Raw genomic sequence first — 144,179 nt, forward strand, 5'->3', positions numbered from 1 at the left:
AGATTATAATCTTTGCAATTGGTGAAAATGTAATCTTTAATCCCGTTTGTGACACTGTGGAGGCCTAAAATACGGGAACCAATCAGAAATGGATTCAAATTGTCTTGACTCTCAGTATAAAGGGACTCTAGAAAATCCCACATACCCATCATCAATACGAGGGACTTTCGGGAAAAACACCCACGTGAAACTACTCGACGGTGAAACTACCAAACCACGTATCCCGGTTTGCGACGTCGCAGACTTCCTGTCATACTTTATTTTTTAAATGAAAAACTACTTAACATCCAATCTTGAAAATTTCTGTGATTTTTCCTCTTTGTGCGGAGAAAATTCCGTGAAAATTTCAAGGAATGATATTGATTTGGTCTCCTTCAAAAAAATAAAATGTGAGCATAGATTTTTAAACACCGCAAACGAGATACGTGGTTTGGTAGTTTCACCCTCGTACTGCAGTCCTAAGGAAAAACGCCGTATGAACCCTCGTCAGTTGCCGAATTACCTTTGATCAAATACGAATTACCTGCACGGACGGAGAAAAACTTCGTGTGTGGGACCCGAAGTTGAGGTCATATGGATCTCTGAAGTTTTCGGATCACGTATCTAAAAACTTCAGGTCCAGCTGCCGAAGTTCGGGTCAGACAGCAAGGCACTCGTATGACCGAGTACTTCGATGTGTGACCCGACCCTTCGTATACGTCGAAGTACTTCAAATGTCTGACCCGAACTTCGGCAGCTGGACCTGAAGTTTTTAGATACGTGATCCGAAAACTTCAGAGATCCATATAACCTCAACTTCGGGTCCCACGCACGAAATTTTTTTCTCCGTGTGGGAAACTCGCAAATATTTTCCGTTCAATTTTGTCAGAGAGCTTTCTTCGTAGATATGCATATCGTCTTGAAAAACATGTCAATGAAGAGGCCGTAAACCTCTTAGATAGTACAATATTAGTGAAAAGATTGAAAAGGTGAGAGACCTTTGAACTCCCATCAAGATTTACTTTGTAAGTAGACTATAAGGTATGAATGAGAATGTAAATGGAGGGCGAAAGGAAGAATGTGAAACAGTTAAACTAAAAACCTTCATGTTTATAATACCTCTAAAAGAGAAGGCAGAGAATTTAACAATTCCTGTTTTTTTGGATACTCATCGTCGTATTATCTAACGTTACCCTGTAAATTTAGTGTAATTCGTTTAGTTTTAAACCATGTAGATAGATACAAGGAAATACTTGTAGTGGTTACGATGTATTAAAATACAATTCCTTCATAAAGAAAAAAAAACTTTCTTCGTAATTAGATCGAAATTATCTGAAAATATTCATAACTTTCCTAAAAAATAAACATTTTAATGTGGGAAATTTGGCAACTCTCAAATGTGCATACAGCGTTTTTCCTTAGCACGGCAAAGTACTTCATGGATCGTACTTAAAGAGTGTGCGTTCTGTGTGTACAATCATGTGAAAACCCACCGGCTCATGGAAGAACTTAAGAGCAACAACGACTTGATGCAACCATTCGTCCTCGATGGATGCCCATATTGCATATACGAAACATTGAAGGCGCGCCGACTTTCAGAGATTGAGCATTCACGTGCACACCGGATTGAGCCACCTCAAACCACGGAACATTTTATACACTGGAAAAAAAATCGCTTGGAGCTAGAGTCCAGACTCTAAAAAACATTGAGAAGAAAAAATACCCTTGTTCGAGAGGATTTTTCCATGAATCAAAAGGAAATCCGCCTAAATCAAGAGGCTCGGCTCTTCGATTCAAGGAAAAATCGGATTGAATCAGGAGTATTTTTTCTTGTCAATGTTATTTGGACTGCATTATTTGGACCTACAAATTCTGGCTCAACTGGAAAAACACTTATGTGCACAGGGAAACTAATGGCACATACGTCGTTTTCAAACCGGGCTAGAATTTATAGTTCCAAATTGCAAAATGTAGTCCATTTAGAGTCTGGACTCTAGATCCAAGCGACTTTTTTTTCCAGTTTAGTCTTTCCTTAAAACGGCTTATTTTTTTAATTTTTTTTTTTTTACGAAATTATTACTTCATTTTGAGAACATTTATATTTTTAAAACGTGGCAAATATTTGTAAAACCTTTTCCAAGCGACATTAATCTCAATGAGCCGCAGTTGTGCCGACAGAAACTGCAAAAATGAATAAAACAGGAAAAAAACCAAGAAGCACGCAATCTTTAGTTTTAACCCATTTGTACATCGATCTTTTAGAGTCAAATGCGAGGGTTTGGTTGTGCATACACCTCGCAGTAGCACAATAAAAGCACAAAATGTAAAAGAAAAAATTAAGGTGCTTTGGAAATCATTAAATTTGACACGGAACCACCGATATATAAAGCACACATTTTATTATTATTCTCCTTTGATAAATTGATACATATTTTTTCCTCATCAACTTAAATGAGAATATGCAATGCAGAGTGTGCAAACATTTCAAAATCATGTGTTAAAAAACGCTGACTGTATGCGAATATAAATATTAAATCCTAACAGAGCGGAGCGGCGTGCTGCCAGCGCGAGAGGCTCACTAGCGCCTACAAACCTAAGTGGATACTTCACGCATTGCACAATGCTTGAAGTATCCACTTAGGTTTGTAGGCGCCAATGCGCGCTTCGCGCTGGCCGCCCGCCCGCCGTGCGGCGTCGCCGGAGGCAACTATTTCACAACAGAGGTGATGCACACTATTATACGAAATTGAACGTATTAAGAATGACAGGCATCCTTTAAAAGTACAGATCTTTCCTCGCAAAATATAAATCAAGATACTTATCGTACACAGGAAACATCTAAGAGCCTTTAGCTGAGGCAAATATAGAGGTTTATCCGGTTCAGGTATACCAAGGTGGGAATTTCTTGAAAGATAATTAAGTCCTGTTACACCCAAGAGGTGTAGAGAGTTTTAGTGAATTTTGTCTCATGAAATGGAGGCTCCCCCATTTTTACCAAAACTCTAAACTATATATTATTCTCCGTTGGACCAAACAGACAAAACAAAAAAACAAGCAAACCCTCATTCTTCAAAGATATTATACATTTTCATCCAAAAACGTCGTGAGCAATGATCGTTTGTATTTACATGTGGGCCAATTAACTTTGGGTCTCAATTGGCACGTGGACCAAAACTCCCGTGCCGAAAAAACGCGTGGACGTAAATTACTGGAAAAAACAGGTGCGCGGACAAAAAATCGTTGACGAAATGTCCTGTAACCGAGATGGATGCCGTCATGCAGCTCTTCGTTGGTTATTAACTCATGAGCCCTGTCCACAACGCTCTCGTGCCATGCCCAAGGCTCATATATCCCGCATTCAGTTGGCACTTAGCTTGCCGCTTTTCCAATTTTTCAAAAGGAATCACGCCCACTGACCACATTGTTTCTTATCCAGCTTCCTAGAGCACAACCCATATTTATCACCTGCACCTAGTTCTGTTCGATAGAATTACGTCCAATTCAAGCTACTCTTTTTTGCCTATGTTAGAAGCATTTCGACGATGTCAGTTGGCAATCACACAACTCGATTTGCGACGTCGCAGGCTTCCTATCATACTTTATTTTTTAAACGGAAAACTACTCAACGGCAATTCTTTAAAACTGCCGTGATTTTTCTTCTCTGTGCGGAGAAAATTCTACATTATCTTCAAGGAATGATGTCAATTAGTTCTCCTTTAAAAAAATAACACAGAGGCGGAGATTTTCAGACACCGTAAAGGAGTTATGGATTGCCGACTTAGGGCCGTTTGTAAGATCTTTTGTCAACCTCTGGTCACCAAACCAGTGGTCAGACTCTGACCAGCAGTCAATCTGCAAATCAGCCTAACTACCGGTTTACGAGAAAGAACAAAGGCTGACCGGGACTTGACCTGAAGAAAATTGGACGTCATACACACCTACCTCTGGTCAAGCTCTGGTCAGCTCCAAACCACCACTTTGACAAGCACCGAACCAGAGGTCTTACAATCGGCCCTTACACCGTCGATTTTTCCTGGATCCCAGAGAAATTCACCTTGAGCCAAGATAAAAAGAAAAGGAAAAAGAACCCATCTTGACGGCACATTGAGAATCATCATGCTTGAGCGAAGCAACTTGTTCTCGTAGCGTGATTTACCAGGGCAGGAGTTGCAGGATAAATCAACGACTCATTCGGCAACACAGGCACCTGCTCTTGTCTTCGGGTGCTCCTTCGTTGCTCTACGTTGATTGATGGCCCATCGATTCGGTTTGGGTTTTTCACCATTCACCATTCGCCGTTCACCATTCAACCCCGCGCGTGCTCGTAATTAGAAGACATGCAAAAAGTACCCACTCCTGGTAACAAATACGGCCAGCCAGGCTTCGGTAATGCTAATGAGAGCCCCTTCCGTTTTTTACCCGTTTTCGTCGAGCGCCGAGCGTTCCGCGATTAGCTATGCCCCAGTGTGCGTTGCCCACCAGTGGCGTGGCGTGCTTTACGATACATCGATCGATCTGCCATTTAAACCTATGGAAAAAGATCGATATACAGGGTGTTCGCAAGAAACGCCTTCATAATCGATTCTTTGCCGTAGCTTCAAATGGGGAAATATCGATAATCGATCATTCGAGCCTCGCCACTGATGCCCACCAAGAACCAGTAAATGGCCTCGGACCAAACGACCTGTCGATAGTAACGTCAATTGCTACGAGGCTCAACTTGTGCATTATCCATAGCTTCATTCTACAATGGTGCGTGCGAATACGGCCAGTGGCGAGGCGTGAATGATCGATTATCGATATTTCTCCATTTGAAGCTATAGTAAAGAATCGATTATGAAAGTGTTCGTTACGAACATCCTGTCTATCGATCCTTTTCCATGGGTTTAAATGGCAAATTGATCGATATATCGGAAAGCAAACCAAGCCACTGATACGGCCCATGTCGAGGTCCTTCCCTTACCTGTAAGTAGTCTAGCACCAGGGCCGGACTGACCCGGGTGGTAAGGTTGCGATCGCCACCCGGGCCTCGTAGTGTACGGGCCCTTGTACTGTACTGGGCCTAGGATTTTGTTCTTTCTCAGCTTTTCCAACTCGAATCCTAAAATTTTTGATTAAGGTTGTATGGATCGCATTTAGCAAAAAGGTACCAGCGTGATTACAGTGGTGTAAAAATGTTGCTTCCTCATAATTATCTAAAAAATCTCCCAGAATAGCAAATAGTTTTTTCTCCCTACCAAGAAATAGTTGATTTTAAAGGAAAATAATTGTACAAATTTGAACACCGTCCATATATTAAGTATTTTTAAAAGAAAAGAAGATGAAGCACCATTTAGAGAACGCACTGTAACCGCGCTGGTCCCTTTTTGCTGGATGCGATCCATAAGTTCTTCCGTTTTGAAGCAAACGATACGTCGAGCCACTATCGAATGCGATCCATTCTAAATGGGCGAGCGAAGGATGACAACGTTGACGAGATTTATAGAGCTGCTTTATCAACGAGCGCATTTCCACGGTAGGTATAGCGTGCAGCGTCGGAGCGTAAAACGGATCGACAGCATAGAAGACCGCCACGGTTAGGCAGGACGGCGAGGGGCGGGAGGTGGAAGGGGAGGGCTAAAAAATAAAGATAAAAATAAATGAAAAAATAAGAATGTAGTATGGTAATTGAAGTATTAATGCTCCGGGACAAACAAATTATCAGAGACCGCGCCGAAGCTGCAGCGGACGGCCCGCGGGGTTTCGCGGGAGGAGCACCCACCGAGGGGGGGCGGGGGACCGGGGGGAGGGGGGAGAAGATGCAAAATGATTGAGATTAAACGCGGGGAGAAGCTGAAGCGTGGGAGGGATTCGACCCCCTCGTCGCTTAATGTGGCGAGGGGGCCGTTGAGGGGGGTAGCAAGGAGAGGGAGGGGGGGGTCTGGGTCTTCAGGCTAGATCTGCAGATTCGCAGATGTGCCAAGTTGTCAGATTTCGTGCGATGCTTCAACTTCACGAACGCACTTTTCCATGCGGTATAGTGCCGTGCTAAGGAAGAACGCCGTAAGAACATTCGAGGATTGCCAAATTTCCTTCGATAAGATGTTCATTTTGTAGGAAAGTTATGAATATTTGTCCTTGAAATTTTCAGGAACTTTAGGTGAAATTGCGAGAAAAATTATCTTACAAATTGGAAGGGAAATATTCCTAAGTTTGCCGGGAAATTCGTGTTTTCTCAAAGGAAATTTGGCAACGCCTGAAGGTTTATACGGCGTTTTTCCTATGAAAGAGCATGGACACGTCGTTGGTAATTTTGTAGGTTAGGTCATGGAGCCACTAGGGTCCAAAAAGGTAGCCAACTCAAATGAACTTAGATTATCCATCAAAAAATCTTACTTAAGATTACAATTGGAAGTAATACTGCCAAACGGAGCTATGTGTATTAAGCCATGAGCCCTGAGACCCATAAGAACACATGCATACAAAGGCTCACGTCATAATGCACATAGTTCCGTTTGACAGAAATACGTCCAATTGTAACGACCCGGTGTTTGCAGAGCACGGATTTGACTTGGTTTTCGCATTTTACTCATTTTTGCGGAAGGACGCTCAGTTTTGAACATTCTCGGCCATCTTGGTTTGATATTGGAATCTGAGGATTGGCAGCGGCATGTTTTTAGTGTTTTTCATGTTAGAAAATCGGCTGCCGGAAAATCTAAGGAAAAAACGCCGTATGAACCTTCAGGCATTGCCAAATTTCCTCCAATAACAACCGAATTCCCTGAGGAAGTTGTGCCCTGGTAAAAATTGGCGATAGGAGCTGCGTTTCAAAATACCATAGGAGTTCTTTTAGCCGACTGACGAAGGCGATAGAAAATCATATAGCTGGCTGTAGAAAGTGGAAAAAATCATACTGCCGGGCTACACGAAGCGATAAAAAATTATACAGCCGGGCTGTAGTTCCTATCGCCGGGCTTTACACTTTATTGCCTGGCTGTTGCTTTTTCTCCATCGGCTATAAAAGGCTATAAGAAATTGTGTAGAAATTCGTGTGCTTTGTAAATCCTTAAGTTTGTACGGAATCACCTTAATATTTACAAAACGCACATTATATTTTCCTTTACCACATATTTTTTTCATCAATTAAAATGAGAATAATCCATACAGAGTGTGCAAACATTTCAAAGTCATGAGTTGAAAAACGCTGCCTCCACGAGATTAAATATTAGAGCCTAACACCAAGCGGAGCGGCGGCGCACTGGCGCCTACAAACCTAACAGGGATACTTCACGCATTGCGCAATGCGTGAAGCATCCCTGTTAGGTTTGTAGGCGCCAATGCGCGTTTTACGCTGGCTGCCCGCCCGCCGCACCGAAGCGTACCACGGCGCTTGAAGCAACTATTTCACACCAGAGGTATTGCACAGTATCATACGAAATTGAAGGCGCTCCAACATATTAGGAATGGCAGGCATCCTTCAAGAGTACGGAGCTTTCCTCGCAAAATAAATCAAGATACTACGGCCCAAAAAGAGAGCAGTATTCCAAAAACTCACTAAGTCCTAGCATCCGTAATTAGTAACGTTTAGCATACACTTTATCGCCACGCTGTTGCTTACTCGCCATCGGCTATAAAAGGCTATATAAATTGTGTTGCCAGCTATAGAAGCTATTGGAAATCTTACAGCCGGCTGTAGGTCTATGGTATTTTGGAACACAGATTCTACTGCCAATTTTTACCAGGGTGAATATTTGTTTCCAAAATGTTCACACAATTTTTTGCACAATTTAATCTAAAATATCTGCAAGTTTCAAGGAAAAATATGCAAAAATTTCGTCAAAGATAAACATTTTATCGAAGGAAATTTGGCAACTCTCGAATATTCATACGGCGTTTTTCCTTAGCACGGCAGTATAGTCCCTAAGAGCTCCATATTTCGGCATGTTCATACTCTCCCCATTTTTATACTCTGGTTATTGTTAGGGGATCCTCAGCTTCGGCGCGATGCATTTTGGGTACGATCGATGCCTTTCAAATTTTAACCGTTGATTGATTTATTTCGGGAACGTCAAAAGTTTAGCTTATAGATCGATAATTAAAGAATGTTCATGCTGGACATCATTTTCAAACATTTTGGAAAAAAAAGTCAATAGTCTGTCGCCAATTTACGATATCGACATTGATACATTGAAACCGGTTGAAATATTTGAGAAGTACTTTTAACTCTATTTTAGGAATACGGGAGATAATTTTCGGCACGAACATTCCCCAATGATTGATCAAGAGACTTGAACCTCGATTTTTCCAAAATAATTTCCCTACTGGTTAGAATTTGGGAAGACATCGCTCGTACCCAGAATGCATTGCGCTAAAGTTGAGGATGCACCTTAAAACCAAAAAATTCGAGAGATTAAATGAGGGGCTTAGAGGACGAGGTGCATAGGTGCAGTTTTTTTTAAAAAATTTAGATATTAATTATTCCAAGTGAAGTTAGTCTTAATGCATATCCTGTGAAAAATTCGCTCACAAATTCAAATGTTTAAGCATCAATAAGTCACTTTGAACTTTCTTTCCACCATAAGGATCCGTGTAATTTCGAAACTTCAAACACGTATTTTCCGAAATGGCAAAAACTGCACTTGTGCGCTTTGTCCTCCAAGCCCCTCGAATCTCACGGGAAATGGAACGTTTACTTGAGAAACAAAGTATAAGATAAACGTTGGTAAACAGCCCCACGAAGCAATATTGTATCAATCTCACCTCAATGTATCTATAATCTAGACAATTTTGAGTGGAAACTTCAAAACAACGTTAAGATTATGCTACGTATGAGATAAATGATCTCATGGGGTATTGTACCAATAATGGAGGTAGAATTTGGTACAAATCAGTGCTAGTATTTATTTCCGGCTTGAGTGTTTATCTTGAATGTGTTGAAATTACTTGCAAGACCTTTGTCTGACCAACATGAAATACTGATCTCACAGTGGTACAGTGGTAGAGATCTCGTTCAAAAATATCTTGGAAATATCGCCTGATATGACGTCATTAAAATAACTATCTGATGACATTATCGACATTTCTAAGTCAAAATGCTGACGACATAAGTTGCTATAGTGATAAGTGAATTAAGCATGTCGTTTGTCGTCATATTAAGACGAAATACATAAAAATGAGCGTGGTCTTGAAGACAAGCATCATGAAGTTGATAATATTGATATGCAAGTCCAGATATGTCTATTTTTGCGACGCATAAGACAACCAATAGGAAACCTCTGTTGATATATGTCATCAGAGTTAAAAAGGAGAACCTTTTCCGAGTCCAAACTTGGATAACCCTTTGTTGCACGGTGGTATACATGTCATACCACTTCGGTTTTTAATTTTTACAGCGCTGCCAATGTGATGAGCGGGCTCAACTACTGAATCATTGGGTCCAATATACCTTTAGTTATCATTGCTAAATGGTATGACCATTCATTTTTACAAAGTGACATGGCTACAGCGTATTGTATGTCATGAAAACCCGGTATTTTAGGTTATGTCGGATCCGCATTGTTTTTCTTCGAGTCGTGTGTGAAAAATAGGTGTTATTTTTTAGATAAATGTGATTCTCTAATCTGACTAGCCGTAATTTACTAGGTGCATTGCAGTTTTTACTTGATTTTTCATTTTGGTCGATTTTCTGAGCTGAAATAAAGTGGTATGACAGTTATACCACCGCACACACAGCATTTTGTAGAAAAATCAATTTTCTGTGCATTCTCGAGGAAATTTTTCTTCCCGTTTCAAGTTTTGATCCCACTGTCACTCGAGAACCGACAATTCCTTGTCCTAAGCGTATTTCTCGGGTGAAGGGCGAAGCTACTACCTCTCAAATTCAGTCGCCATCTTGGATTTGGGGCACCCTCTTTGACCGGGGTTTTTTTTTATGACTGCATGCTTGAAATGTGCGACTAAAGTGATACAAGAATTGAAATCTAACTTGTCTAATCACATAAAATCCAAAAAATGCTCCCTCCTACCTTTCAAAATTGGCAGCCATCTTGGATTTAGGGTACCCCCTTTGAAAAGGAGGCCTTTGTGACTTCATATATGAAATTCACAACAATAATTTTATCAGAATTGATATCTGATATTGATATCAGATGCCTGATCACGTAAGAATTTAAAAAATACACCCCCCTGCCTTTCAAATTTGACCGCCATCTTGGCTTTTGGGACACCCTCTTTGACCGTGGGGGGGGGGGGGTTGGTGGGGGTGTTATGACTTTATATATGATGTGGGTGACCAAAGTGACATTGGAATGGATACCTAACTTGCCTAATCACTTATAATTTCAAAAAATGCACCCTCCTGCCTTTTAAATTTGGCCGCCATCTTGGATTTAGGGCACCCCCTTTGAGCAGGAGGCCTTTATGACTTTACATATAAAATTTACGAAAAAAGGTACATCAGAATTGATATTTCAAGTGTCTGATCAAGTAAAAATTTAAAAAATACACCTTGCTGTCTTTCAAATTTGGCCGCCATCTTGGATTTGGGGCACTGTCGTTGACTGGAGGGCTTTTATGACTTCACATATGAAATTGACGATCAAATTTACATCAGAATTGATACCTCACTTGCCCAATAACGTAAAATTTTTAAAAAAATGCACCATCCTGCCTTTCAAATTTAGTCGCCATCTTTGATTTGGGGCTTTTTCGTTGACCGGGGGGCTATTATGACTTCTTATATGAAATTTTGAATCCTTATATGAAATTTTGGACCAAAATTTCATAAGAATTGATATCTCACTTGCCTAATCACGTAAAAATTTACAAAATGCCCCCTCCTGCCTTTCAAAGTCAGACATCTTGAATTCGGGGCAGTATCTTTGACTTTGGAGGGGGGGGGGCTGTTTTGACTTCATACATTAAATCTACTACCAAAATGACCCAGAAAATGATACCGCACATGCCACTCTTTATTGACCACAAATATTCTTTAGTTTTTTCCTCCCCCCCCTCCCACAAAAAAATAATTTTCCCCTAGAACTTCAAATATGCACCCCCTTTCTTGTTCTTCCTTTCCCCCATTCCTTCCACCCTAATTCTGTGTAGTCGCAAAGGTTTTGGATGTTGACCTTTTTCATATTCATTTAAAACAAATTTTGCTTGTGTTTGAAATTTAAATTTTGACTTTTTTTTATTTATTTATTTTCATCTTGACTGCCGTTCTCCGCTCGCTGGACCCCCCCCCCCCCACCCCCCACCCCACCTATACTTGACCCAGAAATGATATATGTGATAATCGATATCACTAAAATTAGAAAGTTGAAATCATACATACATACAAATGTACTCTATGTATTAAAATCCAATGTGGTCAGCAAAGTGGTATCACAATTATACCACCGCACAATGAGAAACCTGGAAGGTGAGTGTGCGGTGGTATGACAGTTCTACCACTTTTCCTACCCCTACAGTATTTTAGAGAAGGGATGAAAAAAATTTTTGAAGCGTTTTTTGTGCTTATCTTTATCATTAAAATTTAACCATAACATTTTTTTTAAAAAAAATGAAAAAAAAATTTCCGTGCAACAAAGGGATAAACGGACACAATTTCTGAGTCTGGATAGAGATGTCATAAGTGACGTATGAGCATGCCTCTTTCTTACCAAATAAAAACGAAAGACATATCGATGGTGATACTGCATGAATGTGTACCTCGCTTTGCAGCATTGTAGACTTCCTGCCGCACTTCATTTTTTACGTAGAAAACTAATCAACTTCATTTCTTTAAAAATTCCCCGATTTTGCTGCTCTGTGTAAAAAATATTCTGTGAAATTTCAAGCCATGATGTTAATTCGATCTATCCTCTCGAAAAAAATGAATAAGAGCGGAGATTTTGAGACACTGCAACCGAGATACGCACTTTTGCAGCTTTACCGTCGATGTGTTTGGAGTCCATGCGTCAAAGAGAAAAAAAGGCATGTGATCAATTTATTTTGGTTTAGGATGCTTTACATGGTCATATGGCCATGAAATTTTTGGTTTTCGTGTGCACGTACGTCGTAAAGCTTACCAAAAAACTTAGAAATGATGATCAGTTTTGGTGAAGTAAGCCATTGTGTCTTTGCATATACCTGGACGTGTTTGATTGAATCATCCATCTTCGGTAAAATTTTGAATCAAGTTGGGAGATTTTCGTAACGTAAATGAAAACAGAATATTTCATTTTTTGAAAAAAAACAAATTATAATTCTTTACATCATTTTTTAAATGTACAATTAAGGACATAAAAGGGTGCAAATCAGTTAAAAGAGAATAAATAAACTAAACAAAAATATACAGAGAGGAATTTACAAATAAATTAAGAAAATAATACAGACAAAAGAGCAAAGAAACGAAAAACATGGTTGAAAAATTACAAGAGTAAAAATAATAATTTTACATTCGCATATCGAGCGAAAATCGATAGCTTCAACATTTACTGCATGGTTGTGAACTAGAACAATGGATTCTCCTGTTTTTTAATTGATTTTTTACGCTTTGGTGGACAAAATGTATTCAAAATCATCGCAAAATCGTTGAATACTTTTTTTAAACAAAAAATCTCAAAGAAATCAACATTTACGAAATTTTATTCTCACATTGTTTATTCAATTTAAAATGAACGTAAGACTAAATAGGAAAATAAAACGCAAAGTAAACGCATCTACTGAAAGGAAAGTATTAATAGAGTCCCATTGATTATAACGTTTGGTTGATAGTCCTTTGATCAAAATTGAGCCTTGCGAAAGAAAACAAGGAAAATATCATCATAAAAAATGATGTAAAAATGATAATAATAAAGAACAAAAAATGTCTGATTAGATCTTCAAATTATATAATATGTTGATAACAAAAGCTTCAGAAAAATTGAGTGACGAGAACAAAAACTGATTGAGATCCAAAAATACACAATATTACGAAAATTACGAAAGTTACAGACTCTTAAGACCAAAATTTTCCAATGGAAGAAAGAGAGAGAGAAGGGGTAAAGAGAGACAGGATTATTTAATTCTCTCTAGATGCTAATGCTTTTCTTATAACTTAGAGAAGAAGTAAATGATGGACTGATGCAGAGATATGCTTACCACAGAAAAAAGAAGGATCATAATATTGGAAAAATAACTGAAGGAGAATGATGCCATGTTAGATATATGAAAATGGCAAGATTAAAGTCCACCTGCGTTAATATTTGTATGAGAGCTAAAAAAAATAAGTTGACGGAACATTATCAACTCATACTGATCATTAACCTTTTGAGTTTCAGCTGATTTTTAAAAATCGCAGAAAATTATCAAGGATAATTAGCTACAGTTCCATTTCACCAGATACATAGGCTGGAAACGGATATGACGTAAGAAAGTTGGTGTGAAATGATAGGATCAGAGCCACCGTCAATGAATATTTGACTATAGTAAACTTACATGATTGTTCTTACATTGATCTTAAAGTAGGAAATGAAGAAAGAAAGTCTCCTCTTTTCCACCCGAAACTTCTTTTTTGTAAACAAAGATTAGTTACACAGTTCTGATATCTCTCTCTGTTATTGTTTCATTAGCTTTTTATACGTGCGCTGTAGCTTTGAGGTATTTAGAATTCTACGATTCAATTTGAAACTTCTTTTTAAAAACACTGTGTTGGGCATCAGCGTAAGATATCACTAAGCAATTCTATCATTTGAGTTGATAAAATCCGTAAATACTTAAATCCGGCCGATAAATCGGTGACTGTTAAAAAATATTACAATTTTAGCCATAAAAATGTGACACAATCAGGAAAGTTTTATTGCGACAGACTTTTACCACCCATTTTAGCCAGTATACACTGCACGGAGAAAAATTTTCTGTTGGATTAATGAAGATTCCAACTAATAATTTCCAGACGAGAATTCTAGTTGCGTCAACAGGAAAGCTCCTTGTTTCAAACGGAATTGTTGTTATTTTAAAGAGACGCCCTATCACATTGAAGACATTATCAGTAGACTCAAACAGGATTCTCGTGCAGAAATTATTATCTGGAACATGTTTCCCACAATCAGTGACTTTGGCAGTAACATATAAACGCGTAATTTGCTATTACCTACGTATCGTAGTATCAGTTCAAGTTAATAAGATGTTAATGATGGACGTTAAAAGGGGGAACTTAAATTGAAGATTAATGAGAGAGTGGAGAAAACGAACATGCAATGAAAGAAAATGAGTAAATGCTACGTACATATGGCAAATGAATACAAAAAGTTAGACGATGCCACTAAAATTGAGATTACAAATCTAGTATAGAAAAAGGAATGTAACGGAATTTTCATTACATGCTGTATGATTGATTTTCTCTCCCTCTCTCTCTCTCTCTCCCTATTTTCTTGAATGACAGTCATCGCTGAGATTTTCCTGATTTTTGTTAGTACATTGTCCAAAATTAAGTATTGGTTATTTTTAACGAAAATCTTGAATGATGGGATCACCTCATTTTTGACATTGGGTTTTAAGTTGAACTGCTGCTGATTAACTTGGTTAGGGACGTTGTTTATCGGTTTCAATGAAGAACAAGTAGTGATGATATTATTGTGTACAATAATATGAAACCATAGTGAATATAATACGCAATGAAGACAATTCTAGTTAGAACGGAAAATTAATTTTGATCAGGAGGCAGGGGTGCGGGATAGTCTTCTGGAATTAGAGGTTATGGATAAAAATACAAGAGGGTAAGAGAGATTGTAAATGATTACACGACTATTGCAAATATTGAGCTTCTACGTGAGTACAACACTGATAGGTTACGAAAACTAAATTTTTACAAAGAAAGAAAGGGATGAAAGGGATCTGCATAGTTTAACAAGAATAGTAGATTTGAAAAAAAGAAGGAGAAAAAAAAAAAAAAACTTCCGAAAGGAAGCATGGACTTCCGAGACTATGAAGTAAAGGATAGAATAAGACGCGTGCACTTCAAGTCATTTTTTTTAGAAAAAATGCAGAATTTTTGACGAGAATAAATTTCCACAGCTATTTGAATGATGAGTTAGACATTGTTTTCAATTTAAAGTAATAGTTATACTGTGTGAGCATCCTCGCTATAACTTATCTCCTTTTTCTATATTCTGAATTATTTCCTCAACGCCACTAAAGTGATGGAATCTATCTGAGTTGGCCTTTTGGATCTGACTCATATATGTAATTGTTCATAGGCATTTTGAGGAGATGAGTAGGTATTAGGTGTAATCAAGCGGACTCATTTATATGTAAATTAATGCTCATAAACATCAATATTATGACACTTACAATTCTCTAGTAGTCAAAAATGAACGACTTAAGAAAGGATCTTTTAACACAAGAGGAAAAGTGAAAGAATAGATGGGATAGTATTCATAATTTCATAAGTTTAGCAGAAACATCTACGAAACATTCAAGCCTCTACTGAAACAGCGGGTTCATGAGAAGATGCACGATTTAAACGGTTCAGAAAATAATTTTTCGAGGAAAGCAGCATTAACAGTTACTTGAGGAACAATTAATGATTAGCAACTGTAAAAACATGTATAAATTTAAATACCGTTAATGGAAACTAAAAACTCTCTGAACATGCCAGAACTAAAAAGGCACCTAATTTCCAACACACCAATGGAGGAAGAATTTACGGACCTTACTCTGAAAATCTCGAGGAAAACATCAAAAAGAAAATAAAACACAAAGGAGGGACGTTTTACCGACTTAAAACAATAAAACAACTGATGATCAGTCGCCAAATACTAGATAAATTGTGGAAACAAGAAAACAGAATTAGGTACGAAAATATCAACCAGCAAATGTTTAGTTCTCCGGCATTTTGAAGAAAAAGAAATTACTATCACAAGTAATGCCAGACAACAAACACTTTTATCTACTTATAAACTCAAAACGTCGGTATTTTTTCCGCCGTCTTTCGTGCCAGAAAAATAAAACATAATTTACTCTGCAATAATTACACATAAATGTAATGTTTTTTTGAATATTTACGGTATTGGCTGCAGTATGAAAATTCAATCAGCTAAAAAATTTAGTGTAACAAAAATATATCATTAAGAATGATGAATGAACCGAGTTCAGCCTATCACAATGAGTTATTTGTACTGTTAACCAAAAGCTGGCCCATGACAAAAGAAATCTATCGTTAATAACTCGAGATTCGAAATCTCGAAAGCTCAGTTATTTCTTGACTTGTTCATTGGCATGGATATCAGCCGGAATATCCAAATACTGAGTACAGTTCAACAATGTAGCTGGTTTGACCAAACACTTGTTGCGAGCAACGATGCCATTAGTTTTGACCCCTTCCATATTAAAATACGACCTCTCTCGCTATTTCCCCCTCCCTCTTGGAGCATAATACTCATCCTACATTGGCTTAGCCTTAGTTAAAGCGACCGCCATCTTAATAACATATCACCGGTATCATATTTTAACATTTTCCTTTTCTTTTTAGGCACAAAGAGTTTCGAATTTGTAAAATAGATAATTAATTTCTTAGAAAAATAAATTTCAACTTTTAACACTTTTTAAAACAAAACCGATGAGACGATTTACTATTTTGGGAGCAGAAATATTAAACATTATTGTAAAGAGCAGAAAACATCCTCCACTAGGTGGTTTTGTATTGTTGCAAGGAGATTGACCCCTTGATACGATTAAACATTTGTTTTCTCTCCCAGATTAGTAAAAATCGGCTCACTGAGCAATGACCTATCCAGCTGATACCATACTTTTTTGAAAATCAAGGGTAACAATTACTGTTGATTTATATTTATAACTAGATACATGTTTTAAGAGTAGAAGTTTATAGTTAAAGGACGTCAAATTTGCGCCTAAAATGAGAGAAGTCAGTAAAAAAATATAAAAGTACCTAATTTTGCATCAATCAAACGAAATAATTGAAAAGAAACAACCTTTCGACCAACAAAGAAAGAAAATTTGACTAAAAGAAAGCATCTGTAACTTACATCCACTAAAAAATTATTGTTTTCCTTTTTTATGAGATATTTCATATTTTGAGCAGAGGAGTAATACAAATGTTTACATTGAGCAATTGAGAACATACATAAGCAACAGTTAATCTAAAGGTGGATACTTTAGGATTAATGTGTGATAATATGAAGAAGTTGATCAAATAGAGGCTACTCTAACAAAAGATGAAATGTTGAGTAAGGACCTTTACAGCGTGTATGAGTTTATCGTACCCCACGTCTACAATACATTCAAAACAAACCGACAGGACACATAATCATGAAACAACACAGCTCCTCTCATTAATCACGTATGAGCTGTATTTTGGGAGTATTATTTGAAAAAACATATCTGCTTTGTTAATTTTAAATTAGAACTGAGAAAGAAGAAGGAGACGAACGGATAGGAACGATTTCCGAAGGTCAAAGGTACAATTTAACGATTCTCAGAAATATTGAAGTTGCCAGGAAATCGTCAGAGGAGAGGAAATGCAGCAGCCACGTCAATTTTGCGATATTCGATACTTCGCTATTCGATGGTACTCATGTGAACACTCAGATTCTACTTTGAGAATTTAAATTGATTACTTTCCCAATGGTCAAGCATTGATGAATTTATAACTTATCGTAAACAAGAAATTTTCCTTGAGAAAAGGATTTGGACGTTGGCAAATATAAGGCATTAAACCAAGGGAGAAAATCAACTGGGGTTTTTACGCTACAATCATCGAAAATGGAATATATTGAGAACGACGCAGCCACAAGAGAAAAAAGCGAGGACCATTTGGACTACATAATCCAATTTGGAGCTACAATACCTGGCTCATTTTAAAAACAGCATACGTGTCATTAGTTTCCCTACACAGATAGGTGCTTTTACGTAAGAGCCGGCTTAGCTCCTTACTGCGAGAAGTCCATTATTTTACTTATCCCGAAAACAGAACGCCGTGTGAGCCTTCCGACGTTACCATATTCCCTGTGATAAATACCAATTTCCTGGAATTTTTTTACAATCTTTCCCTTCCAATTTTGCAAATATTTTAATTCGCAATCCGATAGGTCTAAATATTTCAAAGAAAAATACTCTCGACTCTCTTGAAAAATAAATAATTTATTGCAGAAAATCTGGCAACGTCTGGATGTTGACGCGGTTTTTTTTTGTTAGCACGGCTGTGGTGTGTTATTATAACACTGACACAGTTTCGGAATCAGCGCGGGGGTAGAGCGGAGGGCGGGCGGGGAAGGCGGGTGCGCGGTGTGGGTGGAGGCGACAAGTGTTTAAGATCGATAAAGACGCGACGCGGCGCTGCACCGCGCGGGCAAGGTCAAACTGCATTCGACGCGCCAGTGCAGAGTGCAGTCAGTGCAGCGTGCACGCCAATAAAGATCGGGGGCTTTTGTTGCGGATTTTCCCACATTCATTCTGCTGCGCCTGATTTTCCTTCCATGAATGTTGCCAACAGAATTCATCAGTTTGCTATGGATCAGTTGGACTACATTTTGCAATTTGGAACTATGAATTCTAGCCCGGCTTAAAAACAACGTATGTGCCATTAGTTTCCCTATGCACACAAGTGTTATTCCAGAGGAGCCAGAATTTAAAGTTCCAAATTGCAAACTGCAGTCCAGTTTACGCTCTTTCTACAAATGAGCGGCCCAAGTAGCAACAATTTAACGGAAACATTTAAATGCTTTTAAGCTGAGTTCATTTTATGCTAAACATTGAGTCTAATGCAGGAGCAAAATTTTAAGATCTCACCTAGGTTCTTCTTCATTTAACTCTGTTCGGTTCAAAAGCAAACGGACACAGTTTCGTTTTTATATTTGGGGAGAAAACTCTTGAAAAAATATATAATGAGTAGAATGTGTCGCTGTAAATTTACATGACTTTCAGGGGAAATTTTCCTGCAAAATCGGTTATTAACAGAATATGAGCCTAACAGTTTAGTGTACTGAAAATATAGGTCTAAAAAGGCAAAAGTTAGTAGGTGCTTTAATTATAGAGGTCGGGACCTACATCATGACAATTTTGAATTAAAATATATATTGTATAAAATACAAAAATATTTTTAGATAAAATAATTTGAAGTTCTCTGTCAATCTCCGGATTGTATTATAATTAAACGTAGGTATGTTCATTAAAGTCAAAAGATTTGTCTTTAAAATCTATCATAACTAGTTAAAAAACATAAATTATTCAACTAGCTAACAGTGCCAATAATAATAAGATTAACAGAAACATTTAACCACGATAAAAAGTGAAACAAGAAGAAACGCAAGTGATAATTTCAAAATATTTCACATAAAACTTGAACAGAAGAGGTACCTAGACTGAGCGAAATATATTTTCTTGTTAAACTTAACAAACGTAACGGCAAAGTATCAAAGGACCTATTTCATTGGGGAGCGTTTTTACTTGAACATTGAAATTTCAACATTGAATGTTAAAACGGATACGCAAAGGACAGAGAATAAGCAGACCATATCTTTTACTAGTCATTTTAAAAAATTTTTTTAAAAAAAATTTCCGAATTAAATTAACTACATTCAACATCAACTGACCAGCAGTTTTATAGGAAAACAAATGGCACAGGAAAACAACTATCATGTATAGTATGTACAAAGACGACCTAAATCTCCTTTACTAGGCGAGAAATTTTGAGAGATGGCGGCGCTAATGATGAAGCTAGATCATGCGTCCAAAAGCAAATCGAGCGGCCAAAAAATAGTACATAAGTATCCAAAAATTCGAATTTTGGGGGAAAATTGATTATTTATGAGAATTGTTTCATTTACTTTAAAGTACATTTCGAAAAACAAAAAAATGACAGAATAATAAATTAATCCATCCATATTACCGAGGATTAATATACCAATAGGCTTAATACACCAAAGGTATGAGGTGATAAAATTGTATCGGTTATTGGACAACTTCTTGGGATAAGTAATGTAAGCGAAAGACCACTTAATTTTTCAACTTTTTTGCATTTTAATATTTATTTGCGTTAATTTTACTCCGTATGCAGTCACAGAATGTGCAAAAAAAAAAAAAAAACAATAAGAGCTTGTTTTCACTCTGTAATTGTGGAAGCTTGAGAAGGTACTTTAAAAGTAATGCATGCTTTGCATTGTTGCGCCGTTTCATGCCCTGATAATGTCTCGCCAGTAAAAAGAAAGACGGAAGAACGCGCTGAAGACAAGTGAAAAGGATGCATGAATGTATAATCTTTGGTTTTGGGAGTGGAATAGCGGCAAGGGGCGATGGGCTCGGGAGAAGCCGGTGGACTGGTGGCTTAGTCCAGATCCCTGGCACTCACGTCCATGGGCGAATGCGCTGGCTGGGAGGCTCCGCTTTGACCGGGGGACAGAGGAAGGTCCTCGATGGGCGTCGAGTCTTGGCCGCCGGTTTCCACCCTCATATGCGTCCGCATGTGTCGCGTGATCATATCCCGACGACACGCGGCGTAGGGGCACTGCGGACACTTGTAGGGCTTCTCCCCGGTGTGAGTCCTTTGGTGGGTCGACAGGTGGTCCGACCTGGAGAACACTTGCCCGCAAACCTTGCACGTGTACGGTTTGACGCCGGTGTGGAGCCGCATATGCCTCGTCAGCATGTCGCTCCGGGCGAAGGACCGCTTGCAAACTTCGCAGAGATAAGCTTTGGCACTAGAATCACTTTGTTTGGCGCTCTTGTGGCGGGACGCCATGTGTTTGGCGAGGCGGTCGTGGAGGCTGAACATCTGGCCGCAGATGGGGCAGACGTAGGCCACGTCCGAGCCGGGCGGCATCTCCTCGACGACCGGCGAGACCTCCAGGTTGTACCTGTAGGCCACCGACTCCTTCGTCGTCGGCGACGCCACGTCGCCCTTGACCACAGGAACTGAGACGGTGCCTCTGGGAGGCATGAACCCTAGCGGGAGCATCTGGAAGGGCTGCAGCGGGAGGTGGTCGCCGTAGGGGGTGAGCATCGAGTCCGAGCTGGTGCTGCTCCCGACCCGCTCCCGGCTCCCCTTCATCGACAGGTCCAGCGGCGAGTCTTGCGGCGAGGACTGCTCCGACTCCAGGGAGCCGCCCTTCCCGGAGCTTCCGCGCTGGAGGTTGAGCGGGTGCGGAACGGACAGCGGTCGCCCGTGCTGCCGGAGGACGGTCCCGCGCTCTTGAGCATTCTTGTCGAACCTCTCGGTCTTGGCCTCGAACCAGAGGGGCAGGTCCGAGTCCGAGTGACTTCTTCTTCGGAAATAGTCGGGCAGGTACTTGGAGTGTAGATAATGTTCGAAACTATACACGGGGGCGGGGGTGGGGGCGAGGGCGGGGACGGCCGAGTTCGGCATGAGCGGGGACATGGGGGCGGTGACTGGGTGGTGGGGGTGTAGCCAGAGGCCGGCGGCGCAGTGGCTGCAGGAGCAACCGCGATACCTCGGCTGGGAGCTGAGATGGTGCCTCTCCTCCGTGGTGAGATCCGCCAGGCTCTTGATCTGGAGCCGCGGCGGGGGCGGGGTTCCGACGTCCACGTCATCCTCTACACTACTGTCTTTAATCCTAAGGGGGCTGAAGCTGATCTTGGGCGAGTCGGTGTTGGAGCTGTGCGGGGACTTGTTGGAGGAGGAGCCGGGGCTGAAGACGTCTTCTTCCTCCTCGGAGATGGTGCTGTGGTAGCGCTCCCGGTCGGCGGCGTCGAATCTGAACACGTGTGGCGCCATGTCCCCTCGACCTCCGCTCAACATGACGTCATCCTCCCGCTTGACCTTCACCTCGGCTTCCTCGTTGTTGTTGTTGTGATGCGCGACGTTGTTGTTGAGCAAGGGCGCTGCCACCTGGGTCGTCAGCTTGTCGACCACCTGGCTCAGTCTTTTCCGTTTCCGTTGTTTGTTGTGGCGGCCGTAGTTGTTGTTGTTGTTGTTAAAGACGGCATGGTGTAGCGGGGCGGTGGACGGCTCGATTTCGGCCATCGTCATCAACATGGTGCGAAGCCCCGGGCGGGCCTCGCAGTGGCGCTTGTCTCCTTGTCGGCCGCGACCAAACGCATGGCGCGGCTAAACCCGTGGCTCAGCCACAACGCACCTCATTTTCGAAATCGAAGCTCGCATCCAAAGCCCAGATATGTCCAAACAGCGATCGTAAAGTCGGATCAGGTTGGCGTCTGCTCTACCTGCAACAGAAACACACACAAAATTAATTACTCCATCCTCGCTGAATCAAAGTCACAGCTTAATCAATGATATTTCAACCAACTTTTACATGAAGCTCCATTGGCCGATATGAAAAATGATAAGGTCTTCGCATTGCAATCATGCCAAGATCTTGCAAATTCTACATTAATTATTTATCAACTGCGTAAGTCTATACATGAAATTTACGAATGACACTCTTTTTCGCTGTGCACATAGAAACTGTTTGGAATTTTCAGATTTTTCTTGCGGGATGAAGAAGTTCACACAATCTTGGCATTATTTTAATGCTAGCAATTCTCAATTGCAAAATGCAATTTATAAATGAACGGTTACAAGTATGTTTTGCGTGACATTAAAGAGGCTATTTAAACATCTGAAGAGGTACCGAGGCAAGCACATGCCGTGCCAGACGAACCCGACTATCAATTTCAGTGTGATTGCACGTTTAATAAATGACATAACATGGAAAAAAATCGTTGGACTGTTGTTTCGCACAAAGCGTTTCTCCATCAACACAGGTAAACACCAAGTATATTGAACTCTGCACGCGCGCAACATCGATGCCAGATAGTGCTGAAAAATCAGCGTTATTCCCATTAAATCCCATGTGATTTATTCTACCTGGCAACGGTGGCGCACAAGAGGAGAAAATCTACTATTAGATAAGCGGAAACATTTTGCGGACGGTGATCACTCTCGCGGTCCCGTAACAAATGAAGACGTCCGAAAAACACAGCTAATCTCGGAAGAGCAATTAGTATTGCATATTTGTTGGGTTGATAGCGAGACACGACTCCTAAGTCATAACAGCGAGCGATTGATTACAACAATTTTGAATGCATAAGGGACGGTAGTGGGTCTGGGAGTTATGTTCGCCCATCAAAGAAAAAACCTAAGTGAGCAAGACCGTTTCATACTCCGCTGACACATTCCAGGTGGCATTACTGCGTTATGGTAGCAGTTACAAGATTTATTTTGAGCCTGCCTCACTAACCTGTTCCGCCTTGATAAATGCCCGAGTGTTATGGTACAAATGAGCGCGATATTTAACAAACAACGAGTCAGGTACAGAGTTTTGTGTTCTTGTGTTCTCAACTTGTTAATGGCCGCGAGTAAAAATTTATAAGCGTGCTGAATAGCGGTCAATATAGCGACCTGCACCTAGGCGCTGCGCGGAGCGGACGACTGGATGTGTTTACGCTAAAAGGAACTATGTTGCACGTAAACGCTAGGCACATAGTTTCTTTTGGCATAAATGCGGACGACTAGCCGAGCAAATACGTTCGCGGCTCTCAGGACATGAGTCCGGCATGCCGCTCGTATATATCGTCGTCATCAATTCCTTTCCTTGGATCGCTCTTTACATACAGACTCCTCATTAATTTCTAATCATTTCTTGCCCTCATCTTTGTTGGATACCTCGGCAGAACATCAGCCTTTTACACGCTTTCCACGCCACGTCTCAAAACATAGAGTCAAACGAAACGGAAAACTCTGATTCCACACTTCAGGCCGCGCTGCAACGTACCCCGTACCCGATTCAACCCTAAACCGGCCGGAGAGGGATGCAAAAGAGGTTAGTAACGCCAATCGACCTACCCACTTTGTTTCTTCGATGAAGACTGTTTTTTTCCTGTGTATATCAAAATCGAAACTCATTCGGAATATGATTGAAAAAAATTCCTTTTGGTCCGGATGGGAAAATATGAGAGCATAATTTCCGAAAACATGAAGCATTTTCGTCATTTTAGCACGAAGCATTTTTCACCGGACCTCTATTAGGGCGTTCAAAAAGTGCAACCGATTTTTATAACGCTGCGTCGCTGTTCGGAATCAGTGAATGCAACTCGTTACTCATGTTTGCATTATCAAAACCTCCTCTTTTTAAGCGGTGCATTGAGCTCCGAGGATTTTATTAGTTCGATATTAAAAATAGAATTTTATCGTTTGATCTACACCTTGTATAAGGCTGGTTAAATTGCGCAGCCAACGCAGTGTTTTTTCACAGATGACTCTTAAATTTTTTAAAGACAATAATAATTTCTACCGATTGACGATCGCGCAACTGGGACTGTCAAACATGGGTGCCCCGTTTGAGTCAGGCCAGATGAAAATTATGCATAAACCTGTGCGGGGGGGGGGGGGGGGAGGAGGCGTGGGTGGTAGACGTCGCGCCGCGCCGCGTTGACTGCACCACCTTGCTGCAAAAACGGCCCATAGTTGCCAACTCATGAGAGAATCATTCGAAATTAACGATAATTCCCCGATTGCTCGGTCCTGTTCGTCGGTAGGAAAACCAACTTCGAGTCGGCAAAAATTTGGCAATGTTAGCGTCGAGGCGTCATTCTTTCGCACGGGAGCATTAGGAACTTGCACTAGTTAGCTGGAGGCGCGGCGCCGCCGAACCGGAATGCATTGGAAGATAATCAATAGTAAGTTGGGCCGGTTCGATAGATCGATGCACCGGCCTTGCACTCAGCACCTAGCAATGTGTCGAAGCACGGGTTGAGACGTCGCGTCGAAAACGTTGCGAACGGAATCAATTAGTCGGGACACCTTGTTGCAGAGATTAGCCCTGTCATATCCACATGCAAATAAGTGTCAACATGTTAGGTTGCCATGCAGCCGCCTTTGTGGGAAGGGGGAGGGGGGGGTGGTGCAGCCCCACCCGATGCAACTGCACACAACTGAGTGGGCGTCCGGAAGTGGGGCGCGGGGGGCGTCTGACGCCCATCCACCCATCCCTCATTCCCTCACCCGCGTCGTCTATTACGCCTACATTCGGAGACAAGATCGTAAGGATGCTGGTCCTGCCGTTCTGAGAAAAAACGCCCTATGATCATTCAGGCCTTGCAAAATGTCCTTCGGTTAAACACAAATTTGATAAAGAATTTCTGATCATTTTTCGACTGATTTTTCAGACAATTCAGTTTAAAATTTCATTAAAAATATCTGAAAATTTCAATGTGAAATATGCATTACTTTCCGAAGAAATATACATTTTATCAGAGGAAATTTGGCAACTCTCGAACGTTCATACGGCGTTCTTCCTTAGCACGGCAGAGTTGAACATCTCACTGCATGATCCGCGGGAGAGATGGCGACAGGTTCAGGCTTTCCGGCGCATAGACAGGGACAATTTATTTTGCATCATCGGTTCTCATCGTGTGGAACTTACATTCATAGATTAGGATCGGTTTTAATATCAACCGTGCTCACTGTGTCAAGAATTTTTTAGGAAAGCGAGACTCAGTCTGACGAATTAATCGACTCGGCAAATTGATTTATTTATCTCAATTAGCCACGTAGCACAGTGCGATGCAAATAAAATTGTGCTTTAACGCGACAGGATTGCAATCTTTTACCATGGGGTGGTAATATATTCATATTATTTGGTCAATAAATGCCGATTCCAAACAATCAATTAGATGAGTTACATGTATCAGATATACAGGCAATTTGCAATGCAAAGAAAATTGCAACTCATTTCAATTTTATTGCAATAAATTTTCATAAGAGATGTCCGCTCGATTAGTAGATCGGCAACATACACAACACTCCGATGCGGTGCCAATAACTTTACCATGTAATTGCAATTTATTGCAGTCTATGCTACTTGGGTAGAGAAGACGTATTGTGACAGGGCAACTGCGGTGAACCTTGAAAAATTGAATAATTTTTCGTGGCTTGAACTCAATGTAGCTAAAACGAGAAAATCAGTCACAAAAGCATACGTCATTGGAAAACAGATTCAAAGTAACCTTCTCCTCTCAGAAAAAACTCGGGTCGTGGAAGCATTACTCACTCGGCTATGTAGACATACCGTCTGCGTGCCGGGCTCAGAGGCCGAAAGTTCCGAGCATAGCACCCGGAGCAATTGAAGTTACGGCTCCAGCACCCGAAAGTTTTGGCCTCTGAGCCCGTAACTTTTTTTTCAGCACGAACATGCGATGATTTTGAAAAAGATTGGTCAATAATGATCGATTATATTGATCGATAACGAGAGAAATCCGGCGGCATGGACTGTAGCGCGGCACTGACAAGATGAGATAATCTTGAGCGTGGGTGCAACTTCTTTGCTCTACGTGCGCAGTCCGATGTGGGAGTCGGGTTGTAGGTGTGAAACAAGGTGAGCAAACATATATGGGGATTGAACGCATGGTAAGAAAAGAGCATAGAAAAAAAGAAAACATGAACACTTATCTAGCTGACAACTCACACCTGCTCCTAGCCCTCATGTATTCGCTTTGCTTCACCTGACTTTGAACTTGGAATACTTCCCGCGGTTAATTCAGCTTGCAAATGCTCAGGAATTTATGAGAAATACAACTGGACAAAGCTCAGCGATAAGAAATTTAAAAAAAAGGTTTGAAATTGCACACCCTGAATAATTGAGCATTGGATATTCGATCCCGATTGGGGGGCTTGAAGGAAAAGGCGCATAAGTGCAGTTTTTGAAGAAGTTGAGATATTAATGATTTCAAGTAAAACTAGTCTTAATGAGTCTCATTCCGTGAGAAATTTGCTCCCAAATCCAATTTTTAAGCATTAAAAAGTCAGTTTGTACTTTCTTTCCGCCATAAGGGCTCCATGCAATTTTGAAACTTTAAACAGGTATTTCTCGAAAAATCAAAAACTGCATTTATGCGCCTTGTTCTCCAAGCCCGATCGATTCTTTACCATGCCCTCAAATGGGGAAATATCGATAGTCGATAATCGATCATTCACGCCTCGCCAATGACCTACGAGTGTTTCTCGAGAGCAACCTATATAAATTGGTGGTGGTCCAAACAACGCTCACAATTTGAGCCTTGGGATTTTAATAAATGGTAGGGCAGTTTTTCTCGTGTGATCGTGATCACTTATTTGGACGTATTTATGCTAAAAGGAACTTTGTCTCGCGCAAACCCTATGCACATAGTTCCTTTTTGCATAAATACGTCCATTTGTTCGTCCATGTTGTGGACTTGGAGCAGGCAACGGGTAGGAGAGACAGCGCTGCGTTTCGGAAATGGTAGCAGCGAGCCGCCCGCTAAGTTTGGTGCACTGCGGATTGCCGATTACCCGTCTCGAAGGAGTTGATCGCACCGAGTCCTTCGGCTTGACCCACATCCCCACCCCCGCAATTTGATCATGTCCTTGTAGTAGCGTTGCCAGCTACGCGGAGAGAGATGTGTTTTGTTACATTGAAAGCATGTTAACTCCTATGGACGTATTTATTAAACTGAACTGTGTGCATTAAGGCATGAGCCCTGAGACCCATAAGAATACGAGCATAACAGTGAAACTACGAGACCACGTAACTCGGTTCGCGACGTTTTAGACTTCCCGGCATACTTTATTTTTTTCATGGAATACTCAACGTTATTTACTCAATTACACACGTTATTTACTACAACGTTAATTTTTGAAAACGTTCCGTGAATTTTCTTCTCAATGCGAAGAAAACTCCGTGGAAACCTCAATAAGGAATAAAATCGATTTATTCTCAGTCATAAAGAAAAAAAGGGAGCGGAGATTTTTAAACACCGCAAACGAGTTACGATGTCTGGTAGTTACACTGTCGATGTGGATGTCAATATCGTTATAATCTACTTTTAAAATACGTAAACTTAAAAATAATAAAACCTATAAAATATTTTTAAATCTCGTTCATTTAATTTTCATTTCAATGATAGTCAATAGTGTTAAATGTGATTAACTATCTTTTATGATAAATCAAACTATCAGTTGAGCTTTGGAGAAAACAAGGTGTTACATTTCAAATTAAACTCCTCCGCGATCTTACTTTGTTCTTTACCTCCAAAATGAGAAACGAGCCCTCGACTCTGGAGAGCTCAATTTTCAACGGGACCTCATTACAAGCACCGAGGGCAAAAAGTCAATACTATGATTTTGCGGCACGAGACACGGTGCGGCAGTAGCGCGAACAACGGAAAAAACTCCTTGCGAGGCTGGAAATTCTCTTTCCGATTGTAAATACGGTGCCGGCGCGGCGTAAGAGCGAAACATTTTAGCTTGAGTGCTCTTAGGCAAAAATCATCCGCGGCCGCCGAGTGATGATACGAATAAATATTTGATGCTATAACTGCTCACGAGACCGTTTCCCGACGAGTCCTGAGCTTGGGAAGAATGCCTGTTTTCTGGGGCTCATCGAATAATGGGTATGTTCGCTTTTCACATCCACCGATTCATTTCAGCAATGTGGCTTTACATATTTTCGGTGTCGATGACCCGGTTTGTCACGGGACCTGACAATAAATCAATTTACCGCCACCTCCCGTCTCTGTTTTGTTATGATCCGGGCATTCGCATCTCCTGACACCCCCCCCCCCCCCCCTCCTTCGCCACCCAGTTCGGCCCATACGCAAATCGGTGCAGCTTATCATCGGTGGTGCGTGACGTGAAATTTAGTCAAAAAGACTACGTGCATTTTATTACGGAGTTTTGAGGGAATTAATACATTTAGTTTTTTTTTTTTTTTTTTTAGCAAAAAGCACTTAAGGGCTGTCAAAGTCCGTTGTTTCCCTGACGAAGGGATGTGATTTAACTCTCAGGTTGCACACTCGAATAAAAAAATTATGTCTCTTTACAGAATGACTACTAATATGGGGTGATCTAAAAGTCCCACACCACCGGCGATGGCTTCACCCCTGTAACTTTTGTACCAATTGAGTTAGAGACATGAAATTTTGTGAGTGCACTTAAGTTAAAGAAAACGACTTTTGGGAATCCTCGAATTTTTCTAGGGACAACTCTAAAATGGGGGCGAGAACCAGAGGGTTTAAGGGGTGCTGCGGGAACTTTCGAGCACCCTGTATAAAAAGTAAGAGAAATAGGTGATAAAAATAGTGTAAAATTTGACTTCACCCCTGTAACTTTTGAACAAATTGAGTTAGACATCTGAAATGTTGTGAATGCACTCAAGTTAAAGAGAACGACATTTAAGAATCCTCGAAATCTTCCAGGGACCACTCTAAATGGGGGCGAGAATCAGAGGGTTTAAGGGGTGATGCGGGACTTTCGGAGCACCCTGTGTGAAAAGTAAGAGAAAATAGGTGATAAAAAATAGTGTAAAATTTGATTAAAGGACACTGGCAGTGGTTTGGATGGCCGAGTGCGGGGTACCCGACGCCATTACGTGAGTCGGCGTAATTTATAAACCGCGGGAGTGCAGCGGCGCGGCGGACCCCAGAGGGCGGTCTCCGTCCTCCCGAGGGGGCGGGGGGCGGGGGGCGTTGAGGCGGTGGTAATGAAGTAAAACGTAACGCATTAATCCTTAAAATAATTTGACGGAATCGCTCTTTAATTACTTCACTAATTGTAACAGTGGACGCTGGATTCCAGGCATCGCACTTGAACGCACCCAGTTGCCGAATCGGGCCGCCAGCCTCAGGTTTTTCCAAGGTTGCGGCGGATTTTTGAGAAACAATCGACAATTTCGGTGCAGACGCATACTGGCAAACGTATGAACCCCGAATCGTGAGCAACGTAGCCAGCGTCACGTTAATTCATTTCTCCTTGAACGATTGACTTTCCAGGACCTCTTCCTCGTTTTATTTTTACGATTTTTCACTTTAGAATGTGTCGTAAGAAAATTAAAAAACTTAGGTCGTGGATTCCTTTTGGGGACATGGAAAATCGGATTTTACATTGAATTAGCGCAGGAGAGAGCATTAGATCATTAGAACTAAGCACCAACTTTTGCGGAACTCGTGAGCCGTGGTCATGTGACAAGAGCGTTGTGGACAGGGCTCATGACTGAGTTAGAAACCGCGTAACTCCTAGGGATCGCTCCCGTCGTCGCCGCTGACGTCACTGGCGCTTTATAATTCCCATTCATTCTTACGGCCCTCACACAACGAGCACACTCCTCCTTCTCCACCAGTGGCGTGGCGTGAATGATCGATTATCGAGATTTCTCCATTTGAAGCTAAGGTAAAGAATCGATTATTAAGGTGTTCGCTGCGAATACTCTGGTTTTCGATCCTTTTCCATCGGTTTGAATGACAGATCTATCGATATATCGCAAAGCACGCCACGATTCCCCACCCGTCTCTGGTTTCGCGTTCAGCAGAAATATGTCCGATTTAAAATTATCAAAGTTAAGATTCGTAAAATCAAAAATACATAAAACATGAGAATGACATAAATAAGTAAGCAAAAAAAAAAAAAAAAAAAAAAGGATTCAAATTAAATAAAAGCGAGCTGGCGCACAATGGATCGAGTCAATTAAAGAGGTCGGACATGTAATTTTAGACTGAAAACTGCAAATTTTGATATTTATTTCGTTACATTTTAAATTGCAAGGAGTGCTTTTGAACGAAAATTTGACGAGGAAACCATTGAAGCCACTTTTAAAACCTCAAAAATTTGTATAAACGGAGTTACTCGCGTTTGAAGTTTCCAAATTTTGTCCGACCTCTCCTATAGACTCGATCCACTGTGTGGCGGTCGTCCCTTTCTCGAGCACAGTATGTTGATATTTCCATAAGCGGAATATCTAACCTCAAATCTAATCCGGGGATAATTTGCGGAGTGCGTCGGAAATATCCACGCGAAAAGACGGCGAGATGGCTACGGTGCTGGGATGCAGAGCGCACGGTGCCCAATCCTACAGATAAATCACGCTAATAACACCGTATGCAAAGCTTATTTAATTATCTTCATAAATTTCAAGCGGAGTCGCGCCTGGCGGGAGGGGTGCGGGTAGTTTTTTTGCCCTCCGTGCGAGCGTGATATTCGCCCGGTGGCGAATCAGGAGTCCCAGCGTCTCTCCTCACCTCCCGCAACATATTGCCCTCCTAAGGAAGAACGCCCTATAAGCCTCCAGATGTTGCCGAATTTCTGCAATAAAATATGAATTTTTAGGGAAACCTGTCAATATTTTTCCTCGAATTCTTCACGGAAACTTATTCGCAATCGAATCTAAATTCGTCGTTTCCTGGGTGAAGGAACTTAACTCCACTCCAAGGTTTTTTTTTTATTTATTTATTTTTTAAATTCCAGTATTATTTTATTGTTTATATACAAGTAGGAACAAAGTAGGACAGTAGTTTGCCCAAAGGCCTATTGTTACATATTAAGATTATAGAGATCCTATTTACAGTTTTGTTAGCAACCCCTTTAGTTCTCACATGAAAAATAATTAGCGCAGCTTAAAAATAGTTAGTGTCTTGAGGTCCTCAATCTCTACTTATCCGCTCCAAGGTTGTAAAATTGACTCAACCACTTCAATATTTTACAGTAATATATCGCTGTAATTTTTGTACAAAATGTTTCTGCTTTCAGTATGGGATCCGAAGGAAAATCAGTGAAATTATCAGCTGAATCGAAAGATTCTCCTGGTAATAATGCAATTTGTGAGAGGAAATTTGGCAACACTGATATGTAATTACGTTCCTCTGTAAAGGAAACGACGAATTATCTTTGAGCATTTCAAAAGAAATATTCATAACTCCCGAACAATTAATTAACACAATTTGGCACACTGGAATGTTCATACGTCGTTTTTCTTCGGATTGGACGGGGATGGCGCGACGGGTCCTTGCGCGGTTTTGCCTTTGCGAGTGCTTGGCGTGGTATGGGGTCAACGCGAGCGAGCGCAAAAAATGAGAAAAAATTAAAAGCTCCTTTGAAGAGGAGCGGGGTTAAATTATCCGGCTCCAAGCTCCCGCGGTAGCCGCGCTACTGGAGGAGGAAATTTCAAGTTCAAACAATTCAGTCTGCTTTCTTCTTCTTATTCTAATTATTTTCAAATCCTCCGCTCCTTCCACTCGTAGGAAAAATGCGGCTTAGTTAATTGCGCTGCACGTGACCTGGGATCATAGCCCCTCGGGGCCGTTCATTAAATACGTAACGCTCTACGAAACGTACTGTCTGAAATCATGTATTATAACGGTCTAGACTTACGTTACGGGTGCATGACACGGAAGAGAGTGTCCAAGGTCGCGGTGTGTGACGCTTGATGCTGCGTTTTCGTCAAATGTATTGTTCTTAAGTGCTTTGATTACAATTTCAACGACCCCATTTTTCAGTATAATTAGATTTTGTTTTATTCCCTTCTTCATACTTGCCACTATTCATTTGTTTCACGAATGAAAAAAGCAGAAAGTAAGGAAAAACTTAAGTTTAACAGTGATTTCTTCCTGCGAGTGGGAGGGGGCCAAAAATAAAGGTAAAGTAATTTTTTGAGGAGGGAGGGCAAAAAATCCAATGTGTAGGGTTTAGCGAAGGTTTATCGTTATCAGTGCCCCCCTACTCTTATTTATTCCCCGTCCTATCCAGCCTTTCGTAGGGATGAATACACTGAAATATAATCAACAGTTTTTAAAACTGTAGTTCTCGCTTATTTTTGTCAATCAATGGCAGGTTGATTCTATGATAAACTCGAAAAATCCGTTAATCAGGCTGTTATGTAAAATTTTCTTAGTTGAATGAATTCTAGCCTTCGCTCCACCTCAACGATTGCCAATAAAAGTTGAGCCCATCAGCAAGCACACTCCTGTTGATTGAAAAATAACAGGAAACTCTAAATCCATTAGATGCAAACGTACATTTTTTTTTTCATTTTTCATTTTTTATTGAATAGTTCAAATCAACGGAGGGCAAAGGGGGTGTCGGACAAATCAGTGCAGAAAATGAAATTCGCTAATGACATTTGCGATGATCCCCATGACAGGAGTTCTCAGAATCTTAAAAACCGCCTATAATCAAGTATAGTTCACATCCGTGTCAAAAAGTGAAGAGTGGAGGAGAAAAAAAGAAATAGAAAAAATCCCGTAAATTCGATGGAGCGACAACTTTTTGTCTCCTGCGTGCTTTTTCCGTAACGCGTTGATGGCATTCCTCTCTCACCTTCCTCCTCCTCCCAATAATTCTCGCGACTTCAATTAATGGAGAGTTACGTCATGCCATCATCGCGCGCTCAGACGAGGAAAACTCGTCCCAACTTCGTACCTTTCTATTTTTTCACGACTGCGGGGTGGGGGGAGAGAGGGGGGGGGAGGAGAGAGAGAGAGATGATGAGAGGATAAAAATTGCACTTTTACTTTCGTACATTTTTTCACGAATCCAATGGGTAGACCATTCCGGGCCTCAAACTGCGCAAAGCATTTTTTTCTAATGGACTCTTTTACTTAAAAAGACAAAGGATTGAGCAAAAACTTGTGAACTTTCATTATGATTTCTTGCAACACTTTCAGTACCCACTTAATGAAATCTCATTTCTCCGAAATCGCTGCTAAGCGAAAGGGCATGACTTCCATTCCTATACCGCGGTGTTGGGTTCCAACTCGCTATCGCTAAATTCAACTGGTACGGTAACTCTTAACTCTGAAGTGCAAACTGCGTAATAACGCTGAAGTACAAACTGCGTAATAACGCTGAAGTACAAACTGCGTAATAACGCTGAAGTACAAACTGCGTAATAACGCTGAAGTACAAACTGCGTAATAACGCTGAAGTACAAACTGCGTAATAACGCTGAAGTACAAACTGCGTGATAACGCTGAAGTACAAACTGCGTGATAACGCTGAAGTAAAATCTACGTGATATTGCTAGAAAGTAAGAAAACTCGATTTCGCCCTACGTCTAGAACTAAAATTGTACCAATACAATTGGTCATACAAAAAACATAAAAACTTATAAAAAAGAGTGAATGGAAAACGTGCTCCGAATGATAACTCGTGAAACGAAGTTTTAATTATATGTATGGAACATCTTTCCAATATGATGATATCGTCAAATCATATTGAATTCAAACCAAGAAAAAGTTTAATACTTCCAAACGAGTGCATATTTTTCCTTTGATTGTGGCGCGTTCCTTTCTCTCCTTGCTCAATGTTGATCTTCATTTCTTTGCTTTCTAGCCAAAATCTAGTAATATTTTCTTTGTCTAAAGTTTTCTTGTAGACCGCCCCAAGCGTCGTTTCAATGATGAGCGTTTGACGCAATTCCAAGGTTGCAAAAGTAGCTCAAACAATACGATTGTCATAAATGCAGTTCGTACGTGCAACGTGCGATTCTCGTCCAAAATTCTCCTGATTTTTGTGTATAAACAGAGAGACGTTGGTGAAATTTTACTTAAAAATATTCAATGTTCACCTAATAAAAATAAAATTTCCGAATGAAGATTTTGCAACGTTGGAATTTAATGGAGAGGCTTGGAGGACAAGGGGTATAAGTGCAAGTTTTGCTATTTCGAGAATTAAGTGTTTAAATGTTCAAATTCCTGGAGCTTATGGCGGGAAAGAGGAGTTTCGAAACGAAAGATCTATTGGCTATCAAAATGGAGATATTCGGAGATATTATTATATATTATTTTTTTATTTATAACGATTAATACATCAATCAATTTTTTCAAAAACTGCACTAGTATATGCCTTGCCTCTGGGTCCCTCAATTATGTCTCCTCATTGGGAAACATGTCCACTAAAGAGGACATTTTAAAACTGAGGGTGGGCGGGTTTGGGGGGGTGGGGGGGTGGGGGGCAGTTGGGGGGGGGGGGAATGGGTATTGAAATCCGAAACTCGATTAATTGTTCTGCAATAATAGAGCATATAAAATCGTATTTTTGAGGGGCTTCCAAGTATGAGGCATCGTTTCATCGCATTTTTATTCTTCGTTTCTTCGGCATTTTGAGCGTGCGAACGGGACGCATTGATAGAGGTATTAGGAGCTGGACACTGGACGTGGAGGGCCAATCCAAATCGCCGTCCATCACCAGAATCGTTCTCGATGGGATTTTAACAGCGGATCTTGGAATATTTTTGGAGCGGAATGCGCGCAGGACCGGAGGAGGAGCCGGCGGATTTTATGCGGCTACTCTGCTATCTAGATCCGTCGAGCGAGGAATCGAACCCAAAACCCGAGAGGATACACGCCTTTCCAAAAAACCCCGCATATAAATACTACTGATAGCGGGCTGGCCTTTGGTCTACAAAATTGCAGCGTTAACAACAACAATAAAATATTTTACGAGATTATAATCACCGGCTGCTGCCGGCGGCCGTTACACTGAATCGTTTCGCACGACATGCGTAAGTATCGAGCAAACAACCAACCGAAAAAATCAAAAATGTTGGCCCGCCAAAAAATGGAGTGAAAAAAGCTCTCCGCGAGACGTTGCCAGTTGTACGCAGAGTGTAGAAGATGCCTTCATTGAGGCCTGGATACGCGCTCAAATTTCCATCAATTTCTGATCAAAGGGATGTCTGGGTAGCGCACCATCCACCATAACATTTTTGGGGTCCTGCTACAAATTTGACCGCCATTTTTTGTCTCATTTTGATCGGAAAATTGACGGACATATTGCGCGGTTGTATCCAGGCTTTTAAATAGCAGACAAGAAAAGAAATGCCTTTTAGAGGTAAATGCTTTGTGGACAGTGCGGCGGATTCCGTCTGATAAACTACGAATTCTGTGGAAAATAATGAGTGCCTCTCTATATTTTAGAGAATTAACTTCACCAATTATATCTCATGTGCACTGTGTACAAATATTTCAAGGAAAATATTTAAGAGTGTATACTAAACACAAGATGTTCCGTTCGACAACTAATTCGCAACATTCAAAGGATACATACTTCGTATTTCTATAGCACGGTTAGCGCACTGGAACAGTATCTCGTGGCCAAATGACTTAAAGTGGTGTAGCATGCAAACATGGAGGTAGGAAAAATTCAATCCCCAAAACTGCACAGTTGGACATTTTTTTATATTCTTATTTACGTCCAAAATGAGATTTTCCTTTGGAATTTGGACGCACTTTAAAATTGTGAGTCACATTTTGGACATGGGAGAGACTTGACAGTGTTCTTCTCAGCCCATTTTATGATGCTTAAAAATAAGTTTTCTTTTTCTTTATCTTAAAAAAAGGCTCCTTATCAACGATCGCCAATCAAGTTGTGTTATCGACGGTGCCAAATCGAAGGAGTTTTAAAACCGGTTTAAATCCAATTATTGGGTGGATTAGATTTGAATATAAATGGTTCGTTTCAACGTTTAAACTACCGACTTTTTTCATTTCCTGTCGTTTCGCTTCTTTCTTTCGCTCATTACGTTTCCTTCGCTGTTTCTGTTATATTTCTTCTTTTTTTGCTGTGGGAGGGAATGCCTGATGCCGCAGTCCCGCAAGTGGCGCCGAAAGTCTCTTCGAATCTGCGTCCTTATCCACGAACCAACATCCTACGAACCGAACCCACCATTAATCCAAGAGGTGGACATGCAATTGAAATAATTAAAATCTTGATGCAAAGTTCTTAGAACGATCAATTTCATCCGTAGGGGCATTGGCGCACGAGTGTGAACCAGTAACAATGGCTGCAATCGGACAAACTCTGGAAACTTTTGTTAGGCTTTTATATTTTCGAAAAAATAACAATCAAGCAGTGAACTCCAACACAATGTGTTGATAAGGCGCGTCATTAACTCGCACATATCAACCCCTTTAGTTTTCATTTACAGAGATTTCAAAATAGGCAAACAGCATAAAAAGAGAATTCACGATCCAACACTGCGAGGTCAAAGACGCACCTTGACGAGACCGTGTATTGTGAAAGTAGAAAGCTATTCGATCGAATTTAAGTTTTTTGATCTGCCTCAAGCAAAATCTTATCAGATTCTTGAAGAAAAGTGCTACGGAATAATTTAAGCGAAGAAAGGAAAAATTCTGTCGAACTCCTAGAAGATAAAGTCGATTTAAAGGTATTTTGGGGCTAAAATACCCAAATCACCGGTAGTAAAAATCCCGTTATATTATTGAAAAGAAATTGACTCGATATAAATGCAATTGCATTAAATACGTCTTGATTTTGTTATTTTAAACGTCTTTCCATGCAAAGAAGTTCAACCATGTCGTTGCTTTATTCATTCATGAATTGAAAGTAAGCAATCTACATCCCGAAAATCTACTGATTTGCCGTAAAAAATTGCAGAAACTTGATATACCAGGTCGATGCACCCACTCGTTGAATTTACCAACCAATTTTGTGAGTGCAAATGTGTAAGAATCAATATGCTATAGTCATTTTGGGTGCATTTATTTTTCATGAAACAATAATAATTTCAATCCCGAAAAACCATCAATTTTCCGTATAAAATCGAAAAAATCAAAATATGTCAACTCCCCGACGTGAAAATTAGATTCTACGTATGTAAAATGTAAATACTTATGTATCGATATGCTGAACAGAACTATGTGTGGACAGTCAGAAGCCCGCGGCAACATTAATTCAACAGAAAAACTGTAAAAATTAGATAGGATTTTAGCCGCTTTGCCCGCCTCTCCTCGCTACTTACAACAAACCGTTCTTATACTCATCTCAAAATTTTTCTCAGAGCTTTGGGTTATTATCAGCTTCCATTTAAACTCCGGTTCGATGGCCGAATCGGCTGCCAAAAAAGCAAGCCACTGTTGAGGGGTTCTATGAGAAATTCGTGATATTATCGGCTCTCAGGAAATCACCCCATGGCTAAAATTGGTGGTATAAATGTTTAAGTGCTTAAAATAATCGTATTCAAGAAACTAAGGAATTAAACTATGGAGTCAATTTCTTTTTAATAATATAACGAATTTACTACCGGTGATTTAGCTATTATAGCCCCAGAATACTTTTAAAGCGCCTTTGCGTTCCAGAATCTCGACGGAATTTTTTTTTTTTTTTTTTTTTTGCTTAAACGATTCAAGAAACATTGTAGTTAAAAATATAAAGATTTTTCGATTTGGACGTATGAAAAATGTTTAACTCGTTCAGGCACACCGTGTATTGTATGGAGTACTGCTGTTATTCGACCGTTGTCTTCAGGTCAAAATTCTTACAAAGAAGCCCCTTGCAAGAGGCAAATTTTTTGTAATTTCTCCCAGTTTTTTCAGCGTTAGGTATATAAATGAATTGTTTGTCAAATTTTGAGGTCAATTATATTTAATTGTAATTTATACTTTCTTTTTTTCCCCTTCATTTTATTTTTCGTATCGAGGAGTCGAGGTTTTGTTGATTTCTTCGGATTTCGATTACTGTAACTTCTCTTCTATTCGGCCGATTTTTATGAATGAGGTCTCTTTTTATTTGTGTTTTAACGGAGAGTAAGGAAAAAATTGCTAAATACATGCGAAACAATTTTTTTTGAAAATTGGATGAATCCTAGCGTGACGGTGAAATGGTTAATGAAGCGTGAGTAATTGGGGTACGGGTATCGGCCGCGTTGGGACCCAAGGCCCATTGTTCTTCGTGACGCCGACGCAGTGATCAGGAGCGTGGGGACGAGAGGGCTTAGTGGACTCCTGTATGAGCCACGTTTAGCAAATGGTCTAATGAGTCTCGAGGCTCATCACAGATTGCACTTACCACTATCCTGGTGGCCCCGGCTATCAGAGCAAGGAGTACCAACTTTTGAAAAGGATAACAGTGTTGTGGAGATATGTCAAAGCAACGTTGTGAACAAAACGGAGTGAGTGAAATTCTCATTCAAGGAGTGCCGAACTGGTCAGCCATCCTCGAATCAGTTCGCTTGCTTCCGCTTATATATGCATATTTTAAATCAGCGCGCCCCATTCTAAGGTTTTTTTAAAAAAAACCAAGAAACGTAGACTCTTGGTATTCATTACACATAAACTAGCGAGCCCCAGAATGAGAAACAAATTTTAATCATTATTATTGACGGATTAGTAAACTTTTTACACGCTTTGGAAAATCTCAGAAGTTCGCGGTAGTCACTTTTCGGTAAGGAACTAGGGGACTCGGTTATTGTATCGAGGGGGGGGGTCGAAACGATCGCAAAGGCGGTTTATATACGTATACGCGCCAATAAGAGGTTTTAGAGTGGTTCAATTGGTTTTTTCATGAAATTTACTTCTAAGAATACCCCTCGGAATTATGTTTCTGATGAAATAGCATCGAAATTTGAAATTTTAGCCAAAACTTTCATGTCCGCCCTATTCTATTGGCGATCCATACGAGCGTATAGTGGAGCTTCTCCGCTTGTTTTCGCCTGATTATGTTCTCTTCATCTGCGAATCCTCCGTCATGTCTGAATGTTGGTGATACTAACCGACAGACTGCGAACTGATTATTGAAATTCACAGACAAAGCGATAGACAAAGAAGACATAAGGAGTAATCAGCGATCCTATTGGTTGAAATGGATGGTTCTTATAGACTAAGGGAGAAAATGATGGACTAACTAAAAGGTCTCTCGTGGGTTGCCGTGTGTTAGTCTATTACCTACCTCCTTTGTCCATCGAAACCACCCGCTTACACCAATAGGATCCCTCCATATCCTTTTTGTCTTCTTTGACTATAGCTTTGTCTACCAATTTCAACAATCAGCCCATTGGAGCCGAAATTACTCGAGGCTCTAACATGTCTGCGTTAATTTTTACATTCGACGGGGCACTCTAGATACCGAGGAGTTTCCAGGTCGGGCACTTTGGTGTGTGGCAAGTTGCCGCGCTGATGGGCGTCGTGGATCATAAATTTGGGCGGTTCTCTCTCCGCGTAAGAGTCCGTAAATTCGCGACCGAGTCTTTAACGCACTCTCTTATCTATTTTATCACCGGTATTACATGTACCTACTTTACGCCGACACGTGCATATATTCACAGTGACCCGTCAGAGCGCGCTCTGGCGGCGGTGGCGGCGGTAGCGGGGGGGCTCTGGCGGGGGCGGGGCGAGGGGAGAAAGTTGGAGTCATTAAAAACGGCGGAAAAAATGGAATAGTAACGGAAACGTGCTCTTAGCACGCATTTCCTAGCTCCGAGTGCTCTGTGAAAAAAACGCTCAAACGCTCTTGTCGTAAAACTAAAAAGAATCGAAGACAAATTGACACTCGTCACTGGCGGCAAACGACATTGCTTCTTTTTCCTTTCGGGTGTATCTCTCGAACGATTTCCGATACACTACCCGGCATTTTGAGTGGAATTCGACGCAATTCAGGAATGGATAATTTGCAAGTGACTGAAATTTTTTAAATTCCACGCTTGAAATAAAAATGCTAAAGAAATTTAGCACGATGATATCCTTGGTTTGTAAATTGAACAACTATTGGAGGGAATATAATAGAATAACCTAATCTGCCAAAATACATGTGTTTATAGGATTAATACTCTGTAGTTACCTATCTCACTAATAAAGAAAAAAAAAAACATGTGTTTAAATGGAAAATGCCGCTAGATGACGTCACAAGGCGGCAAATTTTCTCACTTTTAAATCTACTTTTCTCCAATTTCCCATTTCAGAAAAAAATTATGAACAATACAGCGAGCTCAGCCTATGAAGCACTTTCAGATGAAGCAATACAATTTTAGTGCGTAAATTCTCCATTCTACGAAAAAACGGATCTTCGCTGTTAGGCGGTATGGTCCAGCGGTCTGATTATTGAAACTGATAGACAAAGCGATAGACATAGAGCAATCCCATTGGTTGAAATCGGTGGTTGTTAGAGCCTAAGGGGAAAATGATAGACTAACTATAGGGTCTTACGTGGGTTGCCGTTATTTTTTTACTACTTTTCTCCTTTGCCCATTGCAACCACCCGCTTCCACCGACAGGGTGGCTTTATTTCTCTTTTGTCCTTTTTGTCTATAGCTTTGTCCATCAATTTCAATAATCAGGCCGCATATTGACCGATGAAACTATTAAAATTCCGGCTACTTCTAATTTTCCACGACAAATTACAATGAACTGCAGGCAATCTTGTCTTTGACAAAACCTACGGCTGCTGTGATACAAACCTATAAATCGACGCTGACACTCTGATTTGACCATTTAAAACCATCAAAACACTAAATGTTCCGCTTTCATTTGAATACATTAGTAATTCTCTGGATGATGAAGCTCGAAACGTTGCAACTTCCTTCCTATTCCACTGAAAAATTACGTATCGCTACACGAAACAGGCTCACTTTGCATAATCTACAAAATGTCTTGGGCTAACAATGAGCTGTTCATCATCAAGTCAGCCAGGATTCCGAGGGCGCTTAAATTAAGCCCTTATCTGGGCCAAAATCTCAGGATCTTAAATAACGCCCAGAACCACCATCACCGTGTCCGATTCCGCATATTTCATTCTCAGAGTGTTGATATTTTAAATTTCATTATTCATTTACTTTCAAATTTTTGGGATGAAATTAGAAGTCGTATAAATTAATTGCGTAAAGAGCAATTTAAAAAAAACAATAAGCTGACTTGTGGTGCAACTAACCAGATCGCCCGAGGCAAGAGGAAAGAAAAAGTTTCCGTTTGATACCACCGCACTGGGGAAAAACAACACGTGTTCCTTCGAATGTGGTAAACTTTGTAACGGTAAAATATTAAGTTCTGCACAAGAAAGAGAAACACACTAAAAGTATGGCCGTAGTACTGTGAGTAGGATGGTAGGAGAGCGCTGGGTCTACCCTATATTGCGGGGGGAAATCAATGCCGAAAATTAGCGTTCGAGTAAAAAAGTTGACTCTAATAACTAATGATTAGTATTAGAAATTAGAGAAGTTAGCATTAGGGTTAATGAGAAGCATTAGAGTAAAAAAATAAGCTCTAATGAGAATGATTAGAGTTCAATTTTTTAATCTAAGTCTAAGAGGCCTTTTATAAAGTACGTGACGCTACAGGGGAGGGGAGGGCCGAGGAGAGCTTTACTTCATTTTGTTTGTTTTTACGTGTTTAATGATATTACGAGGGAGAGAGGGTCGAAAAATCCGATTGAATTTTTTTGCGGATCGAAAAATCTGATAAAATTTTGTTGCGGATGGATTGCTGCTGATTGTTTGTTTGTTATAAAATCTTTCGAAGAAACTGATTCACGCTTCAAAAATTTTGGGAACCAACTCATGAACGACTATTTAACTAATATCGCCCCCGGATCAAATGAAACATTCATTACACGAGTGGCGTCATTTTTATTCATGCCATTTCACCAATATTGATTGAAAACTTTTAAACCTTGTCGAGGAGTTTATTTCCAGACTTTTCGCTGTGCAAACTGCAGTTTTCCTCATAAAACTAAAACTAAAAAAAAAAAAAAAAAAAAAAAAAAGAACTTGCTTGGTGCTTGAATTTATGCCTTGGCTAAATACACATTTCTCTGTAAAATTTGCATTCCTTAGGGATAAAGTCGGCAACTTCTGAATGTACATACGGCTTTTGCTGCTCTGTCATGGTAAGGATTTACGTCGTATAAGCCTTCGGAAGTTGCCAAATTTCCTTTGATAAAATATGAATTTCCAGGAAATTCTATAAATATTTTTCGTCGCATTTTTTATAAGATTAAAATCGCGATCAGATCTAAATTATGCGAATACTTCACGGGAAAAAATTAATTTTCCTCGATCTCAAAAATAAACACTTTAATCGAAAAAATTTGGCAACTCTCGAACGTTCATACGGCGTTTTTCCTTAGCACGGCAGATATTTCGAGTGTGGAGCGGCGACAATGGACGCCACGAGCTTCATCTTCCGGAACGAGTTTTTAAGCGAGCGTGAATCCGACTCGCGCCGTTAATCGCCCTCGCCCCCGCCCCGACAGCGACGCGCGGGACGAAACTGGTTTGCCCACGGAAGGGGTGCGCGGCCGAAAAAAAAACCCAACAACAAAAATAAATAAATAAAGGCATGATTAAGGCTGAAGATGGCACGCGAGGACGCGAAATAATTCTGACTCTCGTTAGGGGGTGTGTGGACTTGTAGAGGGATGCGCGCGTGTTGGGGGTGTGCAGATCAATTGAAGATGCGCGTGACGGGGGTTGGTCGGTCGTGGGTGCCGACTCGGCGAGGGGTCCGCAACCGGTTTCGCGCGGGCGTGTTCACGTGAGGGTGTCCAGGTCCATCGCACCACTTGACCATCGTAATGCACGCCGCTCAACCCTTTCGAGGAATTCGCATGCAAATCGCGCTCTCAGTTAATTCCCTCCCTCGACGGAGGGCGGTGCGCGAATGAATAATATCAATTTCGGGGGATGAAATCGAGGCGTGTGCGACTCTCTGAGTGGGCGCACGCGTCAAGGGCGCGCGTCGGGATTTTTTCGGTCGCGATGGAGCTTCGCGAAATTTTTGACGAGGCAGGCGTGGATTTTTCCGCGGCGGTCTGACCGCATTCTTCAAAGCTACGATTCTTCCGCCGGAGATTCGGACACTAAAATGACGGGTCCATACGCAGTTGTTTTTGCCGGGAAAAATGTGCGACGCGTCGGTGGATTTCAGAGGAGACTTGATGTTGATGAAATTGATGAGTTCACTGGGGTCTCGGTTTATTTGAACTTTTTATAATAAATTTAAAAATTAAATCAAGTATTCACGTATGCATTAAATCAGAGGAAAGGGGCAATAGATAAACTGGCAGTTAAAACCATCCACGGTATGTTTTCTTCTTGTAAAGCTTACTTAAAATATGCTTTACACGATGAAAAGTTAATAAAATTCACTCCTTTTGAAAATATATATATTTTCATGTTAGAAACTTTGTTACCAATTAATAAGTGACACCAGTTGAATGTCGGAAATAACGCAATTTGAAACTTTGTAGGAAATTAATTTATATGTACATTGAATGTAATGATGACGCAATCTTTCATAGCGGGAAACTTCTCTGAAGAAAATTGTTCCTGACGACCTGGTAATATGGGACTTTCTCCAGGTTTTAAGATACGTTTATGACCAGATGAAGCTACAATACAGTTCTTATAGATAATTTTCGAGGTGATTCAATGAATTTGATTGATATCAACGTTATATATGTGGTAAAAACAGAAACGGTTTATATACTGTATGTACCGTCAAGTGTGTGACCGAGGAACCACCTTGGAGACTTTAACGAAAAGTAAGAAAAACAAACTATACGAGATTCTGGGGTTGTTGCTTTGCACTGGTGTATCGAAGCGTGAAATTCTTAAACATAAGTTCCGGTAGTTTCTGACTACTGGTTGAAGTCTCAAGATCTTCATGTTTCAATTTAAACCGAGAAAATTGAAAGAGACGTAAGTTGTAAAAAATGTGCGTCACCCGCAGATAGAGGCTTCCTGGGTCCTACAATATAAATTGGCTCCACTTTTTTGTTCTCTGTTTGGTTGTTGTGTGTAAAAATGGATGAGAGAGAGAGGAGAGATAAAAATCATTATGAGGCCGCCACTACTGAAGCGACAGATATTCTAATCAGAGACTGACTATATCTATCGAACCAGGCGATGATCAGGAGAACGGATCCCGTGGCGATCGTCCCCGCACAATGGTGGACAAAAGATCGGTGGCGTGGCGTGATTTGCGATATATCGATTGATTTTCCACTTAAACCGTGGAAAAGGATCAGTAGACGGGGCGATCGCATAACGAACACCTTAATAATCGATTCTTTACCATGGGTTCAAAGGCGCAACTCGATAATTAATCATGATATTTCAGATGAAATTTTTTTTTTCGCACGGATAAATGAACATTCGTTTAATTAAAAAAAAATAAAAAAATAAAAAAATTAATGAATAAATTGCATCAAATGATTGTAAAATGCTTGAGGCACTCTCAGGATTTTCAAATTCATGACCGCGAGTTTCCTGATTTTTCCCGATATATTCCGGTTTTTACTGACGGTAGTAAATTATCGTAAAAACACTTAGTTGTGTTACCTGATAGAATTTTGAAAAAAAAAAAAGAAAAAAAAAACTGACGGTAGACATTCTCAATAATCGAGCGAAATCCTGCCCGTCCCAAGCTATTTTATTCTCGATTTAAAATGAAAATTTTCTTTCGATGAATTCTACAATTATTTTGCTCGAAATGAGTCACTTTTTTTCAAATCCTCCTTCGGATTCAAAGTATTGCATCCTTCCGAAACCCACCCCACCCCACCGTGCGCCGGAAAAATCCGAAGGAGAAATTGAAGCTAAGCGGCACTAATTTCCTGGCGTCAACCTGGATCCGTGGAACATGCGAGCCCCCCCCCCCCCCCCCCCCCCCCGGGCCCAGCTCACCGGTGACTCTTCTTCTTTTTCTTCGCGCGCCCACACTCCCTCCCGCCCCCTGCCCACCCCTGACTCCGCCACCCTCGCCCTCGCCCAGACGAGGCCGATGAGCCTTGTTACATATAAATTAAGTTTTCTCACAGATCATCAGATTATTAATATCAATAACTCCTTGCAACTCAGCTGAGGCCGGAGCGTAGGTCCAGGTTGCCGGAGTTACGCAGTTTCGTGATTGCTCTCCCTCAGGATAGCCACAGAATTTAGGAACTCCATTCAAGGGTTGCAAAATTGATTAAAACAATTCGATTTTTTTTTAAAAAAAAATACCGTTGTAATTTTTGTCCAAAATTTTTCTAATTCCAGCGTGATAAATTGGATGTTTGGGAAGTATTCTGTGAGAGAGGTAGTCGTTTCCTGGACGAAGATACGTAACTCTATTCTAGGGTTGCAAAATTTATAAAAACAATTTAATTCTTTACAAAAATAACACTGGAAAAAAAAGAATCTTAAATTTGCCGCCAAGAAGTATTTCTTCTTAAATCAAGAATTTTGCTGGTTAATATAAGCTACTTTTTTGCTTAACCCAAGCATTATTTTTCTTGAATCAAGAAAAAGTCAGCTTAAAGCAATATAAAAAAAATTCTTGGCGGCAAATTCAAGAATTATCATGCTTGATCCAAGCAACTTTTTTTTTTCAGTGTATACCTTTGTAATGTACGCCAAAACATTTTCTAATTCTTGCATGAGATCGGAGGAAAAATCAGCGAAATTTTCAGATAGAAATGCCCGAGATTTACCGGGTTAAAATGCAATTTTCGAGAGGAAATCTGGCAACATTGAAATACAGTTACGTTCTTTCGCAAGGGAAACAACAAAGTGTTGCGAAGGGTCGAGCTGGAGCGGAAAAAATGGCAACGGGGGATATCTGGCTGAATGGCTCATTTGCTCGCCTATTAATTCTGAGGCGTAGACGATAAATCAATTGGCTTGATCGATTAGACGCGAGCATTGCTCCGATCGCCCGATCCTCGGAGCCTTGGCTCTTGGATAGGGCGCTCCTGATTCGTTTGCTCCAGTCTGTGGATTCTGGACATATTTCTAGACGAGTCCTTCCCTTTAATTAGAACCAGGTGTCCTCAGCATGCCCGTCAGCGAGTCGAGGAGAGTCTTCGATCCGAGAGCCCGAGCCATCCCGGTTTCAAACCGTGGGCGTAGTATGATATTCTGCCGAGGAAGGCAGCTGTAACCCATGTGCAGTCAAAGTTAGGGAATGCCAGGAAGAAGAGAGTAGAGTACCTATATTGAGAGAGTATGGCCACTAGTGTTACCACCTCTGATTGGCTCAGCCATCTTAGGCTGAATGGAGGCCTTAGGACCCAAAAATGGCGGACGCTATAAATTAATGTAATGCAAAATGACTCAAAATGTAGTTTTCTTTGCTTATCGTAACGAGAAATTTACCCAAATGCACTATTGCGACTTATTTACATATTTTTAAGGCTAATCGTGTGCAATTTTTGAGAAAAATTATCTTGGATGTAGTAAAGATGGCAGCAAGTGCGGTTGGTGATAACCGTCAATAGTTGGCAATGACCCCCCTCCCATCCACAAAAACCAAAACAAAGCACCGCCATTTTTGGGTCCTAAGCCTCTCCATGGGGCCCAGTGGCCATACTCTCTCAATATAGGTACTCTAGAAGAGAGGGGGCTTAGGAAGCAACCGAACAAAATGTAGAACACAACTGGATTGCATTTTGCAAAAAGGGACCAGGAGCATTGCAATGTTGGTAAAATGGGCCTGTTGCAAACTTTGCTAGAGCAAAAATAAGAGTTGTTTCTTATAGATAATGCCTCAAAAATCACGATGAGCGCATCGGCAAAGTCTGAAATGCACTCATAACTTCACAATCTGCGTAAGAAATTTGCGTTTTTTTTAAGCTTCCCGCTTCAAAAACGATACTACGGCACAGGTGAACATTTTGTTAGAGGAGTCGCTCCATCGTCGGCGATATTCATCATGGCCGACACTTGCGCGCAGTTCCGCGCGTAATTCGAGGAGAGTTCAAGGTCAATCAATTCGGGCGTGGAAAACATGAACGTTAAAACACGCCGATTGTTATCTGGTCCAACCCAGTTCAGGTATTATCTCGTCCCATCACACGTGTTTTGGCGGATTGGCGTCGGCCATGATGAGTATTGCCGACGATGGAACGACTCCTCTTACAAAATGTTCACCTGTGCCGTAGTATCGCTTTTGAAGCGGGAAGCTCAAAAAACCGCAAATTTCTTACGCAGATTGTGAAGTTATGAGTGCATTTCAGACTTTGCCGATGCGCTCATCGTGACTTTTGAGGCATTATCTATAAGAAACAACTCTTATTTTTGCTCTAGCAAAAGTTTGCAACAGGCCCATTGTGCGACTTTTTTCACCTAACAAATATAAAATAATAATTTCGACAAGTTTTATTTTAACTCCCAATAAACTATATATTCAAGACAAAAATTACCTTTAAATTTAATTTTTTGCACGATCTCGGTGATTTTATTGCGAAGAATGTAAGCTGCACAATCCTAGCAACATCGGAATGCTCTTGCAAGGGGAACTTACGGACCTGCCGCCTCCGATTGGGCTGAATTTTTTTTTACAGACTCTATGGACCAATTCTAGAGGTCAATTTGAGCCGTTTTCCCGAATGCGCAATAGGAAGGGCGTAAAAAATTCCCAAAAGTTGCGTTTTCGGCGTGTGATTTGGTCGTGCGGCGCGTGGCAACACTGAAGCAGCCTCTAATATCGCTTTACCGGCCCGAAGGTTTCAGCGGAGTCCGGAGCCCTACTGCACACGTTCTGGTTCCATGATAGTGATGTCCCGGGTTCGATCCTCGACTTTTTATTTTCCGCATGATCACGTAACATTTTATTTTTAATTCTTCATCCGCATTTATAAATCAAGCAGTTCCGATCACTGCCCCCCCCCTCCCTCATTTTACGTACATTTTCCCCCGATATTTATTCACATTGGCCACATATAATCGTATGAAACTTCATTGATATAAATTAATGAATTAAAAAGCAAAGGGCTAAAATAATGTGTTTCTTGGTGACCCTTGCATGCACATGGGTTTGGGGTTGCTCTTCGATTTATTTACACATTACATATTTTTCCAGAAAAACATTTGAAGATAATGTAGTACAAATAAGGTTTTCTTTTGCTTTTTAATTCATTAATTTATATCAATGAAGTTTCATACGATTATATGTGGCCAATGTGAATAAATATCGGGGAAAATGTACGTAAAATGAGGGGGGGGGGGATAGTGATCGGAACTGCTTGATTTATAAATGCGGATGAAGAATTAAAAATAAAATGTTACGTGATCATGCGGAAAATAAAAAGTCGAGGATCGAACCCGGGACATCACTATCATGGAACCAATACGTGTGCAGTAGGGCTCCGGACTCCGCTGAAACCTTCGGGCCGATAAAGCGATATTAGAGGCTGCTTCAGTGTTGCCACGCGCCGCACGACCAAATCACACGCCGAAAACGCAACTTTTGAGAATTTTTTACGCCCTTCCTATTGCGCATTCGGGAAAACGGCTCAAATTGACCTCTAGAATTGGTCTATAGAGTCTGTAAAAAAAAATTCAGCCCAATCGGAGGCGGCAGGTCCGTAAGTTTCCCTTGTTGGTTACTTTTTGCAAAACGCAATCCAACTATAAGCCAGTGTATCTACCCGAGTAGCATTTTTGTAGCACTCGGTTGAAAACTTTGCAAGTCGAGTTCTTTCAAATTAGGTTAGGGTCGTTGAACTGATTCCGTAACTCATCAGTCATCATTCGGCGAATCTGAAAATTGACTTTCGGAAGTAACTTCTACACTATAGGGCAGGTATGAAGGTGCGGGGTGTCTGAAGTATAAAGTCTCTAAATGGCGCTCACCAGGTTTTGAATTGGACGTATTTCTGCCAAACGGAACTATGTGAATTAAGACATGAGCCCTGAGACTCATCAGAATATGTGCATACCAGAGCTCACGTCATAATGCACATAGTTCCGTTTGGCAGAAAAACGTCCAATTTCCACTCTTCACTTTGTATTTTATCGTGGTTAGTTTTTCCATTAGTTCGGAGAACCATGCCTCTTCGGTTGAATCCTACGGGTATCGACCGAAAAAAAAAAACTTTTTCAGAGGCAAGGTTGACGGATTCTGCGATAAAAATGGGTTTAACACGGGTTTAAATAGGGGGAAAGAGCTGATTTTTCAGCACCATCTGGCAAAACTGTTAAGCGGAGCGCGGGGCCGAAAAATATATTAATCTGCTCATAGAAAAAGCAGCCTAGACGTAACTAACATCGCGAGACGAGAACCTGTCTCTCGGTCGAGAAAATGACGCAAATCCGTTTTCACGTGAGCTCCGGACGGCATGAGGCTGCATGCTCGATATGGACCACCTAAAAAAATGAGTTGCGGTGAAGAGAGAGAAGAGTCGGCCTGTTGCGTTCGCGGCGCCGTCGATAGGAAGACCGCGCGGCCCAAAAAAAGGAGATAAAAAACAAGTTTGGGAAGATTCAAAGTAATAATTAATCCGATTTCGTATTTTTCTGTCAACTCGCGGTTGACCGGTTGTGGGAGTGCGGGGGCTCGCGGGGCGGGGGGGGAGCGGCACACAGCTGCGCATTTCTCGAAACGGAGAGGAAAAAGAAGAAGAGAAAAAATTGTGAAACTTCTTCGTCAGACGCGAGGTTCCATTCAGATTGTAAATTATCGAAAAGAGGAGAATTCCCTTCTTCTTCTTCACTTCTGAAAGGAGTGAATTTCAGAGTGATGCTGCCGAGTTGTCATGTCTGCGCCGCGACGTTCCACGCGAGGAACTTCGGAACCCTCCTCGGCGAGCCCAAAGGAGCTCTTCAAACTGACTCTTTTTCAGTATTCATCGATTCCCTCACGAAAGAACCTAATTATATTTCAATGTTGCCAAATTCCCCTTCGCAAATTGCATTTTTGATAGGAAAATCTTGGAAATACCTTCCTGCAAATTTCCGGGATTTTTCCTCTGATCCCATGCAAAAATCAGTGACATTTTGGACACAAATTGCACTGGTGCATTTTTGTGAAAAATTGAATTTCTTAATTTAATGTTAATCTTCTGATACTGTGTATTTATTTCAACGGGTTTTCTTCAATCTTTTTTGGTTCCTCCAAAAATATTATTTCTTGGTCTTATCTTGGTTTCCCGCAATTCGGGTTTTAAAATAGCCTTTTTTAGCGTATAAGATCAGGTCCGTTATCAGGGTATTTCCATGGTAATCCATTAACCTTCCCGGTTTCCAAATTTCCTACTACCCCTTTCCATTTTTGCACCAAACATATTTTTAGCGCCGCTCAGAATCAGCACGGTTAGATTGCGTGGGATTAGAAATTCATAAATATCCTTTGAAGAAATTGATGCGAGCAATCAGTTAAATCAATATCCAATTAAATTTGAATTGTTAAGTGGATGCATTCCCGAGAAAGGATACGAGGCACGCTTATCAACTGAACAAGAAAATAAGAACTTGGGAAAAGCCCCCAGAAAGAGGCTTGGACAACCGCGGCGCACCGAGAGACGAAAACAAGCTCTGGACAGCGTGCTCCAAAAAGGGTCCAATCTCTGGATCAGCGCCCCATCGCGGTGTCATTCCTCGATTAGAGAGTTATTCCCCAACGGGAAGACGTTCATCTTAAGATGAGACTCAAACCACATACGGAGTGTACCGTTTTAGGGCCCACCTGAAAAATGGACATGCTTTCGTTTGGAAATGACCCGCTCCAATGTTAACGAGTCGAAAGGCAGAGTCACCAAAACAGAAAAATAGCTCCTTAATTTGGAGACGGGATCGGTTACGGCCGGGCCTCAAGTCGGTGCCGCAGAGAGATTTTCTGCCGTGGTAAGGAAGAACGCCGTATGAGCCTTCAGACGTTGCCAAGTTTCCTCCGATAAAAACAGAATTTACTGGGAAAATTGCCGATAGTATTTTCCGAAATTTTCAGACAATGTTGTACGCGATTTAATCTAGAATATCAGAAGCTTTCAAGGAAAAATATGTATGAATGTTGTCAAAAATACATGTTTTATCGAGGGAAATTTGGCAACTCTCGAATGTTGATACGGCGTTCTTCCTTAGCGCGGCAGTTTTCCCGCCTCACACGATTAAGCAAAAGCACTCGAAAATCTCGAGATCTTGGCATTGTTTTAAGGATTCCTCGTCTCTGCTCCCCTCCCCCCACGGCGGGGTCGCCCGTCACCCCCGCCCTCCCACGGGAGGCTCTGTTGCCGCTTTCTCACGCATTTCCCATTTTCAATCAAATCAATTTTTTTATGAGTCCGATTTTCAATTACATAAAGGATCCTCAGTTCGACGGCTGGGTCTAGCTTTCGGCGACGGGATATCGAAGCTAATCATGGGTAGGAATAAGGTATCGGATACAATGTGCTGACAGAAAAGTTGTCTGGTGCAGGATTGAGTGCATCCACGCTTGCTGCACATAGATGTAAAATTATATTCCATTTTCCGAGAAGTTTCAACGATTTTTCAGCGGCTGTGTATGCAACACGCAACGCGCAATAATTATCCGATAATACTTCGAGAAACTTTTTGAAAATTTGATACATTATTGTTGTTATTGTTTTTTTTTTAAAAAAAAATTGAAAATTAATATATTAATTTTTAGATGCGATTTATGGCATATTGAGTCAGTGCATTATTGGCGTTGAAAGAAAAATCATGAAATTTGAAATTGGTGAAGAAGGGAAAACTTAAGTTTCCAAAGGCTGAGATATAATTATACCTGCTTTGGTTGCCCAAGAAATAGTTTTGCCTCTGAAAAGTTCTACCCTCTGCCAGCCTGTACGGTCTGTTAAGAAGCAAGAGAGAAATGTTTACTTTTTGAAATGATAGCGTTCGAGAGGGTGCAGGTACTTGGGTGATTGAAATAAATTCCCTCCAGGTATGGCTCTCCGCATTTCAAATTGAACACGAATACGCCATTTTGTTCAAAAAGTAGATCATGGCTAAATCTTTTGCCTGAAAAGTCACGGTTACAAAAAAAGGAAAATAAACTGAAACGTTTAATTACGAAAGGACAACATCGGCGGTGAGATAAAAGATGATGATAATGTCCTCACCAGTCGCCTCGCGACCAGTTGCGAGCTAAAGCGACGAAGCGATGAAGCTAACACACTCACAAACGAGCACAACTTTGGAATCAAATTCCTCCCAGATTTTCTTCTTCTTTCAGGGATTCTTCTTCCTTCACATTATAGAGTCCACCCCCTCCGAAGCTTACCCCGTTCAATCTGAAGCATCTCTCTCTCTTGACCTCGGCACCGGAATCCAGCTACGATTCGCACCGTTCATCAAGTGGCGAGGCCTTAATGATCCATTATCGATACTTTCCCCCCATGAAACTGTGGTTAAGAATCGATTGTTAAAGTGTTCGTTGCAAACATCCTGTTTATCGATCCGTTTCCATAGGTTTAAATGGCAAATCAATTGATACATCGTAAAGCAAGCCAGGCCAATGGATAAAAACCAGACAAAATTCCTGCAAAACCACTTTCCTATTAGACTCCACAATATCTAAAAACTCGACTTGTACTCACATTGGCGGATTCAAACTTTTCACACATATGGGGAGGGGGGGATTTTTCCTTGACCCCACTTATCGGGGCGTCTAATTTGGGGGGAGATTTTCGGGGGAGCAAGAGGGGTGTGCGCCCCTCTTGAATCCACCTATGGTCATTAAAACCGTGCCTTCATAAGTATGACATTGATGTAAGATGAGAATGTGGGATCTCACTTTTACATTTTGGAGTGCTTCACATTTTTGGAGGATTTTAAAGCTACCGGGAATTAACCTGCCCGCTTGTTTCCTAAAAGAGGTAGAAACTCGAAGGTAAACCCCGTTAAAATGTGACGATACCTTTCAACTTTGGCGAGCATGAGTTTAAGCGACAAATCTGAGACGGCATTAATGCACTCTTATATGCACAAAGCTGAGACGAAACTGACTACCGAACCAAAAGTGACTTGGAGTGAATTAAAGCGAATGAATTTAAATTGGATTTTGGCACCGACCGTTGAGCTCACGAGAACAATATTGATGGAGGACCCGTTTTGTTTCGACACTGATCACTTCTGGAGGTTGTCATGGATTTACCATTTTTACTTGCGGCTGTTGAAACCCTCATAAGGATGATTTAAGACCTACATTTACTTCACATTTGGAATCGGTGGAGGAAATACTGTAAACTCACATAATCTGGATGATATGCATTCAAAAGATTCCAGATTCCTCATCAAAGAAAACTCTCAATCCATCAAGTATGTTTCACCGACGACAAGTTTTTTTTTCTGCTTGCCGATTTGGATTACAGTAAGGAGGCAAATACTTTGCAAATGAATGGCGAAGAAGAGTATGACCGATTTAATTTCTTTGAGTAGTTCCTCTCGCACGAGTACAATGAATGGGAAATTGCGTTTTGATAAAAAGAGGGAAACCTTGCGACGCTTCATTTCATTCGCAGTTCAGGACATAAGTGAAACCGCTCAACAGTTTAAGGCCATGGAATATCACAAGGGGCACAATATTTGCCACAGAATTTAGAAAATGAAATTCCCTGACACATTTTGGTGGAATTCCCTGACAATTGAAGATACGACGGATGGTTAAGAAGGCATAATTGAAAATAGTGATAGGCAAAATTTGTTGTTCGAAATCTCAAACCTATTCAAGAAAGCAAACGAAGGTGATTTAACAAATTTTCCCTGACATTTTCGTCATTTTTCCTGACTTTTTAAAATTCCCTGACATTTCCCGGTTATCCCTGACTGTGGCGACCCTATTGGACGCTGCGAGGTCCATTTTCGCAAAAATTATTTTTTTGCACTTACTGCGCCTTGAGCACACGGCAGGACGGACCAATCCAAATTTCCGAGAGAAAAGATTCTTCTTGCGATTATTTGATTCTACACGTGCGTGTTGGCGGGGACGGTGGACGGGGGCGCGGGGGAGGGAAGCATTTCCCGCTCGCCGCTCGGCCGCTCGGCGCGGCGCGGGGATTCGATTGGTTCGGCGGAGGGTTTTCCTTTGGGCGTGTGGAATTTCGGTTGGGCGTGCGACGTACGTGGTTGGCGGATCGATAGGTGAGCGACCTCGCGGGCGAATGACGTCACGACGACGACGCAGTTGCGTCGCGCCGCCGCCGTCGCTGTCGATCCCGCTTCGATTCCTCTCGAGCTCGACGCGCGACGTGAGCGGGGATCGCGCGCGCATTTGTGTGCGACATTCCGTTGCGTAACGGCGTAGGAGTTAAGGCTCCTCTCTCTCTCGGCTGCTCGCTCCCGAATCCTCGATTCCTTCGTCCCTCGCCGCCCGGCGCGCATTGGAGCGAGTCGATAGGAGAGGTCGGACAAAATTTGGAAACTTTAAACGCTTACAACTCCGTTTATACAAAACTTTGGGGTTCCAAAAGTGGTTCGTTTGGTTTCCTTGTTAAATTTTCTGCTAAAAGCACCCCTTGAAATTTGGATATGGCGAAATAAACGTAAAATTTTATAGTTTCAGTCAAAAATTTCATGCTCGACCTCTCTAATTGACTAGATCCACTGTGCGGCGCCGAGCGGTGTGCGACCGACTGGGAATGCGTAAGCGCCTAGTCGCCCGACATCCCGGAAAAACAACTATTTTCCCATCGTCTCCTGTCAGTCCTCCGATTTCTCGGGGATCACTGCCAAATTTCGGAACTTTCGCAATTTCCACGAATCTAGAGAGTTTCCGGAATTTCCAGCAATTTTCGGAATTTGAAATACGGGGTTTTTCGTCAGTTTGACCGATTAGTGCCAAAACACGAATTTCCAAGGAAACCTGCGAATATTATTCCTCCAATTTTTCTTACAGTATTGGATTTGCAATTTAATCTAAATCATCCAAAAATTTCAAGGAGAGTACTTATAGCTCTCCTCAAACAGAAGTACTTGATCGCTGGAAATGTGACAACGTGCGAACGGTCATACGCCATTTTTCCTTAGCACGGCAGTATCGTGGTAAGTCGGAACTTTTCCGAGACATTGGACGTATTTCTGTCAAACAGAACTATGTGCAATATGACGTGAGCCCTGTTATGCATGTATTCTTATGGGTACCAGGGCTCATGTCTTAATGCACATAGTTCCGTTTGATAGAAATACGTCCAATTCGGTTTTCGCGCGAGACGGAATCCGAGTCGCAACGGTGGGACCACTCGCAGGGAGAGAGACGAATGCCTGAATGTGACAGGTGTATCGGGAAAATCGAAGAAGAGGAGACCGAGAAATGGCTCTGAGGGGGTGGCCGCGAGAGGAGGCGAAGGGGAGGGGGAGGGGGAGGGGGAAGGAAAAGAGGATACAGGAGAAAATCTGGAGAGCCTCGGCCGAAGACGTCGGAAATTAATTGCATTATTTAAGATGATCCAAGCTTTGATGGTCGATTTATCGCGGTCGCCGTAGAAGGAAACTGGTTGCCGCAACTAATGGTCCCTGACGACGAGAGACGGGTGTCGAAAGCGACGAAAGGGAATTTTAGCAGTGAGGAATAAAGAGGAAGAGGTGGGTTTCTTCGGTACGAATAACTGTCCTGCACCATGCTGCAAAAAAAAAAGGCCAACTCATCCTTGACATAATCTCATGATGCTCTGTTAAGGATCTACTTAACCCTCCCTATACTATGTGAAATATATGAGGCTTCCTAAGGTAAGGCATCGCTCAAGGAGCGACTGGAAATACGGCCTTTACTGACACAACATGCATGTGCGGCTGGAATTTTCAAAGCAATACCCTGCATATGGAATTTTAATGGTACTCACTCAATTTTCATTCGATTTTCACGTTGAGAATATTCACGAGAAAGTGTTGTGTTTCGACGACAAACGAGATTAACAAACTTTTCTTACCTGAAACAGAGAAAAGATAATAATTTTATTAACGTCTATTCAGAAAAAGACATAGGTAAAACAATGGTTTTGACAACAAGGCGCTGGCAAACACGCATAATGTTAGGTACAGCAGATTAAGTTACAGCTCATACAATTTCAGTAGCCAGAAAACACCTTGGTTAGTCTGTTCTGGGAGATCTGGGACTGTGGAAACTTATAATTTCGAATATGTGAGGAGTATTGAGAGTTCACGCCTCGTGCCATCGCGCCTTCAATTTTGCAGATACAACACGGACAACCATAAAGCACGAATAGTTGTATCACTGCGCCGTCTCGAATGCGCGCATTGGAGACGGCGCAGTGATACAATTATTCGTGCTTTATGGTTGTCCGTGTTATATCTGCAAAATTGAAGGCGCGATGGCACGAGGCGTGAACTCTTAATACTCCTCACATATTCGTATAGACGAACTTATTGCAATTACAAAACTTAATTGATGACTTACTTGCACAGGCTGTAGCCAGAAGAACTGATGTTCAGTTCATGCAACGGATATTTCTCCGTGATCAGTGAGAAATAAAGCGTCTTTCATGCCGCTTCCATTGGTGCCGTATAACAGACTTTGCCCGGAGGTGGCTACCGGCAGTCATGGGTACGGGCTAAGATTTTGGTTAAAGGATGAGATATCATTCCAATTCAGGCTGTAATTCGGTTTACAGCGTAATATGCAAATTTATGCAAATGGTTCAGTGTCCGCATTTTTCGGCTGCAAGACGACTCTACCAAAACGACGTAAGGACATTTGGACGTTGTCAATTTTTTTCTCAGTATATACTTATATTCAGGGAATTGACACAATTTGTTTTCAAGATTTTTAGGTGACTTATTTGCACTTTCATCTAGCGCACCTGAAATGCGAGGAAATACATAAATGACATTTCTATGAATTGCATACTGTATCGGAAGAAATGCGAGAAAATTCGATTCCCCTCAAGGCGTTTTTCTTCAGTGTAGCACCGCAGTACAGCTGTTCTGAAGAAAACCATTATATGGACCGCGTTTAACAAAAAGGAACCAAGCCACATCAGCTATTGCCAAATTTAAGTAGGCAATTTAATTTTTTACGAGAGAACGTTCGTGCGGATTCCTTTGAAAATTTTGAGGAATTTGCTTCTCCCTATTTAGATAATTCACTACAAATTCACACAAAAATCCACACAACCGCTTTCATGTAAAAAATTAAATTGCCCAGTTAAATTTGGCAACGGCTGATGTGGCTTGGTTCCTTTCTGTTTAACGCGATCCATATGACCTTTCACACGTTGCGTCGGCAACGTCCTGCATCAAAATAATAATTTTTAGGGAAACTTTGGGATATTTTTCTCCCTATTTTTCAGTGTTTTTCATGACTAATATTAATCTACAGTACCTAAAAATTTCAACGAAAAAGATTTATAAATTTTTATGAAATTCTGCAACATCCGGATATTTGCATCGGAAGAATGGACGGGTGTGAATATTTTTTCTCCTCCTAAATTTTCGCGGGCGCAGGAGGTGACCCACCCAGCGACATCTTCATTTGGTCGGGCGAAAAAATCCGAACGACTGAATCGAAGCTTGATTGGCTGTAATTGATGAGACCGGAACGAAAATAACTCTTGAATGTGCCGAGAGGCCTCCATGATTTGTGAACTTACAATTAGTTCGGTCCTCAAGCTTTGAGCGAGTGTTCTACTCCAGCCTGATTTTACTTATTTCTTTTACCTCCAAGGAAGGTTGTGTTTTAAGTAAGATATCGACGGCGTAGGTCCGCAATCACATATCTCGTTTGCGTTGTCTGAAAAACTCCGCCTCTATGCTATTTTTTTAAAGGAGAACAAATTAACATCACTCTTTGAAGTTTTTGCAGAATTTTCTTCGCACGGAGAAGAAAAATCACGGCAGTTTTAAAGAAATGCCGTTGAGTAGTTTTCTGTTTAAAAAATAAAGTATGACAGGAGGTCTGCAACGTCGCAAACCGATACACGTGATTCTGTAGTTGCGTCGTCGATAGGTCGCAGGCAATTAGCGATCGCCTGCAATTTGAAAGCCACATATAACAGTTACAAAAACATAAAATTCAGAGATAAAGAAACAAGATTAGAGTCTGATTACTTTGCCTTTAATGAGAATAGACACTTTTTCCTCCGTAAAAACATGGCGGTGGCAAGCATACTTAGTAGAGCTTATAATGAAGTCAGTGGCGATTCTTGAAAGTTGGCGGCACTGTTTTATCTCCTCTTAAATGCATGTAAAATAATCGATTCTTGCCTCACCTAAAATCTATACTTTTAATGGAGTTAAATGAATTTAAATTGTTGGGATTGGATCGGACATGCAATTTAACTAACTCCGTGATAAAGTGATGTAGACTGATCTCTGAAATTGTCATGACACATCGTGGGAGACACTTTACTCCTTTGGTGTCACAAGAATGAGTCCAGTTCATCACGAGTTTCTTTACTCGTATAGAGAACAAGAGAAAATAATAGTGTGACTAGATAGGAAGATATCAGAATGTGACATAACCGTAATTAATAAATTGGATAAAAAGAAAAACGGTAACAAAAATTTAATAGATTAAAATAGATATAATTCTAGAACTAGTTAATTTTAATCATAGTTTTTTACGTACGAAGTTTTATTTTCTGGAATAATAAACAAACAAAAAAAGGGTGACTTCATAATTTTTTACTCCATTTCTCGCCTTCTCTGTTTGAGGGCTAGTGTCTTGTTTGACGGTTTGCTCGAAAAAACTGCACATTCCTGAGCACATTACAGCTGTCATAACAATTAACGATGGACAAGCGAGAAAAAAGCGTGGCTGTAAAAAATATCGCAGCTATTTGACCGCGGGGCATTGGAGGGCCTTACACGCGGAAGCATTCCAAAAAAAATCGACTTAACATTATAAGTATGGTAAGAGGTGTCAGACAAGTCGAGCGTGCGAACTCGCGATGGATATTCCGACGGTACTATTTTTACTATCGGTTGTAAAACAGAGTTATTTAATTCAGTGTAAAAATGCTCATCGGCTAGTTTCATACTAATGTTTTGAATTTAACTTGAACTCACCGAAGAGCGTTACATATGAAAGACCAGACATGTATTTCAGTGCAACCATTTCCCGGAATCAATTCAAAATTTCGGAACTTCTGCAATTTCTAGTAGTCTTGAGTAGTCGGAATATGTAGCTATTTACGGAATTTCTGGGTTTTTGTCACTTTGACCAATCATTAGATCATATTGGATGATTTTTTTTTTAAAATTTTTATTTTTTTTATTTTTATCAAAATTAAACTAGGAATGTTCGGAACTAAATCCGGGCGTGTTTCAGATTTTTTCGCGTAACTTAAGTACAAGTACTAACTAAATCCGGGCGTGTTTCAGATTTTTTCGCGTAACTTAAGTACAAGTACTCGCGTAAGTTACAAGTTACAGCTACTAGTTCTGTAACTAAAACAGCTTGCGTCTAACTCTTTACAAAATGCGCCATGATATTAGGCAAAAAGTCAATTTGGCCCCTAAAAAATCCTCAACAACCCCTAAAAATTGAGCATGATAGGCCACATATCCCCTAAAACTTTATAGTGAGTTTCGAACACTGCACCCTTAATATATTCCGTTTCATTAGAGGCGATCGAAACGCGTAAGAACACAACAAGGTCACCTCCGAAAAACAAAAGACTACGTGTTCCGTACCTGCCACAACAAAAAGAGCCCCGGAGTAAGGAGGGGGGTGCTGCAGCAGCTTCGAAAGCTCCGAGCGGAGAGCGGGGGGAGGGCGGGGGGCGCGTGGAGCGGAGCGAGGCGGTCGAGGGGGCGGTGGGGCAAACACGTGGATCGCTGACGGCCTTGACCCTGACTTTGTAAGTAGTACTAGAGCTTTCCGCGGCGGGACGGAAGGGGCGGGCCGGGGGTGGGCGGGGGACGGGCGGTTCTGGGGGTAGCTGCGAGGGGCGCGGCGAGGGGGTTGTTGTGTCTCACGGTGAACTTGGCAGTTGGCTTTTCCCTCGACAGCTGCAGCAGGCTCGAGGATCGATACAGCCCTCGCGCGCTCCGCGCGCCTCGGCCAACTCTCGAGCGGCGAATGTGCTCCCCAACGCCCCCGACACCCGCCATTTTAAATGGACACCCTCCCGATAGCGTTTCGTCCGTACCCCGGCCAGCACGACGATGCTCCTGAAATACTTCCGATGGGATTTTGCATTGGAAAAAAAAGTGAATCGACGGTGTCGGTGGACTTTTAAGGGTGGTTTGTCTAGAAAATCGGGGACTTTTTTTCCGAAATAGTTGAAAAAAATAATATGCTGTTTTAGCATCTAGGATGTCAAAAATGTGTCTGATGATCCCAAGATGCTGCCTTTACTGCTCCCGCAGTTGAATTTGCATTCACAGGATGTAAAATTAACTGCGAGGGCAGTAAAGGCAGCATCTTGGGATCACCAGACACATTTTTGACATCCTAGATGCTAAAACAGCATATTATTTTTTTCGGTGCATACGACTAATTTTACAAGTCATGTTGAATCGATGAAAACATACGAAAAACCGAGCAACACTTCGCTTTTTTAATTCCTGGTTATACCGCACCGCCGCGGAAATTTTGAAAAAGCCGGTGTTTAGGACGATTTTTGTCATTTTTTGGGGGCCTGGACGAGAAAATTGAGGACTTTCGGGGATATCGGGGACACCCTCCGAAAATCGGTGATGATCGGGGACATTGGGAAGTTTTGAGGACTTGTAGGCACCCTGCGGACTGATTACTGAAATTGATGGACAAAGCTATAGACAAAGAAGACATAGGGAGTATGGAGCGATCCTATTGGTTGAAATGGGTGCTTCCTATAGACTAAGGGAGAAAATGATAGGCTAACTGTCGGGTCTCTCGTGGGTTGCCGTTAGTTAGTCTCTTACCTACCTCCTTTGTCCATTGCACCATCTGCTTCCACCGATAGGATCCCTCCATATCCTTTTTGTCTTCTTTGTCTATTGCTTCTTTTTTTTTTTTTTTTTATTTACAAGTTCTTAATATTACATTTATACATATCATTTCTCGTACCTAAAAAGATTTCACCAATAAAGAGAGACAAATTAAAATCATAAGGAACACGATATCATAACATTACTAGTACGTTGAAAAATAAAACATCAAGTCTTATCTGAAATTGACTACGCACTGGAGGAGCAGGTCGGGAACTTGTTGTCAGCCTTTTGCTGACACACCGGAACCGCCCTCTGGCATTTCATCGGTGGAAGTGGGTTTGGGTCTGTTGAGTTCTGAACTTTTGATCTTTAAGATTACTGTAATCATTTTTTCTATTATTATCCACTTTTCTTTACAATCAAGCATGATCTCGACTATATTTTCTCTGTTTAATTTTTGTTTCAGGCAGGTTTCTACATTGTCTATTGCTTTGTCTATTAATTTAAATAATCACCCCGCTGGTGATTTGATGAGGCGGAATGAATCAATTAGTGGAGGCGAGGGTGGTTGACAGGCGACGACACCGACACCGGGGCGCGGGGGCCCGGCCCCGCTCGCGCCCGCGACAACTCGCGCTCCTCGCCTAATGGAGTGTATCTCTCCCTAACGAACCGTGATTTTATTGATGATTAACTATCTCCAAGATCGCGCTTCACTTTTGTCCACCGCCGCCGCCGTCGCCGCCGCCGCCCTCGGACGCGGCTCGGCTACCAGCCTATCCCCGCCGCCCCAACCGCCTAACTCCGCCTCGAAACCGTGGCCAGATACGCGGTTTTAGCCTGGACTCGGAGCCTGCCCCGCGCCCCGCCCCCGCACCGGTCGTAGGTGCCCCGATAAATCCACGCATTCCCAGCTTTATTAGGCCCGATCCGATCGTCGCTCCCGCCATCGTCCGTTTGTTTGTTTTCTTGTTTCTACGTCATCGACCGTTGCCGCTTTTTCACGGCACGGCGGGCTGAGATTCTTGAAATTTATAGACAAAGTTATAGACACAGCGATAAACAAAGCTATAGACAAATATGAAGAAGAGACTGGAATAATTCTATCTTGGGTGATCGGAATGGACCTCTACTTCATCGACCGTTGCCGCTTCTTCAGGGCACAGCGGGCTGAGCTTGTTGAAATTTATAGACAAAACGATAGACACAGCGATAGACGAACGACAGACAAAGCTATAGACAAAGAAGACGAATGGAAGATGGAGTGATTCTATCTCGGGTGGTCGCACTCGCGATGGACCTCTACGTCATCGACTGCTGCCGCTTTATCAGGGCACAGCGGGCTGATTCTTAAAATTTATAGACAAAGCTATAGATACAACGATATACAAACGACAGTAGAAGTTATATACAAACAATATAATGGGAATATGGAGTAATTCTACGCGGGTGGTCGAAATTGACCTCTGTCTTCTTTGTCTACGGCTTTGTCTATCATTTCGATAACAATCCTAACTTCCTTACATCATTTATCGATTAAATGTAACGTTTGAAAAAGATTAAAATAAGAGCAGATCCGAGTAGATGGGTGCCTAGGATAACTAATCTGAGGAATGAACCGGTTTCCGAGTTACTCTCGGCAACCCGGCCTAGACACGAAGAACTATCTGCCCACGCACCTGATGCTGAGCCGCACTTAAAGACTCACTTTGCCTCGAATTAACCACGCTTACCACCCTCCCACCCCCTCATGCTTCGCCGTGGCGCGGCTCCAAGCCGACCTCATACTTTTACAAGTTAATACTGTTTATTAAAGGAGTAGCCACGGTTATATTGGTTGGTGCTGGTCGTGGATGATAGGGCTCGGATTTTTTTCTTCTTCTTTTCTTTTCTTTCATCTTCCTTTTTTGTGCTCCTTTTTTTATTTTATAAGTTTCCCTCTTCCCTCTTTCTTCGAGATCTAATCACCTCATCTCAACGGAGAGGCGCTCGTGTTCTGACACCTGATGAGATTGCGGAGAGTTGGATGAACCTGTCGAGGGTCAAAGCGTCGCTTCTCCCTCGAAAGAACGTAACTGCATTTCAATGTTGCCAAATTTCCCCTCGCAAATTGCATTTTTACCAGAAGAATTTTGGGCTTTTCCAACTGAGAATTGCGTTGAATTTTTTTCTAATCTCTGGCAAAAATCAGAAAAATTTTGGGCAAAAATTGCAAGGGTACATTCTTGCAAAAATTTGAACTTTTTAAGTCAATCTTCCAACCTTAGAATGGAGTTACGTTCATTCGTCCAGGAGACGACGAAGTATTCCAGTGTGCAAATTGTGACCACGAAAAGTCTGAGACAGGCCATCGTTGGTCTGAAACTTTGTTACGTGACGGGTCTGAAACTTTCAGGGTCAATGATTGGAAGTGTCTACAAGTGGAGATAAACCCGAGATAATAAACACGTTTAAAATAAATCCAACGAAACAAAGATTTTAAAAACAAAATTAGTGCCGCAGGATCTATTTTAAGCTAAATAAGTCGAGTATGCGTAGTACATGAAAAGGATAAAAAAGGCCAAGTCACTTTACAAATTCATAAAACTCACAATGTTTAATTCCCGTTCATTCTTCAAATATTTTTTTTTTTAATTATTAATTTTTTTTCAAAAAAAAAAAAAAAAAAAAAAATTGGGCCGAGTGCGCAAGGAAACGAATCAGGGGTGAAGAATTTAAAAATTATGCGTTTTCGCAATCTCACCGTCCAAAACGGCGAGGAACGTACGATACGGCCGATAGTGCACTGATGTTGCGTCGACCGTAAATGAAGGCGCGTCAGTTTGGAGAAGTGCCGATCGCGGCTAGCTCCAATCTGTGGAGCACTATGCCTGGTGGTCGTCGACCGTCGCGTTGAGTATTGGTATACATCACGACTAGTATTAGGAGTATTAAGAGATGAGTACTTAGTAGCTCTTCATTGCTCCACTCTTGTAGGCTTTTAAGCTGGCCAATTCGACAGTCTTATACCTATACGACAGGGAGGGGATTACTGTAATTAATTCACCACGCATCGCATTAACGGAGTGCTGACCATCCAGCAGATGATGCCCAGATTTCACGCGTCAAAACATTCGAACTCGAAAATCTTCAGGGAGTCGCGTCTGAAAGAGAACATATCTATTTTTCAGAAGAGTCGCGAAATACTGATACTTCTATGCGGCCTAGAGGTCATCTGTAAACGGACCATGCTCTAACCTTTTAGAGATGAGCATCGTTCCTTTGCAACTGAGGTCGATCACTGATTCGGTCTCCCTGCCCTTGAATTTAGTTCCAATCCTAACCGTCTTTCCCCCCTTTTTTCTGATAATCTTCAATTTCATGCCGGGCAATTACTCTATGTGTACACATTTAGAGGCTACATGACATAAGGAAAGTACGGAAAAACTGCATGAGTGAAAAAATAAATAGAGAAAGAAAAAAAAAACATCCTCTTATCAAATTAAACTTGGGGAGGAAGAAAATATGGAAACTAAAGACCAGAAAGAATCTTAAGTTTGTCTTCTTATTATTTGAGGAATCGATTCACATGATAACGACCATTTCAGGTTCATCATAGAATTAGCAATCCCGGCTGTCTCATTTACACCAAATGACAGTTTAGCTGAGATGTCCTCCAGGAGGCGACAAACTAAAAAAAAAAAGCACGTTTCCCATCCCCCCCCCCCATTTTCCTTACGCATTGTGAAGTAAAGAGTGATTTCCTGAGTGGCCTCGTGAGCTCTCAGCATGATTTTTACGCGATATTCCATTAGGATCACTTCTTCTTTTTGCACTTACATAAGTACAGGTCTACTGACGTAAAGTTGTTGAAAAGGTGTAATTTTTGCCAATTTTACGATCAACGAGTATGCACTTAAACTTTTTTTCAACTCGCAGATTTAACACATAATGCCAATTAGTGTATTCATTGTTGGGATGACATCTTTAGAGGCAAAAAAGAAAAGCATGATGAATCACAACTCGTGCGATCTGTCTGCTAAAATGGGAGGAGGCAAGGTTTAGGTTCTGTAGATTAGAACACTATTATAATCTCAAATCTTACCGACTATTCTCATAAGGCCTTATTTACTGTTGCATGTACCATTCGAATATTGACGGCAAAACTACTAGACCTCGTATCTCGGTTTGCGACGTCCTGTCATGACTTTTCGAATGGAGAACTATTCAACGTCAATTTAAGAAAACTTCTGTGTTTTTTCTTCTGTGTGCACAGAAAACTCTGCAAAAATTTCAAGAAATGATGTTGATTTGTTCTCCTTCAAAAAAATAAAATGAGAGCGGAGATTTTTAAATACAGCAAACGAGAAACGTGGTCTGGTAGTTTCACCGCCGATGTGTTTTCATTACATATTCAACCTTAGAATCAACATTATCTCACCCTTAAAATATTTTCTAAGTAATATTTGAAAAATACTGGAAAGTTATTTTTTTCTTCTCGCACTGAATTACGGACATCGAACTAAATGATACGACTTAATTAAGATGAATAAATTGAGGAGCTCCCCGGAACAAATATTGCATACCCCTTTACCGAATTCATTTGGATTATAGATAATGTTTCCTTTTTTGTATTGTTATGTTTCACTTCGTCAGGGTGAGATAAAGTTTTTCCACTCAAGAACAACTGATTCCGCGAATGTTTCAACGAATTTCGAAGATCGAGACCACACATTAAAATTGATATTCTTATATTGAGGACCCTCTCATAAAAAGGGGGAAAAGTATGATAAAAAAAAAAAAAAAAAAAAAAAAAAAAAAAAAAAAAAAAAAAAAAAAAAACATCGATGACGAACCATAAGAAATCGGTTCACCGTAGCGGAGGGGAGGGGATTCCTTCTGTGAAACCTCTGATGGTTTATTTATCAGCTCCTGAGTGATGCAATTACCTTCTTCAATAATGTGATTCGCTCTCAGGGTGAGGCATTCTCTGCTGCGTAGAGCTCGACACAAAGAGGGGCTACAAAAAGTAAAAACAGAAAGGGGGGCTGGCTTTCCACGAAACGTCCCATCGGACCTCTCGCTCCTGATATCTATACTCGCCGGGGTTTCTTGGAACAGGGGAATTTTTCATTTTACCTGGAGGTCACGGAAAGCTCAGCTCAAGGATGTCCCTTCACAGAATCTGGCCCAGGAAAAAACCGGCCACAGAAAAATTATTTCCACGTCCCTTCTCGCGCACATGTTACTAGAGTAGAAGCATATGCGGGTTTTTTTTTTCTCCCTACTATCTTCAAAATTTTTAAAATCTTACGATTTAAAATTATGTAAGTATACAAGAAAAGCTAAGCATTTTTTTTCTTTACTTAATGTCTAAAATTACATAAGAATTACGAGCCATGTACTTTTAATTGATGGTATGAAATTGAAGGTCCAAACTCAAAAGAAAATACGGACCAATAAGTTTGAGAGAGAGAAATCAACCAACCACGATACTTAAAGTTGAATTTGTTTTGATACAAAAATATAAAAATAACTGAATAAGTACGAACAGAAGTTTCGACACGGTACCTATTCTTGAAACGTCTGAAACCTCCTGAAAGAATTCCGAGTTTTTCCTTTGACTTTCCCTCGCTGCAACACTCATTACACTCAGTAAGACATTCCTAAAAAAGGAAGACTTTGAAATGTCTAAGCGGCTTTGAGAGGACTCCGCCGTCACGCTCCGGAGAAACAGCGTAAAACTCCACCAAAATTCGTGCGTGAATCCGCGGTTCTGCCGGGAACGGAGCCGGGGTCGGGGGGCGCGGGGACGTTTACGCGGCTGCGGCGGTGGCGGCGGGGAGCGCGCCGTCATCGGCCGGGCAAGCAACCCGCGACGCGTTGGGGTAGGGAGAGAAGTTCAATATCGAGGCCGCGGGCGTCGGTCGCGGGAAAGCAACAGGTGGCGAGCGCGCGCGTGGCGGGGAGCATACTCACCCGGGCGTCAAGGTCGTATCCGCTCCCGATCGATTTCACCCGGGGATATCGACGCGCGCATGGCTCCCATTGGCTCCCGCAACGCGCATTTCCCGCGACTTTTCTCGAGCTTTCGCCGTCGTTGGCGCTCTACACTCGGGTGACGTACACTTCGCGGCCGATCCCCCCCCCCCCCTCTCCCCCTCGTAACACCCTCCCCCCCTCCCCTTCGGTTCGGACCCAATTTCGGTCGGCGCGCGTACTCACTCGACGGCCGGCCTCCGTTCTGACCTCTACTATTTTCATGAATTTGTTAATTAAAATTTTCCCGTGGCGGCTTCCCCGATCGGCAAGTAGGGGAAGGTCATCGACCTTTTCCTGGCTTATTATTTTTTCGGCCTTTGAGAGGCACGGGCTCGAGCTGTTTTCAGGCGGTGAATTTAGCAAGTTGGCAAAACTGGGCGGCTCGATCCAATTTAATGTGTGAAAGAGTCTATATTCATCAAGGCAGACTGGTAAAATCGATTATTTAAATAGTATTCCAGAAGTCCCGCAGCATACTGGAAACCGCTTGCCTCTTTTCAGGGAGGTCCCTTTAAAATTTTCGGGGTTCCAAAAGTTTTTCCCTTTGACCTTGGAGCACTCGCAAAATTTCAAATCTCGATCTCAACTTGTTCAAAAGTCATAGGGTTGGATGCCTGGTGCTGTAGGTGCTGGACTTTTAAATTACCCTGTATCAGACATTTAAATTGAGTAAAAATAGTGTTGTCGACTAAAGAAAGGTTACTGCTATAAATTCCTACTGTAGACATTTCTGGGGCCGTTTGTTCTATAACGAGTGTTTTACAGGATCCCTTAAAATTTCATCGAGTTATGATGTAATTTATTTCAGGATTTTGGACTCAAATATTCCAGTACTTGCGCCATTCTAGACATTCATAATGATACATTTAAATTGAGTAAAAACCGTTTTTTCACCCGCCGAAAATCACTAACCATTCATTTCTACCGTAGACAACTAATACATAGACAACTAATTGAAGGCGCACTGGTTTTGCGCAATGACAACGCCTGGATACAACTATTCGTGTTCCAAAGATGTCCGTGTTGCATATACAACTAATTGAAGGCGCACTGGTTTTGCGCAATGACAACGCCTGAATATAATATTTGATTTGAATTTATAACGAGAGAAAATATATTCGCCACAAAATGAGCAAAGTTTTCGGAACATTCTTTCGTAAGAGATGAGGAGTCTATCAGTCACAATCAGTTGAAAACCGAGATAGCTTCAGAAGAGAAGGCGCAAACGCACCGCGGAATCCGAAGAGAGAGGGAGCAGCAGAGGTATGTTGGAAGATTCAGAGTTTAACGACTCGAATATTAAGTTAATCTGTGCGTAATCCAGAGCTAATATAGTTTACTAGATCAATTTAATTGTCCTAAATTAAAGAGGAAAGGATTCTTTATATTCGAGCGCTGCATTCCTCGCGACATCAGAGCATACCGCCTCACGCCGTTGCCGCGCGAGGCCCACCAGAATTCTTATTTGAGTTTCAGTCGGATGACATTCAGTAAAAGCTGAGCGCTGCTAATACAGTTTCGATTTAATTGCAGTTTTAGATGTACATCGTTTGATGCAAGTTCCTAATTAAGTAAATGTTTCAATACTACTTTAAAATGAAGGGCTGAAAAAAGTATGAAAATGTCATCATTCGCTGGTCCACGATGACCATCGAACCACACTGAAAAAAAACTCCCGGCGTTTTTACCAAGGTCCGTTGGTACCTTTACCGTCTCACTTTTTTTTTACCAATTATTGGTAATTTTACCAAGACAGACTGGTAAGCTTACCTAAAAACCGGTACTCATACTGTTTTTTTCAGGTAAGAATACCAATTTTATTGGTAATCAATTCCCGGTAACTTTGCCATTTTATCTCAGTAATTCTACCACAGTCGATAAAAAACATTGGAGTTTTTACCAAGGTCCAGTAAAATTACCGAGAAAGTTCAATAATTTTACCGAGATTTCTCGGTAAAATTACCAATTCCATAAATGGTAATTTTACCAAGAAAAAACTGGGATCAAATAGAACCCTGAATTCTTGGTAATTTTACTTTTTTCTTAGTAAATACGCCGAGATTTTTTTTTCAGTGTTGACGATTGGAAGCAGTGCCGTGGCGTGTTTTGCGATATATCGATGAATCCGTCATTTAAACCTGTGGAAGAGGATCGATTAACAGGGTGTTTGGAACGAGCACCTAAATAATCGATTCTTTACCATAGCTTCAAGTGGAGGAAATATCGACGATCGATCAGTTACGCTTCGCCACCGGTACATCCACCTGATTTGCCTCCTCTCAGTCTAGACGTGCCCACTGGACCGAATTCGTCGATGGAGTCATAGCGTAATCAGTAACGCAGATGAGGTTTCTCGAGAAGACGAAAACAATAAAAAATACATGGAAAAATACGAATTTTGTTGCGATCGGATTGGTGATCAGTGGACGTTGAAATGCATGGAGGGGAAATCTTGAGTCTTCACGCAAGAAAAACTCCCTCGAGGGAGATGAAAACCAACCATCTTCTCCTTCGAAAATCATGAGGACGGCCCATGGTACCACCTCCCAATTCTCGTATTCAGCGAGAATCAGTGGCGTGACGTGCTTCGTGATAACTATATCGATGGATCTGCCATTTAAAACTATTTTTTTATAGGACCTTTTCAATGAAGCAGTCGTATCCACCGTATCGAATTGAATTTCAATTGAAAAATAAAAAAATAATAACTTACACGCTCTAGAACTAGGCTAATTCATCCTCCAAAACCAACCAAAAAGTAGAATTCTTACCTGTAACACATAGAAAAAAGTACATTAGTAAGCATATTGAGAATTAGAACATGATTTTGATGAAGAGATCATAGACAAACATATTACTTAACGAAGCATTGAACGTCAAAAAATCTGAGAGTGAAGACGAAACAGAAAAGAGGGGATTGATTTATTCCCTTGAGAAGTTCAATGTTTAACATCTTCTTGGTGTTCATGGTGTTTTTCTCGACTTACATTTTCTTGTACATTTTTATAATTTAGCACTGTACAGAATTATTACAGCATGCTTATTGATTTCCAGATTTTGAACATGACAAGAAAATTTTGATTTCGGATTTGGAATACGATGCTTATGAGTTGGTTGTACAGCTGATGCACGGGCTCTTGTCGTGTAACTACTCACAAGTTTTTCCAGTGCATGCCCTTTGTTTTCCACTATAACCCCACGACACTCCCTTTGAGAGCGTCCTGATTTGCTGATATGTACATAAAACACAGTTTCCTCGACGGCGAGACGACCCGAAATTCACGACACCGCGGGCGAGAAATTCGACAGGGTCAGGCCACAGGCCTCGTTTCCCGCGGGCAGGCGCACGTTCAAATTGGATAATTCACGCTGGTTCACTCGGAGTCAGCTCGGCTAAAGCTGAATAAGTTCACTTCAAGCTGGGTTCGGGCCCATCAGAGTCGATGGCCTTAATATTTCAGAGCCGGCAGTGCATTTTCTCAGCGACGTCCGTAAATTGATTTCACATTCACATTAGCTCGGCTTCCCATTTCCGAACCAATACCGTTCGATCCTCGACCGCCGTTCCTTCTGTCGCGCCGCGCCGCGCCGTTTCTCTTGTTCCTCGCCGCGTCGCTCTAACCGCACAACGGGTCCATTAAAACCCCGGGAAGATACGAGGTTCCTGCCGAGGGAGACAGGCTCCCCTCCTGCCCCCACCCCCTCAGAGCAATGAATCTGAAACGCCTATCGACAAATTTACCCGCGGTTAGCCCGACAGGGCTCCTCGAAAATTGACTCTTCCCCGTCGATTAGTCGGACGAAAGAATGGTAGAGTCAGCTGCACCACGTACAGACAGAATCGCACACCTCTGTTAATGTTTAACATGAAAATTTGGCGTTTCGACAGATTTTATTGTTTTTCGCTACTTTATACGCTTCTTTTTTTGGGAAGTCTCTAAATTAAATTCAGAGGCGGATCCAGCAAATTGGCAACATTGTTTTTCTCCATCTGAACCTACGGAAATGTATCGATTCTTGGAGGGGCCAGCTCCGACAAGATCGATAATATAACATAGGTTTAGATGGAGGAAACCCGGTGTTGCCAAATTGCTAGATCAACCTCTCATAAAATTATGTTAACGTGTTAGAATGTGGAATAAAATTTCGAATCATTTCCGTTTGAGTAAGTTAATTCTCATCGATAATACCGGCAACCTACCTGATAAAACTCCCAGAAGTGACTAGAATTTCATTTCCCTCATTGACAGAAGGTAATAATGGTTAAACGATGCACAACAACAACAATTGTAAATGTAGATACATTTCTAGAGGAGAGTAGAGAAATAGTAACGATCGAAAGGCGGTACCAACTTTCAAGGCACCCGGTACGATAGTTTCCTGGTGCGATCCGCGTACCGATTTTCTCGAGAGCTCTCCAATGTCTTTGGCTCGATGTGAGGCTAATGAGAGATGCACCCCGCATGGTAATTATAGTACTTGCAACTATTTATGATTTTCATTTGTCATCGAGAATGTCTCCTCTCTCGGTCCCCACGCGTTCCGTCACTCCTTCGCCCCCCCCCCCCCCCACCGACCCCCATCCCGACCGATCCCATCCGCGACTAGGCGGGGTCTGTTCGTCATCATTAGAAATTTGTTTCGAACTAATCGACGCCGCCAATGCCTAGCTTTGATTCCTACTTAGTTGCCTGCAGTGGCGTAGCGTGCTTTACGTAAATCGATTGATCTGTTGTTTAAACCAATGGAAAAGAATCGATTAACAGGGTGTTCGCAACGAAAACCTGAATGATCGATTCTTTATCGTAGCTTCGAATGGGGAAATATCGATAATAGATCATTCACACTTCGCCATTGGTTTACTATTTACATGATCTTCGTTTTTACTTTGAGATAGGAAGTTTTTTTTTATCATTATATCGATGGTAAAACGGGGAAGAATGAACGACCCTGTAGCTGTCGATGCGTCGAGGCAACGTATATTTTGAGATATGCACATGGGATGAACTACTAGACAAGATATGAATTCATTTATTAGTATTCATTATTTTCTCATGAAAATGGCACGCAAAACACTATTGATACAACGAAATTTACTGAGGAAACTCCTGACCAAAATTTTAACGTTTTTTTCATGCATGAATTTAAACTTCTCACCCATGAAAAATGCGTAATATACGCGAGTTAAATCGTGCACTAAACAGTAGCGTGACAGTCTTTGCAGTCTGAAAATATGACAAGCTCAAAATCAACGCTTCAGCTTAATTATTGCACGTTGTTCACAGAAAGGGAGTAGAGGAGACACTGCTCATCGAGAAGCTTACCTATAGTGCCAAAATCATTGTGGTGCGCAATTTAATTTAAATGTACTCATTTTTTTCTTGTGAGCGGAAAAATCAATTATTTCGTAACTAATTCTGAAAAATAAAACTGTTAATATCTTCGTATGATTTTATTAATTTTGTTCCTCCGTGCGTGTTCCACGTGAAATTGTAAGGGATACAAGCAATATCAGAATACCTGAATTTGTACCTTGTCTGCTGATTCATTGCCATGGAAATGCTTCTTTCCTAGTTTCAACATATCTCTATGGACAGTTCTGTCGTGCTAAGGAAGAACGCCGTATGAACATCTGAGAGTTGCCAAATTTCCCGTGATAAAACATGTATTTTTAACGACAACCATGCACATTTTTCTTTGAAACTTTCGAATATTTTAGATTATATTGCGTACAAAATTGTCTGAAATTTTTGGAGGGAAAAAATATTCACAATTTTCTCAGTGAATTCGGTTTTTATTGAAGGAAATTTGGCAACGCCAGATGGTTCATACGGCGTTTTTCCTCAGCACGGCAGAATTGTTCGGTTACGTAAATCAACGTCCGCAAAAACAAGCTGGGCCGTAGATCTCAAAGGAAGACCAGATCTTGAACCGCCACCTCGCTTGAGGCTGTGGATAACGGAAGGTTTTACGCTATCCTCGGGGTTTTAAACCTTTTGTACCGCGAGCAAAACTGAATCCACCCTTCGCCGTGGCATTTTTCCGTACAATCTCCCCCCAGTGCCCCCCGACCTTTGCCTCGCACGACTTCCACTCTAGCCACCCTCTCCGATGGGGAATTCACCGAAACGACGGAGGTTATGAATATCTCAACGAGGTCAGTCAGTGTGAACGAAGCTCATTAGTTTATAGAAAGTTGTGCCGACCACTTTTCAGGTGATCGCCTCCTCCGCTCGGAAATTGGGTGGTTGTCGATAGGTTGGGGTGGCGATGAGAACCGGTCCCGGGGGTCGCGCTCTCCGCGAGGGGTTCGTCGAACCGGTTCCAGCAACCGGATTCACTTGCCACGACCCACTGCGTTGAAAAACCGCGTAACTTCTGAGGGAAAACCAAGGCGGTTGCGTGATTGTTACTTAGGAGGACGTGGGGGCCGTAACGCCCGCTTGCGGGGGTTAGACGAGCTCTAAGTCCTAAAGTTTATGACTTTGCAATAGCCGCAACGGGTTTCGCACACGACCCGATGTTTATGCGAAATTAAATACTTCGCTGGAGAAATCTTATTATTCACGGAGGGAACCGAAATTTCGGATCGGCTTTGAGATTGGCGGTCACCCCTTAGACAAAAATAATCGCATTTGTAAAACAAAGTTGCGGGTATAATACGTTTTAAAATGAAATTGTTGAAATGACATGATTAGCGCAAAGACTAAAAAACTAAAAAAATCAGAGAAAACATACCTCCTATTGTTTCTGGTTGGAAATCGGGAAATTTGAAAACTACTGAAGATTTAGCAGCGACATGGCAGCGAATAAAATAATGTAGGGCAATGATTGTTCACTTTACTCGGCGCCGCAATGCTCGTTATTTATTTCTTTTCTCGGTGCAGAACGTATTCTAATTTACTGCTAATCGTATGTAAGTATACCAAGAAACTCTATCCAGAGATTAACGATTATTTTACGATCCTTTTAAGAGAAGTGCGTGTATAAAGTCGTGAGTGTAACTTTACTCTCTCTGCTGTGGCTTGTTTCTTGATTTATTCCTTATTTTGTGGTGCGTGCGCTTTTTGTTCTCCGAGTCAAAAAGCGTTATAAACCACACATGCGCTGGAAAATCCCGAAATCATAGAAAAAACGAGTTCTTAGTGGAAATATTAAAATATTTCATACTTTAAGCTTTGCTTTGGGGGGTTTCCAAAATCCAAAAACAGAAGATAGCCAACGCAGGAAATATTAGTTAGAAGCACCTTAGGCAGAACGAAGATATTTTAGAATTGGACATACTTTGATCAAAAGGAACTATATACATTGTGGCATGGACCCTGTCGGACATGCTTCCTTGTAGGTGTCCAGGCCCGTGTCAAAATGGAAAAAGTTCCTTTTGATATGATACGTGCAACTATACACGTCAGACAAATGTTGACTTTCACGCTCATGGAAACCCATTAAAATACTTAACTTTTTATTTATTTCTTCGCAGCAATAATCCGAATATTACCATAATCCTTCAAACTTAGCTATATAAGAGATGAATACTAAGTAAAACACCCAAAACATGCAGTCGACGGCGTCAAAATGTTAAATCAACAGGTGATTTGTCATTTCAACATGATACAACTATATTAACTCCTGAGCCGCTCAAATTGCGTCCATCAAGTTGAAGGCGAACTTGATATCTCACTTCACGTTCCAAGAGCGAGCGCGATGATACATTCGAACTTTTGCAACTTATCTCAAAGTCAACATCAAAATATTTGACTATATTTGTCTTCTCGCTGCCATGCCCAGGGACCGGTAACATTGTTTTTTAGCTTTTGTTTTTTTGGATTGTCTAATGTTTTCTTTTTCGACGGTTGAAAATGACCAGGATACCGCTCAAAACGTCCCGCGTATTGTAAATTATTGTCCTCTTCAGCCTCGCCCCGCCTTTTCCTGTTTCATTTTATAATCGACTATGTATAACTCATAAATATACGAGTTATCGATGAGATGCCCTAAAAATATTTCACCGTTCATCCTCACCGAAGTAACAAAACAAGACGTACGGACGAAATCCTTCAAACCAGGGCCAGGATAAATTAGAATGTTCGACGGCCGAAAATTGAACTTAATGGGCGAATAACTCGTCCAAAGCGGCAACAGGGCCTTTAGAACAGATCCGCAGCACAGTATCGTGCGTGCGATCATCTGGGATCGGTGAGCGTTTTTGATTCGAAACCCCAAACTTGATCCCGCATTAAGTCCAAAAGTCGGTCAGCTTACGTAATTTGTGATTCACTCCTCCACTAATTATCGCCCGCTGCCTAGGCTAAAAACACGCGCAGGCGGCTCTCGCCAGATCTGCCGTGCTAAGGAAAAACGCCGTATGAGCCTTCAGGCGTTGCCAAATTTCCTCTGGCAAATCAATAATTTTCAGGGAAATTTTTGAATATTTTTCTGCCGATTTCTTAGATAATTTTGTTTGTGATTTGATCTAAAGTGTCTGAACATTTTAAAGAAAAATATTCATAAGTTACTTCAAAAATAAACATTTTATCCGAGGAGATTTGGCAACGCTCGAATGTTCATACGGCGTTCTTCCTTAGCACGGCAGAGATCCTTGAGGCTGTTGCCATTTTTTCGACGGTGCTCAAAATAAGGGTACCTGTAACGTATGCGCGTGTCTGGGCACCGCTTGTCGACGCGAGGAAAAATGAGAATTCGGCCGATTTGAAAAGTGGATTTGGATCGCGGGCGATGCGCGGCGGCAATAATTATGCTGTTTTAAATTACGACTCTTGGCTCGATTATTTACTTGATCAGCGGCTGCCGCGACCACAAGCCCTCTTGAATGAGTCGCAAGAGGAAAGTAATTAACTCGGCCCACGCGCGGCGCCGCGACGCCGAGCGCGCGCCCTTTGCACCGACGCACGTCAGCAAATGTCCATTGTTCCCAGAAACAGGAAGAATATTCGATACCTATATACATCTATATATAACAAAAAAAAGAGAGAAAAAAGGTGAAAATCGTGGAGAAACATGGCCATGCACCACCCAAAAATTCAAAAGTTCATGAAAATGACGTTTTATACAATGCAACTTCGTGAAAATTCATAACCTTACGTGAAATTTTATGACATCTTTAAAAATCCTGAAATGGTGTCAATATGCCACGAAACGCGTAGAAACGGGGAATTCTTAATTTTGAAGTTTGGGGGGAAATTATGAGTAAAATTTCGAAGTTTTTTTCTTATCGAACCCTCGAGTAATTATTGTGTGTTGCGACTGTTGCGTACACAACCTCTGAGAACTTGTTGAAATTTCTTGTGAAGTATCATTTTACATCTCTGTTGCCACCTCGAAACAGGTATTTCATTCATGCCACTACGTTTTTTTGTTTTTTTGGGTCGGTTAGCAGAATCTGTAATAAAGCATTCGCCTGGAAAAGTTCTCCCCTTTTTCCTGTGCCTTCCGTTCATCAAAATCATACAATGCCCCTAAAAAACGTCTGTCTCAGGACCTTCATTGATTTCCCTAGAAATTAATTCCGTTTTCAATTTATAATTTTCAGCGGAATTAATTTCAATTTTCACTTTTATTTCTATGATGATCCGTCATATTTCCCACGAGACCACGCACGTGCTAAAAGTACCCTGTTTCCCTCGAAACCTCAACACGATTCTCCCGTACTGGATTTTTTGCGGCGAAGGGAGACCCCAGTTGAGCTGTCAGAATCACTTTGCCGCCAAGGACAGCACGCAAAAATTGCGTCAAGTCTCATTTTCAAAGCGACATTATTAAATTTGGGGTTTTTTTTTAAATCTGCCTCGGGTTTTTTTTTTGTTTTTTCGTTTTTTCTTTAAATTAAATTATTCGCGGGGTTCGAATCAAATTTTGCGGAAAGAGTTCATTGAGACCCGACGAACGGGGCCGGTAACCTGGGCATGGCAACCCGGTATATGCAATGTGGACATCCATCGAGCACAAATAGTTGCATGAATATAAGGCGTTGTTGTAGCCTTGAAGTTCTCCTACCAGCGTCTGAAAGCCACGTAAACTATATCGATGACCACGAACATAACCGCCTACCTGTAAACTGACAATTTTTGCAGGCGAAGAATTTTTGACTATTTTTTTAATTTTAAAGTTAGATTTGCAATTTTTTCATGCATTATAGCGGCATTAGGCGCTCCCCCGTAAAATAAGAGAAAAAAATAAAATCACCCGCGTACTTAATACTGTAGAATGTAGCGAAGTCGCTAACTCGTTTTTGCTGAAATTGTAGGCGTTAGCCCTCAATAAGCGGTTTCCTAAGGAATAAGAATGGGGCTCGATAAGCGTTTTCCTATGGAACGACTATGAATATGGGACCCATATACTGGCGTGCTAAGGAAGAACGCCGTATGAACATTCGAGAGATGCCAGCTTTCCTTCGACAAAATGTTTATTTTTGAGGAAAGTTATGGATATTTTTCCTTGAAATTCTCAGAAACTCCAGATGAAATTGCAAACAAAATTGTCCATAAAATTGAAAGGAAAATATTCATAAGTTTTCCACGAAATTTGTGTTTCATCAAAGGAAATTTGGCAACGCCTGAAGGCTCATATAGCGTTTTTTTCTCAGCACGGCAGTATATCGTCGGCGTAAGTCTGCAATCACATATCTCGTTTGCGGTGTCTGAAAATCTCCGTCCCTATGTTATTTTTTTTAAAGGAGAACACATTGACATCATTTCTTGAAGTTTATGCCGGATTTTCTTCGCACAGAGAAGAAAAATCACGGCAGCTTTAAAGAATTGTCATTGAGTAGTTTTCCGCTTAAAAAGTAAAGAATGACAGGAAGTCTGCGACGTCGCAAATCGAGTTATGTGATTGCCGACTTACACCGTCGATATGTCTATAACGTCGCTGTGAAATGAATATTTCATTGGAGGAAAGTTGGAAACCTTGGGGTGATCACGCGGCGTTTTCCCGTAGGACGCGGACAGGAGCGATGAGTTGGGTCTGGAAAATCAGCTCGCCCACGCACGGCTTCCCCGAGCCTCGGGCATCGATCAGGGTGGCTACGTCACCAGCGCCGGCCACGCACGCATCGATCTCAAACAGACGGATATTCCCTAGCCACGTGGCAGCGCTGCGCGGAGCAATCAAAATCCCCATCACCCACCCACTAACAGAGAAAGATCCGTCGAGACTTCGAAAATCCACGTCGGATCTGACTTTCTGATCCTTTAATTTCGCCTCATAGCCCAGTTTAAAGTGGGCGTTATCTCCCGGGCCATCTATTGCTTCTCGTTGGGATTTAACCTTTTTCGAATTATTCAGACGCCTCAAGCCATATCGAGGGCTAACCAACGATACCGCTCAACTGATGATTTTGGCAAATGAGTTAGCGACTTGGCCACATTTTACAAAATAAAATACGCCAACTCGTGATTTTGGGTTTTCCCCAATTCTGTACCTAAGGAAGCGCTTCAATGACGCTGTAATGTATGATAAAATTGCAAATCCGATCATAAAACGACAAAATTGGCCAGGTGTTTTTCTTCTGCAAAATTGTCAGTCTGCAGGTATGCGGTATTGTTCGGTAACCATCGGTCAATTTACAACTCTCATCGACAGAAACTTTAAATGAGTGTAAAGGCTACTTTAAGGTCGCTGGACCCTGGTAAAAATTGGCGATAGTACCTGCGTTTCAAAATACCATAGGAGTTCTTATAGCCGACTGAAGAAGGCGATAGAATATTATATAGCTGTCTGTACAAAGTGGAAAAAATCATACGACCGGGCTACACGAAGCGATAAAAAATTATACAGCCGGGCTTCACACTTTAACGCCTGGCTGTTGCTTTTGCGCCATCGGCTATAAAATGCTATAAGAAATTGTGTAGAAATTCGTGTGCTTTGTAAATCCTTCAGTTTGTACGGAATCACCTTAATATATTTACAAAACGCACATTATATTTTCCTTTACTTACTACATATTTTTTTCATCAATTAAAATGAGAATAAACCATACAGAGTGTGCAAACATTTCAAAGTGATGAGTTGAAAACGCTGACTCCACGAGATTAAATATTAGAGCCTAACACAAAGCGGAGCGGCGGCGCACTGGCGCCTACAAACCTAACAGGGATACTTCACGCATTGCGCAATACGTTAAAGTCTCTCTGCCCGCCCGCCACGCCGCAGCGTACCATGCCGACAGATGACGCCATGAGGCGGCACATTTTCTCACTTTTAAATAAATACGTTTTTTTCCAATTTCCCATACTAGATAAAAATTATGAAAAATACTGCGAACTCAGCTCACTAAGCACTCTCAGATGAAGCAATACAATTTACGTGTGCAAATTCTCCATTTGTGCTCTTCTGGGAACTCACATGTCATACAAGAAGAGGACTTGTTCCAAATGGCATTTTGAATCTCTGAAACTGTAGCTCGCCAAAAATATTTCTCACTACCCGGATTAGGGATTATCAACAGGCAAAGCTTGGAGACTCCAAAAACTGTGGGAAGGCATTAGTGGTGGGACATCTTGACTTGGGTCAAGGCAAGGAGAGGTCAAATACTCGTGCAGCCCCCTGTCCAAGTCGGGATTCATTGCTCTATGAGGGTGTTCCCGCTCTTCAAGCTGCTGTTGATAGGGCAAACAGGCATGTGAGGAGGGAACAAGGACCCTGCGTAAAACGATACGGACAAATATTTGAATGAAGAAAAGACAACGGAGAGCGGCGATCGCTCACGACGGAAAAGAAAAAGGAGAGAGAGAGAAAGTACGGGATAGGAAGAGCGTGGGAGAAAAGACGGTATGGAAATATAGACACATTTTCTCCCCGAGCCATAAAAAAAAATAAAAAGGAGTCAATTAAGGAGACAGTGATATCTAAACTGGTTGCTCGATGTGAGGAGATCATCGGACCGAAGGCGGGGGAGGGTGGAAGGGGGGGAGGGGGGGAGGATGCGTCATGGAGCGGAGTGTAGGAGGATGCGCTGTGATGTGGCCATTGCGAGTGAAAAAAAGGATACCTGGATCCCGGCTCGCGGCGCGGGCTGTGGGCAGGCGCGGGCATATTAAGATGGGAAAAGAAAAAGGAAACGGGCAAAGTCAATTAAAAACGAAAGAGAGGAGACTTATTATAGAAGTCACCCACACCGTTATATGATACGCTGGCCCTTTAACTGATCAAAAATAATCAGTCTGCCCATAGCTCAGGACCAACGTTGCCGACAGAGGCGGGATATTTTGAGGACTTACCCGAGTCCCGAGTGACGAGAGCTGGTTCGACACGAGGGAATTTTATAGATTGAAATTTCGGGATGATACGCGTTGTCTCCGCGAGGCGTTTCGTGGGATTCGTCCCAAGTTCGAATCACAGGAATGAACTTCTGCGGACTGTTTATTGAAATTGATGGACAAAGCTATAGACAAAGAAGACATAGGGAGTATGGAGCGATCCTATTGGTTGAAATGGGTGGTTCCTATAAACAAAATGAGAAACTGATAGACTTACTGTCGAGTCCTCTCGTGGGTTGCCGTTAGTTAGTCTATTTCCTACCTCCTTTGTCTATTGCAACCACCCGCTTCCACCAATAGGATCTGTTCATATCTCTTTTGTCTCCTCTGTCTATAGCTTTGTCTATAAATTTCAATAATCGGCCCGCTGGGCATCTTCCCTGTTAAACAAAACGTTAAAATGTATTCTACTTCTCTCAGAGTCGCTCCTAAGACTCCACAAAGACTCTGCTCAGTACTGTAATTAGTGATGACTAACTCAGTATTTTTCCCAACTTCGCAAATGAGATTTTTCCCTGGGATAAATCCCATGAAACGTCCCGTAGAGACGAAGTTTTTCCCGGTTTCGGATACTTTCCGGAAGTTTTTCCAGCGGATAGGGTAAGTTGGCAACGACGACCAAAAGTGCGTCGCACCTGATCAGAATCTTACAGCGCGGTTCGAGCTGGTGGGCTCAGTTTGAACGCCTGGCTTGTTACCAAATGGACAAGACGATGTTGCCAACTTAAAAACTGGAAAGGCCGAGGATCCTCGAGGGTTTTTCCCGAATTGTATTCAAGTAAATGACAATTAAAACAATTTTAGTATAAAGCAACGGCCTCTGGAAGTCGCCATTGATTTACGCAGGACCCTCAGAGATCTCTAATCTAAAAAGCATCTCAAAACCTGATGTTTCGGTGACCTATAACTGAAAACTCAATTCTTATTGTTTTATATTTCAACACAGCTATTTTCTCTCGAAGCTACTCTGTCTCACCCGAGACTCAACTTGCATAGTTTGAATTCCATGAGTTCACGTACCGACATTTCATTTTTCAGCGAAAAAAGTTTCCGGTTCTGAGGTTCCTCAAGGCGCTAGATACGACTATTTCAACTTCAGCATGGCTCAAATTGCATGGCTGCAAAAATGAAGGAGTTTTTTTGAAGCTTAAGGCGCTAGATACGACTATTTCGACTTCAGCAAGGCTCAAATTGCATAGCTGCCAAAATGAAGGAGTTTTTTGAGGCTCTTGATTATTTGTGTCTTAACCGGAAACTATCGCTTTACGCTTTATTCTGTACTTCGACTAAAAGGGTTGGTGAAACGTGCGAATGACCCTTTGGGCCGTAACATCCGACAACGCCGGTAAACACCTGATTCCACAGATTCCTCCTAACATGCTCTGTTGCGGAGGCCCGGCTTCCCTAATCACCGATACTCTCCAGCTCCGGGCTCCGCCACCCCCTCCCCCCCTCCTCGACGTCCCCCCCCCGCCCCCTGGATGGCATGCGATTCATACTACGTTAATTAATGGTGCATCCAGGATGGCAAGCGACAGGTGTGCCAACTTTTGATTGCTGACATTTACGAAAACCCAATATTACTGCATCGGCAGCCTCCCCCTCCCCGCCCCTCCACCAGCATCCCCCGCCCCCTCCCCGCCGGACGGCCGCGCAGATGGAACGCAGTTTGCGAGTCAAAGCTCGGAATGTTCCGAGGAACGTGTTTCGTGCATTTTAAATACGGCCGCGACCTCGACGTTGCCCGATGGTGGAGAAAATTCTACCGATTTTCACCTCTGATAAACCGCGGAATCCATGATTTTCGGGGCTGTCTGGCGTCGCGACGCCCGGATTCGCGGCAGTGCCACGGCGTCCTTTGCGATACATCGATTGATCTGCCGTTTAAGCCCATGGAAAAGGATCGATATACAGGGTGTTGCTTTAATGATCGATTCTTTACCGAAGCTTCAAATGGGAGATATCGATAATCGATCATTCACGGATTCGCGGGTCCGCTCCGTTAGGAATCATACGACGGCTAGACAAAATTAACTATCCTCCTGCGGTCACTCGACCAAGCTCTCGGCTCTTCTCGGTTTTGTTCGAATTTTTCTCACGGCTCGAGAAATCTCGAATATTCGGGCCCCGGCAATTTTCTTCGGCGTAAGGAGGAGGTGAGACGCGGGAATTTTGAGCGCGAAAGAGAAACTCCAAACGTTGGTCAAGAAATCGACTCCGCCACATTGTGTCTTGAGACCAACTCCGATGTGTCTACGTGCAGCGAAGCGAAGGGCTTCAAGGATTATTTAAAGATGCAAAAATCAGAGAGGACAGAACAGGCTTAAAATTACAACAAGGAACACTTCGTGGGCGATTCTAAAGGACCTCGGAAAACTCCCTAGGATACTTCAAGCAGGAGGAGAATCACTCATAGACGGATCCAGACACTTTGAAGGGGGGCGTAAGGGGGCTCGGGAGGGCTCTTACACAGACAGTTTTCGAAATTTTAAAATAACTAATATGCAGTTCGAGTCAATTTCGTCTTGAATAATTACCAAAAGTAAGCCTCTTTCCTTCCTCCTTTCTTTAGGGCGAACGGGAGGGGGGGAGGGGTTACGACTCCTACGCCCCCCCCCCCCCCCTCGATCCGCCTATGGAATCACCTTTCCGTAAAGTTATGCTTAGTTGTTCAAAGGATTAGTCAACTTAGCATAATTTTTGTGAGACAACGGTAAAATAAGAAAAGACATGTTTCGACAAATGCATTTTGCTGTAAAATAAATACGAAGATCCACGTTGCTCCACCCCGCCCTTGCGTTTATTAAGATCGTTATTTGCGCCCACACATCTTCCATCTCTTTGATTTTAACAAATCACTCTCTGATAAGACGTACTTTGTGCGGCGGGCAATATTAAGGCAATTCCGTAAAAAAAACAAGCCATAACGTTATGGGATAAATCACCCATTCTTACAATACCCCCTGAGACGACGTTTCAAAACTGGACGTGGGAGAGACACTCGCGATATTGCCAAATTATTCAAATTCGGTTGGAGAAGAGGCGGTGAAAAACATGGTGCGGCTCTCTCATGTCACAGATCAGATTTCGGTACATAAATAAATAATTGACATTGCAATGCGATCATCCCGCTAGTTTCGAATTCAATTGCCGGAATTAATATTGCTTCATCGAGGTGTTTGTATACAGTGCGAAAAACACTACCGATTAAAATTTCGACTTTAAAATTGAGCTTATGGGGGATGAAACTGCAAACCAATTTTTCTCAGTCTATCTTCTTCCACTAATTACAACAGAAATACGCAGAATTCCATTTTTAGAGGCAGGTCCGGGGGGCGTAGAGGGCATACGGCCCTCTCTCCTCTCGTTAGCCTGAAAAAAAGGAAGAAGAAAAAGGGAAGAAAGAAGAGGGGAGGACGCTTATACTAGGTAATTATTCATGACAAAATTGACTCAAACTGCAAATTTGATGCTTTACAATTTCGAAAATTTTCGGGGGGCCTCCCGACTTCCCCTTACACCGCCCCTCCATTCAAAGTGTCTGTATCCACCTATGAAACGAGGCAGCCACGTTGTGGAGTATGACGTCACAAAGAGCACCAAGGTGCGGTATGCTGCCGTACTAAGGAAGAACACCGTATGAACATTCGAGAGTTGCCAAATATTCTTCGATAAAACGTTTATTTTTAAGGAAAGTTATGGATATTTTTCCTTGAACTTTTTCAGAAGCTTTAGATGAAATCGCGAACAAAATTGTCTAAAAAATTAGAAGGAAAATATTCATAAGTTTACTGGGAAATTCGTGTTTTATCGAAGGAAATTTGGCAACGTCTGATGGCTCATACGGCGTTTTTCCTTAGCACGGCAGTATTGCACAAAGTTGGAAATGGACTGAGTTAAGCAGAAAGGAACCAACCCACATTCTGAAAAAAATTGAGTTATGAGTGGTTTTGAACTCAACCACTGCTCTCCTATCTATCGCCAAAAATTCAAAATTTTTGTTGGGGCAAATTTTGCAGAAATTGAACTTGAAGTTTATCTTTTAGATTGAGTCTTATGCAGGAGCCAAACTTTAAACCTCTTTTTCTCGGTTTGATCTCGATGTGGCTTGGTTCCTTTCTGTTTAACTCCGTCCAAATGCGGCTGTTCACATGAGCCACATGAGGCGCGGCATGTGGGTGAAACCTGCGGGTGGTTCGCATGTTTAAATTCCCCGATTTCGGCAAAGTTACGGCCGGCGGAGTCCAAATTAACCGCCCGCGAACAAACGCGCCATCGAGTCGGCCAACGAACACTCGTCCCGATCGTTAGCTTCGTCGTTTCCGAAATATTTTCGGAACCGGTATGGTGAGACCGTCCGCCTTATAAACCTTATTCCAGTGGCGTGGCGTGAATTGCGATATATCGATTGTTATGCCATTTAAACCTATGGAAAAGATCGATTAATAGGGTGTTCGCAGCGAACACCTTAGTAATCGATTCTTTACCATAGCTTTAAATGGCATAACATCGATATATCGCAATTCACGCCACGCCACTGCTTATTCGTCCCTTTTATCATTCTAATGGATCTCCGACGAGGAAGGCTCCGTCGCTTCACCCGCCGCGCAGAGGACGAGAACTCTCCATTTAGGGGCCGTCCATAAATTAGGTAAGGCACCTGGAAGGGTGGGTGGAGGGGGGGGTCAAAGGGTATCTTACAGGAGGAACAGGGGGAGGGTTCGCGCACTCCCACAAGTAAGGCAAACTGCTTGCTTGGAAAGAGAAAAATATACAATTTGAAAAATAATTTTCCCTGAAGAGTACCCAAAATGTGTACTGTGGTAAATTGATAACTTAGGTACGTCTTTTTTTTCCGTTTTACTTTTTAAAGCACCTGGATCCGTTGACAATTATTATTCATTGAAAAACTTTCCCTAAAATACGGAGCAACGGAAAGCCCTAGAGTTAGTCCATCATTTGGACTACATTTTGCAATTTGGAACTATAAATTCTAGCCCGGTTTAAAAACAACTTAAGTGCCATTAGTTTCTCTATGCACATAAGTGTTTTTCCAGAAGAGCCAGAATTTATATTTCCAAATTGCAAAATGCAGTCCATTTTCTCCCTTAGTCCATTGCGACCACATTTTCAACCGACAGGCCCGCTACAGTTTCTTTTCGTCACCTTTGTCTATCACTTCGTCTATCAGTCTCAATAATCAGGCCGCCGGACGGATCTTGCCGAGTCGACGAGTGGGCTCTGGACTGTTGCTCAACAATCGTCAGTTGCAATTGTTAATCGGTTGCCTTGTGTTGTTTTCGTGGGAGTTCTCTTGCAATGAGCAGTGGTACACGGACGATAGACGGGAAGGTCGAGGGGGTGGGGAGGGGGAGGGGAAGGGGAGGGAGGGGGAGGGAGGGGGGGGATAAAAACGGGAGTAACGTGAAGCCGCGCGAGCGTGGCAAGTGCGTGGGCAATCGAACCGAGCCGAGCTCCCGAAAACTCGCATGTTACGGAGGAGACCCGTAAGTGGATATCTGCATGAGCCATGGTTAGTGCATGTTCTAATGTGTCACGAGGCTCATCCCAGGCTTCGCTTATGGCTCTTCAATGTAACAAGGCAGAAAAGCGTGTCACGCACAGATGCCCGATAAGAGCGTGCCGCCTGCCGCGCTGCGCGTCGCCATGCGCCACCGCGCCGCTCGCTCGTCCGATTGGAAAATCCAGGCGGATCCTCACTTTCCACGCGCAGGGTTTCGCAGGGACCTTCGCAGGACTCGCCATGAAGCGCCAAGAAGTTCCGAGCTCCCACGGCTTCGATCGGGGGCGATTCTTGAAAGCTACCGACACTCGTTTTCCTCCATTATTTAAATGCATGTGAAACAATCGATCCTTGGTGAGGCAGCTTCCTGCCAGAGATGCGAAATTTCATGAGACCCTGGAAAATGATATTTCGTGAAATGTCTTTAAAAAAAACCTGAATTAAACTGTGGAGGTTTTTTTTAAATCGAATTTTCGGATAATTGTCGCGGGTTGCATAGGTAGCCCCTGAAAATCCGTTGGGATTTCATGATGGAAATGAAATTTCGTTGTGAATCTGGAGGCACCGTGGCACCGACAGCCATGCCCTATGCTGCAAGAACGCCGTATGAACATTCGAGAGTTGCCAAATTTCCTTCGATAAAATCTTTATTTTTGAAGAGGGTATAAATATTTTCTCTTGAAAATTTCAGGAATTTTAGATGAAATTGCGAACAAAATTATCTAAAAAATAGGAAGGAAAATATTCATAAGTCTACCAGAAATTTGTGTTTCATCAAAGGAAATTTGGCAACGCCTGAAGGATCATACGGCGTTCTTCCTTAACACGGCAGTATGGTAGCGAAGCTTTATTTTCGGACCAGCGGGTTGATTATTGAAATTGATAGACAAAGCAACAGACAAAGAAGACAAAAAGGATTTGGAGGGATCCTATTGGTAGAAGCGGGTGGTTGCAATGGACAAAGGAGGTAGGTAATAGACTAACTAACGGCAACCCACGAGAGACCCGACGGTTAGTCTATCATTTCCCCCCTTCGTCTATGAGAACCACCCATTTCAACCAATATGATTGCTTTATACCCCCTATGTCTTCTTTGTCTATAGCTTTGTCTATCAATTTCAATAATCGGCCCGCTGACGGAGTTTCACATGGTATGACAAGAGGGATAGGAGGAGTGTGCGGGTGTGCTGGAGTACGAGTCAAGGTTAGCGGTGACACCAGCGGGACCCCATGGCCCCTCTGTTGCGGGCCTTTATCAGTCGGGCACGTAGCATCTTATCACCGACCGCGACGCGATGCGACGCGACGAGGCGCGGGTGGGTGGCGAGCGGCGGCGAGAGCGGCTCCGTCACACTGCCATGATCCACTGATCCACCCACCAAGCAAACAACACCGCCAACATTCAACAAACAGGTACACTTACCACCTTGCCAAACCGTCCTCCAAACATCCCAACCAAGAGTCCACAGTCGAGCACCACTCAATGATTGAGAAAATCCGGATTCATGCTCACAAACAAATCTGTCGCACAAATCAAAATATTTGTGTTCTTGTGTTACTTTTCGTGTTACCAGTGTTAATCTTTGTGTTACTTTACTGGACGACCGACTAAGAGATGGGCACAAAGCTGGCTTTCTTCTTCTAAGGATGTTGGACGATTTTTGCTGTTTTTATTGATTTGACGAGTCCTTCATTTTTAGAGTTTTTTAAGATTTTTAATACTTTAATTTATAGCTTTATGGCTTGAAATTTATAAATATTGTGCTGAGAAAGAATAACAATCGAGAAAAAAGTTTACATTTACGAAGTAGTGGTGCGAACATTTTTTGGAAAATTAAAATTTATAACATCCGATATTGAATCACTTTCCTCACGTTTCTTTCGGTGGCACAGTGGATTATTCAGAAAATAAAGGGATTCATTCGCCAGGATTTTGGCGTACCGAACAGTTCAAACAATATGATTTCTTTTAACACTGCAATTTGTTCCCTTAGACCAAAACCTCGAAAAAAGTAAAATATACCTACAACAAGGTAAAATAACGGGGTTTTTTCAATGATCGTTGCCATGAGAGGTGGGAACGAATGCTGATCCCACACTGACATTACCGCAGTTCCATTTTGCCTCCCCCGTCTATTTATTCAAAAGACATTTTAAAAACATAAAAATAATTAAAACATTCACCGCCTTCATGAATTAAGTTACTCGGTTTCGAGTATATTTCCCGCTAGCTCTGTTTGCCTGAGCCGTCAATACGAGCACAATTTGACAGTATTTTTGAAGATAAGACCCGGCCTCTGCCCTGCCTACAGCTTAGAATGATAACTGGCAGTGTTTACCTTCCTAGCTCTGACGCATAGCACGTAGACGCGGAAGCAATAATAGAACGCACCCGCGCACCCTTGCTTTCTTGCCTAGACACATCGCCAAACAAGACGACCAGCAACAGGAGAAACCTAATTTTGGGCCTCAAACCCGACTACAATCTCTCTTGTTTTCAAATGGAAAAAGCGAGTCCAGCATGTCACATCGAGGTATTGAGCATCCATAGGTATCGCCAACTTCACGGAAAAAATTAAATTGCTGATTTAACAATTGTGTGGTTAGAGAAGTGTCCAACAAGTTTCATTGTAGATTTTACAATAAGAAAATGCTAATTTAACAACCCCCGTGGTTGTAAGATGTACATTTGAAACATGTAGGACATATTTTTTTGACGAATTAACTGAGAAATCAGCGATCCGTTTTTCCCGTGTTTATTAAACAAGATACTTTGAAACCGAACCTGGTCGTAATGGAACCTGTTCATAAAACATTTTGTGGAGGAAATATTTATCAGTTTTAGAGCGTATTTTCCGTGGTGAGTGTATGAAAACGGACCTATTGATAAAAAGAATAAAGAATAAATAATTGATTTTTTCGGAAAATTGTCATTTCTCCACCCCGTGAGATTATATCAGACTGGATGCTAGCGTAATGATATTGTGTGTAATTAATACACATTTCCTCATTAAAATGTCCGGGGAAACATGTAAGATTCACCAATCAATCTCAAAATCTTGCCGGCTTTGCTTGAAAAAGAACCGATAAAATGTTAGTAACGAAATGCGCAATGATTTAAGATACAAATATTTTAACTCCGATGTGGGCGGTGAAGTATCACACGAAACTCAAGGCGTTCTTGACTGGTGACAACAGTTGCTCGTTGCTCACGAAACCGCGTATCGCGTAAACGGATCAAATAAACCCGCATCTTCCCGTCATTTCTGTGAAGACTTGAGTTAGGTAGCATCTGCCAGGATATGAAACAAATACGAATTGCGCTAACAGTTTCCCTCAGGTTTTTCACGACACTTGGCAAGGTATCGATGTGCGACTAAAAATAGGAGAAAAAGAAAGGAGGAAAAATAATTTACAATGCATTTCATCTTATCGGATCGGTAAGAAGGAGTATTCTACAGACCGATGTTTAAGTATATCGAACTAGTTCTGTAAGTGGTCGCTTGCAATGGGCAACGTTGAGTTATGAGATGATTGCGACCCACTGAATCATAATCGGTCCGACCAACGTTGCCGAATGTGTAGAATCTGTAAAATATTACCCAATAACAGGCCCATTTTAACTTCATGTCATGTGAGAGTTTTTAAAGTTTCTGGCTGTAGTCGTCGCATTGAACTTTTTCACAGTTGGATAAAACTACAAAAAGAAACAAACATTTCAAATTGAGTCGCTACTTGCGTTCATTTACTGACAATACAATGATCCTCGACGATAACTCTAAAATTTAATGATGAATACTTTGAGAATATCCTTGAAAGAATGTTTTAAGCGTTTGTAAGTATAACGTAGAATGGAGCACAAAGTTTTCTTAATTTATTTGGAAGATTTTTTAATAACCTCAATCACGCGCGAAGTATACACCAAAATTATGCTGTTTTTCGATATTATATCTCCATTCTATCGCTCCAAATTAAACAGGAAGATAACCTCAAATATCTCCTAGTGCGTCTGGAATCCGGAATTTCTAGTGATCGGCGAGCCATAATTCAATCACGAATTCGTAATAAATGAAACAACGAGTTTCGTACTGGTACGCATTAGAGTTCAAAAAATTTAATTTTGACTCCGCAATTATAATTTGTGGAACTTCTTGGCTTTGTTTTTCCTCGCGAAATGGCGTGGACCCAGCGTCCCAGCACCATTTCTCCACCTTGTTACATTCGTAATAAACTGATACCATGAAAATTCAGCATGGAATTTGGACTTGATGTTATGTTCATGTTCACATTAGAGCCATCGTCTGTCGATACATCGAACGTGGCAAGAATGACGTAGTCACTAACTGAGGACGAAGCAGAGTGTGTTAATGACGTGCACATCGATTAAGGCAACCTGGAGGTAATTCCCAGAGACGAAGCAACAATGGGTGCTACCATTTGCTTATCAAGTGGCAAATTTGCCGGCGTAATAATTCCTGGAATTCCCGCGGGAACTCCTCCTCCTTATGAGCGGGCGCGAAAGACGGCTCCGTTTCGGAAACGAGCGCTTTTATGAATGAACGTGTCGAACACGACGCGCGATATACTCATACACCACTATGAATGAGAGCTTGACGCGTTGCCAAATCGTGTCCGGAATCCTTCGCGTCGCGTACGAGTTTTTATCAACGTCCATCGATTCCGCCAAAACGCTCCTTCGAGACGAAGCTCTTTTCCGCGGCTTTCAAAATCGAAAGCTGCATACTGGGTCCACTTTAATTTTTGTTGCAAAAACGGAACTGACGCATCCACAAGCTTATATAAGCTGTTTATTTCCGGAAAATCTCTTTTGAAAAAGGTGCATAGTTTACAGTGTCTCAGCGCTGAAGATTCATCGCGTTTGATTCCACCAATCTGCCGTGCTGAGGAAGAACGCCGTATGAACATTCGAGAGTTGTCAAATTTCCTTCTATAAAATGTTTATTTTTGAGGAAAAACCATGAAAATATTTCCTTGAAATTTATAGCAACTTAAAGTGAAATTGGGAACAAGATTATCTGAAAATTTTGCGGAAAAATACTCACAAGTTAACCAGGAAATTCGTATTTTATCAAAAGAAATTTGGCAACGCCTGAAGGTTCATACGGCGTTCTCCCTTAGCACGGCAGCAATGAAAGAAATATTTTGCGATCAGACGCGATCAGACTCTTCAGTTGTGTCGCCTTGCATGATCGATCCGTTTTCCGCCAAAAATTTCAAGTGAAATCAGTCTTCCAACAAAAGAAGTGTGATGCATCGACATTTTAACTCGTCCCTGGTGTTCCTAAAATCGCCTTCAGCGATTTGTATGTCTTTCTAACTTTGAATGGGATGCTCGCTTCAGGAAGGAAGCGAATGCACTGTCAAGGTTATTATAGTGAAATGCGGGGTGTATTTCCATCGAGTGAGAGTGTAGCTGTTAAAACAACCCGAGTAATACAAACTGGAATTAAATGCACCCCACGAGTATAGAGTCTGGCGTCAAACACATATTTCGGGTTGTTCAGCAGGTATACTCGGCTCGTAAACGCTGCAGAGTGAAATACACACCGGATATCAATCCGATATTCTTAGCGGTGTAGGTCAAGTGACACATATCAGCATATCAGTGGCGAGGCATGATCGATATTTCTCCATTTGAAGATGTGATAGAGAATCGATTATTAAGGTGTTCGTTGCGAACACCCTATCTATCGAACTTTTTCCATGGGTTTAAATGGCAGATCAATCGATATATCGCAAAGCACGCCACGCCACTGGAGTGTATGCCTTTTGGGTCTGCGGGTGCACGCGTATGCGCACAGCTAAAAATCTTCGGCTGCAAGAATTGAAACTCAGGTTTCAGAGCATGTCAAAGTTTTCGGGTCAGGTAACTAAAGTTGCTGATCGAGCCTTTGTCCCTTTTCTCGGAAAAAAGCGAAACAAGTTTATACGCTATACACCGGCAAGAATTAGAAGAAATCTTTCGTTCCACAGGAAGTCACAAATGTGAATTGTGCACGCTGAGTGGCGAAACTTTACCCTCCATTATTTGTCAAAGAAACTTGCAGGAACTGCAAGGATTCAAAGGAAAAGAGAAAAAAAACTTCGAGTGAGTCGCGGCAGTCAGTTAGTAGTCACAACTTTTCCGAGACGCTTCATCAACTCCTTTCATCAGAAAGCCTGAATAGTCTTCATGATTTTACAATGCTGAAAACTAGAAATTTCTGAAAATTAACCCAATAGTGACTTCCCAAAAATTTACATTAGCAATGGAGATCCTGAAACACCGCAACGAGAAATGTCCTTTCTGCACCCAACACCTCGCAATCATTGCGGGTTGCATACGCAGCCGCTGAAAAATCGTTGACATTTCCTGGGAGATGTAATATCACTTTTCAGCGAGATAAAATTTCATTTTATGCTTCTCCGATGATAACTACCTCCTCCCCACTGCCTTTTTTCCTGCCAGCGGGCTAATTATTGAAACTGATAGTCAAAGCAATAGACAAAGAACACAAAAAGGATATGGAGGGATCCTATTGGTGGAAGCGGGTGGTTCCAATGGACAAAGGACGTAGGTAATAGACTTACTGACGGCAACTCACTAGAGACCTCATAGTTAGCTCATCATAGTTAGTCCTTAAGAACCACCCATTTCAACCGATAGGATCGCTCTATAATCCTTGTGTCTTCTTTGTCTATCGCTTTGTCTGTGAATTTCAATAATCAGTTCGCAGTCTGTCGGTTAGTGCACCAACATTCAGACATGACGGAGGATTCGCAGATGAAGAGAACATAATCAGGCGAAAACAAGCGGAGAAGCTCCATTATACGCTCGTATGGATCGCTAATAGAAGAGGGCGGACAACCGGACATGAAAGTTTTGGCTAAAATTTCAAATTTCGATGCTATTTCGTCAGAGACATACTAGGAATACATCATACTATATATCATTACATAATGATATCTTATATAATGATATCATACTATGATATCATTTCGAGGGGTATTCTTAGAAGTAAATTTCATGAAAAAACCAATTGAACCACTCTAAAACCTCTTATTTTTATTTTTTTTCGAAATATATAAGCTTACAAAGTTTCCAGATTTTGCCCGATTGCTCCTATTGCAGCTTTGTCTATAAATTACAATAATCGGCCGGGAGAAAAAGGTATCGGAATGAATTGCGTGATCCTGAGCAGATCCGACAACAGCGAACACCTCGGCGGAGCGGAGCGAGGCGGCGCACATTAGCATTAAATTGAATTACAATTCCTAGTATGATATATCACCTACGTAGTATAGACCGCCTGCCTCCGCGCCCACCCCCGCCCCTGTTATCGGACGCCTTTGCACCTGGGCGGCGGAGGGACGGGGGGAGGGGATGTGATTTTACGTTGCATTTTAACCCAAGATCCTTATCGTAGATTTAACAGCTTATTCCGTCTCGGCTACCGTTTCTGCATCGGGCCCCGGCCGGCACCGGCTTCGGAGATGTAAGTCACGTTTGGACGCATTTCTGCTAAAAGCACCTATGTCCCACGCAATCCCTATCCGCATAGGTCCTTTTAGCATGGATCCGTTCGTTTGATCCTCGCTCCGAGGTCCGCGCCGATTCGGCTTCCACTTCCACGCCATCCACGCGCTTTTGTGGAATTTTTAGTGCAGGAACAACGCACTTTCGGTGCGAAAACGAGGGAGCTCCTCTGCCGCGCTAAGTGAGAACGCCCTATGAGCCTTCGAACGTTGCCGTGTTTGTTTCGATGAGGGACAAATTCACTGGAAAATTTTGAATATTTTCATTTGAAATTTTCAAACATTTATGTTTGCAATTTAAACTAAGATATCTGAAAATTTCAAGGAAATATATGCAGAACTTTCTTCGAAACTTCATGCTTTGTCCGGGGATATTTGGCAACTCTCGATTGTTCATTCGGCGTTCTTCCTTAGCATGACAGTACTGCAGGGTTGGAAAAAATAATATTTTTTAATTTCTTTTATTTTTACATTCTTTTTTTTTATTTTCATATTTTTTTAAAACAATTTTAAACATTTTTTTTATTTTATTTATTTATTTTTAAAGCGCCTTTGTACCTGCGGGTGTTTCGGGGTTATTCGGTTTTATTGGGTTTCTGGAGTGAGGAGACAGTGCGCTTACGAGGGGAATTGTTAATTTTAGGTGTTGTAGCATGCTGAATTTACACGTAAATTACGTAAACTAAACCTCAAACTGTTGAATTTCTTTGAATAGGACTCATTCATTTCTGTTGTTATTCAATACCTTTATTTTTCTAAAACAGCATTATTTCGTTCATGTGGGGTTTTTTTTAGGAAGTCTTCCGGTTATTTTTCTTACACAATCCGTTGGGCAGAATCGTACAGATCGAGAATTACATCATCTAAAAATAACCGTGACACGGTGTGTTGAAATATTTAGCTGACTGGACGAATTACCTGTGGTGGGAAACGGGCAGAAAAATTGACGCGACACGAGACAAACCGAGTCAGGATTTTCCTGTCTTCTGATCTGACTTAGTTAGCGAATCAGGTCAGGATAATGACGAGTTTCCGTTTAGTGGATAAAATTACGAACACACATGTGGAACAAAAAAAGAAAAGAAAAAAAGGAAGTGAATCGCGATCAAATACGATGAATTGGACACTACGTATAGAAAACTTCGAAAAAAAAACCTCAGATCATTTGAAAAAGATTGACTTGTCGACAAAGAGTGGTTACATTCACGAGAAAAGGAATGCGCTCTTATTTTCTTCTGGAAAATGGTGCATATTTAAAAACATAGAGCTACAAAATTTAAGGTGGAGAAAATCAATGGTGTGGCGTGCTTTGCGATACATCCATTGATCTGCCACTTAAACCTATGGAAAAGGATCGATAAACAGGGTGTTCGCAACGAGGATTTTAATGATGATTCTTTACCACAGTTTCAAATTGGGAAATATCGATAATCAATCATTATCGCCTCGCAATTGAAGAAAATGTCACTGAGAGGGAGTGGCAGAGCAAAACATATGAGCCAAGTAACTATAACTGGACTGTATTTTGAGATTAAGATACACTATTTCGAGCTCATTCAAGAAGTTACCCAATTTGTATGGGACATTAATAACATATACGTCGTTCAAAAGATGGGGCAGAAATTCTAGTTCCAAGTTGCAAAATGTAGTCAAATTCTAACTCTGTCCATTCCACCCATGCCAAACCTTTTGAACATTTAGAGGATGCAAAGATCTCCTGACAAAATATTTACTACACAGCAAGTTGTAAATGTATTTCTCTGAAATTTTCACGTACTTTACACTGATTTGCAAAAGAAATCATCATCATGAAAATAAAAAGCGCATGAATTGTCAAGAAAATTCGATATCGACCATGTGGAGTTTGGTGACGTGTGAGCTTTCATGCGGCGTTTTTCTTCAGCGCGGCGGTAGTCGTCATACATAAAAAAGGTGCTATATCTATCCTGACACGATCCTTGCAATCCATAAGAATACACGCAAGACAGAGCCCACGTCACAATGGACGTCGCTGCTTTTGATTTAAGTACGTCCATAGGCGCTTCGCGACCAAAGTTCAGAGTTGAACTTTCGGAGTGATTGAATAAATTATTACGTGTGGGAGAAAAGGGAGGACGATAAATCTTATAAGATTTTTTTCGATGCCGGTAATTTAGTGGCCTTCCGGGCGGGAGGGGGAGCTTAGGGCAGTTAATTTCTCGACCAACTTTTAATCCTCTCCTAAGTATGAGAATTCCTCCGATTCCAGGTTCTCGGAATCCGAGGGCAGTCGGGATTTAAAAGTTTAAACTCCTCGAGAGTCCTGTAATTTGAGGCGCCCACAGAACGAACCTCGAGGAGGTTGAGAGAGAAGGAAAGGCGCTTTTTTGTTTCCTTTTTCTCGGCGGCGCGGCGCGGCCGAGGACAACGGGATCAACAGGCGATTAGAGGCGACCAGTTAAAAATTGGCCGGGCGGATCAATACGAGTTGAAGCGCCCCTTCGAAAGGGTGAGAAAAAAGACATTGGGGAAGGTGGGAAACGGAGGAAAAGGAATAAAAAGGTTGAGCAACCCTCGGCCTTGGAGCGCGCCGCGCAGCGCGCCGATTGAGACGTTACCTCTCCCGAAGGGAAAGTACAGAGATGAGAGAGAAAAGGGGGGAAAAAAGTAAATACACTATCCATGGGGTCATTAATCACTATTGCGGGCCGATCACATAATCACCGCAGTCGCGTCTGGGTACAAATCAACAGGTAAAACAATTATCCGGCCTAAAGAGCTTCGCTGCCAAACCGCTGCTCCCGTCCAAATCCCGTTTTTTTCACTTCAAGAAACGTCATATGCAGTCGTATCGATTATCGATATCCCCTTGTTTGAAGCTATGGTAAAGAATCGATTATGAAGGTGTTCATTGCGAACACCCTGTTCATCGATCCTTATCCATGGGTTTAAATGGCAGATCAATCGATACATCGCACAGGCCCCCCACTAGAATATTTCTCCTACAGCGAAGTTACATTAGTTTTCCTTCCTCGAAATTTTCAGATGACCTCGATTAAATTGCGAATAACACACTCTAAAAAACAGAAAGTAAAAAATCTAAACACGTTCTCCTGAAAATTCCTAGTTTTCAAAGGGAATTTTGCAACGTCTGAGGGCTTTTATGGCGTTCTTCCTTAGAACGGCCCCTCTGCCCGGGGTTTAAAGGCCCTCGCTGATGAGCGGTTGTCGTTCGGGGATTTATTCGAGCCGATTTGGACGGATTTCAATCGAACAGAACTATATCCGTGGTGACGGGAGCCCTATCATACACGCATGCTTATGGATCTCAGGGCTCATGTTCGAATGGATACCGTTCTTTTTGATTTTAATGCGTCCATTTAACGCCGAGCCGCGGCCGTAACGTACATTCCTGCGGATCCGCATTGATTCCCTTATCGATTTTGAGTGGCGGAGGCATTAGCGGAGCGCGGCTTGGAATTAAAAATCATGTCCGTTTGAAACATTATATTTAATCATTGTAGCTCTGAGAATGCCCCGGCCCTATCGCTGCCCTCTCTAGTTAGCCTTGTGCGGCCTCCCGTAGGTCAACGTGTGTGGTTTATGAGAAGTTTGGCAGAGCATTGTTCAAAAAAATTACAGCGTAAAATTATCAATTACAAAATCATTGTTTAAAGTTAGGATTCGATGATGGGAGCCGAAGGAATTGAATGATGCGCCTTGTGCTTAGCTCTGATGGGTACCTCATTCGACAGGTCCGCGATCTCGAATAAAACTAAAAAATAATTAGAGCACAGAGCTCGAGAAGAAACAAAAAATCATTTTGATACTATCTAGCTGGAACTTTGCAATTATTTTGATAGAGTAGAGGCAAACACTAGAGTGCAAATTGATCAAATTGCGGAAACGCCCAAAACTTGTGGACGCTAATTTATTTTGTATTTTTATTTTTCGAAGGTACTTAAAATTTCGAATATTCTGTCTTTTTGCTCTTCCTTTTAGAGATTTGTTTTTCTTGACATCTTTTATACTTTCATTTGTATTATTTTTGAAACACTTTCTGAAAATTTAATACAATTTTCAGTAGCGCGTTGTGTCGACGTATTCGCGAAAGCCTGTGCGTTGCAGACAAATGTGCAAACAAATCAATCCAGGTACAGTAATAAGTGACCCGTTTCATCTACAAAACTTGAGCTGACAGCAGCCACTATACTCATAAGCTCATACTGCAAAAATAGCGTGGAAATCAAACTTGAGGGAACAAGATTCGTTCTGAAAGTATAATGACTAGAGAAATCGGAAGAGCACTCAGTTCACGATTTGGTATAGATAGGGTAAGAATAGAACTACTTCGAGACATGTCCCTGATCGAGATTTCACACCGAACAAGTTGAATCCAGGTCTCAAAAACTTCCGAGCTTCCTCCATGCATAAGTTGGATTACATCTTGCGATAAGGAACACTATTCTACCGTGCAACGCAAAAACTCCGTAAACGCCTGTTTTAATTTTTTGGAAACATTGTATCATAGCAGAAAACTTGTATACCATGGAACAATGTTTTTACAAAATTATTTTGCAAAAACTATCAAAAACTTAACCTGAAAATTTCAGGTGCATGGGTAGAGCAGTTTTTATTTTAAAAAGTGTTAAGTTCCAAAACGGGAAAATCTTGATGGCTTTACGGCGTTCTTGCTTAGCACGGCTGTATTTCTGGCCCATTTTAGAAACAACATACATGCCATTGGTTTTCCTATGCAGATATGCGCTTTTATAGGAGAGCCAGAGATAGTGGTTCTGTTAAAAATTAATGTTTGTCGTTTACATAAGGCATTAACCAAACTTTTGTGATGAAGTCTCTCCCTGTGTGCATTATTTCACTGATTTCGGATAAGTCGTAAAACTCCCTCGGAAGGTCAAAAATGTTGCGGGAGCCTTTGACGAAATACACTCACTCATTTCCTCGTGTTTCATTCATCTATTCCCTCATGAATTCATTCATTAATAAGTTAATCAACTCGCCAACGAGTTTAAGTTAACCGGTGGGGTCGGTGTGTGTGGGAGAAGTTCAACCCCCGCCACTTTAATGCTCAACAGGTGTGTTGCTGTCGACCGCGGGCGGTGCTGGGGAAAACCGCGTATCTGCGTTAGGGATTACATTGTAGATACGTTGTTTTCGTGCATCGCGCTGCGGTTGCGTTCCCGATGATTTCAACTCACGTCCGCTCCCGATTGAGCGCCTGCGCTAGTGTTGGTGTGAAATCCGTTCTTTTTAGCATAATTCTACGCACATTAGTGTCACATTTAACTTTAAATCCCATGAATTAAAACGATGGAGAAAAGTTCATTTTTTATTTTTTTTTTCAACCCAGCTAGGAAGAGATGTGCCATTCAAAGCGTTTTTTGACTGAAAATTCACGCAAAGGGGTGAGATGTAGAGGTGAGGCACACCGAAAGAAATCATGGCAAATCTTACTAGAAGTATGGCAATTTCCACCACGAGTCTTCTTGATTTTTGACGCAGTGATGCTGTAGGGTAAAACTGCCAATATTTACCACAATTTTGGTGAATGTGATAAGAGTCAGGTATTAGCAAGCATTAAGTATGTTAGTGATTACCATCCTCATATACAAGACATATGTACTTCTGTAAGGTATACTTTTTTTCGGTGTACATTGCTATTTTGACTTCAATTTTTGAGGTAGCCGGGAAAACACCCTCTGTGTGATGCCAATAATTTACTCGAGGTTTTTATCTTACCTAATTTATGTAAACATCTTGACTCGTATAGTGAATCATACACAACTCCAATCTGACGATTAAAATATGTTTTCTTTTTCGATTCAGGGCCCCATTGAAATGCATTCGAAAGAGAAAAATGTGTTTCCTTTTTTCACCAGGAAGAAATTTCAGTCTTCAAACTGATGTTGTTTAACGCGTGATATCTCGTGAATTTGGCATCAGAGCCAACGCATGTGTAATGAGTGTGACTGCTAGCATTTCGCCGCATTTCCGTAGTCAGATCAGATCTACCCGGGACGCATTTGTTATTTTTAAACAGGCCCATTTAGATTATCTTAAATGCACATTAGTACTTTTAAACGGATTGTTAAATGGATAAGTGGGTGTACGTGCTTCTGGACTCATGCACCGTCTTAATTCCACAATACCTCGCTATTTCGGCCTAGCTTAGTTGTGTCATGGATTAGAATGAGAGGAAATTTGTCAGATCCCTGCGGAATTCGATAGTACATCCAAAACCACACGAAGCAGTCAACAGTGGACTTAGTGCAGTATCTTGGATTTAATCATATGCATTGATTTGAAATTACTCAAACCTCGTAAGTGCTCGCCATTTTGAAAATAAATGAGAGAAGGACGCAAATGGACAACAATTAAATGCGGGTAATAGTAAAGAAAGGCACGGTATTTGATTTACCAAACTTGTGTTAGCTTCGCGATTTGGAAATTTTAATGTAATCATTCCATTCTAAATGAGTATCTCTAACTTATTTTGTTTTTATACAGAAGCGTGCATCGACCACGCGCCCCTACAAAGAGGCTCCTGCCGGCTGATTATTGAAAATGATAGAAAAAGCAGTAGACCCTGGTAAAAATTGGCGATAGGACCTGCGTTTCAAAATACCATAGGATTTCTTATAGCCGACTGAAGAAGGCGATAGAAAATTATAAATAGCTGGCTGTAGAAAGTGGAAAAAATCATACCGCCGGGCTACAGGAAGCGATAAAAAATTATACAGCCGGGTTATAGTTCCTATCGCCGGGCTTTACACTTTATCGCCTGGCTGTTGGTTTTTCGCCATCGGATATAAAGGGCTATAAGAAATTGTGTAGAAATTCGTGTGCTTTGTAAATCCTTAAGTTTGTACGGAATCACCTTAATATTTACAAAACGCACATTATATTTTCCTTTACTACATATTTTTTTTTCATCAATTAAAATGAGAATAATCCATACAGAGTGTGCAAACATTTCAAAGTCATGAGTTGAAAAACGCTGACTCTACGAGATTAAATATTAGAGCCTAACACAAAGCGGAGCGGCGGCGCACTGGCGCCTACAAACCTAACAGGGATACATCACGCATTGCGCAATGCGTGAAGTATCCCTGTTAGGTTTGTAGGCGCCAATGCGCGTTTCGCGCTGGCTGCCCGCCCGCCGCGCCGCGCCGCAGCGTAACTCGGCGCTTGAAGCAACTTTTTCACACCAGAGGTATTGCACAGTATCATACGAAATTGAAGGCGCTCCAACATATTAGGAATGGCAGGCATCCTTCAAGAGTACGGAGCTTTCCTCGCAAAATAAATCAAGATACTACGGCCCAAAAAGAGAGCGGTAGTCCAAAAACTCACCAAGTCCTAGCATCCGTAATTAGTAACGTTTAGCATACACTTTATCGCCAGGCTGTTGCTTAATCGCCATCGGCTATAAAAGGCTATAAGAAATTGTGTAGCCGGCTATAGAAGCTATTGGAAATCTTACAGCCGGCTGTAGGTCTATGGTATTTTGGAACACAGATTCTACTGCCAATTTTTACCAGGGGACAGAGGAAACAGAAAAAATGGAGCGATCCTATTGGTGGAAGCGGAGGCATTTGTCTCTCGCTTTGTCTATCACTTTGTCTATAGGTTTTTTTTATCAATTTCAATGATCAGCCGATTACAGGGGGGAGATTTCCAAAAACCTCGTGACTCAGGTGGCGAAAAATGTCGGAGTATGGGCTAATGGGCGGGGGGGGGGGGGGGGGCTCTCCAGTTTGAGTGGGCGTCGCTAAAGTGTCACACTCGCGATAAGAAAGGAATACGACGAAGTGATCGAGATGTGGAGTGGCTGACTGAGTGGTGAGCCGAGAGTCGAGACTCTAAAGTAACATTATTTACTATTGCATAATGCGAATTTATGTCCGAGTACGCCTCCTACCTCTATAACACCGACGGTGCACTCATTAAGATCAACGACTCGCTCGACACGCCATTCATTTGGCAACAAAGCCCGATATTGCATCAATCCTTCCGTAAAGCTCTACAGGGCCCTTCATAAATCCCGTTAAGCACCCCACGAAATTAAAGTTACCCGCGGTTGGACACCAAGCACCAAAACATGCATGCGGAGCCCATGAATGAAATTGATAAACAAAGCTATAGACAAAAGGGAAATGGAGCTATCTTAATGGTGGAAGGGGAAAATGCAATTGATGAGGTGGGTAAGGAATAAACTAACGGCTACCCAGAGACCCTATAGTTGGTTCATCGTTTTCCTCCTTGGCCTATGATAACCACCCGTTTAAAGCGATAGGATCATTCCATTTTATCTTTGTTTCCTTTATTGTCTATCGATTTTCAAAATCAGCACGATGGACAGTTACATTTTAAAAACAAATACCATATTTTATGGTGTGCAATACTGAAAATATAAAAACACGTTGATCACTTGATAATGGAGGGCTGTATTTTCATAGATACTCAATTATTTGTATCAAATTTTCTTACGTTAATTTGGAAAAATTAACGGTTAATGGTTTAATACAATTGAACGTGATTTATAAAATATACAACGTACCTACAAAAAGAAAATTAATAACGATTTATCTAAAATAGTATCTTTAGGAGTGGTGACCGTGTAAATAAGTTGAAAATTTAAAAGTCGCACAATCTTAACGAAAGATGCAATGCACGGGAATGAAATACTCATAAATAGTTCACGAGGTAATTGCACTCGCGCATTTTGATAGATAAAGGATCAATGAAGATAAGTATTTTTTTTTTCTTTTTTCTTTTTTAACAAAATACTTGAAATAGTCAAATTTTCTTACGATCAATTATATTTAGGTAAACCAAGGGAAAATCAAATCACTGAAATTCTAGATGCGAAACCGAAACTGAGTGCCAGGTGAGTATTTGACAAACACTCTGTAAATCAATGAATACCGATTAGGATTTATGAGTACCGATTAGCCACAGCTATTAATGACCCTTATCGAAAATTTTGCAGTTCGTCCGAGTAGAGGTTTTTTTCTTGGTTTGCCCTGCTTTCGACTCATTTGCCTCTCCTTAATTAGTTTTTACTTCCGAGTCATACTCATAAAGCCCCCTCTCCTCTCTTACCATATGGAGTTCTGGCCTCGTAACATTTGAAGACTTGTTAAAGTTTAAAACTTTTAGGATTTGCAAACTTCAATCAGTGCTGAGAGAAATAAATAAGTAGGTACTTATGTACCTTATGCCCGTTGCATGGTTGATAAAAAAATTTCGATGGAAAGTATGTCGATCGAAAAGAAGCCGATTTAATCTATGTCGATTGAATTGTGTTTCCGTTTTTCGATCGACTTGTGTCGATGATTCTTGTACCCACCAGTGCGGTTTATGCCACGTTCTGTCGACCAAGTACTTTCAACTTAATTTAGAGACCAGAGAAGGGGATGATGGAAATGAAGGTTTTTTTAATTTTTGCTGCGAGAAAAAAAAGATTTTGTAGACATACGAAATCTTTTAAATAGAGAAGTACATCACTTTTTGACGGGACAGTTATTTTTATCAGCGCAAGTATATATTAATCCTAAGATTCACAGACACCTAAGACAGATTCCTGAGACACTGAATTCGGCAAATTATGAGTTTCTTCCGGGGGAAAGGGAATATTTGAATTGAATAGTTTGATGTTTCAACTTTGAAGTAGAGACGCAGTTCGCCTTTTAATGATGAATCCCGTTTTTTTTTTTTTTTTTTTTTTTTTTTTTTTTTTTTTTTTTTTTAATGTATGCGAGCTATACGTTCTGCGCAAATACCCGCTAAAAATCTACCTTTTTCACTGAGATGGCTATGGAACGCAAAAGCTGTTGTTCTTCTGTGATGTATATCAGTGGAGAAGATAGTGTAAACATGGATAGCAACCGCAAACTCACAGGCGCTAATTCAGGCGTAGACCCGACAAGAAAACCCGACGTTTTATTTCAAACTCGTGTTTACATGGTACTTTGTTGCGTATATATTCAACGTTTACTCTCAGTCACCTTCGCTTGCGACAGGAATTTAATAAAGGCAGAGAACAATAACACATTTTTCATATCAATAGTGCCTAAACTGGTTTTTTCTATTTCTTTTTCTCTATAATTTTTAAACATTGCAACAAAAAACAACATTTGCTTCTTCAGAAATATAGTGTCAAAACGAATGGATGATACAGTGAGGAGAATGAGCGAGACTTTTACTGAAGAGGTAACTGTTTCCCGTCTTAATTTAAGTAGCAATTTAGAGGCAGTATAATTATACCGGGATGATAATCGTATGTTCTTTCTAGTTTTGAGCAGACATTCACATAGTTCCCAACAACGTAACTTAATTTCACAGCCTGGCATTTTTGCGCATTATTGAATTACGGGCATTTTTCCACTTTCACGCATTTGATCTCATATAAAAGTGATTTCTATATATTTCTCATTCTTCCACACTGAGATCTTCGGCTGAGAGTTCTCTAGACTTTCCACTCCGCAACGCGCCCAATGATGCGGCGAACAAAGATTAACTTATTACTATAATCATCATTAACACGAATATCTGAATTTTAGTGAGTTACATTTGTAAGTAATACTCTAATCATAGCAGTTCAGTCCTGTCTAAAATTAATATTAAAGCTTACCTACTAAGAACAACGTTAAGTTATTATTATACAATTTTTATAATTTTACAGATGAAAATTTGTGTTGTGAAATATTGAGATTTAATTAAACCAAATGGAATCTAAACTCAGGACTGATTTTGTGAGCACCATGGTAGCCAGCTCAAGAACATCACTTCCATCCCGGAATCTTACACCTCATACACTTTAATATAAAATCATAAGAGTAAGTAGCACATAACGCATCACGCCTAAGGCGCGAAGCGTTTCGGGGGGTTGGAGCGGAAGGCTGTCTGGGGGCGTACCGTACCCCCAAGTAAATTCTAACAGTAGGTATTAGCCTACTCTCCATGATCACACTGAGAGAACTTTGCCAAAGCGCGCTTTTCTGGAGGCAACGTCCATCATAAAATGAAGTTGATTGAAGCGGCTTTCAATGCTGTCCGTCTTTCAGAATTTTCTATCTCGAAAGTAAATAAAAACTGATATCAAGGTTTGAGAAAGGTGGAAAGACTTTCTCCATTGCATGAAAAAAACAGGAGAGCGAGAGTGGAGGAGAAGAGGAAGGTGGCGCTACAAGAAAAGAGATGAAAAATGGAGAAATGGAATTAGTGATAAGAGCGAGCTGACGACGGGATCAAGTCGAGCTCGGGGTAGCGCCGCGCCGCGCCGCGCCCGCCCGCCCTTGGCGGCGGCAGGGGTAGTTCAAGGGTGGGGTTCAAGGGTACATTTGCTCACTTTCCACGAGCCTCGTCTTCGTCGCTCTGGACGCTTTTCCCGGGCTCCCGAGTTTTCCCTAGCTTTTCCGCATCCGATTTCGGATATCTCGAGTAGCAGTGATCGCCATCAGTTGCAATTTGATTGGAGAATGTATCGCGTCGATTATTGCTTATCATCGCGATAAAAAATTGCGATTCTATTGCAATAATATGAGATAAAATGACAATTTTCGACGGCGATTTTTCGCAATACTTTTCAACAAAAAATCGTAGTAAATTTAGATAAAATTTCGATTTTATCGGAAGCGATTTTATAGAGATAAAATTGCGACAAGATTGAGGATAATTGCTCAGAAGTTGATGATCTTAGCCAATTTAACGCCAAAAAATCGTAAACCATCGATTCCATTGCAATAATGTGATATAAAACGACAATTTTATCGACGGCGATTAATCGCAATATTATCGAACAGAAAATCGTAATAAAGTGAGATTAAAGTTCGATTTTATTGAACGCGTTTTTATAGAGACAAAATAGCGACAAGATCGAGGATAATTGTCAGATGTTGATGACCCTAGCGATTTATCGCCAAAAAATTGTAAAATATCGTAATTGTTTGGTTCGTATATGCTACTTGGGATAGACGCTGATAATCGTGACATAACCATAGGACGTCCCGTTTGGAGATTGGAAACTCGGAACAAAATGAATACCTACAGGCACTTAAAACGTTTAGGTATCAGAAATATATCGCGTGAGTTTAAATTTTTAAAAATTGGAAAACAATAGACCAATTATTCCAGGTTTTGCTCTTATCTTCCTAACAAACTGGCCACGGAAACCTGATCCATCAATATCCTTTATTTTCTCAAAATGAATATTTAACGGTTTGTCATACCTAATCTCACGAAATATATGAAAAATGAGTGCTGGTAGGTTTTTTCGTAATAGATTAAGTATTTGGAGTTTGAGGGGAAAAAATGAAAAAGATTCAGAAGGGAGTATCGTTTTTTTGCTTTGATTTACAAAACTAAATAGAAAATGTTCTGTGTCAAGAATGCGTTCTGCGTTTTTATGTTAAAATAAATTACAAAGCGCACGCAAATGTAATGCACGAGACTTATCATTTTGGCTTAATTTATTTTTACATAGTTTCTTTCGCCATAAATCCGTCCATTTTGAATAGTAGTTGCGGCCCGACTCTTGCGTTCGATTTTGTGATTTTTTTCTGCTCTGTCAAACATGGCGTCATCAGTTGACTATACCTACATTCAGAGAAATACGAAGGAGCCTTGATTAAATGAGTCTGGAACAAGTGTTTTAATGAACCTCCTACTACCATTTGCAATAATCGGAGATGCGTGAAGGGGCAAACATTTTTCACCAACATGTCTGCGAGTATTTCGAAGAACTCTCCGACTTGCGTCTGCCGTTAAGTCGTAAATGAGTTTCCATTTCATCCGAAAGTCGGGTTTTCCTCCGCTTTCCCTGGAAGTCGGTTTTTTACTTTTTTTTCGCGACGCCGAGAGCGGGATTTCGGGGGAGGATTTCGCACCTGATACCGAACACGCGAATCACTCGTGGATTGTTGTACGCGTCAGAAATAAATTCAGAAATCTAACTTAATTACCGCCGCGGCAGATTTCCACCGTGTGCGTCATTCGCTGTTTTTTGTTGATCCGTTTTCAATGTTTCTAATTTCGCATCGCTCCGCTCCGCTCCGAGTTCGTTCCGTGCAAAACACCTAAATCCAATCAATGTTCGTATGATTGTAACCGCAATCCGCGACAGGGTTCCGAAAATAATTACACCGATAATAGAATCAATGAGATGCCTTTGGGGAATCGCTTAAGCCTTTATATTCCGTACAATCATTATTCGAGACTCTTAATGAGGACCAACATCGAGAATTCGAACAAATTTTCAAATAAACACTTCAGATGTTTGGAAGAAAACTGACCCATTGCCCCTAGTGGCACATTTCACCCGTTCGTTCTCAAAAGGTATCATTCCCTCAACTCTCGGTACAATAAAATTGGGAGTATTCGAACGCAAAATATTGCATACTAATAGTCAAATTGAACACGAGATTCTCTGCTTCACAATACATTTTTGTTGATAAAGGTACCTGAAATGGATCCGTTTTTAGCCAAAAATGTAGATAGAGATTAATAGTTTCGCAAAAACTCAGTGTTTCTGAACTCGGTACTATAGTTGCACCTACATAAGAGGGTTCGGTGTTTAACAGGACAGAATGTATACTGAAATGGTTTAAAGTAGCTAGACATTAGTAACTATACCACCTTGAGGGAGACAAACAAACGCAGTCTACATCAAATGATATTCTTCTTTTTTTTTTTACTCAAAAATTGATTATGAATGGAGCTCTGACGAGGACATTTTCATGGAGGAATTCGCCTCTTCGGTCTCAACCATCATGTTAGAAACAGCCGAAGAAGCCTTCTTCTGAACAGATAATGCGCAATATGATTTCCAAAATTGAAAACCTATGGGTTTAAAGGGTCGATTACTTCTTCTCGGTGGTAAAATTACGGAGAAGATTATTTGAATTTTATTAAATTATTATTATTCGTCTGGCAACTGATATTCTATCGTAGGGACAGGGATCTGACTATATGCGTTAGTATCAAATACAAATTCTGAATTTGTATCCGGAGCTTGCATACTGAAAAAGAGTCAAAAATGTATAAGGCCCTTAAGAGTCTCATCGGACTCTGTTGGTTAGAAGATTGCAAATTCTAAATTGGTAGGTATTTGATGCTTCCACACTTAGAAAAAAATTCAAGATCGTAGTTAAGTAGTCGAAGAGTGTTGTTCGGTACTGGCATTTTTGTTCGAAGTAAGCAAGTATTAAAAAAAATGAAGAAATTCACAAAAGTACAGACGTATGCATTTTCCTCCATAACAGGAGTAATAATGCATGGATAGGTACACTTATTAGATACACTTCCGCTTCGATAGACAATACATACATTTAAAAGTAGCTATTTGACGCGTCAGTGTGAAAATTGCCGTTTACCTACGTTCTCTAGATGTGCTGGAATTTCGTGGCAAATTAATTATTATAAGACTTTTTTTAAATACCTCTAATGAATTGTTTTTGATCTTAAGACTTTAAAATCACTTTCTTCGACGCGCAAACGAGATTACACGACAAAAGAGGTGAACTATGAAAAAAATTCACACAGTATATTTGCATTATCTGACTCAAGAATGCAATCTATACACAGTATATTTGCACTATCTGACTCAAGAATGCACTTAACTGCTTCAGTACCTACTGACCGACTCGATCGATTAATTTTTATGGGAGGTATCATAATTCTGTCATTAGGATTTATATAAAGTATAATCGGCTCTTTGGACTGTTTAGAGAATATGAACCGTCGATATAAACTGCTTCAAAGTTTAACAATTCACGTATGACTTAATGTTTTGAGCTGTCTCTCATACCGCAGCATCGAAATCGAGTTATCAGTTTCATTCATTGAAATCTACAGGTTTTTAGCAGTTCAGAACCTGCCTTACAATTAAAAAGCACTGGAAATGAAAACCCTTTTTTCCTGATTCTAACATTAAGTGAAATTTTAAAAAAAAATAAAATAAATGAGAAATTGACCTAAAATATTGGGGGAAAAAACCACTTGGTCCACTGAGCATACCGATGGTGAACTGAATAAATGCTTACTTACATAGATTTGCGGCGTTCCAGACTTATCGTCATAGGTATCATGTTTTCCACAGGGAAACTAAACATCATTTCTTGAAATCTCCTGTAATTTCTTTTTCTCTCTGTTAAGAAGCTTTTGTAAAAATTTCAAGCCATAATGTTTGTTTGATCTCCTTTTAAAAAATATAACAGTAACGGAGTTTTTGAGATACAACAACAGAGACAAACATTTTTCAGTTTCACCGTCGATATGCAAACCTCAAAGAATTTCGAGAAGTAGGTAAGTGAGTAGGTAAGAGATGAAATCTTGTAGATAGATATACCTTAAATGGGCTCAAGTTGTTGTGGAGTGGATGACCTGCGTGTAATTCTATCATTTTGCAATTACGTATGTAAAGTTCTTTTAAGACCGTACTGCTTTAGAGCGCTACGAACTTTAAATTGATCAATTCCAAAAATATCCTCTTCAAATTATTTGCACTAATACACTACCTATGTTCTTGGATATCAATATGTGTTTTCTGTTTTCTACGGTAGGTATGAAGTTTGCTAATGCCTTATTCGCCTTACTGATTGTGAAATGTACTATGGTTATTTTATCGCCATGATCTAGTGTTCGTGTTGGAAAATCACTAGATCCGTCACACACAATCAAAATCTGATGTTGGATTAGAGAAGCTTCACAGTATTTTGATTTAAATAGTGCAAACCATGGTTTTATCATTTTAAAAGCTAACTTACAGACACATTGCTCAAACCGTGAAATCAGACATAAACACAGAAATTGAGAAGGTGGAGGGGGAAGGGGCGGCTTCAATTTAAATTAATGTGTCAAGTGTCCACAAAATGAGGCCTCGAGACTCTTCCTTTTAGTGAGATACTTCTTGAGTCTTAGAAAAAAAATTAATTAATATCATGCCACAAGAACCGAGAGATCCTTGATCCTTGCCGAAGGATTTCGATATCATTTCACATGAAATAAACGTAAGAGAGGGAGCACAACTTTTACGAAAACTGACCGAACAATCCAACGCAACCGATTCCTCAGTAAGGCGGGTAAGAAAACACTTAGGAACCCGACGCTGATCAGTAAATATGAGACACATCACGACAGCAAATCTCTGCATGGAGAATCGCTGATTGTTCGACCTAATAGGACTTCAATTTCTCTGCAGATTGAACATTTTTTACTTAGATACCTAATTTGCAGCTTAATTTGAGGTGTCTTGACCATTCCTGACCTTCCTCTTACACCGTTCGGGATCAAACCCCCCGACGTGCAGCAAGTACATACCTGTTGCTGGGTAGCGAGAAATAGCATGCTTGGAAAGTATTAAGTATCAATTGAGCACAAAATCGGACTCACCGATGAAAACTTGGAACTGAAGAGTGGATACATGATGCCAGCCGATGTAAAGATGGGTGAACAAACGTTACAGCCAATAGGTAAATCCAATTTTCAAATCAACGAGATAAAATTCGAAAGAGACAACAACAATTTGCTAGGTTTAGAAAAACGTAAGCTTGAAAAAATATAGAATTTCCTCTCATCACTGCACAATCACACCACCACTCGTGCAACTCGTCCGGATTTCACACTGTCACTAACCCGCGATTTTTTCTCGACGCTCATGCCGCGGCGCGCGGGCGCGGGGGATTGGTCAACGCACTTTGAGTTTGTTTACAAACGCGGCTCGGGATGATCGCACACAACGCCGCCGATCCGCACAGGGATTTTCGCTCGAGTTCCTGGACGGGGAGCCTCGGGGCGGGGGTGTTTTGGCTTGGGCAATGATGACGAAGCGAGCCGAACGCAACGGTGAAAACAGAAAGCACTGCACGCACGTTTGTAATCGCATCCGAGGAGCGACGGGCGACACGCCTGCCGTCAGAGGTTAGCCGCGGAACTCTGAATCCGGCCGCGGTGGAGTTGGTTCACTCGGGAGAGAACGGCCCGCCCCCCTCACCCCGCGGCCCGCGCCCGCCCCACCACCCCCCGCCGCAGACGGGAGTCGCCGGCCGAATCCGGGCGGACTCGACCGAAGCCACGGCCCCCGAGGCCCTACACCTGTACGCGCGGCCCGGCGCACCGCCGCGCCGCCGCGCCGCCGCCGCCGCTCGTGGGTAGCGGGTGGGAGCAGAAACCAGCGCACGCTGATCACGAAGAGGCTCCGGCTGGTGGCTGGTGCTGGTGGCTGGTCAGCCGACTTCCACTCGCTCCTCACCCTCAACCTCCGCCCGTCCTGCCCGTCAATCGGTCTCGCGGCCGCCGCGGAATGTTGGAGCGCTCGCCTCCCGCCGCCCGCTCCCCGCTCGCCACTCCTCCGCGAGATAATTGCGAAATTTAGTGGATCCTCGCCTTCTCGCGAGATTTAGTCTCCCGTCCTAAGGAACAACGCCGTATGAACCTTCATGCCTTGCCAAATTTCTTTTGATACAGCACAAATTTCCTGGTTAAAATATGGATATTTTTCTTTCAATATTTCAGATAATCTTGTTCGCAATTTCACCTAAAGTCCCTGAAAATTTCAAGGAAAATATTCATAACTTTCCTCAACAATGAACATTTTATCGAGGGAAATTTGGCAACTCTCAAATGTTCATACGGCGTTTTTCCTCAGCACGGCAGTAGTTCTTCCACTATTTCGCCGGGTCCCGGGTGGCGAACTGCCCGACGCTGGGTAGCGGTAGCGACTCCGTCCGTGATTCTCCACGTCAGTCACATGTTCCGCCGTCCTCAGGAAGAACCCCGTATCAACCCTCGGACGCTGCCGAACGTCCCTCGATAAAAATTTCACTTTTGTGGAAAGGTCTAAGCACAGTGTAAAAAGAAACTCGTCGGAACGTAGAAGCTCTTAGTAAGATTAATGATCTTAGTTTCAGTTTTATCAGTTTATTTTTATTTGCAAATACTTTTTTTTTTTTGCTATAGTAATATTTAGTAGATGAGTAAAATGGTATACTAGCAATTTTATTAGATTTGGATTACTCGTGTTGGACACATTTTTTGCGAAAGCCCTGTCAACACCACTAGCAAAAGTTCACGAAACTTTGCGCGGAAGTTAAGTTCCGTAAACCTATCTCTGTGTGGACAAGGCCTTCTATTTACAAGTATTGAACGAAAAAATTATGAAAGAACAAACATAAGGTGGTTTAATAATGTTAACTTCCGCCGCGCCGGCACGCCGCACTGACCGCACTGTATTTGGCGCAATGCTTGAAGTATTCATGCACTCTTGTAGGCGCCATGCGTTTCGCCGGCCGCTGCTGACCGCACAGTGTTTGATGCAATGCGTGAAGTATTCATGCAGTCTTGTAGGCGCTAATATGTGCTACACGCTGACCGCCGCGCCGAGGGCTTCTCCTTTTCATCTCAAGTCCTCGTCATCATTGCTCTCTACGCCGCGCCGTTCCAGGTCAAATTGCGTGTTTGGTTTCTCTCTTAACTCGACTAATTAAAGGTGCTGCTATTTGTATCACCGAAAGACGTCAAAATTAGAAATTACTTTACTCTCAGGAAATGAGAAATTTTGTCGCGTTTTCTCGTTTGTAATTTTTTTTCTGAATCCGATTTATTTTTATACCTACATTTAAAAAAATTCAAAATTTGCTGCCCCCTTTGCCCATGGCCGCCCATGGCACCCCTAATCCGGCCCTGGTACCCGTTCAATTTGTATTCGACATCCTCTGACTTTTCCATGGAATCTGAAAAAAAAATCGGTGCAATTTTCAGTTAGAGGTGCCCAAGATTCTCCTCGATAATATGCAATTTGCGGGGGGGCAAACGGCAACACGAAAATGGAGTTTCGTTCTTTCGTGAGGGAAATTTGACGTAATATGCTCGACAAGTTGGACGTATTTCTATCAAACGGAACTAAGCGCCATCGGGGGAGGAAGGGAGAAGGAGGCTTGGATTGGCGGGTGTTGCGGAACGCAATGCTCGTTCGTCCTATCCTCGCAACGCTTTTCCATGGCGCTTCGTTCCGTTTGACAGAACGCGCTATCCGGGATTCTAAAATCCTCAAAAGGAACTTAATTTGGCGCTTAGTTCCGTTTAACAGAAATACGTCCGTTGATCATCGATTCGACGAAAAGGAGCCGAATCTAAGTTTTACCCGACCCGAATACATGTCCAGCGGGCCAATTATTGAAATTGATAGACAAAGCAATAGACAAAGAAGACAAAAAGGATATGGAGGGATGCTATTGGTGGAAGAGGGTGGTTGCAATGGACAAAGGAGGTAGGTGATAGACTAACTAACGGCAACCGACAAGAGACCAGACAGTTAGTCTACCATTTTTCCTGTTAGTCTGTAAAGACCACCAGTTTCAACCGATGGGATCGCTCCATACTCTCTATGTCTTCTTTGTCTATAGCTTTGTCTATCAATTTCAATAATCGGCCCGCAGGGTGGGGTTTCTAAAATATATCGTCCGTGACTCTAGTTAAGAGAGCTGCCAGGCGAGGAAGCGCGAAATGATGCGAGCGGCAACTCGGAGACGCGTATCTACGTGATGCAGGTGTGTCCTGAGGACGATGGACGTCACCAGTTGCTACCGATCCTCGGGGCCGCCCAAGAACCGCGTATCTGAATAGGGACTCCATTGGAGATGCGAGGTTCTTCATTCTAGGGGAGCTGCGTCTGCGTCCACTCTGGTTGGCGCTATCTCTTCGCGGTCCGCGGTCCGCGGTCGCGCCGGGCACGGGCACTTTCCAACGCAACGGCCGGCGACGCAGCGTCGCGTCGCCTCCGCCTGCACAAGGCGGAAGGGCCGGCATCCGAATAGGCAAATTATTTATAGTCCCCGAGCCCCGATCGGATTCCGCCAGCCCGGTTTTACGGCTCGAAATCAGCTGCAATATTTCGTTGATCGCCCTCCGCGGAAACAGGTTCCGTTGCTGTTTTGTCACCGTCCGCCGCGCTCCCATCGCCGCCAGACTGCGACACAATCGGAGAGAATATTTTTTAGAGACCCAGCACCGACTAGAGTACTTGGATTGCACTTTGCGTAAAGGAACCAAGAGTCGTATTCCAATGTCGCTAAGATTGTGCAACTTTTTTCCCTTGCAAACGTAAATTGTTGACCTAAACGAGTTATATATTTTCTTCCATGAGAAATTATGAATTCAAGACGAAAATTACCTGTGTAATTTTTTTTTTTACATGATTTCAGTATTTCTATTCCAAAACATTCAAGTTGTGCAATTCTAGCAACATTGGAATGCTCCTGGATCCTTTTTGCGAAATGCAATTAGAGTACCTTGATGGGAAGAGTATCGCTGTGTGACTATGAGTTTTGATTGGCTTCTCCATCTTGATCTTCATGGAGCTCTTAGGACCCAAAAATGGCCGACGCGAATAAATGTAAATACAAAATGACTTGAAATGTAGTTTTGTTTGAATATTGCAAAATCGGAATTCCAAATTCAAGATCAATCATGAAGAAACTTTCATGCCGGATATTGTCTTCCAAAATGTTAAAACGAAGTCGAAAGCACTGGTTCCAATTAACCATCGGTATCGACACATTGAAATCGGTTTTGCAAATTGAAACAGTACTTTTGACTATATTTCAAGATTTTGGAGAGATTCCGAACCTCATACGGTTGACTTTAGCTCAGAACATCAGGTAAGCGTCAAAGAAGAGTCTATCGTGCGAAACGTCCGGCAATCCTGCGGCAACAGTGTTTCCGTCAGTTACAACGATGTCACCGCCCGGATGACTTCTCCAGTGGCGTGGCGTGCTTGGCGATATATCGATTGCTCTATCATTTAAACCTAAGGAAAAGGATCGATAAATAGGGTGTTCGCAACGAGCACCTTAATAATCGATTCTTTACCATGCCTGCAAATGGGGAAATATCGATAATCGATCATTCACGCCTCGCCAGTGGCGCTTTTTCTGCAGCGCGCAGCCAAGGAATCGAATGCAAAACCGTTTCGTCTGTCCTCAGGAAGAGCAGCGTAACTCCTTTTCTGAGGAGTCCTAAAGAGCATGAAGCACATGAAAAGGAAGGTTCATTTAGGTGAGCAGTTGCGCATTTACGCCATCAGGTTACGATTTTAGTATAGACTGCCTCTTTGTAGAGAGAGGAAGGGTATTGATACCTTATTAAAGCATTAAACGATTTCCGGTCACCATGAGATTCTTCAGGACCCAAAACCGATGCACGCTGCGGATTTTTTTTCGTATGATTCAGGCCAAATAACTTACACTCTTTCACCCTCACTATTCGATGCAGGGCCGGATTAAGGGGGTGGCCACATGGGCCGCGGCCCATGGCGGCAAATTTTGCGATTTTTTTAAATGTAAGTATTAAAAAAACGGGATTCAGAAAAAAAATTATCAATGAGAAAAGGGGACAAAATCCCTCTTTCCTGAGAGTATAGTAATTTCTAATTCTGTTGTTTTTCGGTGATACAAGAGACAGCATCTTTAATTAGTCGAGTTAAGAGAGGGACTAACACGCAATTTGGCCTGGAGCTCAGCGCAGAGAGAAATGATGACGAGGACTTGAGATGAAAAGGAGAAGCCCTCGGGCGCGGCGGTCGGCATGTAACACATATTAGCGCCTACGAGACTGCATGAATACCTCCCGCATTGCGCCAAATACAGTGCGGTCAGCGCGGAGCGGCGGCGAGCGTTAAAATTATTAAACCACATTTATGTTTGTTCTTTCTTAATTTTTTCGTTGAATGCTTATAAATGGAAGGCCTTGTCCACAAAGAGATAGGTTTACGGGACTTAACTTTCGCGCAAAGTTCCGTGAACTTTTGCTAGTAGTGTTGACAGGGCTTTCGCAAAAAATGTGTTCAACACGAGTAAACGCGTTTTATGCACCCCGCTACTTCCGGCACGTTCACTTGATAGTTTTATTGATGTTTCAAAACGAAAGAGAAGGGGGCGGCAAAATACAGGCGGCTCATGGGTGGTAAGTAGGTAAATCCGGCCCTGATGCCATGTTATATTTGTTTCCCATTTAGAGGAATGAAGAGGTGGAGAGAAGCGTAAAATTAGGGGAAACAAGCAAGCTTTTTACGGACTTTTTATAGAATATTCTATCAGCAGAGATGGTGAATGAAGGGAGTTTTCAGGAAATTACGTTGATGACTCTTCCGCAGGAAAAACAAACTATCGCAGGAAATCGCTACGTCGCAAACGGAAATACGTGGTTTCTCACTTTGGCCACCCATATGCGTTACGTCACTGAGCTTTGAGATCTACTGCCAAAAGCGCTCAGTTGATGCGCAAATCAAATTTCGCCGATTTTCATTTCTAAGTTTTGATACTTTCTACGACACACAAAAGGATAGGGTGGAACTGATTTTGCATCTCTCTGATTATTCATCGAAATGTCCCCGAAGCTTTGAAGTCCCCACGACTGTGCGGCCGAGGTATCTTCATCAAGTGGCCACGGTGAGCCAGATTCAAAATGGACTATGTTTTGTAATGAGGAACTTCTGTTTCTGGCTCATCCATGAAAGCACCTATCGGCATGAGGAGGCTGATAGGACAGATGCCGTTTTTAAAAAAGTAAGGAATCGTAGTTCTTTTTTTGCAAAATGTAGTCCAAATGAGCTTCACGCCACCACCGTCCTGAGTCAAAGTACAAGGCGTGATCTATGGCTACTCTGAACGGCACTCGGTTTCGAAGCTCGGTTTTTTGCAGCTCTGACCAGTGTTGCCGCTTCATTCACACAAACCCTCATAACCCCTCACGATCGAGAATCCCTCAAAATTCGACTAATCAAATTCAAATGAATTGAGTGACCCAGCTAAACAGCAACATTCGCCTTACTTGAAAAATAAAACAAAGGAAACCAAAAAAAAAAAAAAACAAAAAAAACAAGAGCTACAAAAAAGTGACAGATGCGCTAAAATTGAGGTCGATTCAGATGGAACAGCGGTAAGTCCACATTTAGTCCACGAGAGAGCTGCATGTACTGCTAATTACTGCTGTTATAAGTAATATGGTGCCCTTTTTGCTATTTCTAACCTTAAAATTTGTCCCCAAGGATTTAAGCTGAACTTTTTACGCGCGTTGGCTAAAAAACTCCAACATCCCGTCTCAAAATTTGTCGAATGCACGTCCGGATTGTAACCATGTGAGCATACAGAACTCAGCACATTATGCTGTCTTAAATTGCCAGGGATGAAATGAAAAAAAAAAGAAAACACTTTACGCGCACTCGTCGATTTTTAGTCATTCAAAAAATTTCTGCGAGTCCTCTGGAATCACGTATACCATCATTTAATACGAGCGAATTATAACTTTTCCGCTTGTTTTTTCGTCTTTTTCAGTGATTCAGAGGATTTTTCGAATACGATTTTCCGCTCGGACGCTGCTTGGTGGATTTTGTAAAAACTCGATGTTTTCACTTACTGGGTAAGACGCGAGAGGGGGCGACGGTCGTTTTGGAGCACTTGTTGCCCGGCTCCATTCGGATGTCGTGTGCACTTAATGGTCCATGTTTTCCCTCGTTGGCGCTTCGTCCGCGCTCACGCTATCTTTCATGTCCGATTCGGGCGCGGGGCGCGGGGCACAGTCGCCCAGTTCGCCCAGTTGGTAGCAGTTTATAGCTATTGGCGCTCTTTTGGGTCCGCCGACGCACACTGGGTCGAGTCAACAGGAGAGGTCGGACAAATTTCGAAAACTTTAAACGCTTATAATTCCGTTATGCAAAACTTTGAGATTCTAAAAGTGGTTCCATTGGTTTTCTCGTGAAATTTTCTTCCAGTGGCACCCCCTAAACTTTAAAATGTGACGAAACAAACATTAAAATTCTCAGTTTTTGTCAAATATTTTATGTCCGACCTCTCTAATTGACTCGATCCACTGTGCGACGCCGGCCCGCTCGGCCCCTCCGCCTCCGGTGCATACGCTCAAACGGTGAGTCCGCGAGTCCCTCTGGCGAAAAAATCTCTCACGGTCATGCTACGTGTCCCGAACCCCGGGCGCCGATCTTCCAACCGCAAATTTCCAGTAATCACCGCACCCAACGGCAACCCTTGGACCACTGCCACATCCCACTCGGAGGGCCGACCCCAAAGAAGGGACTCCACGTTGCCGGGGTGCAATCTGGCGAAATTTCAACGAAATCTTCAGCTGCGGCTATGAACAAACCGCATGAGCAAGCCAAAATGCTGCGCGCAACTCTTACTGCTCCCAAGTCGCTCACATTGCCTATCGAGATCTTGAAGGCGAACTGATCGGGGTGAGAGAGAAACAATGTGAGCGGTGTATTAAGCCGCTACAGCTACGAGGACAAGTGAACGTGGCCGAAATTCTGCGTGCAACTATTACTGCTCCTGAGTCGCTCGAATTGCCTATCGAAATCTTGAAGGCGAACTGGTTGGAACGAGTGAGGAACATTATGAATGAGTATTAAGCCGCTACAATTTCAAGGTTTTCTAAATAAAGGGTGGCTATTGGGGGAGGGGCTCTTCAAAATGCAGGTGTAGCAGGGGACAGTTGACCCTTTTTACCCTTTAGCAATGGAGGGGTCTACAAGAATACTGGATTCCCAGAGAAACTGCGGAGCGAGTTCAAAGTCGGTGCTTACACAGTTCCTTTCCTTCAGAGGCTCCGTTTTTCGCTGCCTTTCATCTCAATGATTAACAAACAACATTTATTTCAGCAAATTTGACTTCCTTCATCAGGAATAAAAAAACAAGGATCCTGCGGCCTCTTAAAATTTAAATTTTGAAACGGAAACCCCTTCTTACAAAAAATAAAAAATAAAAAAAACAACTCAGCAGCAAGTAGATCTCTTGTTCTCAAAAAAAAAGAAGAAGAATAAAAAAAGCTGTTCCTTCCTGTTAGACTTGATCCAGATATTTGTATCGTGTCTCCCTAGCATAGGTGGAGAGAGATACGTTCGTGGCAGGTTAGCCAGTGGGCAAAAGCGCGAAGGAGAGGGAGGCAAGAACAGAACTGCCGTGTTCCGGAAGAGAGCCTAGAATGCATTTCTGTATGAGCCCTGGTTAGCACATGCTCTTGCGTGTCCGGAGGCTCACCCCAGACTCCACTTATATCCCTCTTCCACAGCACGGCAGAGGAGGCGAGTATAAGGTTGGCACGTCATACTGGTTGCACGCCAAAACTGACGGAATGTGCGTCCAGCTTTGAGGCATCATAACCGCGGGTCTGTGAAGAGTAATATCTTTGCTCTTCTCACACGAGCCGCAGGAGAAAAAGAAGAAGGAGGAGGCGCCGCGACGCGACGACGCGCCGCTCCGAGCGTCGCCGTCTTCCGCGTCGGCGTCGCGTCGCGTCGTTCGGAGGGTTTCACATGGTTCCGTTCGCACACCGATGCCGAAACTCCAGCACCGAAAACCTAACCTAACGGATCGCCCGCGCGTTAATTAGTTAAAATAACCGATGCGTTCGCACAAATTGGTTTGTTGTCGGACATGACGGACCTGGACGGATTTACACCGTTGCCAATGTACCTTGAATAAATTCTGGAGAAGAAGGAATCCGGTCCGTAATGATAGAAGGCGACATCGTGGAGGTGGAGAATATGTTGCGGGCAAATTGTAAAATCGGGCATTTTATCAAATGCCTGCGCCAGTAGTCGAATATTCTTGCTTAGATTCTGATTCGTTTCCTAATTTTAGACAAAATAATTCGTCGTTCGACTGGTGTCTGGATCCCAGGAATAGGATCGGAACCCCTCCACGGGGCGCGCCAGCTTTGGGGAGGTACCCTTGCGCCTTGCCCCCCTCCTCCTAATCTAGGCACGAGTAGGCAGATTCCACTTCCGTTTAAAAAATATAAAAAATGTTAGAAAGAATTTTCTGTAAAAATTTGCATCATACATTAGTATTTCAAACGATTTTTAGCCCCCGAACGGATATTCATCTTGTAATTTTCAGCATGTCATAAAATACAACATTTTTAAAATGTTAACATTTAAATATATGAGAAGCATTCGAAAAGCAAGAAATAAGGAAAGCTCATAGATTTGTTAAGCTATTTTCATCGGTTTTCCTGTGTTTCCTTGAATGAAGAATTTTGTAGTGCTACAATATCAGTCGCATCAGATAGTTCCCTCCGGCTTTTTTGGATCGTCTTCGATTTTGGTTCGATCCATCGTTTGGTTCAAAATGATAGCACATGACCTCAAACAAAAATTTTATGATTAAAGTGAGGAAAGCTGAAAATGAGAAAATTCCTAACAATTTCACCTTTCATTGCCACTTTGTACTCATGCGAATCAAAAATCCATCACAAAAAACCCATTTTCTCAGATTACTCCATTGCCTTTTAAGGCTATGTTTACATCGTCACCTTCCAGGCAAAGTATCACAAGCGCCATGCGACGTTTAAAAATTTCCGCCGCCATTTTATTTCTTTACTGAGAAATTGTTGGTTGAATCTGTTTGGAAATTTCACTAAATTATATCGGCAGCACAAAGAAAATTCAGTGAAATTTTCGGACAGCTTCGTTGAACAATTTCTTTGTAAAAAAATAAAATGGCGGCGGAAATTTTTAAACGTCGCATGGCGCTTGTGATACTTTGCCTGGAAGGTGACGACATGTTGAACCAGATATTGATACAATCTCACCTGTATGACGCATCGAATACGATTCATATACTTGATGTTTGCAGTGACTATGAGCGAGATCTTGGAAGAATCGCCGGAGCTTTCAAGTCAGCGACTGGCAACGCAAGATGCGAAGATTCGGAGAGACTACACCTACCATTTGACGGAATGCCGAGTTGGACGCTCAACCGAGGACCGGGGCCTCAGAGTGAGCGCAGCGGGTCGCTTTCGGTCCAGAGTAAACAACCCAAGCAAGCAGCCAACAGTCCGACACTCTAGCCGCTTAATATGCATAGAAATTAAGTGTTGTGCTGCGACGATAGCCGCTTTTCCCTCGAGACCCCGGTCCGGACTCAGTTTGGTCAAATTCACCAACAGTTTAATTTATGGAGCGCCTCGAGGTAGCCCGGCAGAGATTAGATGGGAGATGTCCTCGGAATACTCGAATTCCTCCGTTGGAAGCTAGGCGCCTCGACGAGAACTCTCGTGAGTCGAGCCCACTCACAGGAATCTAACCGGCTCGAAAATCTAAGGAATCCTCCCACGAAATTTCATTCCAGGTTCTCTACAAAAAATGCTCCTTCAGAACGCAGAGTATGCAAAAACACTTCCGCAACGCTCGAATAGTTGCTTAGGTTTCGTAGATCGGCATGTAACACATTTTAGCGCCTACAAGACTGCATGAATACTTCACGCACTGCGTCAAATACAGTGTGGTCAGCAGCGGTTGACGTGAAACGCATAGCGCCTACAAGACTGCATGAATACTTCGCGCATTGCGCCAAACACAGTACGGTCAGCGCGGCGGGACGGCAGAAGTTAAAATTGTTAAACCACATTTATGTTTGTTCTTTCATAATTTTTTTGTTAATTTCTCTTAAACGGAGGGCCTTGTTCTCTCAGAGAGAAGTTTACGGAACTTGACTTTCGCGCAAAGTTCCGTAAACTTTTACTAGTAGAGTTGACAGGGCTTTCGCAAAAAATGTGTCCAACACGAGTAAACGTGGAGTCCCGAACTCGAAAACTTGGTCAATCTAACCCAAGGAAAAACTTCCCAAAATATCAACCCCACGTTTAGATTCCGTTGTGTTCTACTTCGTACCTATTTCGCCCGAAAAATGCTGGTTATTTTTTCTGACTGAGCAGATTTTCGTGTTTTCTCTACAGAATATCAGAGAGAGATCATTGGGGTCCGCCGTCCGTGGCGTTTCTTTGATCCGCAAGAAAATGATGGAGTGGCGGATCTCGGTACCGCGGGGTGTGAAGGACGGGGAGCGGGGGGCGGGGGTGAAGGGGAGTGGGGGGAGGGCGTCGCGAGCTAACCGTGCGTGTTGGACGACGGCTTGTGTAATTTTTTAGGGCTCCGGGGGAAGATGCTGGATCGCCGAAGACGGAGCTGGGCGCGGGGGGCGGGCAGGGGATCTGGCGCGGGCGGGGTAAAGAGATATCTTTTGTTGGTAGTCAATTGCAAGATCTATAGAAATCCGGGCACGTGCTAAGAAGCTAGAAGCAGCAGGGCTTTCATTCGCTTTGCGTCCTCACCGTCTTCGGGATCCCCGTCCAGCCTCCCCAGACTTCCCACGAAAATCTCGGTTTCTCAAGGCGGCTATCCACGAAACTAGAGTACCTATACAGGAGAATAAGGACATGTCCGTAATTTTAAGGTTAGATGATGGAGCTCTTAGGGACCAAAAGGATAGTCATCTATGAATTCAATTACCCACAGTGATTCATTCTTACAATTATGAAGATCCGTCGCTGGTAAAGCACGTATTTGACTTAGTTTTTCCATGAATTCACTTATTTTTGCGGAGGAACGCTCATTTATGAACATTCTTGGCCATTTTGGTTGGATATCGGAATCTGAAGATTGGCAGTGACTTATTTCGTTTTCAAAAGTTTTCTGCTCTTTTGGGCCCTAGGAGCTCCATATTTCGACATTATTCTCTCCTTATTCTTGTTACGGCTTTTACGGTAACGTTGAAGAGTTTTGGCCTGTTAGGGATTTGGATTAAAATTAGCAAACATGACACATCTTTTTTCAACCCATATTTACATATCTATTTTTAAGATGGATGTGACTTAAAGTATACCGGCCAACGTGTCTTGTCTTCGCGTGATCTTCATTCGTCTAGGATGGTTGAAGCCGGACTCTTTAAGATTTGAATTTAAGAGTTAAAAAATCCTATTTCTCGTCTTTGAGAGAGCCTATCAGAAGCTAAAATAGACGATTCAGACGCGGAATTGGGCGGAAATCCTGATTTTTGTTAAGTTTGGCAACAGCGGAGAGATCTTCTTGAGCGCTCAGTTACGTGCACCTAGACTCCTCTCCTCCTCCTGGCCTCCCCCGCCGCCGTCTTCGCTCGTGAGTGCCCCTCGGCGTACTCATGTGGGTGGCTTCGCTATTGTTGTCCAATATAATAAAAATTATAATCATTGACGAAAAAAAAAAAAATAATAATAATGTAAGAAATTTTCTCCATATTCCTCCTCCTTCGAGGACAAGAAGAACAATGAGGAGGACGTGAATGCTCGCCGGCTTCCAGAATCACCGTCTTTTTTTCCGATGAATAACAATTTCAATTTGTTTTCTAACGGATTTTTTTCTCCCCTCTCCGCGGGCCGCCCTCCCCCCCCTCCCCTCCGTCATGGGGGAGCCGCCAGGCAGAACGCCCATCCTTGTTTTCCTCACATGACTGAAAATTATTTTCAATAAAAATATTATCGCTCGATTCTTCTCGTGATCTTTAAATACGGAGAGGGGCTCGTGGCCAGCCGGCCACCGGGTCTGCTCTTCTCAGCTCGAAGCATGTGACGATTTGTAAGGAGCCCATGGAGACTGGATGTTTTTCGAGATCACCGGAACAGTACCTCTGGACATCTTCCCTGATAAAGTCGATAAGCATGATATCATAATGTGAATTGCCCGATTCTCAAATACAAACATACACCAAAAGTATAGTATATGCCACCAGATATCTGGTTATCTTTACCCTGGAGTATTACTGCGTTAAAAATCAAGTAGACTCATACTAGAATATACCATACTTCCCATTAAACCCATACTTTTTTTTTCAGTGAACGGAATACAAGCAAAAACAGCCAAGAGTAGGACTCGAGTGTTCCACTTCTGATACGATTCTGCTGCATTGAAGACCTTTAAATTTGGTCGGAACTTTTATAACTAAGTCAGTTTTTTTCCAGAAAAATGAGGGAAGAGGAAGTAAGTAGTTGGCTTTGTAAATTCAGCTAACAGTGCATGCATGAAGGTGCGATTTTAGTCTTAATTTCTGAGTGACTTGATTTGCTCAGTAAGAATGATGAAGAAATTATCATGTTAATTTCTATCGCATCGCCAAATTAATCAGCACATCCTCCGTATTCAGCTGACATCGTATCCAATTAAGCTGATAATTTAGACAGGTGCATATGCACTCGTGCATAACTTGTTTACGGACCTTTATTCCATACTCAACATCCGAGATAGCATCCTACTAACAAAGTTGTTACAATGCTCCATGGAAAGACTTTTTCGAACATTTTTCATTGATTGAAAGCGGTTGTTTATCCAATCATGGCGAGAGAACAAAAAGCAACATTTTCGCCCCGGTGCCACTGGTGATCGAAGAGCGGGCATATCATTTCCACAGAGCCTCGAAATGCATAGAGATATAAGGAAAACAGGGCTCACGGGAAAATGAAGATACACCCTTTTGTCAGAGGGACGTCGAAAATTGATAGCCTCGCACATAGATAGCAGCACTGCCGTGCTAAGGAAGAACGCCGTATGAACATTCGAGAGTTGCCACATTTCTATTGATAAAACATGTATTTTTGACAACATTTATGCATATTGTTCCTCGAAATTTGCAGACATCTTTGCTAGTGTACTGAAAATCTCCGCATCATTGAATCAGTGAAACAATATCACTCGAAGTTTTCGTAGAAAATTAATTCATCAAGATACACATTAAACTGCACAGTAGTTGAAGAAGTTGCGTCTGAGCAAATATTTTTGTGCCTTAAGACAAGTACTTGAGGACATGTTACTGTCGACGTCGGAAACCGAGTTCGGTGCATTACCGATGCCCACCGTCGAATATGTCTTCATCGAAATGTGCAGACATTTTCGAGTACCGAGTGGGTTATCGTCTCACCGATGAATTATCTGAAAAATCGGAGAAAAAATGTTCACAAATTTTCCTGAAAACTAGCGATTTTTCGAAGGAAAGGCAACGCCTGAGGGCTCATACGGCGTTTTTCCTTAGCACGGCAGAGCACCGGAGCGCTCGTTTCTGGGCGCGAAAAAAGACGCGAAATCAAATAATTAATGATGGACCGCGTCACCGAGCCCGAGCGACAAGAGCGATAATCAGATCGACGCAATTCGCGAGAAGAACAAAAAGCTCAGCCGAAAAAAGAGGCGCGGCGCGACGGCCCGTGAGTCTGGTCAGGGTTTGGTTGAATGACCTGCCGCGCACGGGCAAAACCGCGCATGCGAACACCCTTCCGCTCGACGTTACGCGCTTTTTGTTACGCATGGCGGTCGCAGATAAACGACGACGCCAACAATATCCGGACACAGGCTACAACTGTAAAAGTCAGCGGAGTAACCGATTGATTAATGACTAGATCGAATTTCGAACCTCGGGGCCCGACAATGGGACGCACCGATGCTAAACACACAAAATTATTTGTACAAGCATTGTTCGGCTCCGATTGTGTTTGACCATCGGTCAGAGAACGCCCCTGCCCGGGATAGACTTCCCACTGCCAGCGCCGATTTATCATGGCTCCTTAAGACGCCTTTTAGCGCGTGCCACGGGCCCCTCAGGGGTGGCTGTCGCGGTGGTGGCGGAGGCGCGGGCGGAACCCTATGGCGGGAACGGAGACTCCAGTTCCTTCTTCCGAGTCTTGTCATCTGCTCGCCTTTTATCTCACCTCTGGGAGCCTTTCTTCTCCTGATGTTACGTCTACTCTTCTGTTGTCCCTTAATCTCCGTCGCACGGAAGAGATCATCTCTTCGTTGCCAGATTTTTAAGGTCTTTGTCGGGGAACTTAGGAAATTAAGTATTCCAAAACGCCGGCCAAGCTATAGGCCAGGCTTTGGCTAAAATTATATAGCTGGCTATAGGCAGCCGGGCTATAAGAAGCGATACAAAATTATATAGCCGGGCAGCAGTATCTATTGCTCGGCTATACAGGGTGATCCAGGGTTAAACGGACAGACTGCAGGGGCTGGGGCATGTTCTATGAGTCAAAATAAGACTTTTTTGTTGCATAAAGTTTTTTTCTTATAGTGTCCCCGGTCGGAGATACAAACTCTCTCCCAAAATTTCGGAAAGTAAATCGTTTTCCCTGAATTTTGGCAACGGTTGTGAACCAAATATCATGAAAAGTTTTACTCCCCTGTACTTTAAAGCCCCAAATTTATAAATTATCAAAAAAAAAAAATAAAATCGAAATCTCAATTAAAGAGGGGGTTTGGGGGTGACTCGGCTTCTGCAGTTTAGCAGTTTAACCCTGGATCACCCTGTATAGTTTATCGCCTGGCTATAGCTTCATTGCACAAAAGGCTGCAAGAAATTGTACAGCCAGCTATAGAAGCTATAAGAAATCTTATAGCCGGCTATAGGTCTTAGGTTATTTGGACGTATTTTTGCTAAAAGGAACTATGTTGCACGAAACTCCTATGCACATAGTTCTTTTTAGCATGAATTCGTCCATTTGGAACACAGATTCTATGGCAAATTTTTACCAGGGTATGAAAATAAGATCCGAGCGAAGACAAGTGTGAAAAGAATTTACTCAAGAATGAACAATTTTCGATTTGATGTTTTATTTTTCTTATCGACAACACCGTCGATTTCTATGTTACCGTATTGGAGAGGATTCATCCCGGGTCACTATACCCCCCTGGATTCCTCACTCAGCCACGCGTACTGGGGAGCGTCAAATTAGGTACACTCATATTTTATGAGCCCAATCACGGTTCCAATCTCTGTAAGACTTTTGTCCTTTCGTGCGTATCTCGTGGACGGAGCGACGGCCGGTGGAGAGTGAGGTATCTTAGAACTAACTTATGTCCTGTGGAACACCTTAAAAGAACCAACCACACACAGCGTGTCCCTCAGTTGCTCATACGCAGGATGATTATTCGTGGATCAGGTGCTTCGAGATTCAAAGCGCGACTAAAGAGCATTTATATTTCGCAGCTTCAAAGCAATCCAAGCTCACAGTTTACGGTGTACAACGTATGATTGTCCTTAAAAATTATCAAGTAGGTCACTTGTGAATAACACTGGAAAAAAATGTTCTTGGATCTGCAGTCCAGGCATCTTAAAAATTTTACAAGAAAAAAATACTCTTAATTCAATTGGATTTTGGTTGAATCAAAAGAAGATACGCTAAATTAAGAGGCCTGGCTCTTAATTCAAGCAAAAATCTGATAGAATCAGAAGTACTTTTCCTTGTCAAATTTTTATGGTCTAAATTCTAGATCCAAGAGACCTTTTTTCCAGTGAGGTATATTTGAACTTCAAATAAGTTCTGAAACTACCAATTCAAAAATTTTCACTTACGCCCACTGAAACATTTCGGATTTTATATCAATAATAAAATAAAGTAACAAATTAAAAATAAAAGAAACAAACAAATTCTGTCCATCGAATGAGTTGTTTGAAAAGTGATATCTTCTATTTTTCAAAATGAATCGTTAAATACGTTTATTAGACACAGCAAGTGAAATCCTGAAAATTGTGATCGTTTCATTAAGTAAGGCATCTCAAAATCAAGATTTCGGTACCGTTGCTCTGCCATGCTGAGGAAGAACACCGTATGAACTTTCAGGCGTTGCCAACTTTGCTTCGATTAAATACGAATTCACTGGGAAAGTCGCTAATATTTTTTTTCTAACTTTTTTAGACAATTTTGTCCGCAATTTCATCTAAAACATCTGCATATTGCAATGAAAAATATGCTAAACTTTCTTCAAAAGTACGTGTTTTCATCCGGGAAAATTTGGCAACTCTCGAGTGTTCATACGGCGTTCTTCCGTAGCATGGCAGTGCACGCGAGAATGTTCAGCAAAAGTGTAGTTAAACCAAACGCGCTTTTGCTCCGAGATTTTTTACAGTGGGTTCCACGGCCGAACAAACTAACCGAGAGGGAGATAAAGCAGATTACCGTGAACAGCTTTCATATTTTCTCGGGGGAAAAGTAAGTAAAACAATATAGAACTCTGCTCAATCGCTTTCTCCCATTAATATAGAAGGGGAATGACTGACCGAACTTTGTGACCTTGGCCGAAGGTTCGCGAGGGTTGTGGGCCCGTTCGGAACGGGTATAAATGAGGAGATAAACAAGCATTAGATGAAAATGAGCCGAGAGTGAGAGAAAGATAGAGGTAACCTTTTGTCATTGTGGATGTAGGGCAGAATGACAATATAATTTGTCAGCTCTCAAGCTCGAGCATCACTCAACACTCAACTATCAACACTCGAATAGCCATAACCGAGCTCGAGCCGGCTATCCCAACACTGTTGTCGTACTCTCCCTCGTCCGCTTTCATCTTCCTTGAAATTTTCGATTTTTGGAATCCGATTTCGGTCCAAGCGAGGGGTAAAAGCGGGTTTCATCCAAGCCTTTTCGCGATCCAATCCTATGACGGTTGTTCCAAACCTCACGCAGAAAGAAAACGACTCTCTTATAGTGGCGAGGCGTGAACGATCGATTTTTCCCCATTTGAAGCTATGGTAAAGAATCGATTATTAAGGTGTTCGTTGCGGACACCCTCTTTATCGATCCTTTTCCATAGGTTTAAACGGCACATCAATCGATGTATCGCAAAGCACGCCACGCCGGACGAAGGAACGTAACTCTATTCCGAGGTTGCAAAATTGGCTCAAACTATTCAATTTTTACGAAAATATTTAATGTGTGTAATTTTTGTCCAAATTTTTCTGATTTTCGCATGGGATCAGAGGCCTAATCATTGAAATTTTCAGTTAGAAATGTCTAAGATGTTCCTGGTCAAATTGCAATTCACGAGGGTAAATTTGACAACATTGGAATGTAGTTATGTCCTTTCGTGAGGGAAACAACGAGTTCAGTGGCGCTTTTTAGTCGAACGAACCGACCGCTCCGGTTGACGAAACTGAACTACAGTCTGAAGACCCGATGGTTCAGGTCTATGAACCGAAAAAGTTTGGTTCATTAACATGCCACGATCGAAGTTTTCCGTTCGCGTTGAACTGAAGTTCAGTAGCGGTTGGCTTCCTTGACTGAGTTATCTGCGAGCTGATTATTGAAACTAATAGACAAAGAATACGAAGAGAAAATGGAACGATCCTGATGGGTGGCTGTTAGACTGACGGAGAAAATGATGGACTGAGCATAAGGTAAGGTATCTTGTCGATTACCGTTAAGTAATTACATTACTCACCTCCTTTGTCCATTGCAACCACCCTCTTTCGCCAGTACGATCACACCATTTTCTCTTTGTCATCTTTGTCTATCGCTTTGTGTATCAATTTCAATAATCAGCCCGCAGGTATGAACAGTCTCAGAGCCGTCACTGCTCTGCCGATGAATCAGAGGCTGATTAAAGTCCAATCAGTGTCCACTCGTGACTAATGTTCGCAAGTGTAGTATGCAATAGTGTGTTTGACCGGTGGATTTCGTACGATGCCTCAGCATGTAGGCGTATAATCAGTCGGAAAGCTTCTCGGTAAACAAAAACCTACAGCTGCATTAAAAATGTACATCGACAACACAGCGTGCGTTTCTACGCCCTCTTGACCAACACAGCGAAGAGTTTATTGTTTACATTACCTCCATCACGATCGTCAGAGCGCACTCATATTTGCGTCTGTCAAAATTTGACCCCGGCCGCGACGGACCTACAATCGCCGCATTTCGGCGTACCGCTGCTTGATTTTCCGAGGAATTTCCAAAGTCCGAACGCTGAACCGCGATGAATTCAAGTTCAAACATCACGAATTTTTACAACTTGTTAAACTTTTGTTTCTATTCTCTCCCTCCTTCCCAGGTTTGAAATTTCCTCTCGGTGATGAACAAAAACTGTCTTCAGTTTGCTGGTAAATATGGACGAAAGTCTAAAGTCAAGTGTTTTCTGAGCATACTGAAAGAAAAGCTAAATTTCGGGTAAAAAGGCCGTGATTACAGGCTATGTGGATGTGGACATACTGAATGTTCCAAGTTCAGAGGGTTGATTCAGCTATTTTTTCCTCTTCCTCTCCTCCCACGTCTCCTTGACTTCCAAGCTGTAAAAACTCGATACTAACCTGTAACAGAAATGCAGATCGAGTGCTATGAGTAAAGAAAGTTACAAATTAGTTTAAAAATCATATTACAATTGAATCGGCTCGTGCAAAAACGTCCTTTGTCCAATACAGGATTTCGTAATTGCATTATGGTTTCTTTTGCTCCACGACACTGATGAATAAGATCGATCTCTTTTGCAAACGTTTAAAACGTTGATTTCCCCGTCTAAAATATGTATTTTAGAAAAAAGTCATACACATTTTTCCTTGAAATTTTCAGATATATTAGTTGTAATCGTTCCCAAAATCGTTTGAAAAATTCGAAGACAAATGTTCACAATTTACTAAATAAACTCGTTTTTCATTGAATGCAATTATACAACGTCCGGAGACTCATACTGCCGTGCTAAGGAAGAACGCCGTATGAGCCTTCAGCCGTTGCCGAATTTCCTTCGAGAAAAACCATATTTACTGGAAAATTTTTAAATATTTCCCCCAAAATTTTCAGATAATTTTGTGCGCAGTTTAATGTAAAATATCTGAAAATTTCAAGGGAAAATACGCTTCAATTGCATCAAGAATACATGTTTTATCGAGGGAAATTTGGCAACTCTCAAATGTTCATACGGCGTTGTTCCTTAGCTCGGGAGTGAGCGGGAGCGCGGGTCAGGTGCTCCGGCGCGGGAAATCAGAACGTAAGCCCGTTACGACTGCGTATAAGACACGGATTGCGTAAAGCCGTATCGCCATCTGTTGCCAATGCGTATCTCGGCGCGGGAATCTCCGGGGCGGTGCGCGGTGCTTTTCCGTGCGGCGGCCCGGCATCGCGCCCGGTTAATTGCTCCAATAATTTCAGCGAGGCGACTCCATGATTTCGTCGTGAAGGGTGGACGCGGCGCAACGCAGCCTCGCTCGGCGTTGAAAAATCCCCCTCGAAAGCTGATTTACTCGCTCGGGAGCGGGGGCTTGAGGCGGGTGGGCGGCAGCCGCGCGCTCCGATCAGTCTTTATCAGTTTCCAGCGAATCAACGAAAGAATGTTTCCCTAAGTTTACCTTAATTAAATAAAAACCTAGCCCGCCGCCCTTTCAAGATGGACGATAAAAATCGCCGTCGCTTGCGGCCTCCCGGGCGGTCAGGGCGCAGTTGCAATAGTGGGCTTCCAGATCTCCCTACTCCCACGTACCGATCAGTGGCGTGGTATGATTTGCGATATATCGATTGATTCTTTATTTAAACATATGGAAAAGAATACATATATCAGGGTGTTCGCAAAAAACACCTCGATTTTTAATCGAGGTGTTTTTTTTTTCGATCGATTTTTCGATTTTTAATCGATCAATAATCGATTCTTTACCATAGCTTCTGATGGAGAAATATCGATAATCGAGCTTTCATGCCTCGCCTTAGGTACCGATGCTGAAGATGCAGGGAAATATTTTGATATTGACATTGAGAGAAGTTGCAAAAGCCAGAATGTAGCCCCACTCTCGCACTCGGATCTGCCACACTAGGAAACGGGAGTGAAAAATCAAGTTCGCCTTCAACTGGGTGAATGCAATTTGAGCGGCTCAGGAGTTGAAATAGTTGCGTCACGCATTTTAGTTGAGATTGATGTCCGAAAGACGAGTGACTTCTAGTCATAAAATATTTTTTCTTTCGGAAACTAGTATACGTGATTTTTTGAAAATTTCCTTGATGGACCCTCTCTGTCAGCAGTATATTCTCCATACATTTTAAGCTTAAAAGTTGTCTCTTTTCCTCCGAAAGTCCATTGCGGAAATTTTGTGAAATTTCCTGAATTTTCACGATAGTTCTCGAAATTTTACTGCATTGCAGTGCTCCCTTTTCCCGGAACTAGTGCCGAATTCCGGAACTTTTGAGATTTTCCTGAATTTCCTCCGGAGCTTTTGAAATTCCCGAAATGTTCTGGATCTTTTGCATTTCCCAGAACTTCCTCGGAAATTTTGAAAAGATCTAAAAAGCATCCCGCAACTTTTGACGGTCATGAAGTGGGAGAAATTGGAGCAAAGAAGTTCCGAATCCAGGAACTTTCAATGGACATGGCATGGTAGCACTGCTTGAATGTACAACGTTTCATGAAATGTTGCATCCCTGCCGGTGGCGGGATTCAGGTGAGATTCGGTGGCGGACAAACGCAAACGCAAACGCGGCAACGCCATCTCCCGGGGCAGTTTCACAAACTTGGCGATTCCCCGGATCCGGAGCAAACAATACGACAACCCGAACGCACTCTGATTGATCGCCGACGCGCGGGTATAAAAATTGTCGCGCGCGGTCCCCGTATTTATGTCCGTCCGAGCGAGCGCCTGCCTCGCTGTTTCCGCACAGCTCCCGCGCCGCGCCGAGCAGCGCCAACGCCCACCTGCCAAGTCGCCCATCCAGAATCTCCGATCCCAGAAAGAGAAACTCGGCGCTTCCCGATGAGAAAGAGATGCCCCACGGAGACCAGATGAGAAATTTTACCAAACTTGATCACGTCAAATTTCATATTTTTTAAAAAAAATTCTGAAATGCACTAAGTACGCCATGAAGTGTACAGAGATAGTGACATGTTCATTTTTGAAATTTTGGAAAGAGAATTTTATATCAATGCCCATGGGTCAAAAGCAGGCCCGCCACATCCCATCTCGGGCCCTGGTACCAATTTTCTGGCCCGGGCCCCTAGCACAGGGGAGGGGGGGTCCGGGGGGCCTCCCCCGGGAAATTTTTTAAATTTTAAATCTATTTGGACGCATTATGAAGCTCTTATGATGGAGATTTTCCATCAATTTCTGCAGAATAATTACGCCTTTTTGTTTACTTTCAGCACCAAAAACTTTCGAATTGTTGCATTCAAAACATCTATAAATTTTTTTTTTGAAGGGGCAGATGATAATTTTCAATTCTATGAGGAGCCGGGCCCCCCTGGACTCCCCTTTCGTACGTCTATGGCAAGGGAGTTAAGCCATTGAAGTCGAGGATGCCCAGAAAGGAGCCTCTTAGCATCCGACAACGGAAGAAAATGAAACACAGTTACTAAAAATATCATTCTACATATACTCAAAATCTTGAAAATCTCTAAAAAAGTAAGAAAAATTTTATAGTGCCCTAGCGTGTTTTTGAAACTTTATTCACCTTTTGCGGAATTTTTAGGGTAATTTTTTCACTTTTCCCTACGAGACAAGGGTTACACATGAATTCGTAGTGGTTTGTCACCTGCGTCACGGGCCCCTCCAGGGCCCGGGCCCCGGTACCAAGGACCCAGTATCCCCCCCCCCCCCCTTGTGGCGGGCCCGGTCAAAAGGTACCAAATTAGTCATTAGGTCCAATTTAGTCATTTCGAGATAACGGCAGAAATAAATGGACCCTCTCTGTCAGCAGTATATTCTGCATACATTTTAAGCTTAAAAGTTGTCTCTTTTCCTCCGAAAGTCCATTGCAGAAATTTTGAGAAATTTCTTTAATTTTCACGATAGTTCTCGAAATTTTACTGCATTGCAGTGCTCCCTTTTCCCGGAACTAGTGCCGAATTCCGGAACTTTTGAGATTTTCCTGAATTTCCTCCGGAGCTTTTGAAATTCCCGAAATGTTCTGGATCTTTTGCATTTCCCAGAACTTCCTCGGAAATTTTGAAAAGATCTAAAAAGCATCCCGCAACTTTTGACGGTCATGAAGTGGGAGAAATTGGAGCAAAGAAGTTCCGAATCCAGGAACTTTCAATGGACTTGGCATGGTAGCACTGCTTGAATGTACAACGTTTCATGAAATGTTGCATCCCTGCCGGTGGCGGGATTCAGGTGAGATTCGGTGGCGGACAAACGCAAACGCGGCAACGCCATCTCCCGGGGCAGTTTCACAAACTTGGCGATTCCCCGGATCCGGAGCAAACAATACGACAACCCGAACGCACTCTGATTGATCGCCGACGCGCGGGTATAAAAATTGTCGCGCGCGGTCCCCGTATTTATGTCCGTCCGAGCGAGCGCCTGCCTCGCTGTTTCCGCACAGCTCCCGCGCCGCGCCGAGCAGCGCCAACGCCCACCTGCCAAGTCGCCCATCCAGAATCTCCGATCCCAGAAAGAGAAACTCGGCGCTTCCCGATGAGAAAGAGATGCCCCACGGAGACCAGATGAGAAATTTTACCAAACTTGATCACGTCAAATTTCATATTTTTTTAAAAAAAATTCTGAAATGCACTGAGTACGCCATGAAGTGTACAGAGAACTGAGATGCCGACCTGTGGTTTTTGACCTGTTAATTCTGAAATTTTGGAAAGAGTATTTTATATCAATGCCCCAGAGTCAAAAGGTACCCAACTCCAATTTAGTCATTCCGAGATATCGGGGAAAACCAGAAAAATTTACACAGTGGAGATGAATTGTGTAAATTTTCGATGAATAAATTCGAGTATTTCTCCATTTCGAAAACGCGATATGACAGGAAATTTGCAGCGTCGTAAACCGAGATACAAGTTAATACAATTTTACCGTTGATTGGAAAGAAATTATTGCAAATGCTTTTCTACTACAAAAAATATCCCAGAAAATGTAACGCAGATTTCTTAAATTCTCGAAGTAATTTTCGGTTCTTTTATCTCTTGAGTAAAAAACATGGGAATTCTGTGGATCGGTGTCGAAGTCCTTTGAAAATTGGCCACTGCTGACGATTGCTTTGTAAGCCCCTCACTGGAAAAAAACACATCGGATCTAGAGTCCAGACTCTTAAAAACATCGACAAGAAAAATACTCTTATTGATTCAATCGGAGTTTTGCTTAAATCAAGAATCAAGCCTCTTAATTTGAGCGGATTTCCTTTTGATTTAAGCAAAAATCCGATTGAATCAAGAGTATTTTTTCTTGTCGATGTTTTTAAGAGTCTGGACTCTAGATCCAATGTGTTTTTTTCCCCGTGCTGGTGATTTCATTTTCCACCTTCCCAAAAATTTCTCAATCATCAGTTTCAAGGCGTGCTTCGAATTTTTGGGAAGCTGAACAATTTGACGGCACTCGGCGTCGCTGTGTCAGTGCAATCATTTGTTCTCGCTGAGCGCACATTTACATTTCGCGATCAGATCGGAATATACGCGCGAGCAACCCAGTTCTGTCCGACGCGTGCTGTTACTTCTGTAACACCCTCCCCCCCCCTTTACCCAGGAGGATGATCCTGTCCCCGCTGATCTACTCTGCGTGCTAAAGGCGGCACCACACTACGCGGCATTTGCCAAATTGCGAGCCGAATGACGAATATTCCGCGTTTGGCAAGGGGCAAGCGTGTCCTTATACGTTTTTCAATCCACAATATTTGTTAAAAGTCATATTTGGCTTGTCACTTGACGAATACCGAATTTCTAGCGGGAACGGCGAATGTTGGCCGCGTGAAGAGAAAACTCCTCCTCACCCGTCTCATACAAAATAGAGAATGGATACTGGCTAGGCACCCAACATTCGGTGAGTGAAGACGGGTACTGGGGAGGGTGTCTGAAAGTCGCGACAGATGCTCAGGGAGAAAAAAAATCGGTTATTATACGGTAGTAATGACATGCGGGATTTCAAGATACTAAAACCGAGAGTCTTCATGAAAATAGTAGCATAATAAGCGAGCATGAAGTGGTCAGCATGAGCAAATTTTTAGAAAATATTAAAGTCTCCATGCGCCGAGCAACTCGCATTTTTCGATACGCCAACTTCTCTGCCGCTGCGTTAAAGTCTCTGAAGTGATTCCTGCATTATACCATCTTGGAAATGTTTCGTGTGGTTAAGCATTATCAAATTTTTAAAATACTGAACCTTAAGAGCGTCTTTCCGCGGCGTCTGACGTCATCGAAATACCCTGCAACCGAGTCGAGGGAGAGAAGACGCTCAGCTTTTGGGGCACGGCACTTTAAGAGCGGAACTCTGTTTAATTAAACGCCTTCAATTTTCACAGGTGGGCAATTTCTTGACTTAGGAGCACATTGATTCGTATCCATTTCGCCGTGCTGTTTCGCCAGTTTAACGGAGGTAAAAGTGCCGAGTACATTTTCTTTTAAAAAAAACTGAAAGAAGATTATTCTGAGGTTTCCCTGAAAATTCTTATTTTATCAAAGAAAATTTGGCAAATTCCGAAGGCTTACGCGCGGATTTTCCTTAGCACCTTAGTGAATTGCGATGTATCGATTGTAATGCCATTTAAACCTATGGTAAAGAATCGATTATTAAGGTGTTCGCTGCGAACACCCTGTTTACGATCCTTTTCCATAGGTCTAAATGGCATAATAATCGATATATCGCAATTCACGCCACGCTACTGGCTGGAAGTTGAGCCACGAGCACGAGTCTGAAACAGTTGGAGGACTGGAAGCGTGTTCGGCAGCGGGTTCCATTGAGCGCGGTGCGATTAGCGATTCAAAATGGCCATTCGCGCGCGGCGCGGCGCGGCGTGTGAAGGGGTGTAAAAGCACGAGACAAAAGCTGGAGCCGTGGCGAGGCACAAGCGCATGAGCTAAATACAAAATTGCACAAGGCGGAATGGCCGACCGCGGAGTTTTACACACCTTTACATACACGCCGGGCCGGGCCGGGCGTATAAAAAAAGATACCCTCGGTGAAGATCGCGGGCACGGACAGCGCGTACCATTAAAAAATAAATAAATAAAAGCGTCGCGAAAAGGAGGAGAGAATCATAAAAGCGCGAGACGGGAGGGGGAGTCGCCGCGGCGGGAGGGGGGCGGGGGAGGTCCATTGCGCCAGCACGCGCGAGCCACGCGGTGAAGAGGCGAGTCCTGTCTTTTTAACCAAACACCCCCTCTATTCCCGCACCGCTCTCCCGCGCCACCGCCACCGGGAACACCTGGGAAGATGATTCGGGTGTTCTTTTCATCTCGCCTCTATAAATCCAATTTCTTTTAACAAGCCTACAAACAGAACCTGATTCCGGGCTGTGTGCCTTACGTCCTCGGCCTAATCGCTTTTGAAATGCCTTTGCCGTGGGCCTTTGTGTGTTGGCGGCTGGCCCGTGCCCTCCTTGAGTGGCCGGTCCGTAGGGATCCAGGGATCTTGCCTCGCGACCGATTAACGGAAAAACTGTCGCTTATCATATTTTGTGTCAGCTCCGGAGGGTGGCAGGGGTGGGGGGCGGGGGCGCTGTGTGGAATAACAGGATTAAGAGTTTTTAACGGTTATCGCGGTCTTTCCGTCTTGGGGTCGCTCATGTCACATTGCGGCGCTGAGCCTAAAGTGACGGATCATCTACTTTGCTTCCTTTTCGTCTTTGTAACGAATCACTTGGCGGCCTCGAAAAAAACTTCCGATTCACGGATATTTTAATCGCGTGCTCTGTTCCTTGCATCTGACCGGCTGCTGATTCTCCTTCCATTATTCCTTTGAATTTCCTTCCCTTTTTTAGCATGCCAATGTCCAAAATAACCGCGAATCGATGGAGTTTTTTAGGGAGAAAACCAAGTTCCATGCGGGAAGAACTCTATTAGCATTTTATGCGGTTGCTTCATTTCTCTAAATTAATTTCGCCGATGGAGGATCCGAGAGGGAATTATAGTGTGCATTCGGTTCCTTCATCTCAACTGATTTTATTTTCTATGTATTTAGAAGAATATTACAAATTCGGGAAAAATGCAGATTTCTACAGAGCATCTGACTCTCTTGCTCAGAAATGAGCAAACGAAGCTTATTAAAATTAAAAGTCGCGCTATATTTTATTGCAGTTAAAATTTTGCAATGAAACCATGCGGGAACTCTCTCAACTCTAAACTCACTTTGAATACTATTATATTCAGGTCTCAGAGGCATCATTGTCACTTTTGCGGACTTTAAAGCCTCCTTCATACTGCCGTGCTATGGCAAAACCAAAGCAGGCCGCAATTTTTTTTTTTAATCATACATTTACAAGTGAACATATTTACATAGACATTTATAGACGACTCCAGTCTTTACAAACGTGTTCGTATAGTGAAATAAACAAATATAAATATTGATTCCGCTGAGATTGTAAAACTCTACAAAATTTCACTTATTTTACTAGCTTTATGATTCAGACCGCGAGGAGTAATTTTCTGGCTCACTTCACAAGCGAAACCGAAGGGATCTTCAAGAATACAAGAAAAATCGAGAGAAATCGAGAGCGGAAAAAAATGTGAGGAAATCTGCGGAGTATGGGTGCGAAGGGTTGAAACAACCCTTGCTCCGCGTTGCAGCGGTCAAACGCGGGGCGGAGCGTGTGCGCGCGCCGACGCGGATGCGGGCGTGATGGTCGGGAGAGGCGCTAATTTTCTTTCCGCTCGTTGAACTCCATTCATAAACATTTTTCACCCCAGAGCACAGGTTGCATGCCGCCCGCGCCCGGGCCCACTCGCACGAATGAATGAAGATATTTTTTTAATTACCACCCCCCGCCCCCGCCCCCCTCGGCCGGCGTTCGTGATCTGACGGCGGGCACTCGGGCGCGGCCGTAACCGATACGCTTGCAGCAGCCGCGGCGCGGCCGACACCTGAGTTCCCGGCTCGACGCCACGCGGCCACGCGGCCACGCTCCGCTGCACCGCGGCCAGGCCCCCGAAACCGACTAAATTACACACCCAACCTCACTTAAACCGCCGTAATTATGCGGCATCTTCAAATTACGTTATCTTCTCGGATTTGCCCTTTTCCTGCTCGTCTCATTACTCTAGTTTTCCTCAACCTCGATGTGACCGAATGGGGTCTCGGGATTCCTGACCGATATTGGATTAGGATGCGGTATAGGATTGAGAGGCAGAGAGACAGAGGAAGGACATGGAGAGGAAGAGATGAAATCAGAAGGAGGAAGAAGTCGGACGGGAGAAGAAGGAGATAAAGAGGATTAGGGCGGTTAGGCAGTGAGAGAAAAGAAGATGAAAGAAAATAGGATGGAGAAGAAAGAAGGATAGGAGGTAATGGTAGTGATAGTGGTAGAAGCAGATAGGTGGTGCTTTCCATTCCTTTTCTTATTTTTCACCTTCTTTATCGCCTCTTCCTCCTATTATTATTGGTTTTTTTTTCGTTTTGCCCTGGCCTTCTTCCGCTCTTTATTTTTTCTCTTTTTCTGCACCCTCTTTCCGTCCCCCTCTTTTCTTTTACCTCTCTGTTTTCTATTTCTTCCTCCTTCTTTTCTCTTAGTATTCTTCTTCCTCCTCCTTTCTTTTTCTTCCTACCCTTCTTCCTCTTTTTATTCAATCCTTTTTTTATCTCTTATCCCTCTCCTTCTTTTATTTTTGCTCTCCTTTCCCCGCTTTTCTTATTCTATCTCTTCTTTTTCTTCTTCCTATTTCTAATCTACTTCCTTCGCTTCTTCCTCCTCATCTCTCACATGGATTTCCCCTATGCAAATAATTTCATTTATGAACCAGAAATAGTAGATCCATATTGCAAAACGTAATACAATTCGTAGGATTGTACAGAAAGCTTGATGACCCAGAGAGTTCTGCAAAAGGAGAGCTAAGCGGGATCGCACTTAAGTGATTCATTTCATTAGTCCAAAGACGCAGGATTTGAGCAAATTAACTGAAACTGGAGTAAGGAGGAAAACTGCGGCAATGGACGAGCAAGGAGGAAGAAGAAGAACCGGCAACTCAAACCGGCAAGACTGAGTTCTTCAAAGAGAAGATCTCTCATCGGTTGCCAGCGGTAGTAGATCGGCGCAGCCATAGCGTTGCCGATCTTAAAACTTACCGACGTTAGCTTCCAGGAATTTTTCAGCTGTTTTCTTTGAGCTGAAATGGCGAAGAAACTCCGCTTGAAGACGCCGTAAATGAGATCGAGACCTGTTTGAAACGATATTTTTGGCGGGTTTTGATGACGTAGCTAGGCGAAGGAAACTCCGTTTGCTGCGATTGGCTGGACTCAACTTCAGGCATCATCTTGGTTCGTCAACTTAACTTCCGACTTTTGATTGGTCGGATTCATGTTAGATTCCTCTCCCATTCACAAATTATTTTTTTTTTAAATTTTGAATGACATTTTTATTTTTTGACGAATAAAATGACATGGATTAATATGAGTTTGAAGGTCAAGGTTGACTGCATTTTGGGACCCTAAGAGCTCCATGACGTTATCAGACGTAACCTCCACAAATACCGACACGTCCATCCTTTCCCCATTCAAGTGCTCTACTAGCAGCATGCATGTTGGCCCTCGTGCCAACATCCAAGTCAACGAAGGAGATTTTAGTGGAGCAAACTGGGTAACAGCTTTTTTCCCCATTAATCAGAAACTTCAAAAGGAGTGTCATCCAAAAATTCCAAACTTTTAACCCCTCTGCTCAACGCATCATCCCCATCATGCGCAAAAATTGTTCTTTTTTTGAACATCCAAATCTCATCGCCTAATTGAGATGCTTACTCGTGATTTGTTTTAAAACACCCCCTAGATATCGCAGATTTTCATAATTTTCAATATTGACCCTGATGACCACTTAAAATTGAGTTTTTTTGAAATGAAAATTAAATTCTTAAATTTAGACTTTTTTTTTAAAAAAAAAAAAAAAAAATTGTTTTCTAATTTTGCGCCGGTCATCCAAATTCAAAGATTACTTGATAAAAAAGTTCACAGGATGTGATTCCACTTCTTAAATGTACCGGATGACGTACCCATTGCGACTCGCAGAGGGTTCATACATGAGACTTGCGATTAGGATACACCTGAGATACACTCGATACCGGGTGACGTCAAGAGGGTACAATGTGCCCCCGCCTTGCATGGTGCACTCAAAGGGATGCGCGCAGGGACGAGGGCCCTCCAGCTGGCAACGACGCTCACAAATATGAATGATGATAATGTCTTAAAGATGTGTTCGGTTGTCAGCGCAGAGTGGTGCCGACAATATTTATGAAGCCGAGTCGTTAAACGTATTTTTCACACGCTGCGCCGCACAGTGGATCCAGCCAATTAGAGAGGTCGCACATCAAATTACTGACTAAAACTGAACATTTTTACGTTTATATCGCTTCATTTTAAACTTTCAGGGGTGTTTCTTGAAGAAAATTTCACGAGGAAACCAATGAAACTACTTTAAGGACCTCAAATGTTGTATAAACGGAGTTATGAGCGTTTAAAGTTTCCAAATTGTGTCCGACCTTTCCGATTGACTCGATCCACTGTGCGCCGCCGTGCGCCGGTCGCGGCCGCTACGTCGAGCCCCCGCGCCTATGCGAGCCCGCGTCTCGCCGTCGTCCGATCCGAGCGCTGCGGCCACGGCGTTTAAATCAAAAATTAATTTCCCGCCGCTCGCGCTCTCCGCTAGGCAGCGCTGCTGCGGTCGGGGCGGCGACTCCCCGCGCCCGATTTATTCCCTCGCGGTCCCCGTCCTCGGCGCGTAACAAGTTTCCCAACACCCCGGGCTCTAAATTTACAAGTTTACAAGTGTTCCGGCCCAGATCTTCTGGCAGCATCGTTAACACCGCTCCAGTGATACATATACGTAACGCACTCTCTCCTGTGATGAACGATCAGAACTCTCCCCCCCCCCCCCCCGGCCGCTTGGGTCCCATTGACCTTGGTAGTCCGATTTCCCAGAGATGTAAAATGACAGTTTATTTACCGTGCAATTCGAACAATTTTTAGGGGTTGCGTAGGAGGCCCGCAACAATGGATCGCATTCGATACATCAAACAGGTGAGATTGTGTGGATATAGGTTGGTTCAACACGTAAACATAGTTAGTTAGTTAGTTAGTGTGTAATTTAAGACATTCAGCGTCACAGGCTATTAACGTCTTTACAGAGAATTTTGAAAATGGGAGTATATACGAAAATTTAGATTTACTAATCATCCCTTTTCAATGTTAATCCATGATATTGTTCATTCCTTATTGGCCAATGGTCACTCCACCTCTTTTATCTGGGTACCGGCTCATGAAAACATAGCCTCAAAAGTCAGTTGAGTATAATACGTATACGGAACGGGTTTTGTTTGGTAGATTTCTAATTCTTGCGTACAGCATGGCAAAGAGAAGTGATTTTGTTAGGAACTTTCTCATTTTCAGCTTTTCCTCCCTAAATTCTAAAATTTTTGTTCGAGGTTATGTTCTATAGTTTCAAACCATACGATACATCAAACCACTATCGAATACGATCCATTATCCGAGGATTCGAAAAGCAGCAACCACGAAATTTGACCCATGATTCTCAGTCTCTGCTTTTATTTTACGTCAAATCGTTTGCTACGTATTGTACGTGAAAAGCCTCAGGGTGCCTTTCAAAATGAATGCTTGGCCCCCGGGCTGGATTTAGGGGTGGCCACATGGGCCCGGCCCATGGCGGCAAATTTAGCAATTTTTTTAAATATAGCTACAAAGAAAAATCGGATTCAGAGAAAAAATTACAAACGAGAAAAGGTGATAAAATCTCTCATTTTCCGAGAGTATATCTCTAATTTTGTCGTCTTCCTGTGATACAATAGACAGCACCTTTAATTAGTCGAGTTAAGACTAAGAGAGAAACCGAACACGGAATTTGGCCTGGAACGGCGCGGCGCAGAGAGCAATGATGACGAGAACTTGAGATGAACAGGAGAAACCCACGGCGCGGCGCGGCGGTCGGCATGTAACACATATTAGCGCCTACAAGACTGCATGAATACTTCACGCATTGCGTCAAACACAGTGCGGTCGCTGCGGTCAGCAGCGGGCGGCGTGAAACGCATAGCGCCTACAAGACTGCATGAATACTTCACGCATTACGTCAAACTTACAAAGTGCGGTCAGCAGCGGTCGGCATGAAACGCATAGCGCATTTAAGACTGTAGGAATACTTCACGCATTGCGCCAAACACAGTGCGGTCAGCGCGGCGCTGCGGCGGAAGTTAAAATTATTAAAGCACATTTATGTTTGTTCTTTCATAATATTTTCGTTCATTTCATGTAACTGGAAGGTCTTGTCCACACAGAGATAGGTTTACGGAACTTAACTTTCGCGCCAAGTTACGTGAATTTTTGCGAGTGGTGTTGACAGGGCTTTCGCAAAAAATGGGTTCAACACGAGTAAACGTGTCTTATGCACCCCTCCCCTCCGGCACGTTCAGTTGATGGTTTTTATTGATGTTTCAAAACGATTGAGAAGGGGGCGGCAAAATACAGGCGGCCCATGGGCGGCAAGCAAGTAAATCCGGCCCTGCTTGGCCCTCTCCTTCCCTTTTTCCTCCACACTCGTATGTCTGTACAATTGCTAGATCAAAATATTTTGGAGGTCGATTGAGTTTTCCTTCACCTATACAACACAAAAAAGGTGATAAAAAAAGTTCAAGGGATCTCGACGATGAATCCGAATCTATTGGTCAAATTTAGACTCACGAATTGAGATATCGTAGTTGTTTCGAGCACAATTTCAATCCTAATACTTCTCTCGAATATTTCGAACTGCGTGCGGTTGCTGGAGTCCTAGCAAATAGATACGATTTTGAGGAAGTCGTGCTGAAACTACCGGTGACCCAACTAGAAAACCCATAAAGCATCCAGGAGGCATGCATAAATCTTCTAATTTCAGGATTTCCGGAATTTTTAATCTCCATGGTTCACGCCTGTGGCGTCCAACGGCGAGCCAGTGGCATGCCATCGTGAGAAGCGCCCGCCAGTATGCTCGAGCCTAATTTCAACCAAATTTTCTTGACAAAAACTTCATAAATTAAGTAAACATTTCGCTGCCGCAAGAGGTAGGCAAGTCGCGCGGCGGTGTCCCTACGACCGCCCGCTAAAGAGCATGTGTCAAGTGATAATTCTGAGGCGCACCGCAATTCACCTGTAGATCCGTGCTTTTAAGCCCCCTTTGCCAAATCGCCCGTCAAAGGCACTCAACTCATTTTGCATGGGATTGAGTGGAGGTTTTGTGTCCAGTTTTCTCAGTGCTTGCCGCGATTCTTATTAAGCTGAACGCTGAAATACTGCTCAAGAAAAGTAGCATATCTCTGAAATGGATTAGTTATGGATTGAATCTTCTTGATGCGTAGTTTCAAGAAAGTTAAAAAGAGAGAGAAGATAGAAACGAACTTGAAAGGAAAAGGAGAAAAAATAAAAAAATACGAAAAATATATTAGAAGACAAACAAACTCTAATACGTTCGTATCAGAGAAGCGCTCAGTCGTTTTCTAAGTAGGCGCGTTTTTAAGTTCGCCGACGAAGATGAGCACCGTTGAGATGAAAAGACTCGCACACCAAAATTTCAACCATCAATTTTGAGAAAACTATACTAACGCTACAAATATAAATTATAGAAAAACGATTATCGCCCTCCGTGCTTTGACATCAGAGGCACTAAATACATGTATCACCGATTAATCTATTCTAAATATGTTGGGCCCCTCCCCGCCATCTTGTTGTTAAGCTGGTTAGCTATTGAGTAAACCACTACAGAATTTACTTCACATCTATACCAGAAATGTTCGATCAAATAATGCCCAATTCTTAAGAAAAGCTTTGACCGGAAGAAGAGACGTGAGTCAGTTTCACTAAGAAAGGGCGGGAGGCTCTATCTCTTAAACTGAGGCGCCGGGGCCACCCCCTCAGGTATCTCAACTCAAGGCTTCAAAGTTTGGCAACAGTGATTTGATGCATTTCTTCTTCTCTAGTTCCATTTGATTTATTGGAGGAATCCGTTAAAAACCTATTCTCGCACTCGGCGTCTCCACGACTGATGACACTCCCTCGTAGCCCGCTGCCCCTCCCCCTCCCCTCCCCCGCGGCGGGGGACCGCAAGCGCTAGCGGGGAGCGGCGTCCCCCGACCGATTTGCGTATACCCGCTGCTGTGCTATGCGGTAAATATTTTACGCCAGCGTTATTTGATAATTTCAAGTATTTCGTCGCTCCGCCGCCGGGTCACTCCGCTCGGGACCTCGCCTCTTTTCTCGCGAGCTTTGGATCTGACCCTGGACCTTGGCATTTTCTCTCGAGGCGTAAAATATGTCACTTGCCCCTTGAGCTCGTCCCACGCCAGCCTCCCCCACTACCTGCCAT

General features: G+C 42.2%; 1 protein-coding gene across 1 annotated transcript; it reads right to left on the reverse strand.

Annotated features, from left to right (window-relative positions):
• Positions 1-14,328: 14,328 nt before the first annotated feature.
• On the reverse strand, positions 14,329-110,315 carry klu (zinc finger protein klumpfuss). Its single transcript, XM_019048477.2, has 2 exons — positions 109,755-110,315; positions 14,329-22,119 (listed from the first exon to the last, which is right to left on the reverse strand). Exon 2 carries the CDS (start codon positions 21,929-21,931, stop codon positions 20,264-20,266), a length of 1,668 nt encoding a protein of 555 aa, XP_018904022.2. The 5' UTR covers positions 21,932-22,119; positions 109,755-110,315; the 3' UTR covers positions 14,329-20,263.
• Between the last annotated feature and the right edge of the window lie 33,864 nt (positions 110,316-144,179).

The sequence above is a fragment of the Bemisia tabaci genome, chromosome 2 (assembly GCF_918797505.1).
Source record: "Bemisia tabaci chromosome 2, PGI_BMITA_v3".
Lineage (NCBI taxonomy): Eukaryota > Metazoa > Arthropoda > Insecta > Hemiptera > Aleyrodidae > Bemisia > Bemisia tabaci.

Bases quoted from the DNA above. Each gene is read 5' to 3' on its own strand.
- klu (XM_019048477.2), bottom strand. From the start codon at position 21,931: ATGTTGATGACGATGGCCGAAATCGAGCCGTCCACCGCCCCGCTACAC.